The sequence below is a fragment of the Topomyia yanbarensis genome, chromosome 1 (assembly GCF_030247195.1).
Source record: "Topomyia yanbarensis strain Yona2022 chromosome 1, ASM3024719v1, whole genome shotgun sequence".
In the NCBI taxonomy this organism is placed as follows: domain Eukaryota; kingdom Metazoa; phylum Arthropoda; class Insecta; order Diptera; family Culicidae; genus Topomyia; species Topomyia yanbarensis.
This window is the reverse complement of record NC_080670.1, coordinates 41334436-41462055: the sequence shown is the minus strand read 5'-3', so window position 1 is coordinate 41462055 and position 127620 is coordinate 41334436. Positions and strand designations below refer to the sequence as shown.

Below are 127620 nucleotides of genomic sequence, written 5' to 3'. Positions count from 1 at the left end.
ATTTGACACGGCTCATTGTGGTAACTTAACGGAGCCGTGGGTCTATTAAATTATTACAATATGTAAAAATAAAAATGAATAAAAAAGTATTATGAAGTATCCTTCGGGTCTCATCCACGCAACTTTCTATTGCGCGGGGGAGATCTTCTTTCGTGGTAAGGTACAATTTGTCTGCTCGCCTGGTGCATCTTGTGGGTCGATTATTTTTTTTTTTGTTTCCGTCGATGTCATCATCGTCTATGGTGTCTACATGTTCACGATTAGATGTTCCTCCTTTCTTATTACCCTTACGGGTTACGAGAGTAAAGCTGCTGTCATTGGTATTGGCTTCCTCGTCGATGGTGCTAACAGTTGATTCTGAAGCATTAGATGCTGCTTTTATAGTTGTTATTATGGCCTGAACAGCTGCCACAAAATTGGTAACCGTTTGTGGTTCTGGTGATGGAATTGAAGTCTGTGTTTCATATTGGTTTTCCGAAGGTGTGTGCGGAATTTGCGGTGATGCATTCTCCTCAGCATCTTCCGCACAAGGTGTTCCATGATGTGCCGTCTGGTTGCAGTATTTGCACGTAGGTGTCTGCCCTTCGTGGATGTATAGCGTGGTCTGTATAACGTTAGTTCCATTATAATTGAATTGTAAAGTCAAGTGGGAGGGAATACGTCGCATCCTCATCACAAGAACACCGTTGAGAGTACCCGGGAAGAAGTTTCTCCAAGTATCAGGTGTGACGGATTCCACTTCTCCGAATTGCGATATGTATTTTGTAATTGATTCACGGGGAGTACGCGGTGATAAATCATGTAGTCTCACATCTAAAATATCATTTTCTATGTACACTGGGATCTTCATTTCAACACTGTCACTTTTAATCACGTGCTTCATGTTGTTCTGTACAGCAAATTTCTTTGCTTGGTCTAATGTGGTGAATGATATCAATACTGCACTGCGCAGATGATAATATTGAAGATAGGTGACGTCCTTAACCGTTGCGTATCCGACGCGGTACCCGGGTACCTTTTTAGGTTTCAATTAATAAAATTCCCATGTTTTATCCATAGCTGGAAATCGAAACTTTGCGACATCTTAGAACTTCACTAAGTCAAGCTTTTGGGTTAATAATATTGTTGATATAGTAAGGGAGGGAGTTAGGAGGAGCTCCTAATTTTTTTTACTACGTAACAGGCCGACGTGGGTACCCGGGTATCCACAAAACTGAAATACCAATAACTAAGGTAATATCCAACCGATTATGATGCTTTTGGGTGTTTTGGATACAGGAACTCATCCGCTTTTGGACGTGGTAAAAATGAATCGGGTTACTTCATTCGGTTTCCGGGAATCCGGATTTCCGGAAGCAGGTTCCAGTGCTGGGGTACTATTTGCGAACTTCAATGGAATACTAGCAATATGGGTATCAAAATTCTTAGAATTGCATCAGTAGGCTGTATCTCGTGGTTTTGGAACCATTTGGTGATTTGACCCCGGAACGGACATTCCGGAGCAGGTTCCCGTGGGGCCGTGAGTGGCCATTCCATTCCAATTCCATTTTTTAAATTGCCATAGGGTCCCGTAACAATAAATAACAGACTTCCGAGACAATTTGAAGAGTTTTGATACTAATATTGCTAGGACATTATTAAAATTTACAAATCATACCCTAGTACTGGAACATTACCCCGGAAAATCCGGATTACCAAGAACCAGATCCATTCATCCGGTTCAACTTTACAGAATCAAAAAGTGGACGAGTTTCTGAATCCAAAACATCTAAAAGTGTCCAAATCGGTTAAAGGAAGCCATAGTTATGAGCATTTCAAATTGTGGGTACCCGGGTACCCACGTTGGCCTGTTAAAGGTGTTTTTTTTGTTGGGCACATAACTGTTAAGCCTAAGCTTCATGTTCACCTTCAGAAAATTTTCCAGCTCACGGAGACTCGGTCGTGTAGAACAAAATCTCAAGTCAACAACCGCTGTGTTGGGTCGAAGCAGCGCCTTTTCATCAAACTCACTCATGATGACAGGAGTACATACAATGGTTCTTTTGTTCTAGACGCACTAACTGTCGTTCACTTTGCTCGTTTGTTACTCTTGTTTAGAGGGACTTTGGCAGATGTAAAAGTAGATCGAACGGTTTCCTTTGTTCTTAAGACAATGCACACAAGATAACAGTACCGTGTTGTGGTTCGTTTTGCGCTGGCTCAGACAGCGACAGAATTTCGTGATCGGTGTCTTTGGTGGTTGTAAATCGACTGTCAACTTCGTAACTTTCTCTCATATTACCATGCTCTTTATCCCTTTGGTCTAATAAGAACAAAATGATTTCGGTTTTTTTGTAGGACCATGACTTTCTATATACATCTTACAATCGTGCATAAAACGGCCGATTGCGCAAAGCACATGACGTACTCCCCATCCCATGTATGTCACCATTTGTCATAGCCCTTCACCCTAATATCGTGGCAGAATTTATAAATGGTCCTTTATAGGTATTATCACTAGCATAATGAGATTCCATAAATTGAAATTTTCCACCTCGTTCGAGTAAACGTTGCGATATTACAATGATGACGCAAAAAATATCGATGCTGCGTTCCTAAACGATATTAATGTCATACACGAATCAAACATACCCCGTCTCCAAATAGTATGTACTTATACATAGCTCAGTATATTTGACTGACCATTTAATAGATTAAAAGTAAATCATTAAATATGACAATAAAACATTTGTTCCTCGTACTCAAATGATTGCCGCAAATTGGTAATTGGTTTTGACTTGTTCTTGCGAATTGTCAATTCTCAACCCACATACATAATTCAAATGATGGATATGGTTTTTGGTCACGGTTTTAGCAAATATTATTTTATTTTGGCTATCGTCTACGCCATCATCTTCAGTATTTGCTAAAACCGTGACCAGATAGACAAATATTTGCTAAAACCGTGACCAAAAGCCATCTCCATCTGTTGAAAACAAAGGGGTAATTCTTCGAGTTAGCGATAATTCAAAAGTCATCATTCACTCAGACAAGACCATGCGTATTTTCCACGCGGATTAAAGACTCAGTAGATTCGTTTCCTAGTTGGTCAAATAAACACTAAACAAACAAATAGATTTGTTTGCTCAGTATAAAGAAATGTCAGCTCAATTGGCATCAACCGGGGGATACAGTGCCATCGAATCAAAGAATATTTAAAATTACATTCGACAAAATATGTGCAATTCAGAATATAACGAAATTAGGACCGCTAAATTATTTGCATTAAAAAGATCGAATAAATTAGTTGCATAGCTTCATGGTTCATTTTCAAAGATAGCACTGCTGTTGAATCACTTTATAAAAATAGGTGATAAAGGACGCGGATGAAAATGGCTGACCATCGCCAAAACAAGATTAGCATTTCGTTTAGTGGGGAAAACCTTGTTAAGGTTCAAAGTGCACATAACTCTTCCCACAGATAACAGACATTTAGGCTAGAACAAAATTTCCTTAAAAACCTGTGTAAACTTTCAAATTGATATACGTTGGAAATCCGTGTTTCACTATTGCCATCTACGCAACCGCTTGCTATACGCGTTTGACCACCGAAAGCACCGGAAAGACTGCTCCCGCATTTGGTAACAAAATAGGTGTCGCTAGAGTGCGCCAGCCATGAGTGAAGTAACCTGTGAGCACAGATATGCGCTTGTATGGTTCAGAAGGCGTTTTTTTTTGTACATGAAAAGCCATTTTGAGGGCCAGCAAATGCATAAAGAATTCATTTGATTATTATCTGGTTTCTCAACAGAACGTTTGACAACCAATCATTTACGGTCCGATACAAATAAAAATTTATTCAATGGAATGATGGCACCGAAAATAATCAGCGGGTTTTCGCTATGAAAATTTCCAGAAAAAGAATGACATGCCAACTTGTGAAGTGAACTCAAAATTTGTTTTAATTCAAAAATGTCCACATGAAAAGTTTCCAGGCTTTGTAACTTTTCAATACGTCTAATGTTTCAAAATTTTCGGCCAGAATTTCACCTATTTTTTAGCCTGAATGTCTGCCGTTGTACTGAACGAAAAAAATAGATTTTTGCACTATCTGATTTAATTCTCTGATAACATCTATCCATCCATATTTATCCACATTTTGGAATACGCTTTTTCTACATGTTGTTCTGGTTGCATTGAAGGCGTGCATAACACGAAACACGCTTTTTACTGGAATATTTTTCGTTTCGTTGTTCATGATACTCATATGGAGAGGATATACTAGCGCCACTAGCAAATCAGTGGTGCATATATGAAACAAGCACTATCTGTCAAAAGAGGAAACAAAACGTATTCAGACAGCCTTACCCTAGTGCACTCTCGGAAGGGGACGGTAACGCTCAACGCTCAGCAAGCAATCTGCGCCCTATTTTCGATCATTATCCGCTGGGAATCATATCGTGGAGGCCGTCGTGATGAAACCCAGTACCAGCGTTGTCTCAACATCTGGTATGGTAACATCAAACCACGCTGCAACAATTGCCCTCAAAACCAAGCCATCCGACTGTCTTGTGTATGAAGCTGTGTCGTATAATTGGTGCTCTCCAGAGTTCAGACAGACAGTGCACGGAACGTGCTGAGTTCACACGCATCCGAAAGCAGGCTGCAACCATCAACTAATCGGTTCGCAAGAAAGAAAAAGTTCCAGTCTTCAGGGAGGCTCATTTTCCGCCGTTTCCTTCCCAGGTACAATCTGCTTCCGATCAAGAAACTCCTGGTGCTTTTGCTAGACAAGGATCTCCACCTCCCTGGATTCCGGCGACCAACGCCACTAAGCAAAATCCCGAGCTATCTACAGATTAAATCGTGGAAAGCTTCGCCAACATCACCGGTGCGCTTCACAACTGCCGGAGTAGCCCCGATCAGATTCAAGTGCTAGAATAATTTATTATTTGCCATACTAAACCGCTGTTAACTGCTAACCATCGATTCCTAAGTTAGAGATTTTTCAAAAGAAATTTTTCCAACCCGAAAAAAGGGAAATGACTCTAAGGTTAAAACCTCTATAATCGCAATAAAAAAAGTATTGTTACACTACTCAGGGAATCTTAAAATACTCGGTCCTTGGGGAAAACAGGACAAAAACTATCAATGCTCATTTTTCTTATTTTGATCGCAAGTGAAAAGCTCCATTAAGAGAAGCGTCTGGTGTAAAGTGCTCAAACCGAAAGTTATTTTGTTTTACGATTTTTATACATTTATTGCGTACGAAAAAATATATTTTCAGTCACGCAGAGCCAGACATACGAGCGTTCCAAGAGTAGACGTCCAGCCATTTCCACGTCGAGGAGCGCCACGGCGAACACGGTAACTCTTGATTAAAGTGTCTGACACAAGAAATTCAATAAGATTGGTAAAGCTTAGACTTGTAGTTACTCAATGAACCAAAAAAATGGAAAAAAGTTCGAGTTTCGGAAAATATCTACTCGAAAACCGAAAAATCTCATATTACACTCTTTTTTCTTCAAAATAATAGGGAGAAACAAATATTTTCGGTTTTCTGTGGTTCATCGACAGGCTACACGTATTATGCATTCTCATAAAAAAAAACCAAGTCAATTCGTTGATTAGTGTTTGAGTTATCGTGTTCGCCAATTTGAACAACGCGATTTCGAGAAAAACGCTATTAAAGGGTGTCCCACATCAAATTGCACCAAGGAAAAAATGTTGTAAAAAATTACCCATAGGGTATTTTCTCTTGAAAATTTGGGTAGAAGTAGCTTAGAGTGTATTATTTACACTGTATTTTTATCGCTGTCGGTTTTTCAAAAACTGCTTACGATAGATTAAAATCTGCGTGTGTTACAGCAAATACCCTTGAGAAATGCATAGCTGTTTAAAACAAAAGAAGTTTAGCGTGGCCGTACATCAGACTGAAAGCTGAAGCCAGCTGGATTGGACTTGCCATCAACGTTTCGAAGACAAAATACATGAGAGGAAGGTGAGGTTCTTTTTTTTTTTTTGATTTTATTAACGACACTTTACACCGGCGGATGCATTCGTGTCGAAGGAAGAGGTTCTAGAAACGACAATGTGAATCTCCCATCCCAAGTTCGGGTTGACGGTGACGAAATCGAGATGGTCGACGAATTCGCTGACAAAAATACCAGCAGAGAAATTCAGAGCGGATCTTGGCGGGAAATCGTGCCTACTTTGGACTCAGGAGGACGCTCCGGTCGAACGAAATTCGCCGTCGCACGAAGTTGATTATCTATAAGACGCTGATTAGACCGGTGGTCCTCTACGGCCACGAGACCTGGACTATGCTCGTGGAGGACCAACGCGCCCTTGGAGTTTTCGAACGCAGGGTGTTGCGTACTCTCTATGGTGACGTGCAGATGGAAGACGGAACGTGGCACAGGCAAATGAACCATGAGTTGCATCAGCTGCTGGAAGAACCATCCATTGCGCATACCGCAAAAATAGGACGTTTGCGGTGGGCTGGACACGTCGAAAGAATGTCGGACGACGACCCGGTGAAGATGGTTCTTGAGGGCGACCCTACAGGAACAAGAAGACGGGGTGCACAGCGAGCACAGTGGATCGACCAGATAGAGGACGACCTGCGGACCCTTCGAAGACTGCGAGGCTGGCGATAAGCAGCAATGGACCGAGTGGAGTGGAGACGGCTGCTGCATACAGCAAGAGACAACAAGGCTCTAGCCTGAACGGTAAGATAAGATAAGGCCACTGAGTTTGCGAAAGACTATTCTAGAGGCTCAATACTAACAATTAAGCGGATAAAAAAGAAGACGATTTTTTTTGTTCACTACATCAAACGCCCTCCCCAAAAATAATTTCTTGGTATTACATTCTTCGTATTACCATACGTAAAAATTGCAGAAATTGTTACGACAATTTCACCTTAAGAAACCTGCTTGGTTAAAGTTAGAACATAATATTATTTATATAGCATTCGCCTTAATTCTCTAATGCTGTCATTCCACGCGTAAATGGCCTACTGGCGTTTAATTGGAGTGGATTGGGTTTAACTTATCGTGGGTCCAAAAAGTATTTGTTATCCGATATAACTCTTAATTTGCTTTATTTGGGTATGCCCTGTTTGAAACTGGCCTATTTCTAAAAATGTGCAGCTAGACGAGTACTTTTGGGTGTGATGAAAATATTCAATAATCGCAAGTAAAACATATGACTTGAACTTATGACAGATTCATTATATAATCTTGAAGAAAGGTACAGTTTACCGAATATTTTCCATTCCAATGTTTGTGTACCATTATATCGAGATTTCCATTATAAGTTCCGAATTAGCTAATTTTAATGCAACCATGCAGAAGACAGTAAATATTGCAGCATTCGAATTAACATTCCAAATGTCTCTGACATTACCCACCCATCTTTTTTTTAAATATTCCTGGCCCAAGCCTTAAAACTAGTCGGAACCCTAACTTCAAGCTTCTATATGTCCTTTGTTCTCCAGCAAATCCTGCAAATTTTAACACATGGATAACTTTGTAGATTTGTTTAAATGCCACAAGATTGAAAATCGGTTGATATTACGGCATGAAAATTAAATTTTCCCGTGAAAGCTTTAATCTAAAACAACCGTCGATATCACGAATTGCTGTGAGTTTACAGAAGTTAGCGCGACGAGTACAAGCCAATTATACAATTACAATTAGAGTATACAGACGATATTGAAACAAGTACAAACTGAAATCAATTGGAAGTTTCGAAGCCTAAATAAGAGTTTCACAGATAATGTAGACAACAACGGAGTTGTGCAAAAGTATACATAAAGAGAACTGAATTTTTAACAGGAAATTAGGTAATAAAACCATAAGCATTTCAACCACAATTTTATTACAGAAATTTTTCTTAACTTATTATACTAAATAAATAGAATGTGTACAATACTTAGGTTTCACGTATTTTCCTTCTATAAACTCTTATCCCAACCGTCCTTCCATCTCCAGAGATCCCACCTAACAGCACCAGCTAAAATATCAATCCATCCGAGATTTCTGTTCTACTTATCACCACCGTTCAGATTATCCTCCCGGTTCACTTTCCTAGATATCACATTCCATCGACCCATAAAACTGTCTTATTTTAGTAATCTCGTCAAACCCTTCCCCGTCATCATATTCGCAACGATTCGGATCATGCTTGCTGTCAGCTTTTTTGCCCGCACCCATCTCACTCACACCCACACACCCCTTATCGGTTTGCGTATTTTGTTCCGGGCTGCTGCTGGCGCAGTTACCATTCGGTGCCTCTTTGGCAGTGATTGACAATAGGTGCTGCTTGCTTCCGCGTGCTTCTAGGATAAGAGTTGTTTCCTGTCCTGGGGGGCCCTTCCCGGACGGTTCCCCAGGTGAGATCTGCTCTGTACTATTTTGACGCTGTTCGTCGGAGGGTTGTTCCTCGACTTTGCGTACCACTACAACGGCTTTTCTTAATACTAAATATTTATTGTCGATTTGGCGAATGGTTGTCGGTTCTACCGAGATGCTCCCATTCAGCCGATGACTAGTCTTATTGTTACAACTATTGGCAGTACAGCTAACATTACACTTAGCGGTGAGCTGCTTACATCTAAGAAAATCGTAACTATTTGGCAGTGTACTAGTTTCATCTAGTTCATCGATTATATTTGCTTTCAGTGGACTAGTTTCCAACAGGCAACTTCCGGCTAGCACTGGCACACCGTCTCGTATTTCATCATATGAAGATCTGATCGATACCGTACTGCTGTGCCTGTGATACAGCAGTCGTTTTCTACTGCTATTCTCAGCAATCGTTCGAACACTTCCACTGACACTACCCTCATCTCTAGTGAAGCGTCTCTGACTCGAACTATTGTGAGAGCTACTGAGATTCGTCGACGTTGTGTGGAACGTACCTTTTCTCGCACCAGACGACAAAGTATCGGATCTTATCAATTTGCTGCAGCCCAGCAACTGCAGGAAACCATTGCGGAACTTCGACGACATCAGATTGTACAGTATCGGATTGACGGCTGAGTTCATGTACAACATGATCCTGCAAAAGTACAGTATGATATAGAACCGCTCGATACCGATGGATACGATCACTTCGCTAGGCACGACGATAATCCACAGTGTCAGTGCACGGAACGGCAGCAGGCAGAAGAAGAAACTAACCACGACGGCACCGAGCATGATAATCACCTGCTTCCGGTACTTGAGCACATTGTTCCGGCTGCCGCTGGCATTCGACATGATGATGCCGGGGTTGTCCATTAGATTTTTGGCGATCACCGAGTACAGGATGACTAGAATAAAAAGAGGAAAGATGAAGAACACCACGATGCTCGCCACGAAAAATGCCGCCGGCCAAAAGTTCTCCACCGGCGTCAGACAGGAGGCGACCATTTTTCCGTTCACGTACTCTACGTATTCGTAGGAGGAGATCATCAGAATCGGGCTGGAAGAGTGAAAAAGAGTGGATTGTGTTAGGATATGGAAACTTTGTTTTGAAATAGTTGTGATACGTCACTGATTGAAAAACTAAGATAACTGAAGATTGGAATGTCCACACTAATTTAAGAATACGAGCCCGATGAGTCCAGGTTTTAGGTTTTTAATTCCGAAAAATAATAATTCTGATCAAAGAAGTTGAACCAAAAGATGGCGTACAGGAACAACCTTCTTCTTAAACGGTGGATAGCTCGAGGGGCAAGCACTAGAATGTTTGAGTGCATCGTATTGAAAATGCCCACGTATTTTGAATATAATTAAAGTAAATAATGAAAGTATTTAAAACTATTTATGTTGTACTTAATAAGGTACTTAATGTAATTGATGTCGATGTGTGAGTATTTAAAGTACATATTGGCGGTAATTAAAATATGTTGTGCATTTAAAGTACGAAGGTGCTGTACTTAAAATCTTGCCTGTAATTAAAGTACAATGAACTTGGCACGTATTTTTTTTAATTATTTGCGGTACTTAATGTACTTTATGGTATTTAATGGTTTTTAAAGTAACTAATTAAATACTACTTTTGGCACTGCTTCGTTTTGAAGATTCAATGCTTGCCCCTCGGGATAGCCCCATTGATATTTATAGTGTCTTGCATCGAACTCAATGAAGGAAGGGAGCAGAAAATGAACATTACCACCAAAAAGATGTACATCCGCTTAGTGGCTTGTGACAAAAGAAAACCGTGATTATCAACAACGTTGAAACTAAGCTTCTGTTGGATTTCACTTTAAGCATTAGCATGACAGAAGACCGCTGTTAGAAAACTGTCTGTGAACCGACTAAGCTACTCACACAGCCTCCGAAATTAAAAGTGTGGGCAACCTGTTTTATCGAGAGCAGTGCTATCCTGCTCAAGCACTAATCTCTCTCTTTCTCGCTTCCCGAGGCGTGAATTAATTAATGCCTAGATGAAAGATCCAGAAATATTCCAGACGATACCTGACGATCAACACTCGACGAAAGATGTCACTTCAAATGGAATCCGGGGATCAGGCAAATGTCGGACTCTTAATGGAAGTTACGGAGTAGGGTTTAGAGTTATCTTCTCTGTTCAGATTCTCTCACTCAGGCACACGATGGATGAAATCGGTAGTATGGTCTAACTACTGAAAGTATGCTGGGTCAGCGCAAAAGCTTTACCAAGAACTAAAAAAACACACACTATGTGTGACATCGCTTTGATTGCAGAGCTGTTTCAAGTCTCCCCTGATAACGGCAACTGGGTGGCGGGTAGAACGGGAAACGGTTGCGATACAAGTTATGAGAAGATTCTCCATTCAAAAAGTGGTAGAATGCTCATACAAAGGCTTCGCGGTCGCCAGAATTAACGGCGACTTCGTGTGCAGCTGTTACGCACCTCCAAGGTAACTGCACCTTGGAGGTGCGTAACAGCTGCACACGAGCAGTTGATTGGTCGAAAGCCGCTAGTCAATGATGGTGACCTCAATACCGGTGCTGTGGAGTGTGACAGTAACCAAGACAAGAGGGTATATCCTGCGGAAAGCTATAGCGAAGTTAGACGTACGATTGTGTAATGAAGGTTCCGTTAGCACATTTCGGAGAGACGAGAGGGAATCTATTATAGACGTTGCATTATGCAGTCCTTCACTAAAGGCGAACATGGACTGGAGAGTATGCGAAAAATACACCCAACGTATCGCCAACGGAACTCTATTGCAGCACGGGGAAGCATGACCGGCGAACGAAAGAGGAAGACGAAAGCCTTCAACAAAGACTTTTTTGAGGTACTTCGACCGGTCAGCGGGACCGAGATCGTGTATGCCGCTAATCTGACAAGAAGGGCTGTGAAGCCCCAAATCCGCGAAAACTGGAGCCACGCAATAGACGGCGTTCAGCTTACTAGTGGAACGAGACTCTCAGTACCCGCTGCTTATCTCAGAACCGGAAGGCGGGGACAAAGTGCAATATCGTAGCCAGATAGAGGGGAGCTCAAGACAGCGTTTCGGGAAGCGTTAAAACGGGAGATCATGCTTAGCAAACCAGATTGCCACAAGGAGCTGTGCCGGAAAGTAGACGCCAATTCCTGGGTCGACGGCCGCAATGTGCCGGGATAAGTTGAAGATAATCGTTGAGGATCTCTTCCCGAAGCACGATCCAACTATTTGGCTACCGACACCGTTCGGTGAAAAAGAAGGAGCGAACACTAACGATCGGCAAGTGACAACGACGAGCTCGCAGAAGCATCGAAGCGACTGAAATAAATGAAAGCCACCGGTCCGGATGGAATACCATATCATGGAGCTGAAATCTGCGAACCTGGCATACCCAGACATGTTCAGGATGGTGCTGCATAAGTGTCTAGATGAAGGCAACTTCCCCTAAATATGAAGGGTATGTACACAGCTCACCTGGGTTCGATTCCCAACCCCGCACATAGGGTTAGAGATTTTTCCAAAAGAGATTTCTCTAACCCGAAAAGAGGCGAATATGACCCTAAGGTTAAAACCTCTACAATCAAAATAATAAAAAAAAAATATGGAAGGTACAGAAGCTGGTGTTGCTGCCAAAGCTGCCACAGCTACCGGGCGATCCGGCCTCGTATAGGCCTATATATTTGCTGGATACACTCGGAAAAAACCTGGAAAGAATCAGCCTTAACAGGGTAACTAAATGCACGCAGGGTGAGTGCGGACTGTCTAAGATCCAGCTCGGATTACGTAAAGGAGTATCGGAAGTGGAGGAAATTCGGACAGTACTCGAGAGCGCTGAGAAAAGCCTCTAAACAGAAGCGAAGAGGAAATCGATACTGCGCTGTGGTTACGATAAACGTGAAGAATACAATACTGGGGAGCCATCGCCGCATCGCTGCAGAATGAGGGTCCTCTTCTATGCCAGATCCTGAAGAGCTACTTCCAGAATAGAGTGCAAGAAGAACGAAGGGCAGAAGTCAATGCGAGTGACAGCGCTTGTTCCTCAGGGCTCCATTCTCGGTTCAACTCTTTGGGACGGGACGTAAGATGGGGTCCCGAGACTGCGACTACCCATGAAATTGAAAATTATGCGTTTCGCCGACGACGTGTCACTCAACGGTAGGACACTTGAAGAAGAGGAGGTGTCTGCGACGGAGTCAAAAGGACGCGATCGAGAGTTGGCTGAATGGGGTCAAGTTGCGGATAGCTCACCACAAGACGGAGGTTTTGTTTGCCATCAACTGTGGTTCAGCGGATGCATATCGACGTTGGAGGACAAGTGATTGCATTCGAAGTGTGCACTGAAACAATTGGAAGTCAGAAGCAGTATGCGTTATTGCCGGGATGATTCCCATCGTCATCACCCTGGTGGAGCTTATCGGGTGCTGCAATCAGAGAAACACTAGAAACGTGAGGAAGATGGTAAGAAACGATTCGATGGAGAGGTGGCAGCAGCAATGGGACAATATGGAGAAGGGAAGGTAAACCTACCAGCTCATCCCACACCTGTCGACAAGGGACACAGCCCCTGTCAAGCTACTGCCACTTCAGGAAGTATCTTCGTCTGTTCGGACACGCAACGTCATCGAATGTCGAGGAGACACCGGAGCACATGGTCTTCGAATGTCCGAGGTGCGAAACGGGATGGCCAGACATCATCCCGGATAATGCGTCTACAAAATGATAAGCAACGTACATACGTAGAGTGGTGACGCAGATTGTAACCGCCTTACACCGGAGTAATCACGGCCGAAACACATGGAAACTCTCCACCGGGGTAGGCTAGATCCACCGCCGGAGACTAGTCGAGTAGCCAGCGAACCGGACGCCACGCTCCACCCGGAATCACCGGATCGACCACGCTACCCTACTAGTTGATCCGAGAGAAATATAGCAAAAACAAATAAAAAATCGATATCGAGGGGACATCTTTCGCCGGGAAGCTTTCCTAGATTTACCACCGGGGTCTAGACTGAGTAGCAACCAAAAAAGTGCACCAGCAGAAGTTTATGGCTATGCAACTAATCGCAACGGGGTACTGACGGAGCACTGATGGGGCACTGACGGGAATTAACAGGGTACTTACGTAGCTCTTACGGGGCACTGACGGGGCATTCATGGGCACTGATGGAGCACTGACAGGGCACTGGCGGAGCACTGACGGTACACTGACGGGACAATGACGGGGCACTGACGGGCACGGACGGGGTACTGACGGTCACGGACGGGGTATTAACGGGGCACTGACGGGGTACTAATGAGGTACTGACGGGGGTTGACGTGAATTGATGGGGTACAAATGGGGATTGACGGGGTACTGACTGGGCAATGATAGTGCACTGACGGGCCTGCAAACACACGCATAAAAGACATTTGCAGAACTAACTTATGCATATAAGATTTTCATTGGTACTTTGAGCGATTTTTGTGCCAATCATAGTACCTTAGGGGATACTGAGGAGACTTGATCTCCGGGGAGACTTGATCCCATCATTGTAACTCAAAGGGGGATCAGAATACATTAATCGAATATTTGTTTATTTGTATATGAAGCATTCATTTGACATATATTGTCTTAATGAATAAAAAACTTAAAACTAATTGTCACGAACAACATTAAAAAGGTCAAGTAGTCGCTGATGGAAGACCTTGGACGACACATTAAAATCGAATAGTTCTGCAAATTCGTTGAACCTCGTGCAAGCAAATCGAAGCGGATCATGCTGACCATATTGCGTGTTGCTCTCAGGAGCGTACACATTCAGCTGAGTCAACAAAGCAGAGCAGTCGATGTCGCCCGTGAGTAGTTTTGCGACAAATGATGCTTGTGAAGTGATCCGTCTTATGTGCATTGGCTCGATTCTTAGCAACCGACAGCGGTCCTCGTATGGCGGTAAATTGATTGGGTCACGCCACGGCAGAAACCGCAGAGCGTACCTTATAAATTTAAGTTGAACACTCTCAAACCTCGCGATCCAATTTGCATGGTAAGGACACCATACAACAGCGTTATATTCCAGAAAGATTCTGATGTTGTCGATCCAATTTGAACTTGTACAGAACGGTTCGTCAAGTATGACCTGAACCAAGCCACAGCCATCACTGATATACCGAGCAGTTCCAGTTTTTTAAGGAGAATCCCATGATCCACTCGATCAAATGCCGCCTTCAGATCCATGTACGTCGCATCGATTTGCCATCCTGAATCCATAGTCCGTAGGCAGTTCGAGGTAAACTGCATAAGATTAGTAGATACTGAGCGTTTTGGAAAAAAAAGCCATGCTGTTCACTATCTATATAACTCTTACAGCGAACGAACAGAGAGTCGTTCACAATTATTTCGAACAGTTTTGAGCAGGCGCACAGAGAAGTGATTCCTCGATAATTGGAAATATTACGCTTGTCGCCTTTTTTGAAAACTGGGAACAAGTGGGAAAACTTCCAGCGTGTAGGAAACTCACTTTGCTGAACCGAGAGATTGAACAGCCTAGCCAGTGGATTACAAAGAGCGACTGCACAGCGCTTTAGCAACGACGACGGAATACCATCAGGACCAGCAGCAAACGACAGATTCAATTTGTGCATAGCAGACGCTACCATGTCTTCTGTTATATCTGGGATATTGAAATCAAATACATCACGAGGCTTCTCACACGTTGCTTCTTCTATCTGGATCGAAGTGGCGGAACAATCGAGGAATACTTGCTTAAAGTGCATCGCAAACAAATTACGCTTCTCGCTTTCAGTGCAGGCAGTTGAATTTTCTAAAAACATGGAGCATGGTAAACCAGTTTCGTTTCTTTTTGAGTTGACAAACGACCAAAAAAGTTTTGGATTTCGACGAAGATTCTCACCGGTGCGCTTAACATGACGATTGTACAGAAAATGGTTGTAGTGACGATACCGGTTGCTTGTGATGTTCAATTGTCGTTTAAAATATGGCGACCTGGAACTGCAATACTTTCGAAGAGCAGCAGATCGTGCTCGCTTGAGAGAGCGTAATCTAAGATTCGACCACGGTGGTTTTTGTGGAGGCACTTTAGGCGGAACAACGTGGGAAACAGCATCCTGCACAGCGGCGCTGAAGTATTCCACTGCTTCATCAATAGTGGTGGCCGATTCAATAAAATCCCAAATGGTGATTAAGAGCGTATCTTTCAATGCGGCATAGTCGGCTCGACGAAAGTCCAGGGAATTCGAGATGGAAGGCTCTTCATAGACAATTTGAGTAGTCAAATTGAATGCAACACTAAGAGCAGGGAATATACTAGAAAGTTGCGTAGTTTTATCTAAACATAAATTTCTTTAACACAAAAAAAGAAATTGGACATGTGTACCCGATTTATTACCGATTTAAAAAAAAATCTCAGAAGAACTGAAGAAGATTTATTTTCTAAATTTTCAAACTTTTATGCAATTGATAAAATCACCCACTACATACTATACTTTTGCATATAGAATTACAGGAGAATGTCAATTATATGAATATGTTATGATTGAGCTGATTCTTTGTTCAACTATATTTTTACTAAAGTTTGCTGTAATAGATGCTATGGGTTCACTTAATCCCGTCAAATTTGTGGAGATTTGATCCCTTTTGCCATGCTTCGTACACACCACTGAAAATAACCAAATTCACACTAGAACAATTGAAGTCATTGTTGCCATAAAATAACAAAAAAAAATGTCTAAAATAAACGCTTAATCGTACAGAAACTTAACTGTAATTGTTTACTACAGTATATGTAGCAACTATGCGTCCCACATTTCATGTTCCTCAACCATAATAAAGACAGCGTTCAAATAATTGCACGGAGATTTGGGGAATTCGTAAAAAATCAGGTGAGAGATGCGTAATATGTAGTAATAAAAATAACAATATCTAATAACAACTATTTAACCAATACCGCAATCCATTTATAACATTGAATGGGGTAATGTACCTATTTGTACCCTAGAGAGGGTACCACATTATTTCATTATCAATTTTATTATTTCAGCTTCTTTGCTTTGCCATTAAGGGCCAATTTTTTTATTTCGATTATAGAGGTTTTAACCTTAAGGCTATTCGCCTCTTATTAAGAGCCAATATAATAACAAAGTTGTCTTGAGAATGGTGAAAATTTTCTGTTTGAGCGCAGCAAAAACTCTAATCGAGTATCCCATTTATCGCAATACCATTTGAGTCAATGCGTTGAGCAAATATGGCTGCTCTAAGCAAAGGTTTCGGATTAGAAATGGGGCAAAAATAGGCTTATTACCCTATATGCTCTTTTGAACAAGTTTTGAAAAAGGAATCAAGTGTCCCCAAATTAGGGATCGAGTCTCCACTAATCTAAGAATTTTCCATTTTTTTGTTGTTTTCCAGAAATGCATATAGCTCATGTCCAGTATAATATTTACATGTATTTTTTGATGATGATCAGTCATCCCTATAAACAATATAAAACTACAAAAAATTCATAGTTTTTTTATTAGTTTAGTTTAGTTTAAAGTTTGTCAGCGTTATCAGTTGTTTTGCAGTAGCCAAGCGATCGGAAAGTTCAGCAGAAGCGTAAAGTACCTCCTGTCGATGGAAGTCATAATGTGGAAGCGCAGGTTCAAGACGGCAGTTTTGGAGCAGTAGAGCACAATCCAGAGATTTTCCCGGCGAAGCTCGATGTGGTGGAGGTGACGGACGATGAGGCATATCGGACCCTAGATGGGAATGGGAAGATTATCAGTACCAAATGCTCATCATTCGGAAGTACTGTGCGGAAGAGGATGTGGCTTTTATGCTGGACTTCGCATCGGCCCACTACCCAACTACAGTCGTTCGAAGGGATGGACCGCCTGAGCTGTGGTCCCGAAGAACGCGAATCCTCCGAATATTGCTCAATTGTAACTAATCGAGAATTTCTGTACCAACCTCAAACGCATGATATATTCTAACAATTTTGAGGCCGAGAAGGAGCTGAACGAAAAACCAACGAAGGAACTGATGAATATCCTTACATTGTTCGTTACTTCGATTATGGCCAAGGTTCCGACTAATTGTCGAAAAGTCGTTTATAGTACTCTGAGAAACTACAGTACAAAAATATCTTAAATAGAGCTCACTGGAGATGATTTCTGGGCACAGCAAGACTTTAGGATGGGGTATGGTCAAAGTGGGACTGATAACATACATAAACTAGATTTCAAACATTCCAGTAGATCAATCTGTTGATGTGGCACTCAACATAGAACCCCGGGAAGGAGTAGTTTATTTTAGGATAGACTAAAATGATTTATGTGGTTCATAAATTGAGTACTGACTATGGAATTGAAGACTCGAACAAACAAAATTATTTGATTTATAATGTTTGATTATGTATAAACCCAAGCAATAGAAAATGAATACTACAAGATTGTACATCTATGGGAAATCCAAAATCAACGAACTAGTGCAGAAATTCATTTTGAGCTTATCACAGCTTGTGTTATATACAGTTAGTGTCCGTAGCGTTCATACAGTTATCTACAAGTTTGAAAATGTTAACATTTTAATAAGAATACAAATTATTTACCATACTAACCTGCAGGAAGCCTTCTAGTACTAATAGTATATAAAAATCTTACTACACAGAGAAGTGCTGAAAGAGAAAAACAAGTAAGTATCTACAGTGCTGCTAAAAGGGAACTATAAACAGTGAAACTCTACTCTACAAGATATTGAAAACCATTAAGACTATGAGTTAATAAAATATAGCAATATTTTGCAGTGTCCGATTGCACGATTCTTTGCTGCATCACTTACCGTTTTCAGTATAAATTCAGTGTGCGAAATTGTCGCATTCAACTTTACCTACATTGTGACGTTTCGTGCTACTGTGCCTAAGATGAACACGTCAATGGGTGAAACTTTTTTCTGAAATTTTAAGCAATCATTTATCACAAGTAATGTAAACATTAATATTAAGACGCATGACTGCAAAAAGCCTATTACACAACTTTGTAGAAGACATCAACTTTCTATTTGACAACATTCAAAATTTAGTTTTGGCATCCTCTATCCTGTGAAATGTGGATAAATTACAGGTAAAATATATGCTAAATTTCTTCCGAAAATACTATTCATCTAACCGTAACAATTTTTGCAACAAGTACGAAAAAAACTTTAATTGAAATAGCTATCACACACTTCACCTGAATGTAATAGCTATCACAGCTTATCTAGCTGCAGCGCATAATTTTTCAATTTTCATGGGAATCGATTACTGATTCAATAATTAAGTGTTATTAGGCCCCGTGTAGTCACGGAAGTCAAATATGTAGTGCAGTGATAAATTGATGTATACAGTTCCACCTAGCGTTGAAAATGCTCCATGTAAATTATCGAAGAATCCCATACAATTCAAACACATTGCTCCGTTAGCTAGACTTGACGGATTTGGTTCAAATTTGGAGCAGACAATCCTGGTGGGACTAGAAATCGATTCAGGGGTAGCCTGATAGGAGTATTTTTTTTTTCTTGTCAATGTAGACTATCCACCTTACTCGGGGTGACCGTCTTCGGTGCACTTCCCCTATGTGATAAAATACGCGACAGTCTTCTCTCGTAGAACACAAATCCTAGCAAACAGTACCAGCTCAATCGTCTGAACTCTCGATCGAAGCAGATCGTTTTCTTGTGCTGTGCATAGAGTGGATCAATATAAATATATACATTGTGAAGGCCAGTCATTGTTTGCGGCAGGCTTTGTTCGCCGGTGCCTAGGTTGGTGAAGTGAATAGTTCAATAACCGGACAAGCCGCTATATAAGCTAAGTATCTTTTTTTTTTTCTCATTTCCCTTTCCCCCGATCTGTCGCTACTTCTTAGATCCCTTTCCCCTGAATATAAGTTTCATCTCTCGTTTACACCACGTACTATCCTCGTGCCTAAATGGCCGAGGGCGAAGTAACATTGGATGGGAATGATATTCCCATGGATATACCGGATAAACCCGAAATTACTCCCTCCCCTGATTCCCCCAGTCCTTCTCGTATTAAAACATACCCACCCAGTTCAACTGGGCCCTGGGTGGTCTATTTCCGGCCCATTACGAAATCGCTTAATATTTTAGAGATCTCACGGGAGCTGACTGCTAACTACCCGGCCGTAGCTCAGATAACACGTGTTAGAGCTAATAAGATACGCATATTAGTGAATGACCTCGACCAGGCAAACCAGATTGCTCGCAGCGAGCGCTTTACAAAGCAATTTAAGGTGTATATACCTTGTTTGGCAGTGGAGATCGACGGGGTCGTTGCCGAACCGGGTTTGAAGTGCGAAGACGTGTTGAAGTATGGAGTTGGTTGCTTTAAGGACCCCTCACTTGAACATGTGAAGATTCTGGAATGCAAGCAATTGTATTCAGCAAAAACTGAGAATAATAAGACAACTTATTCATTGTCAGACTCGATTCGGGTGACTTTCTCCGGGTCTTCCCTCCCCAACTATGTCCTCCTGGATAGGGTTCGTCTACCGGTTCGCCTGTTTGTACCGCGGGTAATGAACTGCAGCAATTGCAAGCAGCTGGGCCACACAGCCACCTATTGTGGCAATAAGAAAAGGTGCGGCAAATGCGAGGGAGAACATGAGGATGACGCTTGCAGTGGAGAAACTGAGAAGTGTATTTACTGCGGGGGCCTTCCGCATGATCTTAAATCATGCCCCGCGTACAAACAGCGCGGGGATAAAATTAAGCGCTCCCTTAAGGAACGCTCGAAGCGCTCTTATGCAGAAATTCTTAAGAATGCTTGGCCATCTGTCCCTTCCGAAAATTCCTTTGCTCTTTTGGCTGGCGTTGAGCAAGAATCTGACGACCCACAAGAGGGAACATCTTTGGTTAACCCAGGGGAGTCCAGGAAGAGGAAAAATCAAGCTTCCCCTAGATTGCCTCGTAAGGGTGCCAAGGTGTCGTCCACTCAGAGTGCGCCAACTACAATCAATAAATCCAACGGAAGTGATGCACTAAAGCCGAAGCAATTTGCTCCAGGACTTGGAAATTTTAATTCTAACAAGGAGTATCCACCACTTCCAGGGACACCAAAAACCCCAAGTGTTCCCTTTTTTCAAATAAATACTCAGTCCAGTAGCGGACTAGTGAAATTTTCTGACATAGTGGACTTAATTTTCACAGCTTTCAATGTTACTGATCCTCTTAAAAGCATTCTGATACATTTTCTCCCTATGGTGCAAACATTTTTGAAACAGTTGACTGCTAAATGGCCCCTCCTTGCAGCGATCGTATCCTTCGATGGCTAAGTCATCAAACGAGGTCACTGATTCGATCACTGTCCTACAGTGGAATTGCAGAAGTATCCTCCCGAAAATCGATTCCTTCAAATTCTTACTAAACAGTTTAAAATGTGATGTTTTCGCATTATGTGAAACTTGGTTAACTTCCGATATAAATCTCAACTTCCACGACTTTAATATAATCCGTCTGGATCGAGAAAACCCTTATGGAGGAGTACTTTTGGGGATCAAAAAGTCCTATTCTTTCAACCGAATTAACCTCCCTTCGACACCAGGCATTGAAATTGTCGCTTGTCAAGTTCTAATCAAAGGTAAAGACCTTTGCATTGCTTCCATCTACATTCCTCCTAGAGCCTCGGTAGGGCACCGAACGCTTTGTAATATCACGGAATCCTTACCGGCACCGCGGCTAGTTATGGGAGACTTTAACTCGCACGGTACGGTATGGGGCTGTCTTCATGATGATAATAGATCAACATTAATCCAAGATCTTTGCGACAATTTCAACATGACCATCTTAAACACGGGAGAAATGACGCGGATTCCTACACCACCAGCACGCGCAAGCGCGTTGGATTTATCGCTATGCTCGACATCGCTACAGTTAGATTGCAGGTGGAAGGTGATCCCTGATCCCCACGGTAGCGATCATTTGCCTATCGTGATTTCAATTGCTAACGGTTCAAAACCATCGGAAACAATCAATGTCTCGTATGACCTCACACGGAACATTGATTGGAAGAGTTACGCGACCGCGATATCCGTTAAAATCGAATCCACTCAAGAACTGCCTCCGGAGGAAGAGTACAGGTTTTTGGCTGGCTTGATTCTCGACAGTGCGAATCAAGCTCAGACTAAACCAGTACCCAGCGCGAATACCCATGGACGGTCTCCCACCCTGTGGTGGGATAAAGAGTGCTCAGAGCTGTACGAGGAAAAGTCCACTGCATATAAGACCTTCCGGGAAGACGGGTTACCCGCTAGCTATCAACAGTACGCGTCGTTAGAAAGGCGAATGAAGAGTCTAATGAAAGCCAAAAACCGCAGTTATTGGCGCCGGTTCGTCGACGGGTTAACGAGAGAAACAGCGATGAGCACTCTTTGGGGTACGGCTCGACGTATGCGTAACCGTAATAGTACCAACGAGAACGTGGAATATTCAAACCGTTGGATATTCGCTTTCGCCAAGAAGATCTGTCCGGACTCTGTCCCGGTACAGAAAACGTGCCGCGCCGCGTCTCCTCACGATACCGCGAACGAAACACCGTTTTCAATGGTGGAGTTCTCACTTGCTCTCTTATCGTGCAACAATAACGCCCCAGGGTTAGACAGAATCAAATTCAACTTGCTGAAGAATCTGCCTGACACTGCAAAAAGGCGCTTGTTGAATTTATTTAACAAGTTTCTTGAGGGTAACATTGTCCCTTATGAATGGAGGCAAGTGAAGGTCATCGCCATCCAAAAACCAGGAAAACCAGCCTCCGACCACAACTCGTATCGGCCGCTTGCAATGCTGTCCTGTATTCGGAAGTTATTCGAGAAAATGATCTTGTTTCGCCTCGACAATTGGGTTGAAGCAAATGGCTTACTGTCAGATACACAATTTGGCTTCCGCAAAGGCAAAGGGACGAACGATTGCCTTGCGTTGCTTTCTACAGAAATCCAAATGGCCTATGCTAACAAAGAGCAGATGGCATCAGTCTTCTTGGATATTAAGGGGGCTTTTGACTCAGTTTCTATCAACATTCTGTCAGAGAAGCTGCACCAGCATGGTCTTTCGCCAATTTTAAATAACTTTTTGCTAAACCTGTTGTCTGAAAAGCACATGCACTTTTCGCATGGCGATTTAACAACATCGCGATTTAGCTACATGGGTCTTCCCCAGGGCTCATGTCTAAGTCCCCTGCTCTACAATTTCTACGTGAATGACATTGACGATTGTCTTGCCAATTCATGCACGCTAAGGCAACTTGCAGACGACGGGGTGGTCTCTGTTACAGGGCCCAAAGCTGCCGACTTGCAAGGACCATTACAAAATACCTTGGACAATTTGTCTGCTTGGGCTCTTCAGCTGGGTATTGAGTTCTCCACGGAGAAAACTGAGTTGGTTGTTTTTTCTAGGAAGCGTGAGCCGGCGCAACTCCAGCTTCTATTAATGGGTGTAACGATCAATCAGGTTTTCACATTTAAATATCTCGGGGTATGGTTCGACTCTAAAGGTACCTGGGGATGTCACATTAGGTATCTGAAACAGAAATGCCAACAAAGGATCAATTTTCTCCGAACAATAACTGGAACATGGTGGGGTGCCCACCCAGGAGACCTGATCAGGTTATACCAAACAACGATATTGTCGGTGATGGAGTACGGGTGTTTCAGTTTCCGCTCCGCTGCGAACATACACTTCATCAAACTGGAGAGAATCCAGTATCGTTGCTTGCGCATTGCCTTGGGTTGCATGCACTCGACCCATACGATGAGTCTCGAAGTGCTGGCGGGCGTTCTTCCGCTAAAAAATCGATTTTGGGAACTCTCACATCGATTGCTCATCCGATGCGACATTCTGAACCCGTTGGTGATTGAAAACTTCGAGAGGCTCGTCGAGCTTAATTCTCAAACCCGATTTATGGCCTTGTACTTCGACTACATGGCACAGAGCATTAACCCTTCTTCATATACTCCCAACCGTGTTCGTTTCCTAGATACTTCTGATTCTACTGTATTCTTCGACACATCCATGAAGGAAGAGATTCGTGGAATCCCGGACCATATACGCCCGCAAGTGATCCCCAATATATTTTATAATAAATTCCGAGAAGTCGACTGTGACAAAATGTTCTACACTGACGGATCAAATCTCGATGGGTCCACTGGCTTCGGTATCTTCAACAATACTATCACCGCTTCATTTAAGCTCAATGATCCCGCTTCAGTTTACGTCGCAGAGTTAGCTGCAATTCAGTACACCCTTGGGATCATCGACACTCTGCCCACAGATCACTACTTCATCATTTCGGACAGCCTCAGCTCCATCGAGGCTCTTCGTGCGATGAAGCCCAAAAAGCAATTCCCATATTTCCTGGGGAAGATACGGGAGTCCTTGTGTACGTTATCTGAAAAATCTTATCAAATTACCTTTGTTTGGGTCCCCTCTCATTGCTCTATTCCGGGTAATGAAAAGGCCGACTCATTAGCAAAGGTGGGCGCATTAAATGGTGACATATATGAAAGAACAATCTGCTTCAACGAATTTTTTAGTATTTGTCGTCAGAGGACACTCAGCAGTTGGCAAACCTCGTGGAGCAATGGTGGACTTGGACGATGGCTACATTCCATTATCCCAAAGGTATCAACGAAGCCTTGGTTCAGGGGGATGGATGTGGGTCGGGATTTTATTCGTGTAATGTCCCGACTTATGTCCAACCACTACACCTTGGATGCGCATTTGCGGCGTATTGGGCTTGCGGAGAGTAGTCTGTGCGCTTGTGACGAGGGCTATCACGACATCGAGCACGTTGTCTGGGTATGCGCCGGGTATTTGGACGCCAGGTCTCAGTTAAAGGATTCTCTTCGGGTCCGAGGTAGACCACCCAATGTCCCAGTCCGAGATATGCTGGCAAATCGTGATTTCCCCTATATGTCCCTTATTTATACTTTCATAAAAACGATAAATATCCCAATTTAGCCCCTCTCTTTTTATTTCTCGTTTTAGAAGTTTTCTCCTGCCTTTTGGGACCGATCAGCTCCAGACTGCAACTATGTAACCGCCGTCGCACTTACCACTACGGAAACTGAAGCGAGAGCGACTCGAGGTCCGATGACTTTTGAAGGATTCCCCGCGGGTCCGAAGAATACCATCCGCCAATCCGACCTACTAGACTGAGGCGCTAATTTGTCTCGCTGATCTCCCGTTTGCCCGAAAGTTGCAAGTTTTGCTCTTCTCTCCCGGTCACCATCTACGCTTTCTCTCCCCTGTCCTTGATACAACTGCTTCTACAGCCCCCTTTGAATATCTTGACCAAGCATAAGTCTCCGCTAAAAAAGTTCAAATTTGTATTCTGTATTCCTAGTTTTAAGATAGTTGTAATTTTACCTCTTTGTTAAAACTATTGTCCCCCATCTTGTAAATAGAATTGTATCCCAAGTTTTAAAACACCGGTGAATTTTCTCATAAACATTTGTTCCCCCTTTTGTGTACCAAACTATATTGTTAGTTTTAAGATAACTGTAAAGATTTCCTAAAAAACTATTACTATTGAATTCCTTGTTTTAAAATTTTTCATAAAAAAAAATCTTTTGCTCCCTCTCTTGTATATAGAATCTTATTTCTAGTCTTAAGATAGCTGTAAAATTTTTCTTTAAAAAAAAAATATTTCACCATTGTAACCTCCTAGTTTTAAAATATCCAAAATGTAAAAACAAAAGAATTTGGCACCGCCAAGCTAACGCATTTGTGCCTATCAAATAAACGAAATGAATAAAAAAAAACAGTACCAGCGCGGTATGTGAGGAACCGCATTCTAAAAATTGCCATGTACCCAGTTTAAGATCCTCCAAAGCACTATATCACGCTCAACCAGTTGTGCTTGTGACAAAACAAGGAAGCGTAGATTTATGCCGACATAATCCAACGAAACCTGGTTCCAATGATCGTCGTAAAATTGCGAGTTTCACTGACCTACCAACAGATAATAATAACGACCATTATAGTGTGAATAGTGCCATTGAGAAGGTTCATTCCACATGGCTGCACCATGCTAAAAGTGCGGAAAGATGCAACCAGCATCGCTATCCTATGTATGTAGTGTCAAATGGTGCCTCCGACGATGCCGTAAGTATAGCGTACATATGCACGGGTGCGTAGGGTCGTCGTCGTAGTGCCAATCAACCGGTTCACGTCCTGAGCGATAAGACCGCGTACTACTCTACTGGCTGCTCGCTGCTGCTGCTGGGCTGACATGCACCGTTGTGAATGAAATTGCGGGAGAGTGATTTACAGCTTTCTCACGATGAGCGGTGGCGTTTATATGAAGGTAGGTGGGTAGGTACGAACTATGTGCGGCACTAGTGTCGCTGAATTGGACGATAAGTGTGAGGATTAGTGCTGACTTGGTGGGTAATTTATATTACAGGCAACGCGTTCAATGCATCCTTGATGGATAAGAACGACTATTATCTCATTTATCTTCCTTCGTTCCGGTACGTTTTATCGTTGGGGCAGGCTATTCCACTTGATCCGTAATGAAAATCGATTCAATTATTTTTTTGCAATGAGCATCAATAATGGACATTATTCACAGCATTTGGATTTAACAAATGGAAGTAAATGACAAAACATGGAAACATTCGTTCCGTTAGTTTTCACCTATGCCAAGCCAAGCAGTGCTACTGACTATTTGCTCAAACACTTCGCGCCATGTGGTTCTTCAGGTCAGCAAAGATGTGATAACGATCGATATTTCATCACAGTCTTCTACTGACGTCGAAACTCACTGGCTTATTTACCAAATTTGTCACACTATGCAAAATAGCGGAATGATTTACTGTCTGGGTAGTCAGAGTATCAAATGAACGGCAAACGATGAGTTCAACCGGTAATGTCTGTGTTTTAGGGGGATTCAAATTTCTAAACTTGTACGTTTTATATATTAGTCCGTATAACACGGTACAACACGCCTAAAATAAATTATATTATAGTCTGGGGGGCTATCAAAACACCTCGCTCTGCTCCACTCCGGTGTCTGTTTTTGCATTGTTATCGCTCAAACCTGCGGCAAATCACGGATGTGGTGTTAAATTTTCAAGCGGCTTCAAAATTAAGTCATTTTCTCCCAACATTGTCTGCCAAGGTAATCCTCTTCGAGAGAACACCTCCGTTTTCGGTCGAAAGCTTATCATTTCGACTGAACTAAGGGAAGTGAATGCGACGTCCCGAAACAGCGCACATGGGAATTCTAGCGCTGTAATAAAATTTTAAATGTAGTGTTTGAAAGTGAATTAACGTTAACTAGCTGGGCTAATGATGTAATGTTAAATAAACTAGCATCGTAATGGTCTTGATTAGTCAACAATTTACTCCTCAATTGATTATGGAAGGTTGACTTCAACGTTTAAATCGACGGTGTTTATAAATTTAATGATTCATTGCATTCCATAACAATGAAGAGACACTTTTCCTCTGAACTATGAAACGGGTATTGCAATCGTAGTTTTATGTGTTTTTCATGTTCCCTGTATATTTTACGTAAAAACCTCACCCGAGCTAGACGATACTATCAGAATTTTCTGGCACGATTTATGTTCATGATTCCAGGGCTTTAGTCACGATAACTGTAATTTATATTCACGTTTTCGTAATATTCTATTCGCGAGTTTCGTGATGAATTTTTCTGGCAGATTAATGTAACTTATGTTCATGAGTTAAGGATCTCATTCACGATTTCCGTTATTTTTATTCACGTGATCAATATATTTTAGTTCCAAATAGAGTGATTTGTGTTCAACATTTCTGGATTATAGTCACGATTTTTGATATTTTAGTTACGAGTAATGTAATTTATGTTCATGGTTTCAGGATCTTGGTTGCGAGTTTCGTAATTTATAAGCACGTTATCGTGATATTTTATTTTTGAACTCACTTTCGAATTTGGTGTAATTTGGTGTCCAGCCATTAGGCCGAATGGTCATTAGGTCGAATGGTAATTAGGCCGAATGGTAATTAGGCCGAATGGTAATTAGGCCGAATTGTCATTAGGCCGAATGGTCGTTAGGCTGAATGATCATTGGGGCGAATGGACATTTGGTCGGATGCTTAATAGAGAGGAGGGAATGGGAACCGAAACTTATCATGCACAGTTTTCGGGGCTTCTCGGTAAGAGCTCAATTTTCGTACCTCGATTGAACGAATCTCGTATTGTTGTCATTGTCTGAATATAATAAATATTTTTCTTTCCGCCACGTTAGGCACTATTATAATTTATTTTTTACATTACGTAGGCAACAATGTTTGGCCATTAAGTAGTTAGGCAGAGGGATGCTAAGCACATAAAATCTGTCTGTAATCAAAATAATCTGTTCTATGACAATTTAATCAATCATATATTATAAAGTCTTGTGGATTGGAAACAATCCAATTTTCTTCTTTCATATTCTTTCTGTACCATTTTATCTCACACTCTTCCACTATCTCTTACTTTTCTATTTTGTTTTACATTCTCTCTCAAAATCTCTAATTATTTCCCTAACTCAATTAATTTAAATCATTGATGTTTTATCCTTCTTTTTAATATCAGCTGTTCTTTCAAATTATATCCTGTGCATTTCACGACTTCTATCCACCCATTACGGTATTACGGAATTAATTAATTACGGAAGTTGACCTAGATGACAATTCACATACATAAAACATAGAATACAACTTTTACTAAAGTTCATTCTCTTTATTTCGATTATGGTAATTAAAGCGGATAACTTAGTCTAGAAGTTGTCATTGTATATGTCACTAAGTTGTCAATTTTTTTTTTTTGAGAAGACATGAACAAAAACACTGTTGGGTCAAATATTTCACGAGAAACACGCATATTTATTTATTTATTTTTTTATTTACTTTTTGAACTTTCTACCGCATGCAGCGAAGCCTGGCTTTGCCGCATAATCGAGGCTAAGGATCCGAAGCAGCGTAAAGCTGCTGAGGATCCGCCGGACGAGGTGGCCGCCGACCCGCCGTCGGGAGCGGCGGTCCCTCGCAAGCGAACCTGTGATCCGCTCGTATGCCCGGATTATTCAAACATATGGGCTATCATTTAGTTTAAGTCAGACGGAGCGGTAGCACCCGGTTTGAAGCGATATGGCGTAGCCACATTAGGCGTCTATTTTATTTTTTATTACATGCAGTCAATAAATCAGTAGCGAGAAATGGGGTGTAAATATGCTAAACGTTATAATTATAAGTTAAAAAAATCTGAATAAATCAGCCTTCATTGAAAACTGATCATTCTTTTCCGTTCCAACCACTTCATCTATCACTCTCTTTGGTTTATTCGGTCTAATGGCCATTTAGCCTTTTGCATTCGGATGAATGACCATTCGGCCTAATGACCATTCGGCCTAATGTCCATCGGCCGAATGTCCTTCGGCCTAATGACCCAGCATTTTCGAATTTAACACCTGGAAGAATGTGATTCATGTTCATGTTCAATTACTATCGGATTTTTTTACTCGGAGTAACGTGACAGTATGATTTGGTTCATAAAAGCGTTACTGATTCGCGGAACCTTGTTTTGTGAACTACATCACGAAGACGCTATAATAAATATTTGGTTTACAGTGCAGTTTTCGTTTTTTGTCCAGACATCACATTGAACCTTATCAAATGAACAACGATTTTCGAGGTCCTAATAATTTTCATATATCTGCTGCTCGCACTTATTACTAGTCGCTGGAAGTTGGACATAACTATATAATTTAACATACCATAACACGTGAAATTGTTCACGTGAAAATTTGAAGACCATCTGCATGAAATTGAAAATGATTACGGATGTCTTTTGAATATCATAAACAATCAAAATGGACCGTAATTCGTGTACTACGAATCATGAACCTATTCGCGAATCCATGAATAACATTTGATGCTTTTGTGAACTATTTCACGAGCACGAATGGTCAGTCTTGAAAATTATACCAGGAATCATGAACCAGTTCACGAACACATGTACGATATTTTATGATTTTGTGAACTATTTCACGGGATCGAATAGTAAGTCATAACTATTATAGGGTAAGGTAGGGCAAATCCGACCGTGTGGGTAAACCCGACCCATCTCTGTTATCGAAAATAGGAACCACTACGCAAACTAATATCAGTGGCGTCGTGAAGGGCATCGAAACTAATCATAATAGCTCATTCTGTTACGGCCGCCAACTAGACACATAAATGTGTACCATACGCCAACCATTGCATCAAACGTTCCAAAACCATTTTCAATATGGTTCGTTCAACGATAGAATAACCATTACCTGGTATAATATCGAACATAACCAGTATCGTTTTTCCATACTCGACTCGGGTTGTTAAGAACAGTCACCATATCAAAATGTGCTGTTTTCCATATAAATTTTGACAATATACCATTCAAGAACCATACAGAATATGGTGATATGAATATTTTAGATCTAGCGATGCATAAAATATTAGCTGAAGAAAAAAACATCTTCCCTTCACATTTCAATTTTATCGATTGATGAAGTTTTGTTTCGTTACACGCCATCTTCTTAAGAATGCTTTGTTGACACTAAGTGGACTGACGCTTTATCCAATTGAGCTATCGTCGTATTATTGTAAGAAGAGGATTTTTGACCATGTTAAACTACAGATTTTTGGAGTAGCGTAAACAGATATACAAAAAACAGCAATATTAACCTCTGGCACAAAAGTACAATGTAGTATACAAATCTTCAATATAGTATACGCGGAAGATATTGGAAATGGTAACTTAATAAGTATGGTAGTATAATAGTTGAATTATAATGATGGAATGTATCAGTAGTATTCCCAATATGGTGAGTATTATATGAATAGTTAGGAAATGGTTCCGAAGTTTTTTGGAATGGTATTTATTTATACGGGCCAGCATCGACACGCTTAACGCAGTAGCTCTTTTTCAGCAGACGGTGAATCCAACCGCCAGGAAACTGGAGACCGGCACGAAACGGTTCTGGTTTTCCATTTACCTTTCCTCCTTTACAGCATTCAGACATAGCGAGCGTATGTGTGGTATAGTCGTCTCTGTAGCTACATCACTAAAATTACGTGCTTGGGGTATTATTGAATATTTAAGAATATATCACCAATCTACTCATTGTCATATTTCATCCCACGCATTTAGTAAAAAAAAATACTGTGCACTGCCCCCACCATCCCAGCTTATCGATTAGCGCGCACTGCATCGCATTCCCCGTAGCGATAGATTTCCCATCATCACCACCCACTCAGCAACTGGTGTTCCTCAAGCACAAACCGCAATCCAATGGCCATTGTCAAGTCGCACCACGAGTCCACGTTGAGAGCCAATGTCAAAGTTGAACTTGCTGGGACGTTCGCCGGGTTCATTGTTGCGCACAGCCCGGCGATACGGTACGAGGGCACTTTGCATCCAGCTGGGAAGGTATAATTGAATTTCGCTGTACTACTATACTAGTTTCCTTGTACCGACATCCACCTGCCCTGCCACTGAAGCTGCATTAAACATCCTGTCCGTTTTTCTTTCCCCCAGTGATATTTACTATTGAATTAATCTAATTCGCTTCAAAGCACTTGTGTGCGTCAACTTTTCTGCTACTCCTACTACTACTACTACTACCAGCCTGAGCTGAGAGAAGGTTGCAGTGCGAAAAAGTTAACAAAAGTAGCTATTTAAGTTTATTGATCGTGTAATACGCTAGCAAACGACGCTCTGTAGTTATCCCGTTAGCCCCTTTTGACCGGTTGACGGCGGGGTCGCCCAGATATCCGTAGAGGGAGAGAGAGCTCGGAGCTATTTCTGCAATTTAAGTTTCTTTCTTCCCCTCGCTAAAAGTGACACCTCCTCCAGGGATCTCCTTCCTGGGGACCGAATGGAGTTTTTTTTTCTGATGTCCAACAGTATGCTTCAGTGAATGTTGTTAATGGGAAAACCGAAAAGTAACATTAGTTTTCAGCGGTGTGTAGCGAAATTAGTACTCGATTCTGAAGGGGTTCTTTTTAACGATTTTTAATTGGGGTTTTTGATCATTGAGTTGACATATGTTTGTTATTTTTCATTCAGTTCTTCGCAGGTCCCGTGTCACATATTTAGTCCGAGTGGGTATTAACCCAATGAAATTTTGACAGTTCCGAAATCACTCAGTCGGCCGACGAAATCGAATTTACGTTTCCTGCTCCTGACATATACGCCCTTAAAAAAATTTAGATTAAGTTTTAATTTCACATGACGTTGAATTTCGTAAATCATGTTTAATTTAAATTTCGATGAGTGCAATTTGCTAGATTGTGTCAAATTTTTATTAACCAGTCGACAAATTTTGAATGATAGAATAGTAATGTTGATGTAAAAGGAAATAAAATATTGTGTGATTTTTTACATTTAACAAAATTTGAAACAACAAGAAAACATTTTTTTTGCCTGATTGCAACAAAAATCTTGGCTAACTTAGAATAAAGGCATTAAAGAAAACTGTCAAGGTTCATTTGGAGGATATTCCGAATAAAACTTTATTCTCCAAGCTCGGAATAATTGCAGCGAACTAATCTGTCCAGATCAATAAAGTACTAAAGCAGAATACTAATTTCATCCCAAAGACTGAAAGGCCTGTCTAATTTTACTATTCCTGCTCAACTTTAGACAAAGTTAGAAGTAATTTTCTGATTATTAAATATTCCACAATATGCCGTACATTTAAACACTCCGTTAGTAGGCATTATCCTATTTGATCAGAAGTCATAAATCTAGTTCATCAAATTTGTGGTTAATATTATATTAAAAACGTAACTTCCAGTACCAAAACATTTCAGAACTGACCGTTTGAGACGCTGCTTAAAACGAATTCCTCGTCCGGATTCGAAATGGAGCAGCCTGTAGTCTCACAAATCACTTACACTGGCAGTCATTCAAAAAAGAGAAAGAAATCGAAATAAATGTTTAGCGGACCATACACGAGCAGAAATATTGACAATAAAACATATATTGATCAATATATTGATGGTATAAGGTCTCTTGAAAGTATTGATTCTGTAGAATTTAAATGGGATTGATGGATTGAAGCAGTCTTGTCAATATATTTATTGACAATACTTCTATCTCTTGTAGGGTCCGCTTTTGTTGTGGATTCTTTCAATAATTTGCTATACTGTACGTAATCTGCCATACTAATTCAAAAATCTATTAGATGTACTTACACTGAATTAATCATTTTTGCGCCTATTGGGATTCAATACGTCGGCAAGAATATCTGCATACACACTGTTGATTTTTCCTCACAAAGTAAATTTGGTTACATGTACATATATGATTACCAGAAACAGTTGCGTTAGCATTGATGAAATGAAATTCCACGCTCGATGTTCCGTTACCCAGGTGTTTTACCAAAAAAGTGAATTATCATGCATACGGCCATAAAAGAAATTTAATTATTTAACAAGTACGATAACAGATAAAGCAATTTGGTTCATGTTGTCATCTATTCGGCACTTTATAAAGTTGCAATTGTTATTAAGTTAATCTACAACAAATACTTCAGTTGATACATAGAGAATGGCAGTGTTTGACGGAACACTAACTAATGTGTTAATTTTCAATAATCTTTGGTCTACCTATGTAAATACTCGTCAGTTTAAAACAATCTTCTAGTCATTAAAATGCGGTTTGATTCTATTCAAATGCCATCCGTACTACCTTCATCGACCTGCGAGGAAAAGTGTTGTCTCCGTAGCATGCTCTCATCCAGCGACATCTGCTTGAACGTGCCGGGTGAATGCGGCATCATTTTACCCTGCGCCGGCAGTTGTCGACTGAATTTCAATTTCCATGGATTAGACGGATTATGCCGGGCTGGATCTCCCCCCGCGGTGACATCACCGTTCCCGCCACCATCGCTTTCGATTTGCTCGCCCTTTCTTTCGGCTTCCTTGAACGTAACATTGAATTCACGTTTGACCGCACTTTCGACAGATTTGTTGTTATTGATCCCTGTCGGTAGTGGGACCACCGTCGCCGTTGTCTGCCCATCCTGGGCGTACGTCAGCAGCGGGGTCGAATACTGTCGGAGTAGATTGATCCGGTAGAATCGACTCAACTGGAAGGGTTCCTCTTCGTCGCTGGTGCTACCGGAGATGGCGCAGGACACTTTTGCCTCCATTAGGCGTTCGTTCGGTTGGATCTTCTGTAGCTGCTGGAAGCGCAAATCGTCCAGAGATAATGTGTATTTCTCACTACTTTTTCGGATCGATGAGTTTGTGAGATACGACGAGGTTGTAGTGGTTGTAAATGTGGCTGACCTTCCGCGTACTTTTCCTCCTCGCCGACCGGAGCGGTTCCAAAGGTGGGTGCATTTGCAAAGTCGAAGGAATCCTTTTCGAAACTTGGATGACATTAAATTATACAATATGGGATTGACAGCCGAATTGAGGTAGAGCATTATACGACTAAAGTACAGTAAATTATAGTATTTTTCTACGGCTAGTTTTTGGAATGTTTCCTCGGATACGATGATGATCCACAGGGTCAGCATCCGGAATGGGAGCAAACAGGCAAAGAATGCCAGCACCACCGCCCCCAACATCAGGACTACCTGTTTGCGAGCCTTATAGCTGAGTTCCGGTTTGCTGAGGCGAATCTTCATTCGTGAATTGTTGCTGGCTATCAAATTCTTGGCAATGATTGCATACAACACTATCAGGATAATCAATGGCAGCAGGAAGAACAACGATATGGTCATCAGGAAGAAAGTTATCGTCCACACGTTGGACGCCTTCGTCAGACAAACAGCGGCACGGCTTCCGTCTGGATATTCCTCAACGCTATATTCGGCAAATAGCAGGATCGGACTGTTTCGGATAGGAGTTTTTGTTGGCAAGCGGAGGAGCAGTTTTGAAAGATACAGAGAGGAAAAGCGATTGTCAGAAAGTTCAGATGAGTGTATGTAATAAAGGCAGCTTTTGGAACCATGTTTGACGACAGAATGATGAGAATGTTTTCTTGATTTTTTTTTGATTTATGCATTTCACGGCATTATTTGGCGGAATCTCGCAGTATGTGACCCCCACCCTTCCCCGCCAAAAGATTTCAGTTTTCTTCTGTTTAGGAGTCACATCAGCGATCGTGTCAAGAAATTTACGAACATGACAAAATTACATGCAGCCCTTATTATTGCCCCATAAATAAAAACCAACCGCCGTGTTGCATTTATCGGTGACAAAAAGTGCCACCCAACGATGTTTTTAATGATTGTTTATAATTTTATTGCAACATGAAAATCATGGTACCGCGGTACCGCGCAGACCAAAGGAGTACAAACAAGCAGAATTGGGCAGAAAAGCGCATACAAAATGTGCTACCGTATGTCGGTTACGCTGTTGGAACGAACGTATTGAAGGCAAAGAAGAAATTATTCACCGCAAAGAAGAAAGTGTTAAAACAGCTATAAATTTGTCCGGAATGAACAAAAACTCCTTTTGGCGAAATGCCATCTGTGTCAAGTCAATTATTATTATGCTCGTATCGGAGCCGTTGGATGGTCGTAAATCTTATCTCGGGAGCTGCCTGCCCGGATGATAGGGGATCTTTTGCTTTCTGTGATGTCAGCGGTAACAGTGTAACGGGCTGGAATGTCACCCGATACCCATCGCTGACACCGAGGTCGGATAACCGCGGATTTGATGAAATGATGTAAATTTACCCACACCCCGTTTGAAATGGAAACGCGGAAGTGATTTTCTTCTCGAAATGCGCGTGGGAATTTTACTCGACTGGATTGAATTTTTAATCTCTTTCCGGAATAGATTTTGGGGTACTTTGAAATGGTTTGTAGCGGAAACGAAGAGAAACTTCCATGGTTTTGAAAGGCGATGTATGTTTGGACAAATTCTTTAGAGTCAAATCAGAAATAGTATGGATCACCATGAAATTCTTCGATTAGTTAGACAACAAATTTCGTGAATTCGATTTTTTTTTTGCTCGATCACGTAAACATTCAACAGTATGTGTGTAAACTTTGAAATTAGAATCCCATAGTGCGCGACAATACCTCACTAACCCCTTAAGAGCTTATTGATACTGATGTTTATAGCTGAAGTCCGGCTACATTGATAGCATTGATCACCGTTGAATTAAATGTCAGTTTAAAATCGGTGCTGATCAACTGCTTTATAACAGCCCTCAAACAAGTTTATTCAAAAAGTAGGTGCAACTTTAGAAATAAGTAGATTGTTACAAGATTTACATTTAAAACTAATAATCATCGCACGGTGCTACAGTGATTTTGAACTTTTCAAGTAAATTGGTATAAGTTGTTGATTTCAGTTGTTCACGGATACGTTTATTCAGCCATTTTTTCAGCACATCATATGATTCTGAATAACAGTACCTAAATCAGCCCTAGCTCGTGATGCATTTTAAAAAATCAGCGAAAGTAAATGCATTTCTTTTCATCAAAATAGAAATTGATGTATTTTAAGTTGCATGTAATACTACGTTCACACTACGAGTTAAAACATGTTTTAACACTATCTTGATGACATTTTTCTTGTTGCTAATTATTATAACGTGTTTTAACTCTGTAGTGTGAACGTAGTATAAGACGTCAATTTAAAAAGGGAAATCATTCAAGCACTCAAAAAGCTTGTATTTCTAAATAAAATAATCAATTCATTTTGAATTTTTACTGTAAGAGGGGATATAATTTTGGCTTTTAGCGTTAGAATTTTAGCTTGCTTCACAAGGGTTAATTCAAAAGTTATAGCTATTTATTCCCAGTCAAAAAAGGCAGACGAACATGCTTAGGCGATTTAAACAATTTGATGTTTTACTCAACTCGCCTGTGCTAATTGCCCCTAGGAACAAATGCAATTTGCGGATGCGACTTAAAGGCAATTTCAATACTTAGACAAATTTTCTGGCGGCTGAAATGGACTTGGGTGCTCTTCGCGTTTTTCTTTCAAGTTTGACTTAAGCTTAAAATTGTTTCTTGAACAATTCGTGTTTTCTCGCCTGGATTTTGTTTGTCTAGCGCACTTCATTTAGACAGCGAATGTGGGAAATTATGGAATCGCGCATAAGTACAGTAGAACAAAATCCCTAGCCTAAAGTCTTAACTATCGTCGGATTGTGGTAAGTTTTGCTGTGCAATATCAATTTCACCATTGGTTCTTCCTATAATTTGGTGGTGATTATTTAGTACGCCGATATGTTTATGTGAGTAGATAATAAATCCGAAAATGATTATTTTTATTTTCATATTAGGCAATTCAGGGCGATTAAATGGCGCGTTCCATGGGCAATTTAATGGCGGTTAGGGCGGCAAAAAATGACGGCGGCAAATCGCCCAAATGTTGCATTTAAGATTGCCCCCTATTTTCCCTCAATTTGCCGGCAAATTTATGAGCAAGTAGCGCATTCGAGTTGGCAAATAGCCCCCCGTTAGCCAGCAACATTTTGGCTATTTGCCATTTGTCATTTTTTTGCCGCCCTATCCGCCCTTTAATCGCCCCTAAATCGCCCAGGGAACGCGCCATTTAATCGCCCTTAATTGCCAAATATGAAAATAACAAAAAAAACTTATTTTCGAATTCATTATCTACTCACAAACTTATCAGTACACTAGGTAATCACCATCAAACTACAGGAAGAATCAATGGTGAAATTGGTATTGCACACCAAAACTTACCACAATCTGACTTTCATTAAGACTTTAGGTCAGAGATCTTGTTCCACTATACTTACACATGATCCCACAATTTCCTACATTCGTTGACTAAATAAAGTGCACTAGACAAACAAAATACAAGCGAGAACACGCCAATTGTTAAAAAAAAACAATTTTAAGCTTAAGCCAAACATGAACCGCCATGTTTGAAAAACGCAAAAAGAACCAAGTTCATTTCAGCCGCCAGAAAATTGTTCTAAGTATTGAAATTGCCTTTAAATCGCATTCAAAAATTGCATTTGTTCCTAGGGGCAATCAGCACAGGCGAGTTGAGTCAAACGTCAAACTGTTTAAATCGCCTGACCATGTTCGTCCGCATTTTTTTGACCGGGTTCTCTAGAAAATTTTGATAGAACTAGTTTTGAGTGTATTGTTTACACTGTATTTCTATCGCTGTCAGTTTTTCGAAAACTGAAAAAATGGCATCACTCAAAAAGCAACGTTGCGAATTGATTTTGCGCAAGCACTTGGAAAAATTATCCACTCTCGCATCGGGACATCGGAAAACAACTCAGAATCGTGCAGTCAATGGTGAGTCGTGTGATTACTACCACACTGAACATCAAACGGAAGGAGAAATGCGGTCAAATTTATGTTCTATTAGTAATCAGGAATACAATCGTGTAGTGGAAGCGTTTAAGCGGAATCCCAATTCTTCGGTAAGAGATGTGGCCAAATAATTGAATCTGTCCAAGTCATTCGTTCAGAGAGCCAAGGACCGGAAGGGATGGCATACGTACACCCAGATGTTGACTAAGCCTCATTTTCTCATCATGGATGATGAGTCTTACTTCAAGGCGGACTTCCGATAGTTTACGGGGCTACCATTCTTGACCGCCCACCACAAGTTTGATGTTCCGGAGGAAGTAAGCAAGCAGAAACATACAAAGTTTGCCAAGATATACATAATTTGGTAAGCGATCCGCTCATGTGGCAAACGGAGTGCGCCGTTCGTGACTACCGGGACTGTAAACGGGGAGATGTACTTCAAAGAGTGGCTACAGAAGCGTCTGCTTCCCCTGTTGCAGCAACACGAGGGCCCTAAGATCTAGCTTCAAATGTTGTCTTGAATTGGTACGAAGCCAACGGGGTCGCTTTCGTACCCAAGGACATGAACCTTCCAACGCACCGGAACTTAGGTCTTTTGAAAAATATTGGACAATTATTAAGCAAGCACTACGGAAGCATCCGTATAGATGAAGGTGCAGCCAGATGTACAGAACCTAATCAGTGGAGTTAAGCAAATGACGCGAATGTACGGTTATGGTATTGAAGATGAATGAAATAAATATGCCAACAGCTTACCAATGGGTTATATTTTATTGTCTGAAAGTTTGAAAAGGATCGGTCCACTACGTAATTTTCTACAGCGTTTCTGACATTGAAAATGTCTTACTGCACTATCTGGGGCAGGGTGTCATTCTAAAATCAAACGATGTCACATTTTTGCGTCCCTATTTTGAACACTAATAACTTTATTTATGAACGGATTACCATCTGTTTATCACCAAACAATTCGAAATTAACTGAAATTCTGTTTCATTGCTATGCCGTTTTTGTATTTCAATATCACACTATTGAAAAACAAGCAAAAATGAATAAATCGCGGAAAACGTGAAAACTCCCATACATTAGTCAATCTATCCCGGGCAGAGCCGTCAATAGAGAGCACCTAAGCAACTCAATCAGATGCGGGAGGCTATTTATAGAGGTACCGCGTGTTCGTTTGCGTCAGTCGTTGCTTGAGCAGGACCTGGACAATAATGTCCGGACGATGCAATAAGTGGGGAATGGCAGTGATGGCATGGCAAACTTTGCATAGACGAACTCATTCGTGTATGCAGTTTCAAATCGCACAGCAGGGTGAAGAGCACGGAATACACTTTGCGCCATTGCACACAGTAAAGGAACGGGTTTGAGCTCTGCAGGGTGTTTGTATGCAGCTTGTGTGTTTGCGTTGGGACTGGGATAAATTAATTTATTTTTTTATGATTGTGTGGGCATTCGGTTAATGAAACGCCAAATGTTTTTGGTGGTTGGTATGTACGTAGGGTAATGAGCCTATTGGCACACACGTTTTATATTTCGGGTATACGTGATGTGTTTTGGGCACTAAGGCATCTGGCATGATTCTGTATGCTTAAAGCACGGTTACACTTAATTGGATGTGCGTCTACTGAAATGCGGGGGTGTGTTGAAGCTGTTGGTGGGTTTATGTTAAAGCAGCTTCAGAATTGATTTTTATTTTAAAAAGGTTAAACTAAAGCGAACTTTGGTAGTCAACCTAAAAGTAAAGCCATCTGATAAAGAGAAAAGATCGATTAGTTTTTATCACAGGTTTGCAAGCATTATTATTGTATATTGTTCAATTTACTTTGGGCATATTAAGCAGCGTAGTATTTTATATTGGAAGTTCAAAGCAAAACTAGAACGGATACAAACGCCTTGCGTATTGTTTTATTATTTCAAAAATTAAAACTGGTATACGCTACCATTCTCTTTATTGCTTTATTTGAAATACGTTTAGATCTTCTGTAGTACAGTTCTCGATTCATAATTGTGACAGCTCTGTAATATAAAATTTAAAAATTACTTTAGTATTATGAAGTGAATTTTACTATAACGGGGTAGTTTTGCGACATATTATGCAAAAAAGAAACACCGGCGTAAAAAAGCTTTTGCAAATGCCGTGATAAAGAAACGTTTTATGAAAAAAATGAATTACGGAAAATTTAATTGGAAAATAATATTTCGTTGCAAAACCAAATATTTAATTTAGGGAGCGTGGGCTTACCCTCAGTAGAGCGCTGTGTATGCCGATTATGTTTCACAAAGTTGCTAATTATAATCGATTAATGCTAAGAGATAATTGATTAATTTAATATCAATTCTTCAAAAGGCCTAATGAGATGTTTGTAAACAAACTTATTTGACTCATTATTCCGCTGTCGAGTTGAATTTCATGGAAGATACACATGAATCAACCTCTTTACCCTTGGTAGAATCAATTTCAAATGTCTTGTTACGTGTTAAAATTATAACAAAAAAGAGGAATCAGCAAAACAACAGTTTGTTTACAAATCTTTATAGCCCTATTCAAAAGTTTATATGGCGTTGAAATAAACGATTAGATTAAAAGCATAGCAGAGAGCAGGTGTTGTACTAGATTTTGCTATTGTCGGAGGGCAAATAATAAATTATGTTTACGGGAAGGGCGTATAACAAATTGTAACATATAGAATCGGGGAGTAAACTTGTGTCGTAGCCTATTTTTACTGAAGACACGCACGCTCTTGAAAAAAACTGCATTTTCAATGTCATTGTGGTTGTGTCCTGTACACAACCCTTTAATTTTTTTTCGTGATGCAATTTGGTGTGCACGCAAAATTTTATTTATGCATGGATATCATACTTTTCTATCTGCCTCTCGTTTCTTCTCCTGTAAATTTTATGCATTGGACATATTCGGTCTATCCACTCATTGAATCACGCAGAAGAATCAGGCCTTTTTGAATCAACAAAACGTTTAGTTGAATCTGGCGAATGACTGCTTCAAAATGAGTGGGGCGTGTTTCGAAAACATGTATTTGGTTTAGTTCAACAAATACTTCTGTTTACATTTTAAATAGAAACATTGTTGAATCAAAATAAAACTTGTTAGATCTAACTGATCCCTTTGTTAAAAACCAACAGAATCTTTGTTTAATTTGAACTAAATTTTAGTTGTTCTCTCCTTTGGTTGATACAAAAGATTTGTTTTTGTTTCTTTAAACTTGTTTGTTCGGTTAAACTTATCATGATTTTGTTGTTTCCAACGAAATATTTGTTGAAACTACTGAAAAGCCAACAAATGAATTAGTTGGTAATTTCAACCAACAGTATTGATTGAATCAAACCTGAATCTTGTTTGTCACTATAACAAACGGGAAAATTGTTATTTAAAACCAAATTTTTTTTATTTTTACTGTTTTTTTTTTCTGCGTGATGCTTACTAGAAATATATGCATGAAAGTGCAAAAAAAATCACAGCAGAAGAAAAGAGACGGGAATAGAAAGCATGCTAACCATGCATATTTTTGTTTCTCAGTGTGGGACACCCTTTATTTCACAGTGGAATCTGATGTTTAGGTACCCAATAATGGGTATAATTTAGTATAGCACTAAATTACAAAAATAGATTACGTTGATTTGAAGTAACGCTTCACAGAAATCTTAATAAAACCACAACAGACAGAGAGCTCCGTCTATTTTTCTGTTCTGTGGCTTACAACAAGTGCTTGTAAAATCAATAAAAGAAAATCACTTTTCGGTATTTAAAAGTTCGTAAAGATTTTCGGATTGTTAAATCGAGTTCAGCTCTTCTACGGCGGATTCTACGTCTTCGGTTCGCCATTCGGTGGACTGTAACAACTGGCGTCGAGGTAAACTAGGAATGCCGACGCGATCATCCCGGATAGACGCCTGCTCACCCGGATAAAACTTCGGAAAAGTCGACGCTTTTGGACCGTGGCCTTTTGAGCGTAGGAATGAATTGTAAGTATTTATGAGTTCTAGAGTTCTAGTGAAATTTCATTGTGGCTTCTACCGACGCTGACCGGTTTTGTTGTGAAAAAAACATTTTGTGTGGTTTTAGGATAGCATCATTATTTTTCTTTCGTGCGTAAAAATGACGGCTTGGTGGCGACAGTGGTGCCAAATTTGTTTATTTTATATAAAAAATGAAGCTATAAGCCGTTTTGTCCTTATTTTCTACAAATTCAGAACTGACAACTTTTTCAATTGCTTCTGCAAGTGGAAAAAGATGTGAATTAACGTGCGTTTCTCCTGACATTCAACACTGCAGCGGAGTGATCTTCGAAATAAGTTTGTTTACCACAATCCCTTCAGCCAATTTAGGGAATAATTATTGAGTTTATCCGATATTAGAGAATACAGACGAAAAATGGTTCATTCTTCTTTCTATAATCTCGGTTTTATATAAGTTATTTTCCAATAATAAATACCCTAATAATGGGAAAAAAACTTTTTCAAAACTGATACTACAGAAAGTAGTAGTTGAGTACATTTATTTGCAAATCAAGTCGTTCCGATTAAATAAAAAAATTAGACGACTAAGATATATTGAGGATGACAATCCGTCCTCCACAACTAAAGGACTGTACCGTGTGATGACTTAAAATAAATACTCCATTGATTTTACGAAAGAATACTTTCAAAATTATCATTTTTAAAAATAACATTTTCCACGAACCAAAGGGGCTCTTTTGCTATCCAAATCATTCGCGTCACTACCGTTCTTGAGCGATGCTAATGATAAAAAAATCACTCCTCATGTTTTTTATAAAGCCACGGACAAAAATTTCCTTAACACCTCTAATCCCTGAAAGATCCAACCTAAAAATGTCACGTTTTCTGATTGAGCCCAACTGCCCTGAATTAATTTTCTGGCGAATCTTTACACAGCTTTGGCACTGCGTGCTAGGAATTTCCATAGGCTCATTTCCTTTTCTCAGTTTTATTTTTCACTTTAAACTTGGTCTCATCATTCATTGTCAAACATGGTGTTCGCCGTACCAAGCTCGTCAGGTCAGCTATTATAAATTTAGTTTGGTTAGTGTTCTTTCCATCCTCCCAAATCACCAACAAGTAAAAACACACCACAATTGTTTACTGAACTACGCCACACACCAAGCGGAGCGACCAAACTTCATTAGTTCGTTATTCAAAAAAGTTCACTTCTGTACTGTCGTGTGGTACATGTGGCTGAAAGAAAAACACTTTTTGAATCAACGCTTTGCCCCCCTACAACGAGAACGACCGTGCTTCCCCATCCGTGGATCAATGTGTCATCGTAAACAACAGTCAATTTGCCGGTTGCCGAGTACTTACTCGAAGCAGAGATCATGAGTGAAGAGATGCTGCATGATTTGGTTTGACGTCACGACGTCGTCTTTACATGTTCCATCCGGGGATGTGCTATTTTCGGTGGGGAAGCAATCGGTCGACAGTGCCCTTTCGGTGCAAGTGGAAACCGTAATAAAAAGGGACCACATTAGTATTTGGTTTATGTGTTCACAGATTAAACATAACGAGCTATATATACATGGTGCTACGACGAAAAGTTCCTCGGTAAATTATGGACAGCACACGTGAGATGTGGGTTGTTCCAGATATGTATTCGGATTGTTTGTTATCTGGTTTTTAGCTGGAAAATGATAATGTATAAAATTCAGACATCTCTGAAAAACAGCACGAGGAAACAGCACATCAACATCATAATGGCAGTCCTTCTCCGTGTTGTGGAAGAAAAGGATCAGATGTGGGACCGGAAAAGAGCCTTTCGAAATGAGATCTGCTTTTCTGTTGCAAATGTGTAGTAAAGAAAAGTCATCAGTCTATTGCTGGAATCGTTTTGATTATTGAAATGCTATAGGTACGAATCAAAATAATTAAATGTATTATTTTATAGAAGACATATTCTCTCAGTGTAGCCTTTTCAAATAGAGGATCATGGGTTTGAGCTTTGATCGCGAATACATTATACTCATCACACACAATATACTAACACACACATATATTCAGATGTAAAAATCTATAAAACGAGAGCAAATGCTATGAACATCAAGCTACCGTTGGAATCACATATGCTACTCTTATTTCGGTTTTTGTTTAACATCATGGATAGCTCGTAAATAACGGGATCCTCTCACATAACAAAATTTTCTGCTCGAAGCTCTAGTCAGATACAACGGCACATGACTGAAAATGTTGAACAGCAAATTGAAACAGCTCACTGTTTACGGCATTTTGATGAATGACAAACACTTTATACCGTGATAAAGCGAAAAAATCAAACGAAATCAAACATAAAAACATGTCATATGGGTTCTATTGGCAACTTTAATATTATGCAAAATGTATACACAAAAAAGAAAAAAAATGCCTAACTTAGTTAAAGTTGGATTTTTATGTTTCGAATTCATCTCATCAGTAACTAACACCAACTTGAGGCCAGTTAGACGATAAATTCAAACCAGTGCCTACTTGGCACCGGCTAGACATTAAATCCAAACAGTCAAGAAACTTATGTAAACTCCCGAGTGTTGTTTCGGTAAGCAAACACAGAAGTTTTGGTTTACTGATGAAAAAGCGAAAATGAGCTCTTGTTTTTTGACTTAGGAACCAAACGCCCGGAGTTATGCAAAATATACTCTCACGAGAGAAACATTGATATTATTTACTTTATTAAACAGATGGCATTCTTTTACATTCCTATCCAGGTCTTTTACAGCCCCCTGGCAAACCTATACCAACATATGGAGTTTGACAGCGACCTACATATATGGGGCTTTATAGCTATAAAGCCCCAAACAAAGAATTATGTACGGCGCTATGCACAATATTCAAGCATTCGACACGACGTTTTGTATTTTTCCGGATGATTAGATACCATATCATTCAGAAAATCAGCACATAGTAACCTAAGAAAGCTTTTCATGATTGGATCAAAAATTATTGTTTTAATTTTCAAGACAGTGATGCTAGCTGTACAGAGACGCCATCCGTGACAGGTCTTTTAGATTTAAATAACAGTTGAAACACAAATTTACTTTAAAATATTTTTTAAATCTATTAAATTTTTGAATAAATTCTCTAGAATATTTATGGTTTTGCCACCGATCTGGATTGACGATAGCTGATATTGCTCTGCGGAAATTCTTCCGTTGAATTTCTGCCGTAAAGCAAGTCGAAACGAAAGAATGCAATTCCGAGTTTAGTGCCAAGGCATCGTTTATCACCATTCGAATTTTGGATCATTCCTTATACATACAATGTTTTTATTTGTAGTCGCTAAAACCATCAGCTGCCTCAAGCAATAAATCGTAAAAAACCTGCAAAATGACAGTTGAAGAAACAATCTATTAAATCGCGACGAATAATAATTTCATAGCTTGCCATCGTTGATATTCAATTTCTTGTCAATTTTACTCCTAAGTTATTCGTCTTAGGTCACTTAGAAGTGAGGTCGAGCCACGGTATGTTCAAAACTTTACTTGTGCAAAGAACCGAATAGAACAAATCTCCTATGTAGATTTGAGAAACTCCGTGGTCGATGCAATACAGTCTTACTTTCCCTAAAATTCCAAAGAATATTTGACTCAATGATTAATAAATTTGAGTGGTTTAGTCAGGACCTTCAAGTTTTACATTCCAGAATAATTTGGTTCAATTAAAATAACAACTTATTATAAGAAGTATCCCAATTTTTTCCATTATTTAGGAAAACACTTGAAGTTTTTTTTCGACTCCTTAGCTTTCCTTCCAGGAAAGAAAAATAAACCTACATTTCCCGAAAACAAGCAACAAAACACAGTGGGAAAATCAGACAGACTGTGTGTGCATTGGGGCAATGAAATGTAAATAATGTTTGTCCTGAGCTGCCAGTTGGAATACGGTTCATAGGTTCATAGAGTTGAGAAAAGTTTCCAGAATGAGAATGGAGATAAATGGCCAGACATTCATTTCCCAACGACGCAATTTGAGTCGAAGTGTGCAATTGGCGGTTACTGTTTGGCGCTAAGAAAAACACAAACATCTTCTTGAGCGTTGGTATTTCCTGCACGTTCAAGAGGTTATCTGTTTACACTTTCAAAGTAATAATACTTCAAACTTAAGCTGAATGTGAGATGTAGATATATTTGGTAATTATTTACTCGACGATTAGTTTTCCTACTTGGACGTGCGATGAGTTCCAACATTTCGCAGAAGCCGGCACACTTTTCAGTATTCGGAAAAGAGCAGTTTTTCACTCTATTAGGCAAAGGTTCGCATTAAATTTCGAATATCTAATTAGAGCTAGATCATCAATATTCTTTTACACAATAAAGTATCTATTTCGTAAATCTCTATATAACACGAATTCAACAATCACCACGAAATTATTGGCATAAGTGAGTACAAATCAATACTTTTTCTGTGTGTGCTTACAAATGCAAACAAATAAATTTTCCAATATATGCGAATAAAGACTTCGCTTGTAGCGAAACTTTTGATACTACGATATTGCTTTCCCAAACAACAGCAAGAAATACAACGAATGCTGACAACTGCTGATATCAAACATTGCATTGTCACAATCCGAATTTTTTGGCAGATAAAAATAATGTCACTGCAATCACCAACCAAGTTGAACAATTTGTAATAATTTATTACTTATGTACCTAACGTTGAATTATAATATATTTTCAAGTTTATGCTTAGTTTGGCCGCACTGTTGATTCAGGTCGTCGAACGGTGGGATAACAAAATTCTCACAAGTTTCCTATCTCACGCCTCCACGCGAGTCTAAGTCTATTGATGACATTTGGTCCTTAGTCCGGCGACGATTGGGTGCTATCAGCCTTCTGCCAATAGTAGCAGAATGAGAGGGTGCGAACAGATCTAGTGGAGAAAACATTGCCGTAAAAATGAATAGTAGATCGGAAATTAGCCCCAATAAGACTTTAATCTGACTAGTATCGATGATCACGGGTCAATACGTATTGAAAGTTCGACGGGTCTGTTTTTATGAACCTAATTTCAAGCTCCGTTATTGCTAGCAAGCCCGTGCATCTGGTTAACAATCCTTTATATTTCCCTTCAGTGTTCGTTATTATCGCTCATATACTTGTATTCCACAAACAATCCGATATGGAAAATAATAAATACTTTCCTTGATTTATAACATCTCGCACTATCATAACTCTTTGCCTGGGTTATCACTCGGTAGTTTTCAACGCAATAAATATATAGTAGAGAAGAAGTAGCGAATTCTGTCAAAATACTGTTGCAATGAATAGTGATCCGGCCCATTACGCAGATAAGATTAGCTTTTCTAGGCAATACACCCAAGGTCGGCCGTGTGGAGTTCAAATTGCTTTTGTTTAGGGAACATAGGATACTCACGGTGGCCGGCTGCCCAGAGTTTAAAAATAACCAAAAACTAAACAAGATCTTTTTTGAGTGATCGTGTACTCGAAGACTAACTAAACAACTACCTTATCAAATATGCTTTACAGGTGTTGTTCAGGTTTTAATATGGGTCGGATTGGTATGAATTCCTACTTACCATTTCCTAAGCAACTCTTATTAGATAATCAGCAGTCAAACATGATGAAGTCACTGTGCAATCCGCCAAAATCATCGTCACTACGCAACGCAACGCAAGTTTGGCCGCACTGTTGATTCTTTCCTGATGTGTGCTCGACACAGACGCTTTGTTTTGATTGCGGTAGTGATTTGTTTATTAAGTATTTTAATCAATTGGTCATTCCTTCGAGAAGTTCATAAAAGTTTATGCTTTGTGAGTCGCTGAAGTGCTTTGGGTTTTAGAGTACACCGGAGGAGGTGATGCAAAGGGTCCGTGGAAGTTTCTATAGCTTGTTGAGAAGCGCTGCATCTATCAAGAATGAGATAATTGTCTCCACGTCGTTAACCAGAATGTCTCGGATTGAAGACGGTAATTGGTGGAGGTTTCAGAGGTATTAAAACTTTGGACAATCGACCAGAAGTAGTTCCACGGTGAGCCTGGTTTGGTATTCAGCACGTAGGCGGGAGAGGGCTCTCTTTTCGAACCTATTACCCCGATCAGTCCATCGTTCCGGTCTCACCTTGATTTTTTGGAGTTGGCTGACTTCCTCCAGTGGTTAATGAAGTGAGCAATGGTTTTTAATTTGGAGTGGGAGATGATATCCGTCGATGGGACTAATTTGGTCAACAATCTTCAGGCTTGTTTCCCACGAGCTGCCAATAAGTTCGCTTCCTCATTTTCGCTGATCCAGCAGTGACTAGGTACGCACCATATTGTGGTCATCGGATTGCATGTGTCCTCTATAGCCTGTATGTAAGAGTGGCGTAATGTTCCCGCTTCCGGGGTGGAAATTACCGACAGAGAGTCAGACAGAATGATGGTCGATATTCCCTCTGGTCTCTTTGCAATCGCGAGAGTGATGATAGCAGCTTCTGTCGGGGAGATGTAGCAGCCTGTGGGGAGGCGGTAGGCGAGACCAGCTCCTATTCTGCAGACCACCACTTCGACTCTTTCTTGCAGCTTGGAAGCGTAAGTGTAGATCCGGACATGGTTCGGGAACCGTTGGTTCATCAGGTCTAGCAATATGACATGAGCGGCCTCGAAGAGAGGGCTTGCTCGTAACGACATGGACAGGTTGGTGTTGGTGTTCGGGTTTCTAGTGTATAAAGGTTGGTTCTGGATCATTTAGAGGTTAGCTATTTCTGGGAGGTCTGTGCCAGTGTATTCTAGGAATATATTTTAAGCCGTTTTCATAACGGACACAAATGTTACCAGAAATCCTTTCGAGTTATCCCAGAGTGCGAGTAATGAAGTGGGAAGATGCCAGCTGTGTCGGCACAGGCTGATTCGGTTGGAGTGCTCGGCAGTCCGTCCAAGTTGTGGTTAGTAGAAGATTTTACTTCCGATGAACACGCTACCGATGTTCAGAGTAGTTCTGTTCCAGTTCGGATGCCGAGTATGGTTCGAATAAGGTGCTTCCTGCTTTCACAGTCTCGTTTAACTGTCCCAAAGTGCGATTCAAAAGTTACACGATGGTCCAGTGTGATACCCAAGATTTGCCGGTTTTCGTCGGAAAGAGATAAGTGGATCTGACCTGTTTCTGGTCCGATTTGCAAAATTTTATTTTGTTTCGTTTCTATAATCTCTAATATGTCAAAAAATAAATAAAAATTAAGAAAATTGACAAACCATTGCACAAATTTTATAATTTGCAAAAAAATCTGTCACGGAAAAACAAATGCTTTGTTTACTGAAAGACATTTCAAGGTCACCAATGTATTTTTCTGGTCTTTAAAAACTTTAAAGGTTTAAAACATAAAATTCACAATCTAAAACAACTCAATTTCAAGCTTCGAGAGTAGAGGGGCCCTTTTAATTAGTCACCTCTTCAGATACTGGCAAACCAACCTTCAAATAATGAGATTGTCACAGATATTTCAGGACATTTTGAATCGACAGTTTTGACAAATTCGTTCTAATTCATTGAATTCAATTACTTTATCTATTTTTTATTATTTCATTCATTAAGCTCATATTATTCATTTCGTGAAATGTATTTGTTTTGTATATTTCATTCATTTTAAATATTTGAACTTTAAATATATGATTGATTTAATTTGAATGATTTATTTCATTCAGTATTCTTTCCGTCTGTTTTATTCATTTTAATTTATTTTATTAATGTTATTTATTTAGTTCATTTCATTCATTAGATTCATTTTTTCGTTCTTTCATTTATATAATTTAGAAATTCGCTTCTGAACTAGTAGATATTAAGTCAGACCGAAATATGTGACAATATATTGATTCGAGAAAAACGAGTTTAAAGTTTGAATCGCAGCATCCTTTACGCTATAATTGGAAATTTATTGTTGCCATAATTCTTATTTTTGGTTACATATGTCAAATCTGACAAAAGTCGAATGTAGCTGAAGAAATTCTTTATCTAGTGCTATCATCATATCATTTTTTGATATTTTGCGACTTAGTTCGGTCTGACTTAACACCGACCAACTGTTCTAGAGAATCGATGAGCCACAGATCTTTTTAAAAGAACCACCCACAATAAATATGAAACAAACACTGTACGCAACTACCAATACGAATAACAAAGCAACAAGAGGTTTGTTCCAGTACCAGGGGAAACTGAAAGTGCTCTGGAGCAAACAGGAAGAAAATCATTCCTGTATTCTCTTCTTCTCAATTTTTTTTTAATAGCAGCAAACCGGAGCAAAAGGAGCAAGTATCTTTTACTCTTGCTTGCTCCGGAGCAACTTCCGTGTACTGGAACAAACCTGTTACTTTTCCTCTTCACATTGTATTTTTTGCTTTTTTGTTCACCCAGTAAGGTACAAATATCCAAGGCGAGCTGCCAGAGCTAGGTGCTTTCGCTAATTTGCTCCGAGCAAGACACGAGTAACCCGCTCTCGAGCTCTTTTTGCACTTATCGCACACAAACATCTAAAGCAGGAGCTTCGGAAATGCTTCGAGCCCTTCCAGGCTTTCTCTATCATTCCTTTTCATCGATTCGTTCTATCTACCATTCTTCTAACTCCCATCCCGGTTTGAAAAGAACGGCATTAACCCTAAAACGTTGCACTTACGTTTTCTACCCTAGAACGTTGCACTGGGGTATAAATGTACCCCACGCGTTTGATCGTAATTTTTGCAGGTAAAATGCAAACAAAAGAAATACATCATTTTCTTCGTTTTTTAATTGCGAAAACAGCTGTGCGAGTGAAAGTACGGAATTTATTGAATCAATGATACATAAATTGGTTTTGATAAAAAAATGGAATTTCGATATTTTTGAAAAAGTGCAATTATTTGGAAGAGTGAAAGTTTAAAAAGCACGTTTTGGGAACATACCACGAAATGGGGTGGAAATTGAAATAAAAAAATTTCTGACCAGTAATTCATTGATAACACGCAACGTTACTGTTATGGCAGTTACTGTGCGCAAATTATATTTGCGAGTTATTGTTTTGAAAAATTATTAAAACATGCAATACACAATAAATCAATAAAAATCGCCAAAAATTATAATGATTTTTTTTCTACTTCAAAATTTAGTTAAATAATTTGAATTAATGAGTAAAAACGATTATATAGCACTAATTGTTACTTACGTAGTAAAACAACTAGTATTTAAACCGGTATTGTCACGAGTCACATTTCCAATGGAAGCACGAAACCTGACGAAACGCTAACAGCAGCCGTACACTGGGGTACAAATGTATCCCATGCCAACTTTGGCACCTGCTATAACCAAACGGAGTATACCAACTTTTCCTACTCGTACTAGAAACTGTAAATTGAATTATGGTTAGCGTCTCAGGTCAGTAAATGCCGAATTCTCGTCTTCCCACGGCTTCAAAGAAGGCGTGTGGTATATTTGTACCCCAGTGCAACGTTCTACGGTTAATCAAAGCGCTTTTAAATTATCCCATAAAGAACTATGTCTTTATCGAGCGTCTTCGGATTTTCGGTTCGTGAAAGAGCGGACAGAAATGACTCGATGTAGGAAAGAGAGCGAATCGAGTCGGTTCAGAAAGAGCGAGAAGAAAATAAACCGATGCATGGCATAGTTCAGCTTAAAATCAACACAAGCTTTGTAAAAATTAAATGAGCTGAATAGCTATTTAGAATAATCGGTTCATTTCAATTAACTGAACGGTTTGGATAAGCTCACTACAATAGCTGGTTTGCATATCCCCAGTCCTAGAATTCAGAAAAATGTCAGCGCTGGACAAATAAAAGAAGATATCATATCTACACAAGTTTGCACGAAATGTAACGAATTCTGGTTTTGCTTTTAAACTGCACAATATTTCCCTGGCCGTACTAACGGAAAGGTAGTTTTGTAGTAAATTTGATCATAAAAACACATTGTTGAAAAAGTTCCTCATCGAAAAAGTTCTTCATCGACTTCTACCTAAACGGGAACAAACAGGTTGAATACGATCCAAACGGGAACAAACAGGTTGAATACGATTAAACCATCTCGTTACTAGTAATATGAAATATAAAGTTGAAAAAAGGCTTAAAGACACATGGTATTTCCAAAAGTCCTCGAATTGCATCCTGTGCCATAATACCGTATATCAAACAGTGGTAAAAGGGACATCCAATTGCTACTAAAAGATTTATCCTCTTTATGAAAGTATTTTTTTTAGTCGAATGTCTGCATGTATCCCTGGCGCCCTGCATCATCATCAATTGATAAGCAATACGGCAAGGGCGATCAGCAAGAGACATGTTTGCTTACTCTGATTGCACAAAGTCCACAAACCGTTTGTCCTTTTGCGTGATACTATAGGAAGGACCAGCTTCTTTTTCTTTCTCTAGATATCTACGCTCTGGCAGGGCGGTCAGCACCAGATGTGGTTTTGTGGTAGCCACTGTCGAGCTCAATGGATGCCATGATGATAAGGACATCCTTTTGCTGAGTGCTGGACCACTTTCTCATCGGAAAGCTAGTAAAAAGGAACTGGAGAATTATTATTTATGAAAAATTAGATGTGAATCAATACATTAAAGCTACGGCAGTTGGTATTCGAGCGAGGAGAGTCAGTCTCTGCGGGTAATCTGATTCGGTTCGTAACAATGCTTTTTGTGGGAGCTACTAGCTCAAATATCGTACGAATCGTACAAATAATGTTCTTTCAAGGGAAAATGTAGACACTGTGGTTTGATCGGAGGAACTATGTACAATTAAAGATATAAATAGAACATAAAATGTTTGAAAACTGGCATCGGTACTCATACTGATCCCACTTCATAAGCATCAGATTCAACAGCAAGGAAGTTAATTAAACCTAATTAGAAATTTCATTGGTGATTTGTATGTTGTATTTATCTAATATTTCATTTTTTTTATAAAACTTTTCCTTACTGTCGCCACTATACGAGTACCGAAATGAAACATTTGAGACCCGGAGACATGTTCGACTTGACACATCACCATCATTTGCCCAATTCAATACCCTCAAGCTTAAAACGTGGTTTACTTCCCATCACGTTCTCATATCATGCGAATTGGATAGCCGATTAGGCAAACAAACAAAAAATATCCTAAAGCCATCAGTCCCAATTTCACAGTAGATTGAACCGAGCGAGATATCCACTGGATGCTGATCGGTGCGAGCGAACGTGTGAATATGGTCGTACATATTAATGTCTATATTGTTACGAGCGGGTATTGAAGGTGTCACGGTGCTTCCGATGTGATTCCACATGCTGGTCGATGTTTCTACCGGAAGTGTGTCTCTATCGCGTGCACATTTGCTCGGTTCTGATAGAGGTAGCCGCTCAGGTTGCTTACATAACAAAGACCCTCGTGCTAACGGTTTCATGCATGTTATATTATAAATGATAAGATTTGAAATTTGTCCTATGATTGGGCTATTAGTTCAGCTGTTCTTATGATTCTCTTAAAATTGCTTGAATATTTTCTGACGTTTTAATTACATTATCGGATCACAACATAGAACAGTAAGTTTTATTTCGATACAAAACTGGAAACTGGTATTTGATCTTTCTCAGAGGCTGAATGAACATTTTAAGATTTCTTTTCTTTTCGTCTTCACTCTTGCTTCGATCTCAGAACCGAGTTTAGGAACATACTTGAACTGCACAAGTAATTATCTATATACTGGATATAACAGTATAAATAAGAATTACAACGATGATTGATTCTGACGGTAGAATTCATCCAAGACTTTCCACAGTTCACCGAAACTCCGAAATGATGATAACGGGAACAAAAAAAAAGTGCTATAACACGTCACTCTTACTGCGGGATATTTATACGTTCTACTTTGCCGCGCTTCGCTATATCTAAATTGATTGGCTGGTCATAAATAAAATTCTGCGGGGCGCTGGCTGACGTATATTTATCCTTACTGCCAGGCTGCCGTATCACAATGAAGTGGGTGGAAATTCTTTTCGCTTTTAGGGCGATGTGAAAAGTTGTCCGCCTTTGGTTTGGCGCGATGGCTTGATGTTTTCTGTCACGCAGCATGCAAAGTAATATTTTGGGACCTTGGGACTACATCTCGTCATGGAACTTAACCTTAATCTATTTCGTGTGCCAACCGCTGTTCAACATAGTGGAGCGACAGCAGAAATAACAATTTTACTGACTCTGAATATCACTTTCCAATTAAAGCATGAGCATGGAAAATTTGAATAGAGACCAGCACTCTAATCCATTCCAGCTAGCTATCACGAAAAGAGTCAACTGGCCACGAGGATGAGCATCGTTTACTTTTATTATGAATCAATTATCTATTCAGCAGTAGGTCGAAAGCCACGGGGGACTTGGCTGCTTCGAAACATGTTGGCAAGATTTGCTGGTAAATATAAATTTAGCAGCGCTGATCAAATATTTGTTCTATTTTTAACGTAATTGACTCCCGAGTGGTAGGTTTGTTCGACTTTCGGTGCACAAAGAACATAAATGAAATGAGCTGAGGATTTGGGTCACCTTGGGTTCGGGGATGCACAAATAAATATAGTGAACCTTGATTAACTAGTACGTATTCGGACTCAGAGCTATTTGTGGCTTTGCAACGAATGCTAGTTCTTTATTACCTACGGTCACACAACAGAGAACCTAGAGAAGTATGGTATAAGATATAATATGTATATTGATGTTTGTCGTTCATAATAAAGTTGGGCTTATATGACCATTTCGATTCGTTGTTCGGTCTGCGGAACAAAAGTCCCCTGAAAATGATCGCATAGCTTCAAGCCGTCAATTAGTCGAGAGGCCTAATAAACCATCGTCACGTCCCACAATCTCAACAGGACAGCTGCTTGCTAAATATTATCGGCCATAAATTACAGCATTCCGTTCCGTCAGCGGTCAACGTTGGCAAAAAAACGTAATCGACGCCCATCGGACGCTATCAACCAGCTCACACATCACGGATCCCAAAAGAGAAGAAGAGTCACCAGCGGGTTCAATGTCCTGAGGGGCATTTCCCGAAATCGGAAAAGAAAAAAACTAATACGACCTTCCCTGCCAAGCAGCTGCAGCGTACGGCAGGTCGTCATCGAGTCTTACTTTTTTCCCTCGTTGTCGTCCTGCCGTAATCCAAACGCCTAACTGGGCCATAAATTATATTTCTTGCTGGGAGAAATTGTTTCTGATTGTGACCTGTATCGATAACAGGCCGCAAGGGCACACACATACTCACTCGCCAGCCGCCGTTGTGGTCGACGCCTGACAGGAACAAGGGCATACGTGATATCCGGAATAGGGGGAAATGGAAACCGGAAATTTTATTACACCATATTGACAGTAAGCGTGCCGGTTTTTCGCAATCGAACTTGAGTGGGATGATTGCTTTCCTATAACCAGATGATAGTCAGTGGGAATCTGTGCCATGTAGATTGTCAGTCGTATTAGAAACCGATAGCGATGGTAATAAAAATGAATGAAAACCTTCTTACTTGCAATAAAAAATCATTACTTATACCCTCAATTGAAGAGTGGAGGACAGTACTAGTAACTGTAGCATAACAATGCGCATTATCATGATTTTGATGCGGGAAATGAATTGAATTACCAATATCTATTTATTAATGATAATGAATTGGATCGTGATAGAATGTGAGGTCTAAGTCCTCGAAATAATTAGGTTTGTTCCAGTACTTGCACCTTTTTACTCCGATTTACTGCCAGAAAAAGAAAAAAGAGAAGAAGATAATACTGGAACGATTTTCTTCATGTTTTCTCAGGAGTGCTTCCAGTTTCTCCTGGTACTGGAACAATACTATTCTAGTACGGAATGGTCTACTCCTGCATTGTTAAAATAGTACTAGAAGTACCCAGCTCCAGATTCAATCTTAAATGTCATAAAATCGAAATCGTTTTGAATAAAAACTGGATATAATATTACCCAACGTATTATTGCTATTCCACAAGAATTGTGAAGAAAATATTACTCCTAACGATTTGAAAAGTAATTTGCGTTTTTTATAATATGAGAATCAACAGTCGAGATGTGAAAATCAGCTCTTTTTAGTGAGCGCTTCGAACCGTTCAGTTCATTGAAGTGAACAGATTCTTCTGAATAGCTCTTCAGCTCATTTAATTTTGACAAAGCTTGTGTTGATATCAAGCGTAGCTATACCACAGTTCGGCTCTTTCTGAACCGATAACCCGGTCAGCTCTCATTCCTATATCGAGTCTTTTCTGTCCGCTATTTCACGAACCGAAGACGCTCGATCAACAAATAGCTCTTTGTGGGAAAGTATAACATATAAAGACAGAAGCCACGTTGATCGAAAGATTTCTACATTTAGTATTCCTGTATTGTGAAAAAGGGCACGTTTCAAACTGCAGAAAGGAATTGCTTGCCATTCCAGCAGATTTCGTTCAAATTTTTCTAATAGAACCAATTGACATCGCTTGCATCTTCCTCTACAATAGCGGTAAAATATTGTGTAACTGGAAGGGTTTTTCAGTTCTCTAACACATAGCTCTCGTCATCCACTTGCGTCCAAATGCACCCGGTCGCAGCAAAATGCACTAAAATAATTTCCGGTCCCATGTTGCAACACGTTGGTTTTTCACTTTATTTGGTAATCTTTTGTTTTTATATTTTCGGGTTGCTCCGTTTCTTGATATTTCGGATCATTTCGATGCTCTTTCCCACTTTATTAGCCACATCTTGCATTGTCATTGAATTGTTGATCCTAATTGGATAAAACGTTTTCTATAGTTTCTAGTCCAATTTCGAGTTGGAAGATCCGGGTTTTTTGCCCCTTCTTGGCACTTCATCAAAATCCTGTATAATTACTCCGTTTTCACTTAACAATGTGTCCAGAACCTTAATTTTCACCTCATTTTCAATGCGAGACATTTTGGGAATGAAGAATTCAAACCGTACAAAAATTTAAACAAACGAAAGACGACAGACTTCCTTGACCTGATTCAAAGTCTGTACTAACAGGTTATCGTGCTCAATAACATTACAAATTACAATTACAGTCTATCGCACATCATCTTGTGATGGCCACATTAAATATTGTCTATCTCGAGATAATCTAGCATTTCGTCGAGTTCTTGCTATATGAGATACACACGAGTGCGATCGAAACAAAAACAAACGTCAAAACGTTTTCTCACTCGCACTGATGCAAACTAGATTGGCGCGTAACTCAACGCACGGCCCGGTAGCGCATGGCTGAAAAGTCGCAATGTGGATTTAAGAAAAGATTCGCAATACGTACGTGCACCGTTAATGTATGTGGATAGCTTTTTTCCAATACAGTCTTCATAAGATGATTTCATAGCTAATGCAATGATCCTACTGCCTATGAACAATTCTGTCTAAAATCTCGGATATCAGAATATATTGTTTTGTTCCCATATTATTCGGGTCATGTCGTGTCATCAATTTCCTGATAGCAAGAGAAAGGGGGCAAAATAAAACGGTAGAAAAATGGAAAAAGACAACACAATATGGTGAACAGCCTGCATTCTTCACTTCCGAAGGAACGAGAAACGCAGCTGATAAAGTGTAGAGCTCTTTACTATACTGGGTTAGTAACAATAACATATCCTTGAGTTTTAGCTCCCGGCACTTGGATGTGGATGTAAGGAGAACCAAAAATCCGAACAAGCAATTGGATTACTGCAGGGCAGTTACATATCAAATGGTATAATGATCCGCAGCCGGATTCACAAAGATCTCACGAATAATACTCAGCACCCGCAAACATAGCCATGTGATAACTCAGGGCGCTGACAACAATAAATACCAAATTCATTTACATTTTCATACTCACATTCGGTAGAAAAGCTTTTGTTTGCAGGCAAGTTTGCAAACTAAGCCAATAGTTGGCATGTTCGGATGCAATCTACAAGCGAAGCTTGTGCTTTTTTCAACTTACCGCCAGGGGTAAAATTGGTTCTTGACCAACGAGGTCAGTCGCAGCGCCTGCTCCATTTATTCGCCATTTTATTTCCAGTATAACATCGGAACGACCGGGTATCTGCATTCGAAATACCAAGTTCTTTACCGTAAATTCTTTGTTGAAGTGCTGTTAGTACGGCACAAAGAATCGCGTAAATTTCCGCTTAGAATACGGTGCAGTATCTACCAAGCAAAAATGATTGGTCTAACCTCATTTTACGACAGTAGCCACTAGACTCTCCAAAAAAGAACCCGTCACTGTAACTAGCTACGTATTCATCAAGCATTCGCTCCAATCGACTAGACAGCCATTCCACGCGAGGACGAATCCTCAACTTGGAAGTTTTAAAAGGAAAACTACATGTAAGTGTAAGGTTACTAAGGCCCAGTTTTGTGTGGTTAGTTGCATGATCTGTTGGGTAACTGTTCCAGAGCCAAGTAACCTTAAGACGGCGTGCACAAGAAAGTGCTTCTTGTTTCAGAAACATATATTATTAATGGATTAATGCTTAAGAGTGCCTTTAGAGCTAGGTTGTGTCATGAACGCATTGTAGGTTATGTCATGCACGCATCATTTATAGCCATCAGTATCATCCTCTGAAGACTTTGATTGCTGTGGCTTATCCCTTCTGCCACCACACAATGCGCCCCTGTACCAGTATTGGTCTAACAATTGCTCTGTAGATCCACTGAATAGACATGGGTGTGAGTCATCGGCAATTTGCGATAGATCGTCTGCATTGGCCGAAGGCCATGTAAGCTCTCTTGATTCTGAATTCGGTGTAAGCAGATAAGATGAGCTACTCAAACGTACTTGACTTGTCGACAATAATTTCAGAGTCAAACAACTGCAACGGATGAGTTCCGGCTGTAATCCTTTGTAGTGTTAAAAAACCAAAAGATGTTTTATTTGAATAAAATTACAGTTCAACAGAAAGATACCATTGCTCGACAACACATAAGGCTGGCTGCACCAAATCAAAAAGCGTGCTAATGAAAACACCGGTGATCATTATATGACAATCTTCGGCGAAACCTTATGTCGGAAACTCAAGCCCCCCAAGTTTCACAAGCCGTCGGCGACAGAATTCCATAAAAGTGGTGACAGCACACCACCTTGCAGACATTCACAGACACTCAGTTGCCTTATCTCTACTTGTCTTAACGATGACCACATATGTCGGTTGTTAAGCATTGCGTGTATCCAGATCGTGTTATGTAAAGGTACTCCATAACCTCGTGTTACTTTCAAAATGGATTCCAAAGGCACGTTGTCAAATCACCTTTTATTTAGGGAAAAACTGATTATTTCCAACTTATCAGTTGATTGTTTGTGCAAAAAAGCATATCCTATGCCATAAACAACATTGTGTAATAGGGTCGTAGTAGACTTTCCCCGCTGAAATGCTCGCTCAAGAAAACATCCCGAACGCAGTGCTCGATTAAAAGTTCCACTGAGTTGAGCAGAAAAGAGATCAGACTGATTGGTTTCTTTTGTGCCTGATGCGGCCACCTGTGGAATTAATTTAACAATTTTTTCTCGCCAATTTAAAGGAACGTATCCTGTTGTAAAAATACTCAAGAATCAAAACTACTTGGAACGCACTTGGAAGTATAGTCGGTGATAGCTCTGGCTTTTCCAATAACTTCGCTCAGAGAATCGAAGGGCATTTAGTGAGCAGATTTAAATGCCTCCGACCCGTCTCTGTATCTGCGAATCCAAACTCTTGTACATAGCGTTTTAGGTCCAGCAAGATCAGCATATCACCAAGGGGTTCCTCTTGCAGCACGCATAACTCGAAGCAGACGAGCCTCTTTGGTGCGCCTACTTTGAGTGGGTTGTTTTATTCACGACCTCATCCAAGTCACTCAGAGATTCAAGCTCTCTTCGTAGAGGTTCATAGATTTGGGATTATGATATGAATCGATATTTAGGAAGAGGTTTAAATAGTCAAATATGACGTACCTACGATCCGTTAATGACGATTTGAACTCGTTGGGTACGAGTCAGTTTATCCAATCATACCGTCACGGCAGAGAGTTACATCTAACACCTCTTCCCTGCCAAATCGTGTAAATGTTGGGCGATTACCTACATAGAGTAAATAGGGGTATTATCGGAACGGGGTTGACGAGTAAACACCAAACATCTATGTGTAAGGCCATTTTGAAAACCAAGATTGCCTTGGTTTTCAAAATGGCCTCACACATCGACATTTGGTATTTCTACTCATTAATACTGTTCAAAACACACCCGTATTGATGAAGTGTGGAATCTTCAAGATCCGTTTTTCCACTTTTTCAAAAATCTTTTAAATTCTTTACATTCAAAAAGACTTAGAATACATGCAGAAACTGTGTCAATTGCGAATTCCGTACAAAACAGGAAAGGAAAGAATTTAGAACATTTTTCTTAAAATTATTAGATGCAAAATCAAAAATCACCAGTTTTCCTAAAATCGTGCAAGTTATTTGCATTCAAAGTAACGCCGGTTATTGCACGGTTTTCTTATTGAAAAGGTTTTTAAGACCGATTTCATGGATTTTTTACATAGTTTATATCCCCCGTATAAAAAATCCTAGGATATATCAAATAACTAATGGGTGACCCACTTCAAATTGCATAACGTAAAAAGCGCTGCAGAAAATAACCTAGTGGATCGATCCTTTTAAAACTTTCAGACAATTAAATATAACCCATTAGTAAGCTTTTGCATATTTATTTTACTAATACCATAACCGTACGCTCGCACCTTACCAGTCTTCCCAACTGAACATCGTATACAATGTTCGCTATGGTTCTGTGCTGATATTAACTCACATTTTGTGTACGAAGTCGAACACGTTATTTCGTACCTAAACACGTGCATATGTTAGCCTGCACAACCGAACCCCATGTACGTACACGGTGTGCGTACACGTAGGTTCGTGGCACCAGTCTTCTCTCTATCTCTCATCATCACTAGCGTTGACTCTTTTTGCCTTGTGCGAATCGTTCTCGTGTATGCACCCGGTACGTACGTACATGGTTGTTTGAACTGGAGTTTGTACATCGTTCGCTTGGGTTCGATGTTTGAGACGAACTTGTACATCACAACGAAGCATGTTTGAGGTAGAATGCGTGCACAAATTATTGTACACAGGTACAAACTTGACGATGTGCATGGGAAATCTGTGCGTTACGCTTAACTGGTTCTGTATAATATCTGGCTGCAGCTTCTTCTGTACGAAAACCCACTTTACCCCATGTCTTCCTTAGATTTGATCTCCTTGGGATGCGTCCATAGTGCTTGCTTCATAATTGCCCAGTATCTCTCGATGGGCCTTAGTTCCGGTGCGTTGGGGGATTCATGTCCTTTGGTACGAAAGCAACCTTGTTCAAACAACATTTGAATAGTGGCACGAAGCTAGATCCGGCAAGAAGATCGTAGGCCCATCACCTTACTTCAACAGAGGAAGTAGATGCTTTTGTAGACACTCCTTGAGGTAGATCTCCCCGTTTACAGTCCCGGTAGGCATGAACGGCGCACTCCGTTTGCAACAAGAGCAGATCGCTTGCCAAAACATTTATTGGCAAACTTTGAAAGTTTCTTCTTCCCTACTTCCTCCGGAACATCAAACTTGTGCTGTACAGTGAAGAACAGTAGCCTCGGAAGCTGCTGGAAATCCGCCTTGACGTAAATCTCCTTGATGGGACAATGAGGCTTCGTCAGCTTTCATATGAGGCTGACGAATCGAGTAAAAAAGCTAACAAAATTGGGGATAGGCAAAATCGGGGCTGATAAAATCGGATCTTCACTGTATTTATAAAAATAGACCACCATCCCTACTCAACTGTGGTTAAGGTATAAATCCACAATATTATTTACTCTTGACTTGACACTAACGAAGATCACAAGCCGTAATCGAAATACGCGTATCTGTCAAAACATGTGAAGTAAAGTAAGAGTGAAATAAAACTAAACTCAACGGGCCAAAACTCATAAAACTGAGTATTAAGTATTTGATAGTCTTCTTGACTACTAAAGTTATCCATTATACTCCGATGCACCAGTCCCAGGGGCTTTTAATTCTGAAGTGTAGAAATAATAATTCAAATTATATGCCATCGTTTCACATTGCGAGTAGTACGCTTCACCCAACCAAATTTCTACAATCTGACAGTTCGAATTGAATATATAACTTTCTCACTGCGACATTGACTGTGACTGAAGGCACAATGAAATGGCCAAAGCATGTCTTCCTTCTAGGAGCCATCGAAAAGTGCTATCGTCTGTATTCTGCTTCGATGGAGTTCCCATTAATGCCATGGCTTGTTGAGAAAGGCGTAAAACGCTCAAAGACTAAATTTGTTCCTTGGCAGCGACCTCCCTGCTACCACCCCACCAGCCAGTTATGCCCGGATGGGTGGTGGTTGGTCGTGAAACTCCACCGAGATGGGCACAGTAAAATGCTACATCCTCTGCGCTACGCACGCGATAAAAAATACCATTCTTCCGAAGATTTCTATTCAACGGATGCTTCAGTGATTTTCTGTAATCGAGGAGAAGCAGCCGAATGTAAGAAAAGTGCCGCCTTTTGACAATAGTAATCATTAGGACTGGTTGACTGATGGTAACGAGCAAAAAGAGCCGGGAGAGGTCATTGCATAGCGAGCGGATGCGTGATAAAAAAAAGTCGAGGGGAAATATGTTCTGGCGGTACACGAACGGTCGCTCGGATGGTCGTGGTGCTAAACGATCACAAACATTAGGCTTTTCGGTTGATGATTCAGCAACAAATGTAGCGTTGATTAGATGTGTATGCTTGAAACCGGAAGCGTCAAAGGTTCGCTAGGTTCCGTTTAGTATAGAGAAGCGAGAAGATTTGTGATCGATTTTTTACCTTTACTAAAAAGGTTCATGAGTTTGAATATTCTGTTGAGAGCACACAGGACCTTCCATCTCAAGATCTGAAAAAATATGGGAAATTTGAAACTAAATTAATGTGCTCCATATTCATTAAACAATCCATTTGTATCTTAATGGATCAAAATATCAGAACAGACGAAAGAATTGAATATTTTCAATTTGAATAGCAGACAAAATTTCTTCTGGCAACTTTGTTCAAGTATATACACATCTTTACTGACCTTGTGCAGCATTATGTTAATCTTCATAACCTTTGAATATCAAAATTCTACCAAGCCAATTGATCTGCAAGATTGCACTTCGCCCATCACCCACTTCTCTTTTCTATGCCTTTGTGATGAGAACAACAACTTATTTGAATTCGTGAATGAATCTTTCGAAAGCTTATAATCTGTTGAATACACTTCATTACGCTTGATAACGGCAAAGGAGAGCACATCATCATTTCATCAACAGGCATCCTGATTGAGTGAAATGGATCTACCGCATTCATGGGTTGTGCAAATATATGGTGGACAGTGCAAAACATGCTAGTCGATAGCTAGGAGGCAATCAATCATTTCCGATGGTATTTTCTCGTCCTTCGTTAAGATCCTTGGCAATTTGTTATTCTCCTCTTGAGCCAATCCTTGAACAAACTGAGTTTTTGCGATAACAGCGCGTCCAATAAATTTACATCAATCAATTCAGGCATGTCGGGAAATCTGTTCCGATGAAGAAGATGTTCATTTTGCTACCTAGACGATTTGTTTCTCGCTAGCGACATACCTACAGAAATCCACGAATCATTCGATGCCCATGTTTGCGTCCTTTATAATTGAGCATAGATATTACACGAGTAAAATTACAATCAGGAAAACTCTCCATCACGGTGCACTACACATATGGAAATGATTAAACGGTTAAACAAACATGCACACCTACAGCCGAGCAACGTTATGTTCAAAGCAGCACATCAAAACATGATTAGTAGCAAGGTTATACTGTGTGAGAGTATGAAAAGGAACAAACAAACTAGCGATTCATTAGGTACTTACTACCGCACCCGGTCCCGTAATTACCTCGTAAGTATGGCCGCCACGGTCCACGCAGCCAAACAGATGACAAGAGCCCGCGCTTTGGTGCACACGTAGCCCGCCTTCAGCGGTTCACAGATGGCGTAATACCGCTCGAAGGATATCGCCAGGATCGTCAGTACGCTTGCATGCGCCACTGTTAGCTCCACAAAGGGGACCGCTTTGCCTGTTGAATGAGATGGGAAATTGGACGGAAACGGGAATCAATCGTTTGATCGTAAATCAATACCGTTGGATTCTGCTGAATGTAAACACCAGCAAATGCAGCCAAACCCTCGTAGATAACGGCATATTAATTATGTCGAACATGAGTGGGGAGTTAATTAAACAATTCTCATACGGATGTTTTCTTTAGGCGGTTCGGTATAAATAAACTTATTTCCTCTTGACGGCTGCTGATGACTGGTTGCTGGTTTCAAGTCTTTTCAAGTATTCGCCAACAGCGAAATGCACTCGCATCACTGTGCCCTTTATTGCAGCGAACATTCAAATGTTGGTCAAATAAACAAGGAGATCCAATATTTGTGCTTGTGTTGTTAGGTGGCGACTACAAACAGTCAGAGTGGGTAAATATACACTCACTTTACAGCCAGTGATAAATTACTTCGTAAAAAGGGTACTTTCTCACCACATCGACTCGCGATTGTCTGGGAATTCGCCGTAATCTGGAAGAAACTTGGTAAACAAGCACGACGCGTGGTTTGCTGGAGTTAGAGGCGCTCATTCGTACACTCAAGCAAAAAATACAGCGAATTTCATAGGAATATCGCATAATTTTTAGCCACTACTTGTGGAAATCATAAGATTATCTTATGAAACGGCATTTATTTTGTCAAATCAGTTTGCTACACTAAGGCAAAATGCATAGCGAATTTCATAAGATTCATCTTATGATGACTAGAAAAGTAACAAAACTATGTTTTCATAAGACTAATATGAAAAACATACGACTTGTATAATTACCTTAACATTTTATAAGTTATTGCATATGTCAGTCATTCGAGTTTCATACGAGCATCTTATGATTCTCATAAACATAAGAGAAATGTATAATATTGTTTTATAATAATTCAAAGATGCCTTATGGAACATGAAATCATAGCAAACCGATTTGACCAAATAAAAGCTGTTTCATAAGATAATCTTATGATTTACATACGTGCTACTTGTGGCTAAAAATTATGCGATATTCCTATGAAACTCGCTGTATTTTTTGCCTGAGTGTATGATTTCATGTTCCATAAGGCATCTTTGATTTATCATAAAACAATATTATACATTTCTCTTGTGTTTATGAGAATCATAAGATGCTCTATGAAATTCAAACAACTGGCGTATGCTATACCGTATAAAATGTTAAGATAATCATAAAAGTCGTATGTTTTTCATATTGATCATATGAAAACATAGTTTTGTTATACTTACTTAGTATACTTTTCTATTCATCATAAGATAAATCTTATGAATTTCGCTATACGTTTTGCGTGAGTGTATTACTCGCATCGGTATCTCGGGTCAAATACAGAAATGTTTCGATTTTGTTGCTTGACGATATTTTTGTTTTAGAACGTAAAAAACAGCTATATTTCCACGTACGGTTTCTATGTAACGAAAAATGGTTGAGTTTTGAGCGTTTGAATATATTTCAGCCTTTTCTCCGTAGAGTTTCGATATTTTTGTTAATGCAGATTTTAAGCTTTCCAATATTTTTGCATCTATTGCTATTGAACTATTTTAACGTATCGATTTCTGTAATATAATTCTACATATGTAACGGCAAATTGCTTCAACCCATTCCCCGCGCTTGATACCATATGGCATCGTTCTGCCTTCGGTGCACCTCTTTCTTCTACTCTATCTCCTCGCCTCATTTGGTTCATGAAATTGCTCGACCTTTGAGCTTTCATTTTACTCTCGACTTTTTTCTTGCTTCTTGTCTCCATATATTACATCATCATTTAGCTCTCGTCCCAGTGAGCCGTTTAGATGCTGATTCCATGAGCCATTTGACTCTTGTTTCCGTGAGTCATTCAGCTCTCTGCCCGAAGGTGGAATTTGTCCCAACACCGATACCCGCTTCCATGAACTACTTAGCTCCCAGCTTTTCGAGATCTACTCGGATATTATCCGGCGGTGAATTACCATACTCCGACTAATAGTTCCCTGGCAGCAGGATTTCTCTCGGTAGCCTCTGTTTCGTGAGCCAATTAGCTTTCATTTATGCCACTATGTCGGATAGTCCAGGGCGGTGAATCTAGCCTACTGTGAATTCCTGCGGTAGATTGCTCCCGTTACCGAAGTTCGTTTCTGTCAGCCATTTAACTACCTGCTTCGTACCAATCTACTCGTTCTAGTCCACGGCGGTAGGTCTTACTCAACGGACCAACGGTTCACTGGAGCCCCATCGACCCACTGCTGGCTATTGAACGCTATCTACTAGCTCTAATCCCCGGCGGTGGATCTAGCCGGTAGAGTGTCGAGGTCGGTCCGCCGATTCCGGTGAAACCTGGCGTCCGGTTCATTGACTCCCCGACGACCCGAATCCGGTGCTACGTCGCGTACTACTCAACTGGTCCTCCACGGTGGATCTTGTCTATACCGACGGAGTACTGTAAGTGTCTGGCCAGCCCCAGCCGTGAGCACTATGGAGACTCCCCTAAACAAAGACCTCAGAGTCGGCACGCTTATCCTGGAGTTTCGCGGGTAGCAAGAAAATTCCTGATTCTTCGATGCAAACTCTACTTTTATTTTTCTCACTTTCATAAACTATTTCTTCTATATCCTCCACTTTCCACTTCTTAATTCTATCTGACCTTTTCACTGCTGCTTCACCACCTGATTTTTTCGACGAACTCCTGTTCTCCTTTCAACAGCGCCTACGACCTTTGCCGTCCGCTGCGCTGGAACCGATGAAGGGGTGGCGATCTTGGCAACGGTTGGGCTCTCCTTTCTACGGCATCCATTGGTCTTCGACGAATCGATGGCAAGCCGGAATTCCCTGAACAATAGCGTCGGCGTGAGGTGACCGCGCGTTCTATTATTTTAAATGCAGGGTCCTGTGGGTAACAGAAAACGAATGACGGGCTATTCGTGGCCAGGCCCGACGAGAGGGGGGGTCAGGGGGGGGCAACTACCCTGGGGCCCGGGTCTGTTTTGGGGGCCCGCATTTTAAACTGAATTAAATTTATTTTAATTTAATTGATGAAGTTTATTGTTTCTGTCGACACTGCAAATATATTACAATCAACTACTTCAACTTTAGCGGCATTAATTGGGTTCGCAATAATACATCATTTCTGTACCCACACTCATCACACTCATCAACTAACACGTGTATCACTCAGCTACTCGACGGTTACAGCACCGCGGGGCTAGTTCAACTATGTGACGTCACTAATGACAACAACTGTATTTTGGATCTTTGCTTTGGAAGCCAGGAGCTCTCCGATCACTTTGCCGTTTGTCGTGCTCCAGCTCCTCTCGTTAAACTATGCCAACACCACCCTGCTCTTCATTGTTTTCTCCGAAAATGTGTACCTTGTACATTCGAAGATACCACTGAGAAACTGACATATGCCTATCGCAAGACAGATTTTCAGGAATGCACCTTTTCTTGTCTCGTATTAATTGGAATGAAATCTTGTCACAATCTGATGCAAACGCAGCGGCTGAAATTGTTTCGAACGTACTGATTTATGCTCCTAAAAACTCAATCATGGCTGTGAATACCCTCCATGGTCGAATCGTACACTAAAAAAGTTTAAATTGGCCAAAAGGTCAGCTCTAAAAAAGTTTTCGAAATACCGAACCGATATGCTAAAGAATCAGAATCTTTTTAAATCATTGTTACAAGAGACTTAATAAGCCTCTCTTCAATTCCTACCTTCATCGTATTCAGAGCCACCTTCGTAACAATCCAAAAAAGTTTTGGAATTACATTAATGAACAGAGGCGTGAGTCAGGTTTACCCACTTCTATGTCGCTGGGTGATTTAGAAGCGACTTCATTGCCGGACATCTGTGAGTTATTTCGCCAACAATTCAGCAGTGTTTTTACCAATGATACTCTTAATAATCAACAAGTCTCCGCAGCAGCCGACAACATTCCCCGTAGGACTAGTATTGGACCTCATTTCACGATATCTTCCGATATTGTACAAAAAGCTTGCACAAAACTCAAGTGTTCTAACACTCCTAGACCTGACGGAATCCCATCATCTATCATTAAAAAATGCTCGTCGTCGCTTTGCCTACCTCTGTCCGTCGTTTTCAATATATCGTTAAGTTCCGGAGTGTTTCCTACCATCTGGAAATCATCTTACGTTTTTCCAGTTTATAAAAAAGGATCCAAAAGCGAAGTTCCCAATTACCGAGGAATCGCATCTTTATGTGCACTATCGAAATTATTGGAGCTCATCGTTCTCGAGTTTTTGACACATTGTTGTTCTAGATACATCTCAGAAACTCAACACGGTTTCATTCCCAGGCGATCTACTTGCACTAATTTAGTAGCCTACACCTCATTTATCGCTCGCTCGCTACAGGATCGATTGCAGGGTGATGCAATATACACCGATCTGTCGGCCGCCTTCAATAAAATCAACCAATGGCTTCGATCTTACTTGTCAGGCCGTAAAATGTCTGTTAAAATCGGGAATCATTTATCCTCATCCTTTGACGTAACGTCCGGCGTACCTCAAGGCAGCCATATCGGTCCTTATATTTTCCTTCTATACATAAACGATCTGGATTCATTGATTAAGTGCTTCAAGGTGTCTTATGCCGATGATTATAAGTTATTCCATATAGTTAAAAGTTACTCTGATGCTTTGTTTTTACAATCTCAGACATTTTCACTAATTGGTGCATGACTAACAGGATGGTTTTGAATGCCTCGAAGTGTTCTGTGATTACGTTTGCACGAAAACGCTCCATCGTAACATTCGACTACACTATCTTGCAAAACAAATTAAAAAGAGAAACTACAGTGAAAGATTTAGTGGTTCTTGTGGATTCAAAGCTTACATTTAAGGATCACATTGCTTTTATCTCGTCTAAGGCTTCGCGTAATCTAGGAGTTATTTTTAGGGTTACTAAGCATTTCACTAACGTACAGTGCTTAAAAACGTTGTACAGCTCGCTCGTTCGTTCAACACTGGAATACGCCGCCGTTGTTTGGGCTCCTTTCTACAAGAACAGCATTCAACGCATCGAGAGTATTGAGCGTAAATTTGTGCGTTTTGCGCTGCGCCACCTGCCTTGGAGCGATCCCTACAATCTGCCCAGATACGAAGATCGTTGCAACCTCATTGGTCTTGAAACACTGTCTTTGCGCCACAATGTGACCAAAGCGTCTTTTGTCTCTGATCTGTTATTGTCTCGCATTGACTGCCCTGATTTACTGTCTTCTCAACATTGATATTCGATTTACTGTCTTCTCAACATTGGTATTCGCCTCCGAAACCTTCGTTCCTACTCTTTTGTCCGTCTTCCAGTGTCTCGTACTAATTATGGCAAAAATGAACCCGTCAGTAGCATGTGTAGAGTGTTCAATCAATGTTACAATGTCTTTGACTTCAATTTGTCTCGCACTTCTTTAAAAAAATTGTTTTTGCGCACCCTTTCCCAAACCTGATAGTGTTAGCCAATTTTTTATGTTAATGTTAATACTTTACCTATGTAAGATAGAGTTTAAGAAGTGTTTATTTTAAGCAGTGTTTAGTGTTAGTCATTGTATCATTTGCTTTGTTTGTTAAATGTTGATACCTAAAAGATAGAGGTTTTGTGCCTACGGGAAAAGGAGCTTTTGAAAATCCACTCCCGCGGGTTTTTCCCTCTCAATAATAATAACTACGTTCCAATCGTTCCAATGGTTTTCTGAAGTACGTGAACGTAACCCAATTAGATTCATTCAACAGTGCAATAGAACCATTCTGGTTTCATTTATCGCAAGTGTTTGTCAAAGTGTACAGTATGAAGTTGTTTACAATTTATCATATTCTTAGCTAATGTTACTAATAAAAGTTGGATATTTTCGGAATGGGGTTGACGAGTAGATGACGAAAATCAATGAATGAAGCCACTTTGAAAACCAAGATGGCGAATTCCAGTTAAGATATCTCTATAACCTAAAATATTGACATTTTCGAAAAAAGATAATCATAGAATATATATAGGTATATTGATTTGTGATGCGGATGATATGATTATAGAAAACTTCTCTGAACCAGAAGACGCTATATTGGCCTTCAAAAGGGCATCGCTCATCTACTCGGCAAACCCGCTTAAAAATACCCTCATAGTTTATACAGATATTGTTTGAAATAGCTCCAAGGTACCATTTCTATCATCTACTCATTAAGCCCGTTTCAAAAATTCCCAAATTGTTAGGGTTATCGAGATTATTGTTCAATCGGAAGTCTCCATCCTGGATTTCAAAAAGGTGCCAAATATCCATTTTCATCATGTACTTGTCAAGCCCGTTCCGGAAATACCCATATTGTTAGGGTTATCGATAATGTTGCTCAACCAACGAATTTTGATAAGAATGTGAAGCGAATTTTTTACGATCTAAATCCCGGTCCGTAAATAGAGGTTCCAGTGTACACATTTGATGCAGAAAAATGTGGGAATTGAACTAGATACTTATTCTACCTATTAGTATTCACCAAAAGTTGAAACTCTTTCTCTCACAACTCTCTGTCTCAGTCTTTCTAACAGCAGACTTCGCTGTTGGATCCCATTCATCGCATTCGGAATGTTTTCTCTCTGAATGTTGGCGCAAATGTAACAACTGATTCCAAAACCGATTTTACCATGTTCAGAAACCAATAAAGAAAATTCGTTCAGGTCATAGTGACAACTGCAATAGCTGCATCCAGTGCCTCAAAATCATCAACATGTACCAACAATAAGAAACAAGGCAGCATCAGTGGTGCGAAATTTTACATTCAGTTGCCTATTTCTGATTAATTTGCTGAATTCAATATTCAGTTTCAATGCTTCCCTCATTCATTCACTTCCAAACTGACTGAAATTTTATGCAGAATCGAATGGTTGAGTGCAGAGGAAATATAAATTCATTCACAAACCAAAGCATTCATTTGTTATTATGTGGACAGTTTGAAGGCAGAAGTTCTTTTACATTTTCGAGCATAACTGAACTGCATAATCTATATCTGGTGCACTTTTGCTTGATGATCTCAGAGCGGACGGACGAGGAAAACAAACAAACCTTCGATTCATCGCGGCGGGCATAAATAGAATTTTATTTCTCTTTCAAGCTCACGAAGGGATGTCAATTTTTCTAAGCTCGGATTCTGAGCAGCATTAACGATGGTAGCATTAACGTGCGTCAAGGGAGCATGAACGATGGCGAAATGGACTGTATGGCAATGTCGCAAAAAAGGTTTCCAATTGCAATGGCAAATCGGACGCAAGTCATTCTAATGGCCAGCCACAAACAAATATTCCTTTATTATTTTTATTTTTTCATCTATTACTTATTTAAAATACTGACGACTCTGGTAAGCTAACGCATTGAATCGTATCAAATAAACAATTTTCATAAAAAATAGTTTAATTGAAACGGTTGCATTTGTATAGTTCCTCTAATCGATGTTGAAATAAGAAGTCATATATGGTACGGCCCGTCAGTACTTCGAACCCCGGGGCCCGGCGCGGCTCTCGACGGCCCTGTTCGTGGCTTTTATGGGGAATGACGTTAGCATGGAACTTTACCTGTTGTCCACTTCAGCTTCTCACGATTTAAATTTCACTTTGCTTATAACTTATAGCTACAATAGCTGCTCTTTTAATCAACTTGTCTGTTCGACGCTTTGGTCGGTCGAAGCGAGCTAGAGCAAATTCGGTCATTCCTCTTGGGCCAAGTTCATTGCCCCGTCTACGGTATATAACGTGCAGCGAGCTACCCAATCAGATTGATCGCCACCCCACCCATTCTTTCGCCAACCACAACTCCATTTCAGTCGATGACATCAGGTGGTGGGTTTTTAAAGTTATGATGGCTGCATACTGATGGTAGTGTGCTCTCCAATGGTCTGTCAACTGTAAGTCTAGTGGAAGGTCGGTTCACAGCACATATATCAAACATTTTCTGATTTATATTGGAAAAACTTATACGACTTCCGACGCTTACAGTACCCCAGCGGCTAAATTTCTCTCGAACCACGACTTGTGGTTTCACGGCGGCTTTCTAGTGGACGGGGCTATTTTTCTGGTCCCTTCGCAACTTTCTCTGCAGCTCGGAGAGTATACTCGTAACCACTCTGTTAACAACATCCCAGATATGCCCGTCGTGGCACATCTCTTCGACGATATTGTCAACTGTCACAGCAGGTATATCTCTCCGGATTTCTTAGAGCCTAGAGCATTCGAAGACGACGTGATCCGGTGTCTTTTGCACGTTCACGCACTCCAGGTAAAGGGGCGACGAAGCATGTCCAAACCGATGCAGGTACTTCCGGAGGCATCCATGCCCGGACTAAAACTGTGTCAGATGGAAGTACACCCCGCCATGTTTCCTATGTACCCACACCGGAACATTTGGTATGAGTCGGTGGGTCCATCTTCCTTTCTCTGTGCGCACTCGCAACACGAATAGCTATTAGGCGAAAAGTGCTTGTCAGCTACGTCCGGTTCCGCTTTGAGTTCAGTGCAGCAGGCCAAGCCGATACGCTATACCTCAGTATTGAGGACGAGACACACGCCAGTAGACGTCTCGTGCTGCATCTTGCTCCTCCGAAGTTCGGCATGATCTTCGACAATACGTTAGTTGTCCTCGTTGCCTTCTCGCATACATAGTCGACATGGCTGTTGTAATTTAACCGATCGTCGACTATCACACCCAGGTATCTCAGCACACGTATCGATGGAATTGAGTGTCCTGAGTGACGCTGATCACGATACGGTTTTTTTCGGTTGCTGAACAGCACTATCTCCGCCTTGTGGTGAGCAAGTTTGACATTAGCCATTCAGGTTCCACGATATCTATTGTCTCTGCTGTCAACGTCTCCACTTCATCGAGGATCTCGCCGGTTATCGTGAAGACAACGCATCTGCAAAATGGACGATCTCGACTCCCCTAAACAGTTGTAGTATTAAGACTCCGTTTTACATTATATTTCATAGCGTTGGGCCGTGTATGGAGCCTTGGAGTACTCCCGCCTCGATCCTAATCGATCTAAAATTTTCTAACCAAAGCATAACTCATATTATTAACTACAATTCTTGTAAATGTACTATTAAGCTAAATCTAACCATTATTTAACAAAAATGTATAGTACGCGGGACTCAAGTACTGATACATAACTATACACTGCTAGGTGTCATGCAAAACTGACTTAGACGTCACTTCGTTAAAAGTTTAAGAACTTCTTTTATCAAAGCCGGATTGACTAGCAGTCTTCGACAAAGTTGTACACAATTAAATTAGCTTGCTTATGTGCGCTTACAGTGATATATATGATGCATACAGTGCCACCTAACGGCGAAAATGCAAGCTAGTGGGTTTTCTCCATGAAAATTGTCAAACTCCCAAACAAACTCCAGGCATGTTGGTCCGGTACCCGATCAGAAACACATAACAGAAATATTTCAAAGCTATATCTCGAATTGTTACTTGTTATAAATTTCTGTTATTTTAACTACTAACGAGACCTACTTTAGAACACAATATGTCACAAAAATTGCGTTCTGTTATAATCTTGTTATTTCATTCTGATCGGGTAGCCAGACTTGTCCAATTTGCTTCAAATTTGACTCATGGGTGGACCGATTGAATTTTCAAAAATTCATTATTTTTCTGGGCTGTCTTGTGGCCCTTGTTGCTGAATAGAAAGCACGGAGAGCCAGATTCCCTCTGACGCAATTTCTGTCAGTGTACGTGGTTTTAGACCACCTTTACTCAATGCTTGCTATCAGCGTGGCTGACGCCAACCCAGATAACATCTTCCACAGAATGTATCACGATGAACATACGGGAAAATCGCTATGAATGGAACAGTCGTGTCAGCTCTGCAGCGATAATGGTGGCATGATCAAGAGAGTGAATGAATGAAATAATGGGTAATCGGCCGGGAAGTAGGCCAGATCCACGGTCCGCGACTAGCTCGAGTAGCTCGACTGACCTCGCAAACATATTGGGAAGCCCATGAACAGGCTAGTTCCACCACCAGGAACTATATTGCGTGAAGTGTATGCGGTGAACCGTCGGGGAGTCAGCAAACCGGAAGCTAAACTTCATCCGGAATCGCTGGACCGACCTCACACACCTACGGGTGTGAGTAGCACCACCGACGACTGTCTGAGTCGATCGAAATAAAACTAAGAGCTAAATGGCTTACGCAACGGGTATCAGTGTGGAGAGAAATTCTGGCATCGAGAAACTCTCTATCCGAGTAGATCGCGAGAAAACTGGTAACTAAATGGCTTGCGGAAACGGGAGCTGAGTGGCTTACGGGAATAGGAGATAACCCTTGTAGCAATTGAGATTTTATGGCACTCATAAATCCCTTCTTAAAACTTGTAGTGTGCTATAAAACCAGAGTTGCCACTTGGAAAATGGCTCATTGAGACTGGAGCTAAATGGCTACAGGTCTACAGGCATTTGAAGTTTTTAAACCTTACTATAAAAACACAAACACAGATATTATCAGATCTCTACGAACTGAGTCTTTCGGTTGAAAAGACGAGTTTCAGAGTGATTGCGAAGGTTTCCTTACATGCAACAGGCAAAATACATTGACGATTCTTGTACGTTTCATGAATCTCTCCGACTATCATATGAAGTTTTTAGGTCTCTGATGTGATTACATACTCCAAAAGACTATCAAGCAAATCTGTAAGTCTTCAAGCACAAGCGATAAATCAAAGCCGTCGTTTCCACCTGACTGCGAAACATTATAGTGTACACAGAATATACGTTCCCTAGGCTGCTATATATGACAAAAGCACTAGAATATTTAAAAATATGTTTCAGTTTCAGCAAAGGTAAATAAATACATGGACGAAAACCTTACATTTATAGAGCACCTTCCAGAAATGTTTTCTAAAACTTAAAACTAAAATGTTATAATCGTGTTTATTTGCATTATTATCAAGCAGAGTAATCTTTGACCGGTTTTCATGATTTCTTAAAAGCTCCGAAAATATTTAAAAAGTGCAGTATGAAGTTTCTAAGCTAACTTACAAACTGCACATTTCACTATTCGGAAAATTACTTAAAACGAGAAGCTTAAGCAGTTCTCTCTTATACGCACATTTGATTGGTGGATAATGTTGGACAGGTTATGCTTCGTTTAAACAAACAGCTCAATCCGATCGACGGAAAATGTGGCGGGCCAAAAGATTTTTTCAATGCAAAACGAAATTGGAATAAATTCCTATTGAAGTTGTTTTATTAAAAAATATGTTTATTTCTTTACACCCCCCCCCCCCACACACACACACCTTTCAATAAAAAATTTGTACTGCGACATAATTTTTCAAAAATATTTCAAACGGCGTTACTTTTGGCAACTATAATCAGGAGAAAAAAAATTCGAGAGGGGTCCGAAATTTTGATATTGGAATGAACCTTGTACCATACGTTATGCTTCAAAGTCTCACCTAATGAAAATCAGATTTGGTGGTCAAATATGATTTGAAATGATTTTACGTTTGAAGCCAATATAAAATTGAAACTAATTCAAATTTTTTCAAAAAGTTGAAAATTTTCGGAGGGGGTCCGTACCCCAGGACCCTCCCCCTGGATCCGCCACTGACTATAATCAATATTGCCTGAACAGCAGTCACAAATTTGGCAATCGTTTATAGTTCAGGTAATGGAATTAGAGACTATGTGTTGGAATTTATTAACGTGTAATTTGTAATATTATAGATATCCAGTTTTGAAGATCCAATTATGAAAAACACCAGAAATTGCGCCTTATACACAGTCATACTAAAATACACAAACCAGCTAATCAGACTTTGCTATCTGGATGTCCAGAAAAATAAAAAAATTCTGAAAATATATACTTTAGTAGCACGAAATTGCGAGATAAATATCATCCGAATCCACCAGAATATGGGTCATTACACACGAAGTGATCAAAAAAAGATGCAAACTTGAAATCGACCTTCACGGATTGGAACCAAATTTGGTGGAATTGTTCATCTAGGGCCAATATATAATAACCCAAATTTTTGTGTTAATTGAACCACCCCTCGGGTCATGGGAGCACCCCCCGTTTTGACAAATTGCCAAAACCCTTGATTTTCTTTTGATCATATTTCCGGTTCTATTGACACTAAAATCAAACCGCTAGATGGTTTTTGAAGAAAATTATTCAAGAAGTCTAGAAAAAATATAAATTTTTGACGTCAGTGCTGCCAACTATGCGATTTATAAAGTTAAATATTAAAAATTAATTTTTCTCTCAATTAATATATTTTCATTTTGAAAATTCTAATGCCATCGTATTCCTCAGACATTTTTACATAAGAAACACTTATAATCTTAATATAATTTGAGCGCATCCTGAGATACACCGTTTCGAAAGGAAAAACTCGCATTTTCTCATATAAAAATCCATTTTTATTGGCCGAAATTGAGAAAATCTTCAAACGGTCATAAAAATCGACCCTGATCTGCTAGAAGCAAACCAAAAACGTAGTTTTTCATAATTTCTCGTCTACTTCACGAAAAATCATGTTTGAACTCAGAATACTCAAGTTGGTTTTTTTGTGTTGTGCGCTTGCGATTTTATATGGGAAATTGCGATTTTTTCCCTTCGAAACGGCGTATCTCAGGACCCGCTCAAATTATAGTGAGATTATAAGTGTTTCTTATGTAAAAATGTCTGAGGAACACGATGGCATTAGAATTTTCAAAATTAAAATATATGTATTGGGAGGAAAATTAATTTTTAATATTTAACTGAAAAAATCGCATAGTTGGCAGCACTGCCGCCAAAAATTAATATTTTTCTACACTCCTTGAATAATTTTCTTCAGAAGCCATCTTGCGGTTTGATTCTAGAGTAAATAGAACCAGAGATATGATAAAAAAAAAATCAAGAGTTTGGGCAATTTGTCAAAACGGGGGGTGGTTCAATTGGCACAAAAAATTGAGTTTCTATATATTGGCCCTAGATGAACAATTCTACCAAATTTGGTTCGAATCCGTGAAGGTCGATTACACGTGCCTTGATCACTTCGCGTGGAATGACCCATATGTATCTGAAAGCTCGGCGAGGTTTGAGGTTATGAACAGGGTACAAAGAATTTCTGGGGACTGTCTCTAGTAACATCATTTAGCACTACTCTTACTGTTTAATTTAACATTTAATGTTTTTTGCATCAAATTCGTTTGTTGGACAGAGGTCCAGCTAATCACGACTGCATTAATCAATGGAGACAGGACATCCAAAACTTTAAAAATGCTTTCATAATAACTATTTTTTCTACATCTATTTTAATTTTTTTATTAGATTTGAGAAGAAAGAAATCAAAAATCGAAACGGCTACAATGATTTTCAGCCACTGGACACCCGAAAGCTGAATTGCAATATGTATTAATATAGGGTTACCAAATGGGTTCAGAGCGAAATAAGGGCATCTTGGATTTTAACCAAGACTAACAAATTTTACTCATTTTTGAGTAAATATTAATTTAATATTTTTCGGAACAGCGCTTTTTATGGTCCCAATGTGCAAAATATTAGGCCAGTTGAATATAGCGTAGCATCGCGCATTACATTTGAAATTTGTATGGTTAGGGGCCGTTCATAAACCACGTAGACTCATAAGGGAGACGGGGGGGTCTGGCAAAAGTCTACGTTTGTCTACGAGGGGGGAAAAAGTCTACGTAGACTTTTATTTTTTGTTATTCTCGTATTACTAATTATAAATGGGATTTAAAGAGAGTTGTATTCAAAATATCGGTCTGTTCAGTATTTATGCAGACACTTCAAAGCTAGTACACTATTGAGGTAAGCGTTAAGCGACCACTCAACCCAGAACCCACGATTTTTTTTTGACAACCTCACACAGTGTTGTTTCTTGCGTATATTTCGGTATAGTTTTGATCTAGGAATAATACAAAATGACAGTTCCAAAGACGATCGCCCAAAATTCCTCTCGACGGAAGATTTTGACTGTGAAATCAGCTGAGACACCACTAGTTAGCAGACATGCATGGACCATTAAACGCATGAACCATAAAAACGTAAAAAATGGTCAAAGTTAAGCATTTTAACAACAAAACACCCGATTTTTAACAATAAGTGGATTAATTTTATTTTTTGTTTTCGGTTGTTAAAGCAGTAGTTTAGTTTAACTTCTACAACAAAGTGTTTACTCGAGTTTATCAGTTTCTTTTGCAATCATTGACACTGATTTCAAAATCTTTAAACACCTGTTAAATTTTACGTCTATATATTGAAATTTATTCACGACAAGTGAAATTTGTGTGCATGTTTGGTTTATTATTTTAGTCTAGATGATAGTACACATCGACAGTATTATTTCGTAAATGTTTCTTATAATTTAACAATTTTGAATGCACCAGTAAGGCTCAAAAAGTGTTTAGCAATTCTGCATTGTTCGCACACTTCGGCCAAAATTTAAGCTAGTTATAGCAATATATCTTTTTACATATATTTGAGTGACTAATCTTGAAAAGAAGTATTCCGAACGTTGAACGAAAGAAGTACACAAACGTTGGAAAGCACCTTGAATTGGTACTAATTGATTTGATCAATCATAGACAAGAAACCAATGTGAAACACCTTTCTTTAATATTTAAAAAGCTTGAAATAAATCTGAACGCTAATTTTTAATTGAACATTATAATGTGCTTCTTGCTAATTACACATTTCCCGCGAATAAAAAAAATTAAAAGTCTACGTAGACTTTTGGTGGAGGGGGGGGGGGATTGGTAAAAGTCTACTAAGGTCTACTAGGGGGGAGGGGTGGCTAAAAAATCTCAAATTTCGGTATACGTGGTTTATGAACGGTCCCTTATTAGTAGGATAAATCCCACCTTTTGCATGTTCATTTCCAAAAATCAGAGTTTTTCCTTAAGTGTACAACTCATTGATTAAAGTATAGTCCAGGAAATAACTAAGAAATTTGCCAAAGATAATGCGGTGATAGAAAGTGATAGCTGTTTAAAATTCGATGGTTCGAATTAGAGGACAAATCTTCTTTTTTCTTCCAGCACTCAACTACACGAGAAACGTGAAAAAAATAGTTTGAAACTTTACTTCAAACAATAAAGTTAATCAATGCTTTCAAATCATTAATCTGAACATAAGAAAACAAAGTGAACAACTAATATAATGAGTAAAATATTTTATTCGCTTGAGTGCACTTAATCTAGGTGATTTCTAATATACCATGGATTGAGACTAAAACCACAGATAACAGACGTTTAGGCTAGAACGAAATTTCTTCAAAAACCTGTGTAAACTTTCAAATTGATATACGTTGAAAATCCGTGTTTCACTATTGCCATCTGCGCAACTGTTTGCTACACGTGTTTGACAGCTGCACTCTAACTGCATTGTAGTGATCACTGCGCCATCTGCAAACGTTTGTCAAACATGTTTCAGACGTCTGATTTATTCGGAATTTCAGTAGTGGGTATTTACACACGATTCAAATCGAGCCTAAACGTCTGTTTTATTTTTTTTTATTCAAATCGTTTATTTGAAAAGGCACGTTGCGTTAGCTTAAAGGTGCCAATTTTTTTTTGTTTTTTACATTTTAAATTGCTTAAAACTAGGGGATTACATATTGATTTTTTTTAAATGAAACTAATGCGATTTTGTAGCTATCTTATATATCTACACAAGGGGATAATATTATTTTCGTAAGATTAGGGGGTCATTTAGTTTTTGTGGCAATATGGTTTGACATTTTTATCAGTGAGATTATTGGAGCAAATAATGTTTAACTAAGGGGGACAATTTGTTACGACTATCTTAAAAGTAGGAATAACTAGAGGGCATGGTTGAATTTTGTAAAGATTCGTAATTATAGTTATTTTTATGGGTAGTAGAGTTAGGCATTTTTAACGAGATTATATAATATAATAGTTAAAACTAGAAGAGACAAGAAGAGCTAAATGCTTCGTGATGATATTGGGGGGGGGGGGGGGGGGGTTAGGGGTATTACTTCTGGCTATAAGAGTCAGGGGAGGGAGGGTAGACAAAGATGGCAGGGAGAGAAAATTATTTCAGTTTCAGGCATCGTGAGATCAACGGATGGATTACAAACTCGGGTGGCCTTCATCAGGGGAATCATGTACTGGGACGCCGGGTGGTCCTCCTCAAGATGGCAAGGGTTTTTCCAGACGATTTCGTAGTACGGCTCAGATGTGGATCGGCTACATTTCGAGTTAAGCGTGTTATGTTCGTGCCGTAGGTCCCGTGTTTGTTGGCTCATTCGATACAGATGCTTTGATACAGGTGGAAGAGGGTTCTGAGAATAATAAGGAAAATAAGAAGGGCCAGTTAAACTTGTATATTGATGGTTTTCACAAAGGTGTATACAAGGGACATATAGAGGACATCGCGGCTTGCCAGCACATCTCGAACCGGGACGTTGGTTGGTCTTCTTCGGGCCCGCAGGGTATCCATTAGCCGAGACCTGGCGGAACTGTACTCGGTGCACGCCCAGACAATGTGCTCGATGTCGTGATAGCCGTCGCCACAAGCGCAGATACCACTATCCACGAGCCCAATACGCCGGAGATGTGCATCCAGCGTGTAATGGTTTGCCATGAGTCGGGACATCACACGAATGAAGTCACGACCCACATCCATCCCCTTGAACCAAGGTTTCGTCGATACCTTCGGGATTATCGAATGCAGCCACCTTCCCAGCTCTCCACTGCTCCACGAAGTTTGCCAACTTTCGAGGGTTCTCTGATGAGTAATACTGAAAAATTCGCTGAAGCAAATTGGTCTTTCGTAAACGTCTCCTTCTAAGGCACCCACCTTAGCTAAGGAGTCTGCCTTCTCATTGCCCGGAATGGAGCAATGAGAAGGGACCCATACCAAGGTAATCTGGAAAGAGTTGTCAGATAAAGCACTCAGTAGCTCCCGTATTTTCCCCAAAAAATACGAGGAGTGCTTTCCATGTTTCATCGAGCGAATAGCGTCAATGGAACTGAGGCTATCCGAAACGATGAAGTAATGGCCTGCGGGTAATGTTTCAATGACTCCAAGGGTATACTGAATGGCAGCTAGTTCTGCGGCGTAAACTGAAGCAGGGTCACTGAGTTTGTAGGAGGCGGTGAACTTTTGATTGAAAATACCGAAGCCAGTGGATCCTTCGAGGTTTGATCCGTCAGTATAAAACATCTTAGCACAGTCGACTTCTCGGAATTTATTATAAAAAATGTTTGGAACCACTTGTGGGCGTATGTGGTCCGGAATTCCACTAATCTCGTCTTTCATGGATGTGTCGAAGAAAACAGTAGATTCAGAAGTATTTGTGAAATGCACACGGTTGGGATTGTAAGAAGAAGGGTTAATATTCTGCGCCATGTAGTCAAAGTACAGGGACATGAAACGGGTCTGAGAATTGAGCTCAACAAGCCTTTCGAAATTTTCAATCACGACCGGGTTCAAGATATCGCATCGAATGAGCAATCGATATGAGAGTTCCCAAAATCGATTTTTCAACGGGAGAACGCCCGGCAGCACTTCGAGACTCATCGTATGGGTCGACTGCATGCACCCTAAGGCGATACGCAAACAACGATACTGAATTCTTTCGAGTTTGATGAAATGTATGTTCGCGGCGGAGCGAAAGCAGAAGCATCCGTATTCCATTACCGACAGTATCGTTGTTTGATACAACCTAATTAGGTCTCCTGGGTGGGCACCCCACCATGTTCCGGTTATTGTACGAAGAAAGTTGATCCTTTGCTGGCATTTCTGTTTCAGATACCGAATATGGCATCCCCAAGTACCTTTCGAGTCGAACCAGACCCCTAGATATTTTACTGTGAAGACCTGAGCGATAGTTTGACCCATTAATAGAAGCTGTAGTTGTGCTGGTTCACGCTTCCTTGAAAATACAACTAGCTCAGTTTTCTCCGTGGAGAATTCGATACCCAGCTTAATAGCCCAAGCAGACAAATTGTCCAAGGTATTCTGTAATGGTCCTTGTAGATCGACAGCTTTGGGTCCCGTAACAGACACCACGCCATCGTCTGCAAGTTGCCTTAACGTGCAGGAATTGTCAAGACATTCATCAATGTCGTTGACGTAGAAATTGTATAACAGGGGGCTTAGACATGAGCCCTGGGGAAGGCCCATGTAGCTAAATCGTGATGTCGATAAGTCACCATGCGAAAAATGCATGTGCTTTTCCGACAACAAGTTTAGTAAAAAGTTGTTTAAAGTCGCCGAAAGACCATGCTGGTGCAGCTTCTCTGAAAGAATGTTGATCGAAACTGAATCAAAAGCCCCCTTAATATCTAGGAACACTGATGCCATCTGCTCTTTGCTAGCATAGGCCATTTGAATTTCAGTTGAGAGCAACGCAAGACAATCGTTCGTCCCTTTGCCTTTGCGAAAGCCAAATTGTGTATCTGACAGTAAGCCATTTGCTTCGACCCAATTGTCGAGGCGGGATAGGATCATTTTCTCGAACAACTTCCGGATACAGGATAGCATTGCGATCGGACGGTACGAATTGTGGTCGGAGGCTGGTTTTCCTGGTTTTTGGATGGCGATGACCTTCACTTGTCTCCAATCGAGTGGGACAATGTTAGCCTCGAGAAACTTATTAAATAAGTCCAACAAGCGTCTCTTGGCAGAGTCAGGCAGATTCTTCAGCAAGTTGAATTTGATTCTGTCTGGCCCCGGAGCTTTATTGTTACACGACAAGAGAGCAAGTGAGAACTCCACCATCGAAAAAGGTGTTTCGTTCGCGTTATCGTGAGGAGACGCGGCGCGGTAAATCTTCTGTTCCGGGGCGGAATCCGGACAAACCTTCTTGGCGAAATCGAATAACCAACGGTTTGAATATTCTGCACTCTCGTTAATACTGTTTCGGTTTCGCAAACGCCGGGCCGTGCCCCAAAGAGTGCTCATCGATGTTTCTCTCGTTAGTCCGTCGCATATTGTCGATAGCTAGCGGGTAACCCGTCGTCCCGGAAGGTCTTAAACGCGGCGGCCTTCTCTGCGTACACGTCTGAGCACTCTTTATCCCACCAGGGATTGGGAGAACGTTTTTGTATGTTCGCGCCGGGTACTGGCTTAGTCTGAGCTTGATTCGCGCTGTCGAGAATCAAGCCAGCCAAAAAGCTGTACTCTTCCTCCGGAGGAAGTTCTTGAGTAGATTCGATGTTGTCGGATATCGCGGCAGCATAGCTCTTCCAATCGATATTTCGTGTGAGGTCATACGAAATATTGATTGTTTCCAATGGCCTTGAGCCGTTGTTGATTGAGACTACGATCGGCAGATGGTCGCTACCGTGGGGATCAGGGATTACCTTCCACGTGCAATTTAACCGCAGCGATGTTGAGCAAAGGGACAAGTCTAAGGCGCTCGGGCGCGCTGGAGGAGCAGGAATCCGTGTCATTTCACCCGTGTTTAAAATTGTCAAATTGAAGTTATCGCAAAGATCCTGAATTAAGGAAGACCGGTTATCATCATAGAGGCAACCCCATGCTGTACCGTGAGAGTTAAAGTCTCCTAAAACTAGTCGCGGTGCTGGCAGGGATTCTAAGATGTCTTGTAGCCGTCGGTGCCCAACCGCGGTGTTGGGGGGAATATATATGGAAGCTATGCAAAGGCTTTTGCCTTTGGTTGTTACTTGACAAGCGACAACTTCAATACCTGTTATCGAGGGAAGGTTAATTCTGTAGAAGGAATAGCACTTTTTGATCCCCAAAAGCACTCCTCCATAGGGGGTGTCTCGATCCAGGCGAATAATATTAAAGTCGTGGAAGTTGAGTTCTATGTCGGAAGTTAACCAAGTTTCACATAATGCAAATGCATCGCAACTCAAATTATTTATTAAAATTTTGAAGGAATCGATTTTCGGGATGATACTTCTGCAATTCCACTGTAGAACAGTGATCAAATCCGTGACCTCGTTCGATGAGTTAGCCATCGAAGGATACAATCGCTGAGAGGAGGGGCCATTTAGCAGTCAACTGCTTCAAAAATGTTCTCACTGTAGGGAGAAAAGCTAACATAAGACTTTTAATAGGATCAGTAATATTGAAAGTTTTTATTATCCAGTCCACTATGTCCGAGAGTTTTACAATTCCAGTGCTGTGATTACTCTCGAACTGAAACAAAGGAACACTTGGGATTTTTGATGTTCCTGGAAGTGCTGGGAACTCCTTCTCTGAGCTTAATCCTCCGAGACCAGGAGCTAATTGCTTCGGTTTGGTTGCAACACTTCCAATAGATGTCACTTTCGGAGCCCCGTCAAGGGACACCTTCTGGCCTTTACAAGGAACTTTACGAGAGGAAATGTTCCTCCTCTTCCTATAAATTCTAGGCACCCTAGTAGATGTTCCCTCTTGTGGGTTACCAGCCTCGCCCTCGTCAGGAGGCAAGTGAGTATAAATGTTTGCTGAGGATGGTGGCGTAGCATTCTTTAACATTTCTGCGAAAGAATGTTTGGATCGTCCCGCAAGGGAACGTTTCAGTTTATCCCCGCGTAGTTTGTACGCGGGACATGCCGAGATATCATGCAGACTCTCCGCACAGTAAGGACACTTTTCGGCTTGCCTACTGCACGAATCATCTAGATGATTCTCCCCGCATTTTCCACAGCGGGCCTTATTGCTACAATGGGTGGCTGTGTGACCCAGTTGTTTACACTTTGTGCAATTCATGACCCGCGGCACAAACAGACGCACAGGCAGACGAACCTTGTGCAAGAGGACGAAATTTGGCAAAGCGGTACCAGCGAAGGTCACCCGATAAGAGTTTGATTGGGGGTACGTTTTTGAACCATCCCCCGCAACTACTACTGAGTGCAAACGTTTGCACTCAAGTATTTTAACTGGCTGAAGTAAGCGGTCTCTGAATCGGCCAACCCCGTACTTCAGCAGATCCTCGCACGTCAAACTCTCATCGGTTACGACGCCTTCGGATTGTACTCTTACAGCCGGAATATACACGTTATAATCCCGCGTAAAGTGCTCACAGCAAGCAATATCATTTGCCTGCTTTGAGTTGGCTAGCAACACCCTTATCTTGTCCGAGCGGACCTTTGAAATTTCGGTCACAGCCGAGAACCGTTCCGTTAGGTCTCTAGAAATCTGAAGAATATTCAGTGATTTAGTCTTGGGCCGAAAGAAGACCACAAATGGACCAGTTGAGAGTTCTGGATAGCATTTGGGCCGGGGGGGAGCCTTAGAAGTTGAACCCGATTCAACTTCCATTTGACCATCCGGAGAGGGAACCATAGAAAACGTCAACGCACGGGGTCAGCGCCCGCGCAGACGGAAGAAATCAAAAAATGTGTTACAAAAGTCAAAAACCACTTAGCTTTAAACTGGTGTCCAGCGACGAACCGATCCAGCTTATACAGCTGGCTATTGTTTAATCCTCACACGCGAACAAAAGACTGAGGACCGAACCGAACTGGCAAAATAACCTTGAATGCGGATTAACACTATTCTTTATCGTCTCACACAGCACTACGGACTAGAAAAAACAACCTCTGTCTCGATGGAGAGCTCGAAAACGAATGAGCCTAAACGTCTGTTATCTGTGCTAAAACTAAGGACATTCGAAGTAAAATTAAGGACGCTTTTCCAAATAATCGAAATTAAGGACATGTCCTTTAAAATAAGGACGGTTGGTACCCTAACTAATAAAGTAAACAGAACCAGCAAAAAAACACAACAATGAACAAAAACAATAAAGTTATGTCTTTTCTACCTTTCCCGAGAAACCATCAAAAGAACTGTGCGTTCAGTGGACCGAAGAGATACATGAAACGACCCACCTTCAGCCAAAAGCTCTCGTGTCAAGATCGGGATTGAAAAATGTAGACGATTACGTTACGTTGTTTCTGTACAGTACACCAGCTCCAAAAACTGCCACAATCCATCAAACAATTATGATGTTTATCCTCACACAATGGCTTGCCGTATCGCTTCCTCATCTTATTTAAGAGGTACACAATGTGATTGGGATAAATCAACAAGACTCCACCGGCCCGAAATGTGTGTCATTTATCGCAGATGTACGGATTGAAAAAATAACACTCAGCATTAAATTTTGCATGAAAATTGATATTTCTGCCACTTCAAAGCACTGCAACAGAAGAGGTGCATCGTGTCAAGTCGCGCGCCGGTCGCCGTCATATGGCAATAAAAACGGAAAAAATGCAGAAGAGAAAACACTGGTTTGAAGTCCCCATCCGGACGGATTCCGAAACGACGTCTTTAGCGATCGCGTACGTCCGGCCGAATGTAAACACAGCAGGCAGGCGGCAAAGACCGATCTTGCAAAAATTGAAGCATGTGTCTGATGTCAACTCTTTTATCTCTTCTCCGTTGGATTTCAGCTCACGACCTGCCATTTGTTTGGTATGGCACCGATCATGATCGCTGTTGCCAATTCATACTTTGTATTGCACGCGTTGGTTTATCTGATCGAACTGAGATTTTTCGACATGATTACAGGTTTGTAAGTTAAGAAGATGAAAGCCAACATTTCAATTCGAATTGGATTATTCAGATAAAAGTAGTGCTTTAAGGCAAATAATCGCTTCGGAAATCTGACCGATATTCACCAAGAGGGAACGATTGGAAAGCCTTTGTATTATGATTTTGTCAAATAAAAATCGTTCGTAGCTCCATCACTTTTGGGGTGCTGTCCCAGCAATGCTAGCCAAAAAATGTGTCGGCATTCTGGCTGGATGAACATAGACAGAGAGCGAGAAGAACAAAACGAGCATTAAGAAAGGGGGCCAATCTGATTCAGAGCATATTTCTGAAAGCACCTGAAACTCGCAATGGAATCATCGAAACAGTTAGTACTTCTACAACCTGCGGCTAATGAGATTAATGCTACGAAGTAATCGAAGCAAATTTCCTATGACACAAATTCACTCTGGCCGCACTTGCAGCCAAATCTAAAAAAAATGAAAAGAACTTGAGTGGGTTGGCAAAACATTTTCGAAAGAACGCACACACAAATTGGTATTAATAATTTGTCCATTCGCTCCCACCCTACCAAGTGCATCTTGTTGGTAAAACGGATTGCAATAAAATTTATTTCTTTAAGCCGTTATTTATGCCCGCCGTTTGAGGGCACTCACGGGCATCGTGGTAAACAGACTTGCTGCCCTAGCCATTTGCGGGCAACCCGGTGTGCTGGCGAGTCATTAGCGGTTCGGTTTGGGTACTGCAGATGTTATTGTTATTTTTTAATTAGCAAATCTGGCGAAGAGGTTAAATATAGCAGACGGACTAATGGAGAACGTCATAGGCTGCAACAGGAGAAATATCATTGATGTCTTGGCCCGAAAGTATCATTTGTGGGAGTTGGATCTTGAGACACAATCGTGTTGATTGAGTACTTTAGGTAACTCTTTGATTCAACCGTGGGTTGTCTGCTGGCACTAATTATGAGCAGTGTTTATATACGTTACGTGCTAAATGATTAATAATTTTTTGTTACTGGGAATAAAGGCGAAAGAAATTAGCAATGTGCATTTTTGTGCATTGCTATAACCGATGATATTGGTCGGCTTTGATCTTCATCACGTTTCGTGACAGTTTCTATATTTTCTACAAACTTCATAGGTAATGTTTAGCATACATCACACTTTTAATTACAGGACTGGTACGAAGTGTCCATCGAATCAACAATCGATTTATTGGCTGTGACTGTGTGGCTCACTTACTTGCCTTTAATACGGATAGAACCTGTTGCAGAAAACGGCGAACCGATAGATGAAGCTTACCAACGAGGAGATAGTTAGCTAAAATAGGCCCAGGCAATGTCACCCGATGCGAGTTTGAGCAGACAGCTCTATATTCCGTTAGCTGAGACAGATGTTGAATACAATCGTTTACAGTCTTCACTGGCTGTAGTGTGGGGTTCTTAAAACAGCCAACTCCACGCTTCAGCAGATTCGCCCGTCTCGGTGACCACACCTTTAATCTCAACTTCTTCTGTGTGTACTTATACGCGGTATGTCTTCGAAAAAGAGTCGTCGCTAGTAATGTCTATTCTTTATTTTAGAATAATTACTAAGAAGGGCTTATTAGGGCAAATCATTGATATTTCGGCAACAGTCAAATTTCGTTGTGTCAGCGTTTTTATCTAGTTTTTCTTTGACGCGGAAGAAAATCGCAAAGGGCCCAAATTAAGACCATAGATATAATTTCAAGCCGAGGCATTGAGTTTATTACATCCGTTTGAGCATGAGGAAACCTTAGCTGTGGAAAGTCATTTTTGGACGTGCCCATCAGAAACAGAATAGAAGGAATCAGATATAAGAATGAAAAGGGCGAGTGAACTGCATTGGATAAGAAACCGATTAGACCTACAGTCAAGGATGCAAAATGCCTACCTTTTCTGCGGCTGTATTTTTTCTGCCTACATTCTCATTTCTCTTTTGACGCTGCCGTCGTTTGCTACTGCAGGACGCCCAGCGCTGTACGGCAGTCTGTAAACAAAGCAGTAACATGACAAAGAAATACTGCCTCCAGTACAGCCACCAGACGCGAGCGGTACAGCTTCTCTTTCCTTATTTTACACTTTTTAATATTTTTAATCTATTCAATATTTTCAATAACAAACTACGGCAATAAATGCGATTCGTTTACACCACGACCGGCATTATCGCTTTCGTGTGCGGGCCTCTCCCTTTGACTACGCAGAGAAAAGTGTACAAAGCGAGAGAACAAACTTTACTACGCCACACTCTCACCAGGCAGTCGGAGTACAGCAGCAAAACAAAAATGTATTCTACTGCTCTACGGGAAAATGTACTCGGGATGGCTACCGTTCTGGCAAGAGCTGTAGTGATGCGTCACTGTAGCGGGCTGTACGGCTTGTGCAAATGTAAATATACCGAAAAAAATGTAGTTTACCAGTACCTTTGGCATCCCTGCCTACAGTTGTACAATGGTCCAACTAAAAAGCGGTTCAGTTAAAAAGTGACCAACCAGCGCCTGTAGTTCAGAAATATGGCGCATAAACTACCTTTAACCAAACCTTTTGAGCAAGATGCAAGAAAAACGTGCAGGACTATACACGTACAATATACAAAAAGGCTCTCGATAGACGACATAAACCTATGAGCAAATCGCGGTCATGGAAGCTCATCACTCAACTATTGATGAAACCGCATTGCCTTCTTATGGATGACGAGACTAATATGAAAGCGAATTTCCAGTGGCTTCCTTTTCTGTACAGCTCGTTGTAAGTTCGACATTCCTGAAGGAGCTGGATGTCTAAGTTTGCTCCAAACCGCACGTGTGGCAAGCAAAGCACCCCGTTCGTTATAACCGAAACGGTCAATAGGCATGCATACTTGAAAAAATGCCCCCAAAAGCGTCTACTTTCATATCTGAGATCTCACGATCGCTCTGCGCTGTTCTGGCCTAATTTAATCTCGTGCCTTTACACGAAAGATGTTCTGGAGTGATGCAAGGCTAAGGAGGTTAATTTCGTACCAAAAGAACACACCGGAATTTTTGTCAATTGAAAAATACTGGGCCATCATGAAGCAGGCTCTCCAGAAGCATCCTAAGCAAGCGCAATCGAAAGCAGAAATGAGGAAAAATGGATCACCACACACAAATCAAGTTCACCCAAACGTTGTCCAAGACCATATGAGCAGTGTTAAGAAGAAGGTACGTGCATTTGAATATTGCTATGAAATTGAATAATACGAGTACGGGCTAAAAGTGTGACGACGGCCCTGTACAGTAATATTTCACGGACAGGGATAACTTTGCTGTGGATGTCTATTTAAAATGGAAGAAGCTCACGAAAGTCGTTTCGAAATATCTGATTTGGCAATCCACATGCACTTGTGGCAAACGCAGTGACCAAAGGCACAATGAACGGTGAGTATTTCACTCAAACTTATTCTAAACTTTAACTGAGGTATGTAAGCTGAAATAAATACTTATACTGGGGGTGGAGATAGCGTAGTTGGTAAATTGATTGCCTTCTACGTAGCTCACCTGTGTTCAATTCCCAACCCTTCACAAAGGATAAGAGTTTTTTCTAAAAAGATTTCTCTAACCCGACAAAGAGGCGAATGACCCTAAGGTTAAAACCTCTATAATAAAAACAAAAAAGTACAAAAAAATACATACACTGAACTACTGTAAAACTTTCGTTTCATTTAGGTAGCTATAGCCGATTTACCAATCAATCTAAAGTGTCGTAATAATTAAGGAATCGACCTTTACTGTTTTTTGAAAGAGGATTTCCGTTCACTCATTCTCTTCGGAAGCGTAAATGTTTTCCAGCAGCGAAAGAAGTGCAATAGAAAATGTCAAACACAAAATCCCAAGGACACTCAATAATATATGCTTACAATTTTCGGTTCATATTGCAAATATATAGAAGACCCACGGCTCCGTTAAGTCTCCGCAATCAACAGTATCATATAAGCAAATCATATAAAATAGTGATTTTATTGAGTTGTCTCACTATTCGTCACTCTGCAAATATAAACCATGTTTTCGTTTGAGTTTCTGAAATTTGTCGCTTCTTAACCCTCAAAAGGCAAGCTAAAATTGTCACTTCAAAAAGCATCGCTCATAGGACTCAATTAAATCAAAAGCCTCTTTCATGTTGTTTTATCAGTAAGAGAATCGAAAGCCCGAAAACACTCGATTAGTTGTATTTCAAATTACAAGTCCATTGAAACTAGAGAACTGTAACTAGCCAGGCCTCTGAGATTAATGTACAAATTTTTAAGTTGTCTATAAAATATGTTTTGTCAAAAAGGCGTGAATCATCCTATCCCCTAATAGCCAACCTGCAGGAGCCGCCCATGTCCAATAGGCATTGAATATGTGTGGGAAATACGCGTTGTTTAGTACGAGTGAAAAGACTACTTCATATGTGTGCACAAATAGATTTTTCTCCGCCGACATGTTCAAAAGAGAATTATATTGTGGGTAATCCATGTGATTTAATTGTCTTCCAAGTATTGCTTTCCTTTTATCAAGACTGAGATAGATATGTCCTTCAACCATTAAAAGAAAAAAAAACATTGGGATTCACGCGAACCCACTGTATATGTTTTGGAGCCATTTACCACCTTATTTTTGTAATGTTCATACTCATTTGAAGCCATTGGTTCGAGGAAAGTCTGCCGACGTCAAGGCTGAAATGGTCGATTTCAGCAAAATTTCGCCTAATTTTCATCATTCATCCAAAATGCGAAGAACTCAGCAATTTAAATTGTCATTTTGCCACCGCAATAATCGAATTTACATGGAAATCTAAAAATTTAGTAATTAAGTTATAAATTTGATATTTTCAATTGCTGATTTTCAGCAAAATCAATATATCGAATCAGTTAAATTCAAATTACTGTGATTTCAGTAGTTTGGATTACTGAAACTTACAGATGGTGAAAAAATTATGTGTAGGATGATAACTGGAGTTTTCGTTCCGATCAATTTAAAAAGTTTTAAGCTGTTCTGCCCACTTTTGTATTGCATTATTTATTGGGTTTTAATCTTATAGGTCATTCGCCCATGTTCTGGTCACTTTTGAAACTTTTTTGAAACAAAAAGTCCAACTAATATACATGGTATCGATTGTATGCCGTGTAATTAACGAAATGACATACGTATACACACCTAGGGTGCAGGTAGGCTCATCACCCTAAGTCCCCTTTCCCTCCCCTTTTCGATTCATTCGAAAGGCTCAGAAACAGAGATACGAACGGGATGGAAAAATTTAATTACACAATCTCATGAATATGTATTAAATTAGGTTGAAATCTCAAAGCGTCGCCAATACACAGTCTTCCAAAAGCTGTGACAACGATTTCATATAAGAGCTTGTCCGCCCGAAATAGGCAACCAGCCAGAGTGGTGGTAGGCAAGCAACTATAGCAGTTGAAACTCTCTATGCACAGTTCCACCACATCTGGGGATGTAGTAGGATTTCACTGAATAAAACCGGATGAAAGGTCATGGAAGGCGCACTCGGCTGACCATCGCCGCCGGAACAAACTTCACGTCACTACGGGCATGTCCTTGGGCAAATGAGGGCAGGGGCAGTCATAGGACAAAACAAAATCTAATGAAAATTCACCACAGGACAGCACACTCCAAGTGAGCGGAAATTATAATTAGTTGGGAAATGCTCGGGCAATGTCTTTCGCCCGGAGTTTTATTCCGCCGTTTCAGCTGGAAGCTTTGTCCGATCAAGAGGTCATAGGCCTTTTGCTGGTGGGATATAGCTTCAGACATACATCAATAGAAAATTATTCGATTCGATTCACCTTTCGAACTATGTCCAATTATATTTAATATTTATGGGTCTAGATAAATATTAACGACTGCACCGAAGCTCGTTAAAAATGAAGCTAAGTGTCACGTTAACTTTTTATCGGGGATTTCCATCTGCCTGAGGTTGAACTGGAAAATTAACCTGTTTGTATCATCTGCCGCTACCATAAGTAAGATTCCTACTAATGAACCACAAAATTGCGGTTAATACTGGAGCAACAAATGAGCGCTTTGTTTTGAGTGCCGTACTACTTTGCATGAAAAGAAAAAGGCCTTGGAGATTTTAAATGTTACAACGGAATTTTCTTCGCACAGAGCAAAATATTGTAGTCCTATCCATGCAATTTATTTTTTACATGGACACCTTTTGTTTCGGAATTCAGGGACACTTTAGCATGCGTTCTTCGTTGACAGACTTTGTGAAGATCAGCTTTTGTGTTTTTGTTTGTTTGGTTTGCTGTCGATCGGTCTGTGCTGTGGGTCGAGCCCATTATCTTGCTGGAAAGAAGGATCATCACTAGCAAGGATAAGCAGAAGTGTTTTACTCTTTTTTACTTGTCCCTGGAATTTGCGATTCATTTCCGTTTGCACCCTCGTAGATAGAAGGCCGAGAACGGAAGTCCTCCTAGTATTGACATTAAAGTACCTGATAATTCCCTTCCTTTTTCAATACTTTGGACTCATATGGGTCTTGGGTGGTGTACCTATTCATTCGGGAGGAAATCGCCGAATAATTTACCTGGCCGTAACTCAGATAACACATATTCGAGCAAATAAGGTATGTGTTATATTAAATAACCTCGACTAGGCAAACAAGATTACTTGCTGCTACCGTTTTACGCTAGACTATAGTAGATACGTACCTACAAAGGCAGTACAGATAAATGGAGTAGTCGTCGAGTCGGTTTTGGCGTGCGCAGGCATGTTGAAGTTCGGGATTGGCTAACTCTCACAGATGGTCTCCTACCCCGTGGTGGTAGAAAGAGTTCTGAGACGTGTGCGCGTCCTCTGCGTATAACACCTTCATCAACGATGGAACACAGCTTGAGACAGGACACGTTGTTAGGATCAACAATGAGGTGCTTGACGAAGGCCAAAAACGCAGTTATTGGTGCCGGTTCGTTGACGTGTTAACGAGAAAAACATCGATGAACAATCTTTAAGACACGGTTCAACGTATGCGAAGCTGGAACAGTGCCAACGCGAGCGTAGAATATACAAGCCGTTGGATATTCGCTTGCGCCATGAAGATCTGTCCGGTACAGATAACCTACCGCACAGCATTCCTCGGGAAAATATACGAGTCTCTGCGTAGACTTCAAAAATGTTTTTAGCATTTGTCGACAGAGGACAATCAACAGTTGGTAAATATCATGGAGCAATGGGGACGATGGCTACATTCTGTCCCGAAGATATCGATGACGTCTTGGTTCAAGTGGTGGGTCTGAATTTCCTTCGGGTAATGTCCAGATTATGTCCAATCACTGCACGTTGGATGCGCATCTGCGACGTATTAGGTTTGCGCTTGAGACGAGAGCTATCACGACATTGAGCATATTGTCTGGGTATGCGTCGGCTATTGGGGCGCCAGGGTTCAGTTAACGCTACCGTCGGGCCCGAGGTAAACCACTCAATGTCCCAGATCAGGATATCTCAGCAAGCCCCAATCTACCTTTTTCTAAAAAAGATATTTATCCAAATTTAGCCCTTCTCACTTATTATTTTACGTTCCAAGAAGTTTCTTTTACTGCCTCTGTGAACCCGAGCGCAACTTTGGGATCGTCTTCACCATCATCACTGTACCCGCATAAAAGGACTTGGAAGTAAGAGCGACCTGCTGGTATGACTATTTATGGAGGATACCCTGCGGGTCCGACTCATCGAACCGGTTAATGATGTCTTGGCCGTCTGAAGCTGTAATAGATGTCTCTGATCTTCCACTGGTAAGCTGTGTTCTTCCCTGTCGTCGTTGCACGTCTTCTTGTCCTTGATGCAACTGCTGCTACCCGATGTTAGAATTAAACCGCCTTCTGAATATCTTGTGCAAGCATAGGCCTCCGTTTTAAAAATAAAGATTGAAGGTATTTCCCTATCTTTACACCCAAAACGTACCCGGTAAGATTCGCTTACATTAATGCAATAAACACGAGCGAAAATTGCAAGCGTCCTGGTAATGTGCGAAAATTGCAAGAAGGTTCCTTGCATGCAATGCAAGAAACAGAAAAAACGAATTTGCCTATGTATTAGCGATGTATGTATATTGGTGACCGATATGCGTTAGAAAAAAAGACTGTTGGCATTGAAAAATGAACCCCGCACAAATAGATCACTAAGCAATACTTTATCCACCCAACCATACTACCAGATAGTAATAACTGGATAAAAGTCATATATAAACACTTGCATGATTTCATGATTAATGAAAAAGTAAAACACGCAGGTTTGAACTCAGGCCCTTGCGCATCATAACGCTAACTATAAGCACTGATAAGGCCAGGACGTTAAAACTCGTACAATCGTCACATCCGCAATTTGATGCCGTCTCGTGTGTAATAAATAAACCACAAAACTGCGTGTGATGATGTTGGTGAGGAATGAATAAAAAGTAGACGGAAAATAAAAACTCGTCGTGCGTTGCTAAATTATTTAAGGAGTCTAGAAAAAATATTAATTTTTGGCGGCAGTGCTGCCAACTATGCGATTTTTTCAGTTAAATATTTAAAATTAATTTTCCTGCCACTACATATATTTTGATTTTGAAAATTCTAATGCCATCGTGTTCCTCAGTCATTTTTACATAAGAAACACTTATAATCTCAATATAATTTGAGCGGATCCTGAGATACACGTTTAAAGGGAAAAAACGTAATTTTCCATATAAAATCGCAAGCGCACAACACTAAAAAACCAACTTAAGTATTCTGAGTTCAAACATGATTTTTCGTAAAGTAGACGAGAAATTATGAAAAACTACGTTTTTGGTTTGCTTCTAGCAGATCAGGGTCGATTTTTATGACCGATTGAAGATTTTCTCAATTTTTGCCAATAAAAATGGATTTTTATATGAGAAAATGCAAGTTTTTCCCTTCAAAACGGAATATCTCAAGATGCGCTCATATTATATTGAGATGATAAGTGTTTTTTATGTAAAAATGTCTGAGTAAAGCGATGGTATTAGAATTTTCAAAATTAAAATATAGGGTAAGGTGGGGCAAATGCGACCTAGTAAATGATTTTGGCTGTAAAATGCTCATTTTACATCTGATCAAGTCGTTTAATATACCAAATTAAAGGTTAGACTCCTGTGCAACTTTCTGTACATAGAATTTTATTTGTATCTTCGGAATATCTTGAGATATAAGCGTTTTACAAAAATGTTCGTTTTTGCTATTTTCAAAAATGGTGGGGTAAACCCGACCCCCTATGTTTTTGGTTGATTTAGTGCAGATATTACTCAAATTTTATGGTTTTTCAATGATAAGTCAATGAATGTTGTGTTATTGAATTGTAACATGAACAAAATGGAGCTCAATATCAATCTTGGAATGCTAAAATCACGAGCAGTAGCACGTAATGATATTCCCATTTGCATCGGAGCAATTGCTCGACGAATACTATAATCATCACGTTTTTGTGCCTTTCGTTTGTAATTATGAACCGTTTTGCTTAAATATAATAAATAATAACAATAAAAATATATTTAAATTTGATAAATAAAAATTTTCTTAGCAAAAAAGCGGTCGGATTTACCCCAATATTTAGAGGTCGGATTTGCCCCACCGCGTCATTTTTCATTACGATGCAATTTAAAAATATATGAAAAAGGTTGAACTAAATTCATCTATGCACGTTGTAGGACTTAAATCAAAGAATTTAAATCCACTTACATTTATTAAGCAATCACTTTGACAATCAGAAATATCCTGTAGTTAATGATTCATAAAAGTCAAATCAAAAGTTGTAAAAACACACTTTTTGTCGTATGAGCATCTCAATGTAGACTAATAAAATGCTGTCATACCACCATTATGACTATTTTCGATGCTCTACACGACAACATTGATATTAGTTAGCGTAGTGCTTCTGATTTTTGGTAACAGAGGGGGGTCGGGTTTACCCAACGGTTGGATTTGCACCACCTTACCCTATGTATTGAGAGAAAAATTAACTTTTAATATTTAACTGAAAAAAATCGCATAGTTGGCAGCACTGCCGCCAAAAATTAATATTTTTCTAGATTCCTTGAACAATTTTCTTCAAAAGCCATCTTGCGGTTTGATTCTAGAGTAAATAGAACCGGAAATATGATCAAAAGAAAATCAAGGGTTTTGGCAATTTGCCAAAACGGGGGGTGCTCCCATGACCCGAGGGGTGCTTTAATTGACACAAAAATTTGGGTTTTTATGTATTGGCCCTACATGAATAATTCCTCCAAATTTGGTTCAAATCCGTGAAGGTCGATTGCAAGTTTGCGTCCTTTTTGGATCCTTTCGCGTGGAATGACCCTTATACAAAACTGCGTGCAATCTCCTCTGAAAACGGTTCAGTTTAAAGACTTCATCTTTTGACCTCTCGAAAAAAACGGTTTTCATTAGTGAAATGACCTATAAAATCTGCAAATTCTTAGTCTCCACTATTTTCAGTGAAGCCTTAAAGTGGGAAAAGGGCAAACAAATCGATCCCAAAGATCGCATCATTACGTCAAATTTGAAGTTTTTTACCCGTTCTTAAGTCATTCCTCCAATAAATTTAGTTTGCTCTAGAGCCTTATTATTATTATTATCGATCCTGTAACAGAAGGTTGCATGCAATTTTAGAATCCCACGTGCACCTAACGGGCACCAATTTGTTTTTTCGAAAAAAATTGTAAATTAAGACGGAAATATTTTTTGCTTTTTGAATCCTAAAACTGGTTCCTTCCATGTTTTTTATTGGCCCACAAAAATTCCAAATTTGGCTTGCTTTTGGTCATTTTGATGATAACCTAATTCAATTATATCTCTTGATGAGAATTGTCAAATTGTATAAATATATCTTTTTGACACCCTCCCCGATTACTTACCCTTAATGAAACTCAATTGTTCCGACTTCCATATTGCACTGTGTAGTTTGAACAAAGGTTGTAAACATTTTTCTCTTAGATTTAGTGTAAAAAATAAATTCAAATTTTCATCTTCTTGTTAAAAGAAATTTAAAAACCATTTTTCGTTTGAAGTGAAACTGAGTCAGTTGCTGTCAAAATGTATGAACTGACAACGGTTGGGGTTAGAACCTGACTTAGTTTCGGGTTCAAGCGAAATCGACATTAGATTTCGGTGTTTCGTATTTTAATGGACAGTAACTAACCTCAACTGTGGCCAGTTAGACGAGAAATCTGAACTAACCTGAAAATGGCGCCAGTTAGTACCAAATATAAGAACGCCTAAAGCAACATGCTGTTCCTAAGTGATGTCTTGGGAAGTCAAGCACAGAAGCTTTGATTTGTTGACCATCTTAGAAAATCCAAAAGCCCTAGGCTGGGAATCAACCCAGACCCTCCGAAGTGAGAAGCAGTCACGCTTACCACTCAACCATAGCATTTGTTTACAAATTGATTAAATTGTACTAATGCTCGTTACTGATTTAAGAACGGTTTTATGTTAAAAACTTGCGATATAAACCTGTTCGGAAAGTAATAACAAACTTATTACGCCTCGGGAAATGAATGAAGAACAATTTTACAAGTCTGTTTATCATCATTCGTTGAATTTAATGCATACAATTTCATTAATCAACCCACTCCACGCTCCGCTGGTTTCCTCTCACTTTGGATGCAACTGTCGAACCAAAGCAATGTACTAACTGAGACGAATGGAGAGGTTGATAGCTTCACTGCGGTTATGGCGCTAATTGTAATTTATTTCAGCTACTATCATTTGCATCTGGCTTCCTCGCGTTCGGGTGACAATTTGGGCATCCATAAAAATTACTAAGAAACGAGATGATCGAAGCTTTGCCGCGCGAGGATGGTTAACAATTCAATTTTCACGCCTCCGTACATTTGTCGCCAGTTCTCCTCCTTTGGTTGGACATTGGCTCTTGGTTGGATGTCGTCGTCAATCGGTAATCGAGCCATATTTAGGGGGGTTATTCCGCTGGAAACACGGTGATAAGTGACTCACATTTAAGGACTGGTTAGCAGAAGCAGCAGCGGCGGCGGCGACTGCGATGGTGGTCGGTGGTGACGTAAAGTGACACCCATCATCATTGGCCGGAAGATAGCGCCGAGTGATGTCAACAACGAGGGGGTGGAGGTATAACTGGGTCAGATATTAATTATCGGCGCCTCAGACGGATTCAATTTCGAACAACAAAGACGAAATTATTGTTTCAAGGGTGAACCTTTACGGGCACTCTGATTTATAGTTTATTTTGCCAGTCGTAACGATCCAGGGAATGTTTACCTGTTCAATATTTGAAGCTCGTTTGTTGTATCGCGCCTACGACACGACCTAAATATATCCGTGGGTTGTTTGTGCTGAGAGCTGTTACATGTTTGTTCCCATTCAAATCGAATTCGAATGTTTGTGTGCTGCCAATTCATTTTATAGTTTCACTATCTGGTTCAGTAGAGTGACTTGCGTTGATCTAACCTTGCTACTACGGCCTTGAAGACAAACGCTTGGTTGATGGTTCTAGAGTACTGAATGTGTACTAAACTTCTCATTCGATCAGATTTTTGGTGTTTTGCAAACTTGCTTCATAGAGGCTAGATGCTACAAATCAGCAGACGATCCGCGTTTCGATGATTAAAGGCCATATCTGGAACTACATCATCATTTATGTGCACTGACCGTACGGTTCGAGACCTCATGATGAAAAGGTGACATTCTTGATTTTGGAGATTTAAAGCAAACCAAATCTTATAAAATATCAAAACTGTAAAATGAAGACGTTATAAAGTTTCAGAAGAAAATAATATTATTGCTAAATTTACGTTCTGAACATTTTCAAAATAGAGAATTAATTCAGAATCAGTTACAGTTACCACCAAGAGGATCCATATTCGTTAACAGTTTATTTAGACATAAACTCTAAACTTTTTCAATAAACCTTTCAATACAAGACAATGCGTTGTATTCAGAACATTGCATTAAAATGACATGCACAAAATCACTATTTCGCAACTCTTGTTACTAATCGTTGTCATCTACAGGCATCATTTGCAATTTCTTCTTGGTTATGATGGTAAATGATTGCACAAATAGTCCATCGCATACACATCATTCAGTCCACCAAATGTAAACACGACCCACTTCACCATCCACTGACCACGCAGTGCCAAGTTGAATAATGAATCGTCCAGAAAGGAAATCCTGACAGGGGTATGTACTCTTTGTCCAATATTTGAAGAAATAGCTCTGAATCCTCTCAATAAGCAACCAGCAGCTTCCACACAGTGAGGCTAAAAGCTTTTCCCATTGCGTCCGCAGGAAGTTTCCACTTGTTGGCGGATCGGAAAACTGACGTTGGATTTGTTTGCGAAAAGCAATGCGCATATAGCATTCCGGGGATATTTTTCACTGATGACAAGCAACGCCGGGGGCATGTTGGTTGCGGTTCCGTTGACCCAGATCCATCTACTTTTCTTTGTTGATGCGCATGTAAGCATGCTGTACGGAACCAGCATCCAAACAGTGATCATGGCGTTCGGGGAACCACTTCAAAATCCTTTCCGCATTATTTACCCAATAATGATGTACTAACGCTACTGAATGCGGCCGACATAGGGCAAGAAAAGTAAAGTGGAAAATAATCCTCTGACCCGCAATGCAATGCTGTTTTCGCATTGTTCCGAGTCATTTGATGCTATATTACAAGCTAGTACAAACAGTAAAACTGTTTTGCACTTAATTACGATTTATATTTCGTAAGGTGGAGTCACTTTCTAACACACCGAAAGTATTACTTTGAACATTTACAAATTTTGACCTGCAGAACTAATCGAAAACAAAATGCCTTGCAGAGCTCATCCATCAATAGACCTCCATTCCGATCAATTTGACAGCAAAATCGTTTTTAAGTAATGTTTATGTTAAATTTGGGGGTGCACCATTTAAAAAAAGGCGTAGCCCTATGCCAAAACTTGGGTGTTAAACTAGTTCACCTAATCGTAACAAGAAGCGTCACCAAAATTATCTGGTACTTATCAATCGCGAGGAATTTACCAGCTATTTTCAATCAAGTTTCCAACGGTACCTTATTTGTGCCATCAGCACTGTCACCCCGGCTGCAAACCGGTTCGCTTTGTACTTCTGTTTTTTTGCTTTTCAGTTGTCTGTCAGCCATAGAATGTTTCAAGCTGGACAAGTAGCATGTATGTACCGAAGCCGTCGTCCGGGCGCTCAGTGACAACAATTGCGATTACAATAAAATTGTTAATTAAAGTTTTTCGATTGGAATGCTGACGGCTTTTTTTCGGTAATTGCGGTACAAAAATTAACATGCCGTCAGGTGATATGAGTTTTGCTGCTGCATGGTGATTAGCGCTGCCAGCCATGCAATTGTCGAGTTTGATGACGAACCAACCTTGCTGCCGGGCGAAAGTCGTTGGAGGATGATAGAATTGTTTTCAAATAAATTGCATGCAATTAGGGTCGTCGCCACGGTAGTGATAATATGTATGAGGGGGTTTTCGTAATGTGCACATATTGCTGTGCCTATTCGTCACCAGCAAGATTGTGGGGTTGGCTGTATAATTGGTTGTTTTTTTTATGTAATTACTTACACATTTCCTCTCCCAAAACCCAAACTTCGGGCGGTGAGTTCACCTCCACTAGAACCGTTGGCGTACACACGAGCAGTACCAGCAGATCTGCGATGCTCAGATTCGTCAGAAAAATGTTGGTCGAGTTGCGCATATCTTTCGTTTTGAGAATAACGATGGGAACCTGTGAAAGGTAAGCAGGGGTAGAAAAGTATAGACAATTTTACCAATACACAAGGATACCTACCATAATGTTACCGATGACCCCCAAACACATTATGATGATGCAGAACACCATCGAGGTCGCTCGGATGTACTCCGGAATCTGTGGCATTTCGTTGGAGGACTGGTTGTAGCTGCTACTGCTGTTGCTGTCGCTACTGCTAATGTTGCTGCTGCTGCTGCTGCTATTCGCACTGCTGTTGATGTACACATCCTCGAACACCGCGCTTGTAGCGTTCAGGACCAGTTGACCGATTCCACTAGCAAAATCAGAACTTTCGATGCCACCCGAAGACCCGTTCCCACCCGGTTGATGCAGTTGGACGGCGTTGGCACCGCTGGCAAAATAGTTGGCTGCGGACTCACTGAGGACGTTCAGCAGCGCGGAGGTCGTCGTTTTTGCGGTCGTTGCGTTTGCCAGGACACTCGAAAAAAACGCAGTGGCATCATCACTGCCACTGGCTTCGACTGGCGGAAAGGATGGTGATTCCGATGGAACCACCGCACTGCGAACGAAAGCTAATACACTGCTTCTCAAAGCCAGCAAAATTGAGCACTTGTTACTTCTTCAGAGCACACCGTCCACACAGAACTCAACTTTTACCTAATTCTTTCAGGCTTCCAACTTTTTTACTATTTATTTTTCTTGCTAGTGACACACAAAACCTGGAATTCCCACTTTGTTATTCTTTTATGCTAATTTTTTCTGGGGTACAGCACAAGCATGGAACTTTTTGCATCCGTTTTCCAATGACGCCCACATTAAGCTCCACATTTTGTTAACACTTTGCTAGATACTCTCCAGCACTTGCACTGACACACAAACACGTTTTCGCACATTCACGATATGTAACAGGGGTGTTAATTTTCTGATCCAGATTTTTCCAACGTTGATCCACTGATTTCTGAGCTGCCGATTGCGCGTCGATTGATTCCCCGTCTGAAATGATACAAATGATATAAATTCAATCCTCAATCGGTACGTCTTCATTGAACAAATCGATGAAGAAGAAAAGCAGAAAATCGAATCTAGAACTTGTGTGTTACTTTCATTGCATTGTTGGGATGTAATTGAATTCTCTGGCGCGTCTGATCGATTTGAATGATTATTATCAATGGCTAACAAATATCTGGCATTCCAATGTGATCCAGTCGAATGAATAGCTAGTTGGTCATTATAGATTTGAGGGAAATTTCTATTAGAAACGATGCGTCTCCATTTATCCTCAAGATATGATGAATCAACTTGATACTAGTGTCATTATTTTAGGTTGTAACTAATACACCAAAATACCTTCAATATAAAAGTAGAATTGTTGATGCTAACTTAAAAATGTAAACAATAAACCGATACGCATTAAATGTTCCATCATGACACACTTATGCTCACCTAAAACCTGAAGATGTATCATCATAAGATAAACACCGGAATTTAGCGAACAGCGATGAATAGTCTAATTTTCGCCAGCAATAAACCTTCCACACATAAGAGGAAACGTACGCGAAAATGACTCTGTTTATTCTATTTACAGTAGTAACATCTGGCGTTTTCGAGACTGCCGAAGCGACCGTGCCAGTACGTTGTCTAAATTATCTCCAGAGGATAGAGAAACGTAGGACCATTGATCTTTTGCACCGGGGCTTCACTCGTACTACCGACGTAATGGGAAAACCGCTTGAAAGGAAGTGGAGTGGTTTGTTGTTTAGAGAGTGATAAGCGAGTGGTTTGTCGGAAAGTTCAATTTGGCAAAGGAGGAAATGCAAACAAATTTGCGGTCATAATGGCAGTATTGCCAAGGCAATGCTAAGGGTTCTGGTGTGCTGGTAGCAGTTCGAGCTTCCCGTGGGATGATGCAATTATTTTTGTTTACTTCGTTGTACTTTTATGATCGCACAAATTATTTGTACTACGATCGATATTAGTGGAAGTCTAGCCATTTGGCTGGAAAGCAATAGTTTTATACGTGTCCAAAGCAGACTCTCGCCTCTGGTCCTACAATTCATATCTTCTGAGTACATTACACAGTTATGGTGGTTCAGAATTCAAAAACAGGAATTTTATGTTCACTGATAAATTTTGTAGGGAAAAATATTTTGTTATAAATGGCTTTTTTGGACTGCATTTGTTTTATTTTCTTAAAATTAACTTTTTGAAAAACTTACTTTAAGCCTGTCGTAACTTGTCTGGCTTCTCATTTTACTAAAATGTCTGACACATATCTACACACTTAATTTAAATTACTGGGTACAGTAAAATTTTGCTGGGGTTTTGAACAGCAAACCGTTCGGTAATCAATACAGTAAAACAATTCGGTTACCGAACTCTCCGCAATCCGTTCTCTCCAAACGTCAAAAAATACTGGTCAGTCAGCAGTTTCCTCTGAAAATGGCGACTTGACAGATGATTTGCTGTACCTGTTTTGTAAGTTTTTGACGAGGTTCGGTAATGTTGGTACAATTTTGCCGAACAATCAGTCAATATTTTACTGGATAATGTTTATGTACCGAAAAAAACAGAAGTGCTGATAAATTCAGTGAAAAATATTGCGGGTTTCAGCAAATTATTCGAAAAATTACTGAAAATCGCTAAAAAGTGAAAACTTTACCGCAATTTTTCAAACAACTTGCTGATAGCTCCGTAAAAATATCACTTTACTGTTCATGTCGTCAAAAGAAATTACTGAACAACTTTTTGCTGGTTTAGTGTGTAGTAAGTCGTGACTGCACTTAATATAATATAATATGAAATCTAATATAATATGAAATATAGTAGGAACGCTTACACGGAGTATTGACCGTACTTGAAATCATTGATAGTGTATTGCAAAAAAAGGTTAACGAAACATCCGACCGCAGCTACACACTAATGGGGTTTTCCATTGAACCACCCCGGGCCAGTGGATTGCACTGGTGCTGTATTTTCTAGCAGAAGAGCAAGCCACTAGACGTGTTTCATTTCCACTTCGGCAAGAAAGTGCAAAACCAGTGCAATCCACTGTCAGCAGTAGTAAAACAAATTTACCACCGAATCTCCCGAGAAATGCCAAATATGGAGAATCGATCTTCGTATTAAAACCCATTCCGCCAATTTAACTACATAACTAAATATTTCACACCTTCCAGTCCCTTGCTAATTAAATGTCGTTACAATATAATAAATAACTAAATAAGGTCGTAGAAAATCCACAGTACCTTCATCTTACTGCACCATCATTCTTACTGCATCCATGTGCTTCTCGTTCAACTAGCGAGCGACGAATTAGGATTAACTAATCTATCCAGTCTTTTGAGAGCAAGTATTACTATCTAATTTTGTCGCACAGGTTCTGCTCAAATCTAACTTTTAAATATTGATTTTAGTGGGGTAACGATCCATCTTTGTTCATTTGAAGCCGTCGGTTAGAGCAGCGTCAGCAACATTTCTTCAACGCATTGGCTCAAATAGTGGTTTGATCAGTTATAGTTTTCGTTGCGTTCAAACACTAGCATTTCTCAAATTAGCCTTTTGCATTATTTCGAATTCGATAAAACGGTTTAGCTGAAAATATCAGTGTAAAGAATTTACAACAGCACTATCGGTTGATAAGCTTCACTTCATTTATAAAATGGCTCAACCTTTGAGCTTCGATTTAACCCTCGACTGTTCTCTTGCTTCTTGTCTCCGTCTATTACGTCACCGTATAGCTCTCATCCCCGTGCTGATTCCATGACCCATTTAGCTCCTGTTTCCGTGAGTCATTCGGCTCACGGCCTTTTAACGATACCCACTTCCTTGAACCATTTAGTTTCTAGCTTTATCGATATCGCCTCGGATATTATCTGGCGGTGATGTACCCTACTCCGACTGAGAGTTCCCATGAAGCGGAATTTCTCTCGGTACCTGTGTTTGTTTCGTGAGCTAATTAGCTCACATTTTTGTCACGATATAGTCGGATAGTCCATGGCGGCGAATCTACCCTACCATGAACTCCCCGGCGGTAGATTTCTCCCGATACCGTTTTTCGTTTCCGTTAGCTATTTGGCTCACCGCATCATCCAGCTATTCGACGTGGTCTACTCGCTCTAATCCCTGGCGGTGGATCTAGCCTACTCGCGAGGTACCCGGTAGATAGTCGAGGTCGGTCCGGCGATTCCGGTGAAGCCTGGGGTCCGGTTCACTGGCACCCCAACGACCACGTCGCGTACTACTCAACTGATCCCCGACCGTGGACCTAGTCTACACCGACGGAGAGTTTCCCGGTGGCGGAATTTTTCTCGAAACCCCATTTTCTGGTTTCCCGACAGCTTTCTAGCCGATGCGCCATCTTTGTTGGTACTTTCGCCACTTTCTCTGCAGCAGTATACTCGTAAGCACTCTGCTGACAGCATCCCAGATATGCCCATCGTGGGACATCTCTTCGACGATATTGTCAACTTTTTACACCAGGCATACTCCTTTGAACTAAGGGCATATTTCGGTGTCTACTGCATGTTCACGCACTTCAGGCAAAGGGGTGACGAAGCGTGTCCAAACCGAAGCAGGTACTGGCCAAAATAGCATAGAAAGACCGTGTTTCTTCATGAAAGATAGCTAACCTTTTTTCATGCACTCTTTCATGTACATTCATAAATTTTAATTGTAGAGGTAGAAGGTCTCGGTTGTAATGGAAATGTCACATTTCAAAACCACAAGTACAGAAAGCCTGCCAAATCAAATATTTCCGTGTGAACTTCGACGGCTTCAAATGGTTGAAAATATCGACCACTTTTCCTTTCCGGTTGGCGTTACGTAAAAGGGTTGATTTGGCTACTTATAGAGAATTCGCTAACTCGGCGTGCAGGCAAATGAGGGGTTTTTAAATTATTTGAATATCATGCAAAGAAATGCGTCAAATACTGATCGCAAAACCTTTTAAAATTCTATGCGATTTCTTTTGTGATTTTGAAAGAAACCGATGATTACCAATAATTCATATTTATCTAGGTTTTTTCGGATCTTTGTCTAGTTTCACCCAGAATTCATTAAAGAAAACACATTCGGCCAAGTCGGTGCGCTACAACATTGCCAGTTTCTGAAAGTACAACATCTCATTTGCTTGATAGTGTAGCTGACTTTCTTCGGTTTCGGGGAAAACTGATTTTTGCGAGTATTTGGTACAATATTATTAAAAAACTATTACAATTTTGTACAAATAGTAGCAAAATATAAAAATAATAAATTTTAAAAGAACATTCAATGAAGCTAAAATTTAAAGAGGGAAGAACAAAAAAATAAATAAGGAACAAACGAGGAAAAATAATAAATATATAAAATAGATCAAACTAAAAAGCTGAAAAGTGGCATTTAAAACAATGAAAAAGATTAATAACATGCAAATAGTAAAAAAGCCTACCAATATCCAAAATAAAAAAAATCTAAAACTGAAAAAAAAAACAGAAAATGCACAAAATGAAGACAATGAAAAAATCGAGACCTGAAAATATGCAAAAACAATTAATAAATAAACATACAACAGATTGAATAATTGAAACAATCAAATTAAACGAAGGAAATTAAACTAAAATTGGAGAAATAGAAAAAGATTGCAAAATGGTTAAAATAATAAAAAAAGGATAAACAACAAAATGAAAAATAAAATATCATAAGCATGGTAAACAGGAAAAACGTCAAAAAGTAGAAAAATGAACAAACAAAAAATGGAAAGGATGAAAACTGCAGAACAGGCAAATTGATAAAAATATTTCAAAATAGAATAAAAAAATGGAACAAATACAAACAAAATAGCTATGAAAAATTAAAAAAGGTGACCATTATTTTTTTTAAATTATCTAATTTAGATCTGAATAAGTGCAATGGAATAATAAAAATAAAAATAAATGGAAACAATTGAACAGAATAGATTGAAGAAAAAAAAATGGGAAACAGGAACAAATGGAAATAGCCAAAAACAGACAAAAGTAAAATTATAGAAAACATGTAAAATCGAAATGGTTTAAAAGGGTAAAAATGAAATAACTAGACGATATGGCGAAAATAAGAATATCTTAATAAAGAAAAATAAGAGAAAATTTAAAAAATAAATCTATCTATCTATCTATCTATCTATCTTCTATCTTCTATATATATATATATAAAAGTCAATGTTTGTATGTATATGATTTATGGACTCCGAAACGGCTTGACCGATTGTCGTCAAAATTTATACATAGTAGGCATTTGTTTTGGAGCGTGTTTGTGTGCTATTAGTTGGGGATTATCTGCCCGCCAAATGGCGCTTCGGAAAAAATTGTGTTTTCCTCCAATTTCGTTAAAGGTCGCAGCAACGCGCGATGGGTATTAGCTAGTTTCTTATAAAGTAAAGCTAAAAATTCGATGAAATGACAAACAGAAAACATGCACAAAATACAAAAGGATGATAAAATGAACGAAAAGAAAACATGAAATTCAAAATAGTTTAAATTGGCAAAAAAAGGAAAGTGCTAAAGTGACACAACAATAATGAAAAATTGAAAAATATTGAAAAAAAACAAATTCAGGGGCCATACACTAATTACGTAAGAGAATATGGGGAGAGAGGGAGTTTCAAAATATCTAACAAATTCTTATCTAAGGGGAAGAGATGGTTTGTCCTTTCTTACGTAATATCATAGAACAAGTTTGAAAAATGGAATCAATTTTAGAAAAAATATTTTTTTTCATGAGAAAAGGTTTTTATTTCTTATTTTTGCCATGATCATGATGTATATCACAATAAACGAGCACATATTGTATATCATGGTCAAGTAAAGGCGGACCTCGTATTGAAGTGTCTTACGGCAGGATATGATCGCTAAATCAGTTATGGAATTTTGTTGATTGTTGCCAACCTGAGGAGCGGTTTAATTGTCGATGGTGTTGGAGCAGTTACAGTAATTTCTTGACTCTTTGTGGTACATTGTTCTCTTCGGGAACTGGCGTCACAACATGTCTTACAAGTTAGGAAGTGTTGATACCGTGTTATTAGGCCAACATCCTTTTTTTCAATTTTCACTCCAATCACGCAAGGTATACGGAGAATTTTCAGTCACGCGATTGTCAAAGATCTTGTAGGCCGAATATTTCCGGAGTGTATACAGTTTGACTAGAAGAAAATTCAAAGATGGTCATGTCAGAGCTACGCAAAAGATAAGTGTCACAGTTGGAACTCAGAATAAATTCACGCCAGAAGAGAATTTGCATCACAAGGAAATAGATTCAAACGAAGTGGAATATAGCGGAGCAGATTATCTGGACCAAATCGGAGTTTCTGAATATCTCTCATCAGTTATTCTGAAATTTCTACTGGGCGAAATTAGGATGCAAATAAAATTACTGAAGATGATAACAGTTAAATTTTGTCATTAATTTTCTTGTAATCATACGTAAGTTTCGTTTTCACTACCTTATTGTTGAATAAATTAATAATATGATTTTTCAATTACGAAAATCATGATAAGATTATATAGGGGGAAACGAACGAACTCTTATCTGTGGGAAGGGCGAGGTTGAAAAGTTCTAAAAAAGCCTTATGTAATTAGTGCACGGCCCCATACATTTCATACAATTTTTGTCAATTAAGAACAGAAAAATTCACAACAAAATAAAAAAAGTAAAACGAAAAAACAGAAAAAATGTTTTTTGTTCAGAAAATGAGAGAGACCTAATAGTGAAAAATATGGAAAAAGTACGGATGGATAAAATACTAAAATAAGTTTATTCGAAAATAAGAAAAAATTCAAAAAAAAATAATAGGGATTAAAATTTTGGGAAATAAATTTAATAAATTCAATGAAATCAGTTTACTTAACGGATGAGAAAAAACAAATAAAACGATAGATAAAACGCAAAAATTAAAAATACATGAAAAGAAATAGATGGACCAAATATAAAAAAATTGGATAAAATTTAGAAAAACAGGAAAAATTTCGAATTCTCGTTCTTGTTATTCTCGTTTAAATAATTTAATTTTAAGTGAACACGAGAAATTTCTATGAATCGTTTTCTCGTGGATTTTCACGTTCTTTCTTGATTTGAGGAGATTCAAATTCGTTTCTTGAGTCCTATTTGACCAATTGAGCACTCTAGAAGAAGATTGCTGAGTTTTATTCTTCTTTCTAACAGATACTTTCGTGATTTATTTGGCAGTTACAACGCATTAAAATAAGTAGAAATAGAAGTCACATATCGTACTGGAAAGATAATAAATCGCAATTAGACTAATGATTCATCTTTAAGCAAAAAAATAAACAACTGTTTTTTGAAAATCATCGACAGATTGCATTGTTTCGAATTATTTAGTAAAATATGAATCAAAATCAATTTTTCGAGAAACCGGGTCTTTAAAACACTTAAGATTTTTTTTAAATAGTCTCTCAGAACTTATGATTTTCAGACACAATTTACAAAACAAAAATTTTATGTGTTTTTGCCCACTGCACGTCAAAATCGTTTTCAAGTTCTCAAAGTTTTCGTTTGATTAGTCTTTAATGCAGCATAAATTTTGTGATATAACTTACGATTGACTTTATGATAGAATTTGGACCATATTTGTAAATTATTTTTTGGCTAGAACTAACTATTGACCACAGTTCAGTTTGGCCTCATCAGTTGCAACACCTTCATTTTGTTATCAGCCATAAAACAACTTACGACGTCGTCATAATTACTACAATCGAAAATACATGCTATTAGAGAAAATCATTATTATCCCATTTACAAAATTCTTCCCAACACAAAAAACAAATTCATGATATTGCACCAAATCACCGACATTGTTTATACAATGAAATGTTTGAGAAAATCATATATTTGTTTTCCAACATACTGCAATTACAAAATTCTTCCCAACACAAAAAACAAATTCATGATATTGCACCAAATCACCGACATTGTTTATACAATGAAATGTTTGAGAAAATCATATATTTGTTTTCCAACATACTGCAATGTAGAATTTAGGCAAGCTATCCTAATAAAATTATACTAATATTGAAACTCTAATTGCGTTTTCAAATAAATTGTTGTTGAAATAACATATGCCAGAATCATTCCGTCTGTTCAAAGTCCGAGCCTCATCTGCAACTTCGGGCCGGGTTGGGGGGAGATATGAGGATGTGTGAAATGCCCCATCTCCCCTCCCCTCTCGGCGGCTCTGCTTGTATGTCTTCAACAAATTTGTCTAAACTGTGTTATTTTACAAGTTTATTGAAGACAGTCAAGTTCTATCTCGAACCGTTTAAAAAGTTCAATTGTAGATTTTGCTAAAATTTGAACCACCCTTATTCTTCTGTTAAACAAAATGAAGGGTCTTTCAAAGTACAACAACTTTCCTGAACATATTATAAGATTAAGCTATTTAGCTTTATTAAGTGTTACAATGCCTGCAAAATTTATATACTGAACCACTGTGCAATGCTATCAAGATTGAAATCTGTATTTTGAAACAATCCTTATTTCATTATCGGCATGGTAACTCCACAAACACCTTTCCATAATATATAGATTTGTTTAGAAATGTTACTTGTTTTGAATACAGTATCACGATTACAACATTGCATCAAAACATTAATAAAAAAACTCCTTCCGAATCGAAACATTCCTAGCACAGTATGGTGATAATCCACAATATCCCTGGATAGTACACAAACCGCCCCCAACATTTATAATCTACATTTTATTCCCCTCTTTACTAGAACCGAGCCAATTCGGTATCTACTACTAGCACACTTACACAAATCGTACCCGATGCTAATATGCAATCTCTTTGTTAAGGGTGCCCAACGCAATTGAATAGAATTAGACCAAATTGTCTTGAACGCGGGAGCGTTCCATCTAAAGGTCTCAATCGGGCGTCACATGGCATTGCAAATGATTCGCACAGCACGTTCAAATTATCGGAATCCCGCGATGAATCGTGAAGTTTCGGATTCCGCTCTGCACTGCAATTTCTAGCGAACATGCTGCCACTATCGAGAGGTTGAAAAGAAAGCAACTGTAAACAGTTTTATTTCTTCTTCGATCGACAGTTTTTCCCACCAAGCTCATCGTTCCGCGGGGAGCAAACTCACGCTAAATTGCGAAAAAGCTAAATACTCTCGTTCCAATTTGTTACCCACCATACCATACAGTATCCTTGAAAATTACTAACTTTTAACTTCAGCAACCGACAACATGACTATGAGAATGTGGGTGTCTCCTGGCATTTGCTTTATGGCTGCAATCCTATTCACGTCACGTCACATGCACGGAAGCCGCGTCCTTCCGTTTTTGTGACCCAATCTGGGACAACTTTCAAGAAGAAAATCCAGTCGCTTTAACGCTGCTCTCGCTTTTCGTTACATGCTTTTCTTTATTCCATCCACCAAACCAGACAGTCAGCACCCTGCGGGAGCGGAAGCCGGTGCGCGGCTCGTTCCCAAGCCCAACAAAGCGAAACATGCACACACAACTGTTGCAGCATCAGGACTCGGTCGGTTGGTGCATTGCTGTCAATAACCACTGGAATGCTAAGCGAGTTTTAATCCGATATATAATGCACTCAGCCAGTTGGTTGGGAGGTGGCAACTTCCTGCCTGTCTGTGGGAGGTAATGTATGGGCGGGTGGATGCAGTAAAGGTGACGATGTCACCTTGGGCACTTTCGCAATCTGTTGCAATCGGGAATCCGAAATCAGAAAATTTTCGTGGAAAAGTTTTTGATATTCCTGCATCCGGTGTACAATAAAAACAAAACGTTTGGACGTTGTCACGGAACGGATGAGTGGTTTTCAATGTGTGCATTTTGAAATTTAAACTGTTGAATGACATGCATGTCATTAGTGTTAGAAAACTAAATGTAAGGAATTTAACGATTGTAAGCTACTGTGAAACTATGCGATCGCTCTGTCAGTTTTGCAATGTCATTTCGACAAAAGCTATTGACTCAGTGAATTGAGGAGCTGTCAAGATTTGTTACCGTCATCGGGGGTTTGATTGTTCATTTTTTGACGTTCCGCTAACACCACAAGTAAGACTTTTCAGCTTCGAGTAATTTTGTCTATAAAAACAAAAACAATGCAATAAACATTTTAGCAAATTCAGAGATGATGGCAACAGTCTGCCCTTCGATGCAATGTGTTCTATTTTGCAATATCTACCTAAATTGGGTCATTAAAGGAGAAACAAAAATCTTTTTTATTACATACATTGATAAAGCAGATTTTCGTGATTGCAACAATGTATTTTTCCAACTCAGGAAACGTGAAAATAATATTAAAATTGAAAATAAAGAAATATTTTGACAGTCTGGATTTGACACTATCAGAAGCATTTATCGAATTTCACGACAAATTATGCCCTAACAGTTATTGAACTATTTGTGTAAAAAACTTATTTATCTTATAATATCTCTAACTCGAAAAGTATACTTTATATTTTAAATCTTTTAGTGCCATTGGAAAGCTGAGAAAATTTCCTATTGAATAGTGTTCTCATATCTTTCAGTTAATTAGTTTTAATTACCTTTTAACTGTAAAGTTGGGAAAAGTTGGTGTTTTTGATGAGGTTTTTGTTAATTTTCTCAATACAATGAATTAAGATTACAGCAATATCTATTCTCCAAAAGTTGAACTTTAGAACGATTCACAATTTGTTATTCAACATCATACTCCTATCTCTTCTCATTTCTTTGTAATTTCATTACTAAACTTTTCCTGTAATCAACTTGCGAGTGCTTAAAAGACTCTATTCTCAAAAATATGCTTTAAATCGTTATTTCCAAGGTTTCATTGGAAAGCTGAGAAAATTTCCTTTCGATGTATGTACAAATATCTTTTAGTTAAGTGCACTAAATGACTTTTTACTAGTAAAATAATTCAAAATTAGTGTTTTTGAGAGTTTTGTAATTATTCTAATTATTAATCAAATTAATTTGTCGTTACTATTGTTTATTTAGTGCCCCTTAATATTCTCTACAACTTGTTATTTGACACTTTATCCCTATCGCTTTTCATTTCGCTGCAATTTAATAGTTTACACAACATGACCTCACCACAAATTTAGTGGGTTCGAAATCAGTGTTTTTGCATATGAAACTAGGTGATAAAAATGATTTTGCTTTGAAACTAAAAGAAATAATTGAATGGCGTCAAAGAAAAAGTTGTAGAAATTGCTGAGATGCATTTATTCCATGATAGTAATGGAGATGCTATTATTTACTATTTTGAGAAAATAACGAAAATGCTAATAATAACACTAACTTTAAATTAATTAACTTCTTAAAGAATACTAAATTCACTTAACTGAAATGTATTAATACATTTTTCTCTGCAAAATTATTCTGGCTTTCGAATAAAAATAAGAAAAGGTACAATAGGTGCCTTACTTTTTTAGAGCTAGTATTAGTGAAAATGAGATAAAAAGATCCAAATTCAATAAGTCAAACACATGAAAACAAGAAAACATAAGTGTATCATGTCAAAGAATAAATTATGCAGCTCTTCAAGCCTAACAATCTGAATTAATAAAATGGTGATGTTAACTATTAAAATTTCCGCGAAATGAACGAAAAATCGATCAAAATTTATAAATTTTAAATAAATTACTGTTAAAAGGTTACTTAACCTCATTAGCTGAAACATGTGAGGACATCATTCAGTGGGAAATTTTCTCACTAATCTAATGAATCTAGAAAATTTCAAATACAAAGTATACTTTTTGAGCTAGAGCTATTTTAAGACAACTAAGCTTTTAACACAAAAAGTTCAATAACTTAGAAACGGTTGAGATTTGATGGTATCTGTAGAACGATTTTTTTTTCTCCAGATATGACAGTCAATCATCCCTCGGGAGGTTCTTAACCGTGAACCAAACACCCTGTATAGCTTAATGACCCAATTAAAGCGGTAAAAATAAAAACTCTAATCACCGCTAACTAGCCCTGCTCTCCCCTAATTTATGTTAGTACTCAAATTGAAGAATTTGCGAGAAAAAATCCAAAGAGTTATACTAACTTGTGTTCATAGACAGTATAGCTGGTTATTAGCGTTGTTGTTTATAAACACAAAAGGCACGAAAATGTTAAAACTTCAAATTCAGCGAATAAAAAGCTACGGGGTCGAATTTACTCGAATCTGGCATCGCGCTGCGAGAATATTTTGGTGTCCTTACGACGCAAGGACGGTTAGTTGGCGTTCAGTTCAGAAAATCAGTCCGTTGCCTCCGATGCCAGCAAAACTTTTCCCACGCGTTTTTCTGCCATCTGTCAAATTGGTGCAAATAGGGGGAGCAGCTTTGGGAGCAACAGCTTTGGGAATATGGCCAACCGAGTCGCATATTTCTTGCACCATTCATGCTTCTGGAGTGACAATGTCATTATCTGTACTGATAAAGCGGTCTGAAAGCTACCCGTGTAGGGTAAACCCGTCTGACTAAGTTAAAGAAGAGTGGGTTATAGCGTACGTGTGAGCAAAGTTCTGAATGATGTACAATGGGTGTAATACCTATGTGCTTCGCTCTGAAAGAAACACGTGCTACGTAACCATCATCGTCTCACAGCATTAGTGATCTAAATATAACGAGTGCAGTGCACTGTATCGTACTTAAATCATTAATAGTGATAGCATTTTACACCGCTTCGGTTCCCTGGAATCCTTTTTTTTTTTCTGTGGACTACTCATCAGACGTATTTGTATGTTGTTTACTCTACATCTCTTATACCACTCGCAAACAGGACTGATATTTTTTTCCGTACACCAAACCATAAACCCACAAAGTGAGAAAATTGAAAAAGTTTTCCTCTCGGCGATTGAATTCAAGTGGTTAGTTTTATTAGTTTCCGCTTCGCTTAATTACAGCTAGTTGAAAACTGAGTTCCTCCCAGCTGGCGTGGAAAACTATCGGGATGCCACTATCGAAAATGAAGCTGGGAATGAATTTTTCTTTGAATGTGGATTTCCAGAAGACATTATCGAATAATGATTAATGAACCTGAGCTGAGCCGAGTTTGTGTTCTGGAAGTGATTAATGCGTTATTTATAATGATGAATTTAAAGACATAACGCAGTGAACATCAGTGCTGGTCTGAACTTATCTAGTTCAAAATAAATCCAATCATTTTTTGCTAAAGTTTGTAGAAAATTGCTACTTTGCCGTCAATATAACTCAAACATTACTTCGTTAAAATTATAAATAACTTCTCGGGATGATTACAGATCGATTCGTAGACTTCGACAAAAATGTAAACAATTAAATTGTCCGTCGAATTTTCACTTTTATAGCGGTAAGCTTGAATCTAGTTGGTACCGCCACACGGTACTATCTTTGATTTTAGGCCTGAGTTTAGTCCGGCCTAAGACGTTAGTACCTGTCATTGCAGAAATGGCTGCATCCCGAAGCCAAATGAAAACAGTGTAAAAGGCCGCCATGTTCCTCTTGCATACATCTCAATAATTTGAATCAACTTTTCGAACTTTATGTGCAATATTATGGCCCATGTTGCACACAAACCATATGAGGGCAAGTAAGCAAGTTTTATCCCGTACGATAAACAGGTGTAATCGAATTTTAAATGCATTTTTTTAAATATTCTTTATCGTCCTATATCTAGAAGGTGCTACACGCTCATTTCAAAACGCCACATCGAAGAGTTATATTGCAGGTTAGCAGAAGTCGAATCATATTGAAACAAACTGTCGAACGAAATTTTATAATTGGATTCAGAGATGAAAATTGTTTTCGTTCGTTAGTTTACCTATGGCTATCAAAATTAGTGAAGTTTAATTTGCTCACAATTTTTTAGTTATTTTTACATAAGGAAAAGAATATATAATCACAATTTGTTCCCTTTTCTAGTTGTATCTTCCCACAAAGAACACCATAAGCAAGTGGAAGTTTATTTATATTATTACTGCTTTTGAAAGAGTTCAAAACTAAGATTGAATAAAAAATTGTAAATGAAGCCATGCCATATAGCCTAAGCAACACTTTTAAATATGACGGCAAACAAACTGTTACAAATATTCTCATTTTGATCGTTATTTAAATGTTATCGGAGCTTGCTTGTATTGTTTCGTAGCATATCTTGAACGATTTGCATTTCCGCGGTAGTACAAAATTTCGTTTAATTCTTTATGATAGAACAGATATGCACAGGGTATGAAAGAGCTGTGAAAGCTGAGACTAGACAGATGACTTGGCAAAATGACGCAAAAAGTTGAATACGGAAAAATCGCTTAAATCGTGTCGGAACTTAAGGGGGGTTGTGTAAGGTATTATCGGCAAAAAATTGGATACTATAATTTTTTTTCGATGCAAAGATTCTTTGTCTTTTCAGTCAGGCGCCACATCGAAATCTTGTTTTGCGGTATACACCATAACTCAAAATCTACTGGACAAACGTTGATACATTTGCACAGTTGTTTTTCACAGCATTTCACAAGTAATTAATGGAGCTTTTATTTTTTGGTCGATTTTCGATTTTTTTGTAGTACTTTAAAACCAAAGTCCGATTATTGCTAAAACAACGATTAACATGTTATTGTAAAATAATAATATTTAGCAGTTTGCAAAAAGCTCTTGTAGTTGCCTGGGCAATTATGTGAAGAAGAAGAATTGTGCAAAATTCAGAACGATTGGTCCAAGAAATTTAGTCTGCATCCAGTATCAGGTTCAATTTGTAAATTTATAATTGTCAATTCATTATCAGACAGATGGCAGACTATAGGAAGTAACTAATTATAATTTTTATTAATTAAAATTACTGGACTTTTGGTATTTCAGGCATTATTGGATAATCGTGCTGATAATTTGAATTACTTCATTTTCAGCAAAGTAGGTCTGTCAAATTCTATATGCATGGTTAGTAGACTAGTTGGGTAGGATGGTATAATAAGTCCCACCAGGCTAAAATTTCAGATTTCCATTCCACGGACGACATAATTATCTGAAGCAAATAAATAATTTTTATAGCATTTTTAATCTGTTGCAGAACAGCAACTGATACAAACTTTTCAAAAGATGTAAGCTTCCACTCTTTTTCTATAAGCATTTGATTTGATTTGGAACAGTTAGATTTGGCTGAACTGACAAACTACTAAGTGTAATGTTAGAGAAGCTATTCAAGCCCTTGGAGTGGCTAGCGCCTAACAATATAACTCTATAACGTTCTCGATAGTATGCACCATTATTAGCAAAATAACGTTTTAGTCAATTATGGATCTTAAATAATAAATTGTTTAAGCGGTTGCTCCACTGTAGAATTTTAAAACAATCGATTTTCTATTTATTAGTCTAAAATGTGCTTTAGGATGTAAAAAATTATATCCCAAAACATGGAGAACGAAAACAATTCAAAAATATAATTTTCAATTTTGCCGCAACGCTTCTTATGTATAATCAATGTGTACTGCAAACTTTAACCGCGTTTTTCTCGAAACCACTGGCCGGAAATGTAACTCGAGCAAATGATTTTTGGTCGCTTTGAAATTTTCACAGTTTATTCAAAATTGATTTTTCTAGTCACGTACGCTGGATTAAATTTTTTATTGCTTACCTTTTTATTGATTAACGATTTTGTGTAGATTTTTATGACATTCTCTACGTTTTTTCACTCAAAACTGCGCCATTTCGCTTAAAATCAAAATATCGAAATAATCCTACGTACATCGCTATTGACATAAGGAATCAGAAAAACTTTAGTTTTTGGCGCTAGGTCAAAAATCACGGGAGATAGATTGTTCGAAAAAATTATTTTATTTGATACAATACTTATGTTATAAATCCCATTCAACAAGATGTCGATTCACCATTTTATTGAACAATAAAAAAATTCTCGAAATAATCAGACTATTAAATGGCATAAACAGTGAATTTTAAATTAACTTTATTGTACAGTTTTTTAACATAGCCGTGTATTGCTGATCAGAACGCAGCAATGCAAATGACAGCATCATGTTACCGGAAAAAGACAAAAATATGCAAAAAATTGTCATGCTTCTCTTGCATACATTTCGTTATTTTCAATCCTCTCTTCGGCTTTCATCTGGATAAATATGGCTCTCTTCGCTCGCAATAAAGATGGCAATAAATAAGCCAGTTTATCAGGTAGGAAAGACAAGCACTGTCGAACTACACTAATAAAATAAAATACCAATTAATGCGTAGAAAACTACGCATTTTCAATAAAAGTGGAATAACCCATTAAGGCTGTGAACCATTTGGTGAAATTCTTAACTTTTAGTTAAAATCTGACACTTCGAAAGTTATTTGCAAAATAACCCTACTCTAGAGCATGGTTAAAATTGACAGCTCGATGGTTAAAATTTTGCACATGATGCAGAATAAAAAGGTGGCAACATTTTCTGTACCTAATTAAGGTTGTCAACATTTTTCAATACAAAATTAAGGGATAAAGATGGAAACGATAACGTGTTGTGTTAAGATTTGTTTGGGTTATTTCAGGATGTGGATGTTTACTTTTCGAGGGTATGACTGTCATACTTAATGTAATAAGAAAAAAACTAATTTTAAATATCGACAAATGTTCACACCTCTACCAACTTGTGCTAATCGCAGCTGTCAATTCTAAATAACTATCCTTATGTCAACTTTTGAAATGGTTCGCTCTCTTGGTTAAATTTTTCCATTCAAGAGAAATGAACTTTCGAACCGTCAAATTTTAACTAAAGATTAAAAAAATCGCCAAATGGTTCACAGCTTAAGTGGGTGAAGAGTTCGTATCCATAAATGAATACAGCTTTTGTACGTCAACCTGGATATGTTTCACGCTTTATTTTTCGCAAAACTGTTACAACAAAACTCGTGAAAAATATCCATTCATGAAAATCGCGCCAGAATGAAAAATACTGTCAATGATTTTTTTCTGAATTAAAAAAAACATAAAATAATATTCATTTCACATTCTCCTTAACTACTTAACAAAATAAAACCGCCAACTGGATATATTTTTAATGGCTGGATCTTTTAGCTGCTCTAAAAATGCCAAACGCATATTTGCAACATCCTCAGTAGTTTAAACAGCCGTTTTTATGAGCATTGCCGAAATGTTACGTTTTCGCCACGTACTCAGATGCAGGCCGGTAATTTGCAGCTTCCGCTACGAACCTTAGTTTGCAGGTTAACTCGCTTAAAATAATTCTTAATGACTTTTCACTCATTATTAAGATCAGTATATCCATTGACATTATCTCATCGAGTAGTTGTGAAATGAATAAAAAGCACCAATTGTTAGAAGCAATAAAATACCAATTTTTTGACAGCTCGAATAACTTGCGAAAATAGGCAATTTGAATATATAAAATGGGTAAAGATTTTTTACCGTGTTTATCTACCCGCATTTTTTTTATTTCCTCGTTCTTTCCTTCTCTCTACACGCTTGATTCCAATTGCACATCAAAGGGTTACAGTAGAGCACGTTTGGATAAATTGAGATCAATTCAAATCAAAGTTGTTTTTGTGAATTAGAAACAGAACTACAATAAGAATTTTTCTGATTCTTTTCTTTTTGCTTATAGCTAGGAGAATAAGCGGGACCATTTAATTCGTTAATATAAATCGATAACATATTTTCACGAATTATTGCCTATATATCTATCGTATTCCACATCAAAGAAAGTAAATAACGGAAGAAAATTATTGTTTTTAGGGGATAGATCCAAACAAATGATAATTGAATATAGATCGTAAAATGCAATGTTTTATGAATTTTCTTACACTCGTGGTTAACAAACTGAATCAGAATGTTAACAGCTTAGAAATTAGCTCCACAAATACCCTAAGCTCAGATTAAATAATTGATTTTAAATATGTGCAATGTACCAATAAGAATAAAATCACATAAAACATCTAAATACAAAATATTTTGAAATTTATTGCGAACACAACGGTGATCAATATATTTATATCGATTTTTGGCATAAATCGTTCAAATTTGCATTGATGAATTATAGAAATATATCTATATTCTGTCTGCCACAGTGCAAAAAAAAAATTAAATATAACGCTCGTGAATATAAATGATCATTCTGTCCACGCAGAGAAATAATACATATTCGAATCAAATATTTTGCGACTTTGATTCAAAGTTATAGATTTTGTTGAAACAGAAATAAAATTTCTCTGTTTCAAATACCAAACATTGTTGGTACAAAAATATCGGCATTAGTGACAAAATAATCTGCATTTTGATTCTAAAATCCCTGCAAAAAGCAGGGAATATTCGTATCAAATATATTGAAACTTTGATTCAAATTCAAGTATTTAGTTGAACCAAAAACATTGGTTGGTTGTACAATAGCATTATTTAAAACAAAAATATTGCTGTTAGATTTAGAAATATTGCTTGAAATAGAAATATTGCTTGAAATGGATTGGTTCGATCTTTGTTGTATCATACAAATAAAAAACTGGACGTATCGGAGGTCGCGAATAAAGAATTGGAGTTCAAGACGCTAGGTTTAGGCTACGTGAGCATTATAAAAATGTAAATACAATTTGATAAGTGCAATACAGTCGTGAGTGCTTTCATAGGTGAGAAAATTATTTATTAATGGAGTAATATTTAAGAACCTAATATTATTGTTATTATTCCAGAAAATTGATACACCGTCGAAATTTATCGAACGAGAGGAAGCAGAGGAGCTAAAACAGCATTTTTAGCGGAAAGCTTGGAAAAGTTGTCATTTACGTAATTATGCAAATTGGAATTTGGGATTGGGATTCGGTGCAAAATATGGGTAAAAGAAAAAACAAAAATGAAGACATTAATATTAATTACACCTTTTTTGAAAACATAATAAAAGTTTTTTCATTGTTTTAAAAAGGAAAAGCATATTTCAACTAACAAATAACATACTTTGTTTCAAAAAAAAGATATCATAGATTCAAATAAAAATATTATTGAATCTACACAAAATCCTTTGAGAGCTTGTTAGTAGAAACAACAACCATTTTTTTGGAATCTAATAACAAATATTTTTGAATCTAAAAAATTTGCAATTAGGCCCTGATTCAAAAATATATATTTTTGATTTCTAAGCGAATTATTTTGGAATTTAACATACATTTTTCTGCGTGTCAAAGTTTAATTTTCTGTTTGATCTTTGTTTACTTTTTATTTAAACCTCGCTGAAAAACGTGTATAATTTTAATTCGCAGACCTTCATTGATAATTGATCTTTATTCCAAACTTGTGAAAATTCACTTGAAACGAAAATAAATGTTTTCCCCCACGTCGATAGGTATCATGTTCAATTAGAATGACACTCACAGTTCATTTTAAATTCAAATTGAAATATTTTAACCAATTTTTTAATCAAAGTATGAAATCTCGACAAACATATAATTCCGGCTTAAAAGCCAACTGTCAAAATTCTCTTTGAAAGGGAATTCCGGACAAACCGTTACTCGCCAATCACAGATGTTGGCAGTAAACAAAAGAGAAAAATTTTCTCTTACATTAACTGCTATGAACTGTGTTTATCCAGCGACGGTTTGTCCGGAATTTCCTTTCAAAGAGAATTTTGACAGTTGGGTTTTAACCAGTAATCATATTTTTGTCGAGAAATAACTATCATGGCACCAATTACAACCGATGGTTCAGCCACCTCTAACTCGACGAACGCCTATTCAAACTGAATAAAAACATGCATTTGTCTATCATTTTATTTTCTTTTGTGCATATTATGTCACTACAAAGTACTGTACATCATCGGCCAACTTTCAACTATCCAACACGTTAAAGTTCTATGTTCAGAAACATATCGGCAACAAGTTGACAAAATTGTTCTCAAACCCTATGGAACGAGATATTTGGCGAAGAAAAGCTATTTTACTGCATGAAAATATCTGAATGAATTTACTCATTTTCTTTAACTTGAATTTGTTGTTTTTTAACATTGACGTGTAACGCAGATCAGAACGCAGCCATATAAATGACAGCATCGTTTGATTAAAGCTTACCAAATATTTTAGGCCGGTTTAAAAGTTAGTCCGGTTTAAAAACAGTTAGTACGGATTTGTGCTTACGGCTATTAGTGTTGTTTTACTGACTAGTAGTAGAAATGTAAACTAGTTCCATTATAAAACCATAATAATTTCATGCAAAAACGTTTTTAAAAAACCTACTCTGGACCCCCGACCTAATATTTTGCTTTTGGTCGCTAATGAAAATGAAAAATCCATTCTTTCATATCTACAAGTTTTAGAGATGCTGATTTTTAAATAAACTGGTTGTAAAACGAAAACCTTGCATGAACTCGCTTCAGGATGAATACTACGTTCGTAATACTGGAGAAACATTGATAACACAAACAAAAGATCGAGCGCAATGCTATGTATTTTTTAGCGCTTAAATAGTTTGATGAATACGAGGTTCACTATTCATCACGTCAAGAGCTTGGTCACAATTTTTGTAAACGGCTCTTTTTAATAAATCGTTATTTTTTCCATCAAATAATGAACAGCATTTTTTTCCGTGTACATGAGAGTTCTGATGTACGACAACCAGATTTTGAAAATATAAGCAAAAACAACAAATTTAGCTGTTCATTTCATTAAAATGTTAACCGGGACCGCTCGCACAAGTCACCAGAAAATATTGCGATTTTTATCGAAAACAGTACATTCAGGCAATTTAAGTTTAGTTGTACCAAAACACGTAAAATTGATAGGCGAACAAACTGAACCATCACTCATTATACTGAACATTCAGTTGAATACATCAGTGACTGATACTGACTGCCAGCGAGATATTTTAAGAGCATACATGGCAAAAAATCCGTTCATAAATTCATGAAAACAAGATCGCGATTTCGTGAACTACAGGATTTACGAAAACCATGACCAAGTTCCTGAAATTATGAATAATATTCCTCGTATTCATGAAACTATTTGTTATTCCAAAAAACTAGTTCGCATCGAATATATACATGGCGTTACATTCGAATGTTTGGTAGGGTTACTATGGTTGTTCCTTGGACATGTTTAGTGGTTGTTGTGATCTTTGTTCGCAATTTGGGAATACACAGCCGACAGTTAAACGATGTTCATGATTGATTGATTATTCGTGATTTTTGTGATTTCTCATCAAGTTACCGTGATATTTTATACGTGAGTTTGCTATCGGATTTTTCTGTAAGAGTAGCGTGATTTATGTTCATGATTGCAAGATCTTAGTCACGATTTTCATAATTTCTGTTTCGTGGTGTTTTGAACATGAGAAGTGATTCATGCTCATGATTTCAGGATACTAGTCACGATTTTTGTGTGAGTAATGTGATTTGTATTGATGATTTCAGGTTTTTTGTCAGGATTTTCAAAATTCCTATTCACGTTATCGTGATATTTTAGTCACGAGTAGAATGATTTATGTTCATGAATTCAAGATTTTAGTCGCGATTTTTATTATTTTATTCATGAGTTCACGATCTCAGTCTTGATTTTCGTAATTTTTATTCACGTTACATGAATAATATTTCATGATTTCGTGAACTATTTCACGACCACAAATGTTACGTTGGAACTGTTATATTAGGAATCATGAACCAGTTCACGAATACATGAATAATATATTGGATCGTGACAAATATATTAAGAATCCTGAATTAATTCACGAGGATTGTATGGATTCATGAATAAAATTCCGAGTTGCGTGAAATAAATCATTGTTTTGATTTTGCGAACTAATGTCCCTAAATCTATGCATTACATCATAAGTCAACCTTTGGTGTTATGAATAACGTTCTTTAAGTTGTGTACTAGTTCACGTACAGAAAATCGATTTGGTAATGACATGGCGGAAAACATGACTTAAGTTCACAAAACAAAAATGATGATGATGATGATTTAGGAACCATCCACCAACCACCATCAGTGCATGGAATACTCCGGTGGCTGAAGATGCTTTTAACAGTAAGGATAAAATTATGTTATCAACCGATATTCACATTAACGCTGTATAAAGGGCCAAAATAGGGTGGATTCATAAACGGAGTCATTTATGCGCAAACCGAAGGGACAGAGAATCTCATTCCAACGAAAAGATCCAACCAGTTACATAACTCTATTTTCAATACTTGTTAAGGCACTACCTGATGGTTTGTGTGAGAAGGGCCCGTCAATCTTGTTACCACTTGTCAGATAAGAACATTCACAGCAACAGCATGATCCGAAGAATTGTGCGCTCGCTGGTAGTATTCATATTTTGTGACTAGAAGCTGGTGACCCACGACATCTAGTCCAAATTGCAACTTGAATGATACCCTGATGCTCCCTCCCAACCCAATGTTATTTAATTTGTATATGAAATGTAATGTATGAAATTCTGAATATACAAAATAAAAACAAATATTTCCACTAATAATAGCATTGCGCGGGCGTTACTGAAGAAAAATTGAACATAATTATAAAAGCCCGGATTTTTCTTCATGGTCCTGCTTTCGTAACGTAAAAATGTAGTTGTTCCAGAATTCGTGGCACTTTATTCATGATTTTTGAAACAATTTTTTCCGTGTAGCTATCACGTTAGTCGCTTTTATTAAAAAAAACTGATCAAACATACCATTCCACATTGATCCTGCATTGTTTCAACATTGTCTGACATTGGTCCAACATTGGTTCGATGTTGGTCCGACATAAGTCCAATATTGAACGGATGTTAGTCTGACATTGGCCCAAAAAGCCCAATTATCTTGCCTAATCAGTTCGGTTCACTGTCATTCAGTAATTCTAATGACTGTAGACTAGCTGACGTTAGTGTTGAAAACTGAAATTATTCATCTCTGAGTACATCATAGGAAATAGTGTTCGTAAAGAACAGATTTTTTCCATGCGCATTGGAGATTTGTTGTTGTTTCGAGTGTCGAACTAACACTCGCATTAAAAAAACAGTGACTGACGATCGCATGCCTAGTGACTAACGGTTAGCCCGCAGAAACATCGAAGCGCCTGAAATCAAAGAAAGCCCCCGGTCCGGATGGAATAGCAAACGTGGAGCTGAAAGCTGCGATCCTGACATATCCGGACATGTTCAGGATAGTGCTGCAGAAATGTCTAAATGAAGGCAACTTCCCCAAAATGTAGAAGGTTCAGAAACCAGAGAAGCCGCTGGACGATCCGGCCTCGTACAGGCCCATTAACTGCTGGATGCACTCGGAAAACTCCTGGAAAGAATCATCCTTGATAGGTTGACGAAATGCACGGAGGGTGAGCGCGGACTATCTGAGATGCAGTTCGGATTCCGCAAGTTCGGATGGCATGCAATTGCATCGAAGCATGCACTGAAGCAATTGGGAGTAATAATCGACGACCGGCTGAGCTTCAACAACCATGTTGACTACCCCTGCAAAAAGTCTGCGAAGGCTACGAACGCAATAACGAGAATCATGGCAAACGTCGGCAGTCCACGAAGCAGCACGAGACGTCTGCTATCTACTGTTTCGTCATCGATACTCTGATATGGGTTTCCGGCCTAGGGTGCTGCGCTGAAAACCGGAGCCGTGAAAAGCTGAACAGGACATTCCAGCTGATGGCCGTACGATTCGCGAGTGCTTACAGAACAATATCGTCGAAGGCACTCTAGCTGAGGACGTGGAATGCTACCAGCGGAGAAATGCACGTAATGCAAGGAGACTGATCTGAGCGGACTCGTTGGCTAAGTGGCAGCAGGAGTGGGACAACGCGGAGAAAGGAAGTCATCCCCAATGTGTCGGCTTGGGTGCACAGGAAGCTTGAAAAGGTGAACTTCCATTTGACGCAGTTTTTGTCTTGGCACGGATGCTTCCGGAAGTACTTGCATCGGTTTGGACATGCTTCGTCACTAATTTGCCCATGTGAACATGTAAGAGACACTGGAACACGTGGTCTTTGAATGCCCTAGATTCGAAGAAGTTCGTGGGAGTATGCCTGCAGTAACATTTGACAGTATCGTCGAAGAGATGTGCTATGACCTGGGACGCTGCCAATAGAGTGGTTTCGAGTATACTCTCCGAGCTGCAGAGGAAATGGCGAAGGGACCAACAAAGTAGCGCCAGTGGCTAGAAAGTTACACTGGAACCACAAATCGGGTTTCGAAAGAAATTCCGCCGCCGAGCAACTCTCCGTCGGTGTCGAGTAGGTCCACCGCCGCGAACCAGTTGAATAGTACGCGACGAAGCACCGTATTCAGGGTGCCAGCGAACCGGACCTCAGGCTTCACCGGAATCGCTGGACCGACCTCGACACCCTACCGGGTAGCTCGTGAGTAAGCTAAATCTACTGCAGAGGATTAGACCGAGTAGACCGCGTCGAACAGCTTGCAGTGAGCCGATGGGGCGCCAGTGAACCAGAAGCTACACTCCACCTGGAATCGCTGTATGGGCCTCAGCACCTACTGGCTGGCCCGTTAAGTAGGCTAGGTTCATCGCCGGAGAATAGATCGAGTAGAGCGGGACGGGGGGAGCTAAATGGCTCACAGAAATGAACGTCGGTATCGGGAGAAATCTACCGCTCGGTTACCTTCTCTCGCCGAAGAATTCTCCGCCGAAGTAGGCTAGGTCCATCGTCAAGGCCGAGTAGTTCGCGAACAAGTCGGGAGCTCAACGAGTTAGTGGTGCTGAATGGCATCTGGTCAGTCCGGACAAGACAACAACGCAATCTGGCAAATAGATAAGTATGTACATGAAAAGAAGATTTCCCTCCAGAAGGTATGTGAAGCAAAACCCCACGAAAGGGCTTGCGAGTATCGCCTGCGAGAGAGTATTTGTAGTTGTTATGTCCCTGAGGAGGTAAACGATGCATCCAGAGAGCGTTAGTGAAGTATTGAAGCCCCCACACAGCATGTTTAGAAGAATAATACCCCTGAGAGGGTAATCTGAAAGAACATGTTCGTTGGCATGGGTTCGTTTATTTAGCAAGGGTAGCATGCAGACGAAGCGAAAAAATATGAATTCCTTTCAGAATACTTCCATACAAAATAATTTTCGTGTTCACGTACGAGTTTGTTGAATTTTGTATCAGAATAACGGATTTGATACATTCATAATGCTGAACTCTACTCGCAGTTCTGGTTCATATACATGCATGAAAGGAGGTAGTGAAAGATATAGAGACTAAGACAGAGAGAGAGAAAGAGAGAGAGAGAGACGCAGCACGAGCAGCTGACATGGTTCTTGTGGTACAAAGGGACTAGTCTGTCTGCCGTAAGAAATGTTGGTTGACTTGAGTGATTCGTAGTAATACTGCCTAAGCTCGACTCCTGCCAGCAGAAAACAAAAGATAGGATTTTAAGCCTGATTCTAATGACCCTGCCACTTCTAGTTGTCCGATCTTTCACATCCGTGCTCTCGCTTGAGTACTATGGCTCTTACATTTTCATAGCTTCCCCTACTTAGTAAGTCTAGCTAATTGAATGTCGCTAAAACTTAAAAAAGTAAGTGTGACTACATAAGTCGAAATAAAAAAAAATGAATGTAGTAATTATGTGCACTATGATTGATCCGTACTGTTCGATCGAGCGAGTTAACGTTGTTAGCTCGGCCCCT

General features: G+C 39.4%; 1 protein-coding gene across 2 annotated transcripts; it reads right to left on the bottom strand.

Moving 5' to 3' along the window:
• Positions 1-7858: 7858 nt before the first annotated feature.
• Positions 7859-101678, bottom strand: LOC131677449 (growth hormone secretagogue receptor type 1). Of its 2 annotated transcripts, none has more exons than XM_058957283.1 (4): positions 101136-101678; positions 100910-101072; positions 63633-63813; positions 7859-9450 (listed from the first exon to the last, which is right to left on the bottom strand). In XM_058957283.1, exons 1-4 carry the CDS (start codon positions 101220-101222, stop codon positions 8073-8075), a joined length of 1809 nt encoding a protein of 602 aa, XP_058813266.1. In that variant the 5' UTR covers positions 101223-101678; the 3' UTR covers positions 7859-8072. The 2 variants fall into 2 exon arrangements, with proteins under 2 accessions (XP_058813266.1, XP_058813267.1); XM_058957284.1 differs by lacking the exon at positions 7859-9450 and adding an exon at positions 32957-34286.
• Between the last annotated feature and the right edge of the window lie 25942 nt (positions 101679-127620).

Bases quoted from the DNA above. Each gene is read 5' to 3' on its own strand.
- LOC131677449 (XM_058957283.1), bottom strand. From the start codon at position 101,222: ATGCCACAGATTCCGGAGTACATCCGAGCGACCTCGATGGTGTTCTGC. The intron at 63,814-100,909 runs GTAAGTAATTAC...CTCATTCAACAG, and splicing joins GGTTTTGGGAGAGGAAATGT to GCAAAGCGGTCCCCTTTGTG. The intron at 9,451-63,632 runs GTAATTACGGGA...TCACTCTTCCAG, and splicing joins GTGGCGGCCATACTTACGAG to CCCGATTCTGATGATCTCCT.